Here is a 144,179-nt window from a genome sequence, read left to right as displayed (position 1 = left end):
AACAAACTCGCCGCTGCAGTCGGAGGTACAGTAGTACAAAGGATGGCCTCTTCGGACCCCAAATGCCAAGTTCAGATAAGTTTTAAGGGTATTTTTTTATGGTCTAATTTATGGACATTTCATAAGTGAAGAAATGTGCCGTGAAGAGCAGCTTATGGATATAAAAAACTCCCATGTTCACACCAGCTCAGCTGCCATGTACTCTTACCTGGTAGACTTTCTCTCTTTTTTCCAGTGCCTTTACAGAGTATATCAGTACTAGATGGAGATACGAGTAAATTGGAAGTAATGACATTGTCTGGACTTTGTTTTGAGAATGCCTGATGCTAGGTAAACATGACAACATAGTGCTGTTATTATTTTGATGATTCATAATTTATATTAATTAATGGGCAAAATTTTACTTAAACTACCATAAGTATTTGGATGCTTAGATTCGAGATAGGCTATAGTGGGTAAATTTTAAGTTTTGGTCATCCCTGTACTCAGACATGCAGACGATGTTTTTTTTCTGATGGTTTGCGATGTGTTATAAACGATTTTGACCTTAATTTCTATCGGAAATCACTAGTTTTGAGTTATTACCCCTCCCCCCTTACCGGTGTATGTTAAGCTAATCTTATAACGTATAATATAACTTATCACACCCTAACCTAACCTAACCTATGACTTGTATTTTCGTATGCCATAGAAAAATATTTTGCGACACAAATCCCGTAGAGATAATGTGTCTTATTGTTAAAAATACTTAATCCCATAGTTAGAATTTTAAGGTTTCCCAGATGACCAAAACCAACATAATACCAATATTGTTTGGAATGATTATATTATGAAATTTGTAGTAGGGACAGCAAACATCAATTGAATTAGTTAATGTGCTTAGTAATATTTATATATTCAAACAGTATTACTGTGTTGCACAGTAAAGCATAATTAATTATATAATAATATTTAATTACAGATTCGATCAGCCGGAAAGGTTGAACAATTACTTCCAGGGTTCATCAAGGTAGATGAAAGAAATTTACCAAAAGGAGATGTCTATATGATTGTTGAGTATTATCAAGAACTCCGCCAACCAGCTTTGAAGCACGTTAAATTACATGCCATCTGATCATCTCAAGCCCATCCCCTGGCCATGGTCGTCCCTAGTCCTTCCACAACATTAAATATAGACATCAGTGACGAAAACTTACATTTTCCAGACATGAAATATAGAACAGTGATAAAAATTTCTTTTTTGATTTATCAGTCTTTTGCATCATTTTGGCACCCAGCAAATAAATACACACGATGAATACTTGAACAGTAATTTATTTTAACCTATAAATAAGGTATACCTGTGTATATCAACATTGTATATGGCCACAAGTCCTGTATTTCTGCTGTTAACAACATATACACCACAGTTGGCTGCCTCCAGGCTCCTGCTCGAGCTTGTCTGTAAGGTCACAACTACAACCAAACACAGAGCTTTTCGCAGTCACGTGACTTTTTAGCTACTTTAACTCTTGTTTTTTTACACTTTTTGGCCCAATTTATTTAAAAACATCACAGTGAATTTAAGCGTTTTCTTTACCAATTGACCTGCCATCTTACGAAAAAAATTCCGACCGACAACTCGTCCATTGCAGGGTCTCAATTGCTTCTCTTACTTTGACAACACAACATATACAGTATATTGTTTCTCATTCATGATTTTTTCATTTCTATATTTATTTTTGGTTCAATTAATTTTTTTTCGCCCCCCAGGCCCCGGCTGGACAAATCTCCGCAAAAAAAACTAACATAAAGGTAGGGAATAAGAAGACGGGCGAAAAAAAAGAGAAAATAACGAGGGGTAACTGCAGTAGTAGTTAGACGAGCCAAAGTCTTCCCCCATTAACACAGTGGCCTACTTTCAGCTTTGATTAAGTATAACACTATTTTCGTCACACTGGATGTTAACTTAACCTAACCCTTATAGATGAGTGTCATAATAATTCAGGTGTTTATGCCGTTAAACCTTGTAGGGCGGGCGTTTTAATGGTATGGAATAGTGTGTAGGCGACGGTGGTGTTGGGGGAGGTGGAGGAAGTTGTAGTGGTAGAGGCGTGAGATGTGGAGGAGATGGGAGAGGGGTTGTGAGGATGAGAGGGTAGATGGAAAAGAAAAAATATATGTGAAAGGTGGAGGATATATGAGGGAGGGAGGGTAGGAAGGAAGTGATAGAATGAGGGGAGATAAGGGATGGAATAAGTGAGGGAAAGAGGTGATAGGGAGGAGTGAAAGAGGAGGGGCAATAAGAGAGAGAGAGGTGAGGAGGGGGGGAGGAAAAGGAAGGAAGGAGAGGGACAGAGGTGGAGGGAGTGAGTCAGACAGAGGTGGGGGGAGGTTAGAGGTAGGTGTGGCAACATTGACACAGTTCTCGTGCACCCGCCTCACACCCTCAACAAATACCACACTTTTAACACACCTTGAAACGAAACAACATACCAACCCTCCTCCTTCTCCCCTTGTTTATGTAACATTCCTGTGCTTGAGTTCTTGGCCTTGTGCATTAAATCAAACAATCTTGTTATCCTTATTCTAGTTATGAGAAAAGCGCGCGCGCGTGTGTGTGTGTGTGTGTGTGTGTGTGTGTGTGTGTGTGTGTGAAGTCTTAGAACACTACTAGGATTAAGTCTGTAGATTCAGACGCGGCTTAACGCTAATGCCTCTGTGGGTGTTGCTGTTATCTCTGTCAGTGATGCTGTAACTAGTGTACTGTCCTCGCCGTCCCTGTAGTGTATTTATTTTTATCGTGTTTAATGATGATGCAAACGCCGCTGTTATGATCACTATTACTTACTGTTTAATAAAGTCAAGACTGAATGACGGAATTTATCGTTTGTTGTTTTCCCCGATACAATATTGGTTTTAGCGGCTGTTACAGAGTTTTTATTGCTGCTTTTGTTGCTGTTATTGTTATTCTGATGCTGTTGTCAATGTTTCTGTTGATGATCCTACGGTTACTGTTGCCCCTGTTAGTGTTGTTACTGTGCCCACTGGCGCTAATGAGGTTTTTGTTGTTTATTCTGCTGCTGTTGTAAGAACTTGTTTCCGTTATATTACTGTTGTTTCTGTTAATGTAAATGCAGCTGCTGCTGTCATCAGTGATGCTTCTGCTACTGGCACTGCCGTTTCTGTAGTTGTCTGCCCTGGGGTAATCCCGCCCTTAGCCGCTATTCATCCATTCTTTGGCTGGCCGCCCTGTTCCATGTGTGTAATAATAATAATAATAATAATAATAATAATAATAATAATTAACGGTTTATTGAAAGAGCTTGGCAGCCAGAAGGCTGAAAATATACAGTTACATATTTGGGAAATGGGTTTCGAATTACAAATAATATACAAGTAACATAAGTGATACAAATAAGATATATAATAACTAGATGGGGGAAAAGCTCAAACTACAGGGCATTTCAACATAGTGACAGTGCAAGGAGTAGTGTTTACTGGGAGTGAATACACTGGTTTATTACAGGTTATTGATAATTTTTACAATGGTTGGGACTGGGCTGTTCTTATAGCGATCAGTTCGTGCACGTATGGGCTGGATGCGGTTGTGGTGTCGAACAGCAATTCTCGGGCTAGGGATCTCAGGTGTGTGTGTGTGTGTGTGTGTGTGTGTGTGTGTGTGTGTGTGTGTGTGTGTGTATTTTCAAGGTGGTGTGTCTAGGCCACAATGCAGGTGTGGATTACCAATCTTCGTATATTGGTTTTTCCCTCTGACTGGGGACAAGAGTCTCAGAGCAATTTCTGTTTCATTTTGACAGTTGTGTATGTCAAGGCTAAAGTTAACCCAGATGGGTTGGTTCTTACTTCCCAAATTAATGGTAAGAATTGAGAATGTGGAGGAAGGACTGTTACCTGCAGCTGTGACGGTGACCTGTGACGCTGTATTTACGATCATGGCGCCCAGAGGGATTCAGACTGAATTCCTGGTGCTTGTACCTCACACGGCCTGCAGCCAAACACACGCCACGAATTTATGCAATAGTGTCACTCTCTCAGTTGCAACTTCATAAAAGCACGAGCCGCTGCATTCACCCAAAATAGAAGATAGGAGGGGATGGTTAGAGCTCCAAGTGTGATTTTATCAAGATTCATCTTATCCACGTTTTCATTGTGGATCTACATGATATACATATATATATATATATATATATATATATATATATATATATATATATATATATATATATATATATATATATATATATATATCCCTTGGACCTCTATATAAAGAATACCTGTATATGGGTGATTGTGTGTGTGTGACACAAATATACACTATATACACTAACGTTCCATTTAAGAAAACACCAACACAAAGTTCTTTTCACACCATGTACACATGGTATGTGTGACCATCACACATACATACAAATTAATCTACATTTATAGTAAAGTTAGATATCGTATGGAGTGTGTTTCAATTTGTTTTAATAGTAAAATTAAATAATTAAATATTAATCAATTACTATATTAAAATAAAGCGAAGACACATAAACATGATACAGAAACGCTGAAATACTACGTCAATTAGAGGATCAAATTCCTTCACAGTTACTATAAAATACATGGAAGGCTCTGCCTAAATTGATTCCTTTTATTTATTTATTTATTATTTCGTTTTATTCCTAGACTCGTCCACCTTCTCCATCATGCATGTACAGTATAGGGAGTTGCGTTTTTTATAGAATATTGGCGCTGCAGATGAGGTGTTTCATTACGACTCACTAACTCTCACACGCTACCCGAGACAACATATTTTAAGAATTAATTAAGACATTCCCTCTCCTTCGTCCGCTAGATGTCTTGCTGCATAATTGGAACTTAGTCATATTTGTTGGGTCCTTTTCTTTGATTCTAACTTTGTTGCGGTTCTATGTAATGTATTTCTGTGCTTCAACATGTAAAGTCTTTAAGCACGTACTCTTAGTTAAGTCCAAACACTAGACAACAACAAAAAACTAGGAATATTTTTCTCTCAGGCTGGAGCTATTCCCTGGAATACCCACAGACAGACGACCAGTGACGAACTTCGGAATCTGCTTGCTGGATTTACAAACGAATGAGAAACGTATCGCAAAGTGAGTAAAAAACTGTACATAATTTTCTGAGGGAACAAAAAGTCTTGGTTGGTCTATACAGCTACACCCAATACGGATATATATATATTTTTTTTTAATACGCGCAACACTGCAACACCTACACCATAAGATAGATTTTCTCTACAGTATGTTAAAGCAAGAGCTGTGTTGTGTCATCCTGAAATCCAATTCTCCAGCAACACATTTTACCATATATGGGGACATTTTATTTCATTTGAATTAAACATTTGTAAATGTACATATTCCAATTGTCGCTCACCTTCACCTTTCAGCTTTGACCAGTAATCGTGTTCTCAGTGGTTAATGAATCAGCCAATCACATACCGTCCTTTGTGACCAACCACCTTCTGTAAATGACAATAAGATATATTATTATTTTACTTGAATGGGGCAGCAAAAGTACAGTGGTTTTCTCTTAATAAGTATTGTTAACGCTATGTTGTTTATATTACATAATACTGTAAACACCCAAAACACCGCTTATTCCTCAACAGCATCACTGATCATCATGTGAGTGAGTTATGTTCCTCTCACAATAATTTAATGTAGTTCTTGATAGGTAACATATAGGCCGTTCTCTTATTACATGTGAACAAATAGCGTCTTTTGTGTTACTCGTCGTGGATGGAGGTGCTAACCACGACTTCTTGTCTCATTTTAATCAATTCAATTCCAATTTCAATTGTTTATTCCTTGATAGAGGAAGCGGGATCCTAGTGCTGTCACTAGGTACCCCTGTACAATGACACCAGAAGCATCTGGCAAGTGTGACAAGTATATACAGTATAAATAAAATAAAGGGGCTTACTAAAGCCTAAGGAAGGAAGGATATTCCTTTAACACATAATCAATATTATTTACATAATATCTGGCCAGTATGGGGAGGATCATCGTGTCTCCGTCAGGGGGTCGTGGAGTGGTGGTCCAGCAGGCGTCACGGAAGCGTTGTGTGTGGGGACATCTTAGGAGGTAGTGGATAAGGGTGCTGCTGTCGGGTCTTCTGCATAATGCACAAGAGCGTTGCTCAGGGGAAGTTCATTTTAATCATTAAATTGTTGTTGGCTTCGTGTTGTGTTTCAATAACTAACATTATTAAGAACTGTTCACAATCATAGTTTCTACAACTTACAATTATGTTGTAATCAAATTTTGCGAAACTGAATACTGTGATAAGGTACTCAGCAAAATATGAAAATTTACAAACGTCACCGAAATAACACTTAAATTGTGATTACAACTGCAAGCATCAGTGTCACAGGAACTCACGCTCCTGACAGCAGCAACACACATTGAGACGTCCTCACCTCCACCTCCCCTCACTGACCGTATTTTTCCCTTAACCAACATTTTTACCCTCGTTACTCCTCATATAACACGCCAGGGAGCAACGCTTTCTGTTGAGTCTCTGTTTATCGTTCAGGTTCATGACAAGGACAGATATAAGCATTTCGTATCTTTCCGCTACTGAACGAAAACGGTATAACTGAATAAAGCTACAGTAGTATCCCGGCCAACCATCAAATGTTATAAACTTCTCAAAGGTGATACCAGGTCCTTTAGAAGTAATTAGCTTATCAATAAAGGGTCAGGTTCGTTCCCTCAGCAAGATGGAAGGAATATATCCTCCTGTGAGCGGCCAGGAGTTGTCTATCCCCCAGGAGGGTGTTGGGAATACTTGAGGCAAGGAATGGATAAGTGGATCAACAACAAACTTTCCTTCTTGTTGAAAATACAACTACGAGTTTACTTCATAAATCTTGGAGGCTTAAGGTGTTAGGGACAGTGAACAGTGAAGAACAACCTGAACACGAGGCCATGCTACAGAGGCAAAGCTTGTTGGTGAAGTGTCGTGGTGGTGCGTACCCAGTATCTAAGATTGAATTGTAGTGGAAATCTGGTATATTTGGTTTACTGTATATATATATATATATATATATATATATATATATATATATATATATATATATATATATATATATATATATATATATATATATATATATATATATATATATATATATATATATATATATGCTACAACCTTTTTTGCAAGAAGGCCAAACACATGTCTTTCTTCCATAATGACATCAAATGTTAAACCTGTAACCTAATCTAATCGTGGCCTGGCATTTAATATCACCTGTTTCTTGGAATGTAGGAAAGAAAGTCTTTGGAAAAAAGTCAGTGTATAACTAGAGACAGATGATGGTTAGGTTAGATTTGGTCTGGTCTGGTCTGGTCTGGTTAGGTTTAGTCAGGCAAGATTTGGTTAGGTTATGGGCCTGGCTGTCAATGCTTTTTTATATTCTTACAAAAAGGCCGTAACATATATTGTGCTGTATATTAATATTATACCTATTCCTAATTTAACAGCGAGTTTGATGCTAAAAAGAGATTTTGCGTCGAGAAATATGTTTGTTTTGTTAAATAGTGTTTCAACGTTAATATCCCGGATTGGGTACAATAAAGACAGCCAGGATGACACAGTTACACCAAGAGTGAAGGTCGAGTCCATGATATATGAGGCTGTGGGGCTTCAAATAACAGATCCAGTCCGCTAGGGAGTAAAAAAATAATTAAATGCATCCACAAAATACTGCCCGGGAGTGCTATTACAACGACACGACCAACCCTTTATTTATCTTAATTCTACCCCCAATTAAAAACAAAACCGTTAATCTTGATAATGGCGTTGTGTGGTGGGCAGTGGTTGAGAGCTGAGACCCCCCGTAGAACGATGGCGAGGCAGCCTGAGGTGAGGGGACAGCATCGGGGCGACCAATAGTTGTGTGAGGGGTCTGGGCGGGTGTGGCCAGGTTAGGGGAGGGGCTCAGCTTTCTGGGTCAATTACAACAAGGCCACTGCTGCCGTTACCTCCACCGTGTCTAGACAGAAAGAATCCAATATGCGGTTTGTTTCACACACAGAAATACACACACACACAACACACACACACAAACACAAACACACACACCTCCAAGCACTAGAAGACAGGTCGTACAGTTTGTCAAATCGATGTTTAATTGGCAAGTTTAATAATGCTTCTCAGTTTCACGTGTAATGAAGTGACCATTCGCGTGCCTCCAACTGAATGATTAAGTGTAATGGATACTTCACGGTGACCTCATACAGTCTGACCTTATTGGGGTCACATACATTAATAAACAGTACACTGACCTACTAGTTACCGGAAGTGCCCCCACGTCTACTGAACTTCTACTTCCTGGGTAATAAACTCAACTGTACTATTTACCAATGTACTATAACTAATGTACACAGTAAACTATGTTATTGTAAGGATCATAATTCGTCTATCACCACCACCAACATATATGGAACCAGTTTTGTTTACTTTATTGAAACTTGAAACACCAAACAAATCACAGCCATAACTACTGATAACTACTGAATCACCTTAACCTAACATAACCATTCCTCACCTTATAACAACCATCACCCTGACAGAAAGATATCGGAGGAAGTCAAAGGAAATTTCAGATACAAGTCCCAACCAAAAACAATTCCTGAAGTTTGTGAAGGAAGAAAAAAAATAAGACTGAAACAACAATATTGGTTTTGCTGATTCAGTGACGCAGGAAGACGGGAACAAAATAAATGAAGAATTAGGATGAAGAAACGGAAGACATCTTGTTGAAGTTTATCCTTGAATACGACAGAAACCGACTCAAGAAGGACTCGTGACTACTACAAGGAGGAACTCTGTACAGTGAAACCTCTATTTAACGGACTATATGGAGAGGTAAGTCCGTTATATCGAGTATCGGTTAGATGTGAAACCCCCATCTAGCGGATTATAAGGAGAGGAAAGTCCGTTATATCGAGGCTCCATTATTTGTAAACCCCCAGTATTGGTCCAGGAAGGTTAGGTTAAGTTAGGTTAGGATAGGTTAGGTTAGGGTAGGTTAGGTTGAGATAATTGTACAGTATAAACAACATCTGGGTACTGTAAAGACGTGATTAACTGGGAATGAGATTAAAAGTTGGCTCCCCGAGAGATACAACATCTGGGAGATTTAGTAAAACAAATTAAAAATAAATATATAAAAAGAGAAAAAAAACAGATTGAAAACATTTGAAGTGGTGGGCCATGGTCAATAGTGAAGATATGAGTCAATAGTGAAGATATATGAGTCAACAGTGAAGCTATATGAGTCAACAGTGAAGCTATATGAGTCAATAGTGAAGATATATGAGTCAACACCGAAGGTAAATGAATCAACAGTGAAGCTATATATGAGTCAACACCGAAGGTAAATGAATCAACAGTGAAGCTATCTATGAGTCTACAGTGAAGCTATATATGAGTCAACAGTGAAGCTATATGAGTCAATAGTGAAGATATATGAGTCAACACCGAAGGTAAATGAATCAACAGTGAAGCTATATATGAGTCAACAGTGAAGCTATATATGAGTCAACAGTGAAGCTATATGTGAGTCAACAGTGAAGATATGAGTCAACAGTGAAGTTATATATGAGTCAACAGCGAAGATTGTATACATCGCTCTGGATTGTAGGTCACGTGATAATTATAATTTTACACCGTGACTGACATACGAGGTCAACAAATCAATTTCCGAGAATGTGTAGTGACAAAAAAAAAAAACTCCAACACACAACGACTCCCTCACCGCCATTAACAACTTACACAGTCATGCCCTGACCTTGTACGAGTCATTTATCTGATTGCAATTAAATCAACGTTATTGTCCTCTGAGAGAGAGAGAGAGAGAGAGAGAGAGAGAGAGAGAGAGAGAGAATGTATTTTTATAATTTATTTACATACATGCCGGCAGAGATTTCCACAAGACCTTCAGAACTAAAAGAAAAATGATTTATCAAGTGTTGGTCACAAAGGTAGGCGCAGTGGGTGAAATACACCCTTTATAAGTGGAGTACAGTAAAGTGGTCAACTTCACTATGATTCTTAGTCTTTTTTAATTTTCCATTTTATTGTATTGACTTGGTTTATGAATTATAACCACACTTAATGCAAGGTTATATGATAGTAAGAAACAGTTGATAATCGGTATATAAAGATAATGGGTGATAATTGTAGTAAATATACTGTATATGTACAGTCCTGGCAACACGTCCCCCCCCCCCCCTAACACAGGTGTGGGGTCGTCTGTCCTTACTCAGTTGCCTACGTCATCCTCTCACGGGTACGGCTGTGTAAGATAGATGAAGGGGAACACAAACGTCAGGGATGGAGAGAAACACAAAGGAGAGTGAAGCCAGACAGGTTTATAAAGCAACAAGCAAGGCCGGAAACAACATGTTGAAATATCTGCATACACTTCTTTATACCAACTCACACGTGCAGTATATTCGTTAACATACACATTGACTCACAACATATTGTTACAGTGCATACATAGTTATTAAGCCAAGTGGTCAGGTTATCATACAACAGTACACACTCCACGATCTACTACTATGCTACACGTCTTGCTATGAGTAATACCTACTGTAGAGTTCAGTGGTTCTCATTCTATGGGTAATTACCCACAGGTGGATAATTTAGGTAATGCAAGGCACAATAAAAATCTCATACATATCTCAGTAATTTTCAAATAAATCCTCATTTTTTCCAATCAGTTCAGCTTGATTAAATTAATCAATATTTCTAACGGTATTCAAACATATTCAATAGAACATAAGGTTTTAAAGTTATTGAACTCAAAGGGATAATTTTTCCAGTTACTGTACTACAGGAGCAGGCAAATTCGGGTCCTGGTCTGACGTCATACTATTAAATGAGATTTTAGGAGCGGCTGGTTTGAGAGGGCAGCGGGTAACACACCTAAAGACAGTAAATGGGTAATAAGCTGAAAAGGGTTGAGAACCATTGTTCTAGATCTTCATCTTTTTCTCAGTCTTTCTCTCTCTGTTGAGGTGTCAACCTTGTTGTCACAAATATTTTTACATTCGAAGCCTCACCTGCCCTTTCTTGTTAATTCACGACCTTCCTCCATTTACAGTATGGTAAGGTCACATTCACACTAATATTTTTGTAAAAAAAAAAATCACTCCAACAATTACCTTGACATTAAATTCCTGTACACCGCATCACAATATACCACCGATCTTTTTCAACACTCCTGTAGACTTGGTTGACAGAACAACATCGACTAAAAATATATGTGATGGTTTTCCCTTCTGTGTCATCATGTGTCAGTTTCACCATAGAGTCACTTATTCTTGCTTTCATATTGAACCTGTACATAAATGTATCGTCCAGTCCATTATCAAAATATTTGTATCTCTTACTTTTATAACTTTTTTTATCGTGCCAAAAATTATTACACAATATATTGTCAAGTTGATAGAAATAGCCATGACAAATTACTGTACAGTATATTTCACCACCACGAAACGATCCTGACTGTAAGTGTTTTATTGTGTTGCTGTTACCCTCTTACCAGATTACTGTATATTCATAAATTTATACTGCAAATACATATACCTGTATATATAATAAAAAATAAAATCATAAGCGTAGTAACATTCTAATAAGTACTTCATAACACTGTGTTACATGTGTTTGATTAATCCAGATGAAATTAAATGTTATACAACAATTCCTCAGGATAAATGAACGAAGAGTAATTTATCAGGCGCTACAAAGAGTGTTCAGGCTCTCACTTTGTTCAGCTATGTCACTATTGTTGTTATTGTTTACTTTTGAATCTGGCTAAGTAAAATGGTTCAGCATCAGAATCAATATCAAGAAACATCAGAGGTTGACAAAAGGCCACTGGCTGTGACCACCAAATTTTATTGATACCCAACTGTCAACTAGGCGGATCACCTGTGATATTTAGGTAAATTTTAGTTCATAGTTGTACACGCTAGAAGGTTTACAAAAAATACAATACTTAACTAGGCGGGATATATCAAGCAATAAGTGTAGCTCGGAAAATCACATAAAGATTATCACCAAATCTTATTTCACCTTACCTTTAACCATGCTAATGATAGCCGAACCTAATTTAACGCAACCAAACTCTAACCTAATCTAATCAAACCTAACCTAACAATAACCTTACCTAATCTGACGCAACCTTACCTAACACACTTAACGTTACTTAATTTAACCTAATCTAACTCTAACCTAATATAATCATACCTAACATAACAATAACCTAACCAAATCTAACCTATAACCCCCCCCACCCCAGTTAGCATTAGGGCGTTTATAAATCATCAGGTGAAATAAGCTGGAGTGGATACGGTAATCTGAATGTGACCTCCTTCTACAGAGTACAAACGGCAACAAGTGGAGTTAGCTGCGGGCGAGAGAGGTAAACGGTATGTATGAATTAATAAAGAGTGTCCAGTACTGTATGTAGGTTATGGAGATACGCCCCCACCGCACTGGACCCAGTGGCCCTGGAGCGGTTGTAGCCGGAAATACTTGGAGGAGAGGAGGGTGGGGGGGGAGGGGGTCAGGGTGAAGGGGAGGGGTGATGGAGGGTCAGGGTGAATTGGGGTGGGGTGATGGAGGGTCAGGGTGTGAGCTGAGGGCGAATGAGATACATGATGTCAGAAGAGGATGTAGTAAAAGGAAGGAAAACAAGAGAAGGAGGAGAAAGAGATAAGGGAAAGATAAGGGCGAGAAAGGAGCAAGGAAAATGAGGAAACTATGGTAAGGGAGTAAGAGAGAGGGGAAACAGGTTTGATTACGAAGAAAACATAACTCCTTGAGTCTTCAAGTCATCGTACTCGAGGGGTTGTCATCGTAATCAAGGCATTGAGGACCAGAAGAGAGACGAGACAGTGAACAGCGTCAGCAGCAGGAGGGAGGTCACACAAAAGGGAGAGGAGGGGAAGGACATGAGGGGAATAGAAAATGAATGATAAGAAGGGAAGTAATAAAGGAATAAGAATGAGGTGGGACAGACGCTTACTTAGATTCTTTTGAGGGCGTCACTGGACTAACATAGGTGGTATGAATGCTGTGATGATGCGATAGTGGTGTTATTATGATGATGATGGTTCAGAAAATGAGGCTAACGTTTATGATGTGATGATATTGAAGGTGATGATTATACATGTGTAATTCCGATGATGGTGATTATGATGATGCTCTTACAGCGATGATGAAAGGGGTGGTAAAGTTTATAGTGTGATGATCTTGATGGTGAAGTATATTATGATGGCGATGGTTGAGTGGCTGCAATGCTCGTCTCCTGCCCTAAGGTTAGGTTAGGTTAGGTTTCAAGCTTCAAGGTAACATCAGTTTGGATTCCCAAAAAGATTGTCTTTTCAACTGGAAAACAAATACACTACAATTCTACCCACTCTACTACGTCTCTAAGGCATTAACTTTTTTACTAAAATATCCTTTTCTCTACTAATTAGAGCCATGGGATATATACATTTATAAGCGATGCCCGAGACAACACAGCTCGACAACAGTGCATGATGTTGTTTCATCCCAAATACAAAATATGTTCGTAATGTGTTCTTCTAGGACAAACCCATCGTGGAGAATCAGGTTCAGATTTGACCCACACGGATACTAGTTTATGACCCCCTTGCATCCTGTGCAAGGTGAAGCACCAAAGAATTTACAGCGCCCAACTGGTTTGAAGATCATACTTGCTTTTTTCATTATTATAATTTCACCATTTATCAACTCTCTAGCCTTTCGGGAGGTTGGTCTATCCAGTGTTAGTACAGAAGGAAACCGGATTCCGGGAAACCTGTGATGTTTGGTACTGAGGGTCACACTGGATAACACCCTTCTCACGTGTGTCCGGGCCATACCAATCTGGACATGAACCCTTGAACATATTGGTGAGAGATATAAGGTCGTTACCGCACGAGCCTACCATAGCATTAGTCGTGTCGTGAAATTTGGTGAAAACATATGCCAAAAAGCTAAACTTTTGGTGCGCTCTGTCGTGTAGTAGGGGGCTCTCTCATAATGTTTAACGAGTTATATTTAATCTTCGGACAAAACAGCGACACGATTTTTTTTTTGATTGTACAGTACTTAAAAAATTCATCTCTTCATTTTTTTTTACTGATTTCTATTTCATGTTCAAGTTCACTCACGCCAAACTTCTTGTCCCACAACCCACCTAGACACCTGTTGAACTCCGTAGAAACTTCGATATTATAAATGTTTTTTGTAAGGTTGGTGACACGTCCTCTATCGTCATATCTTGCACATTTGTAATATTGACGTACCGAGAGTGAATTGGGGTCGGGCGTGTCTATCATATCGATCCCTAAAACACCGTCCTGTGCAATATTTAGGTCACTTGCTGAACCAGACTGAATAGATCTGTATATGAAGTATTGAATTAGATCTTGTTAATAATAGTGACCGAGCGTGACGAGGAGCCAATCCAAGTGATAATGGTCGTGTCTTTCTTCCTGAGTCGATGAATTTTGATTGGTTGGCGCATATTTTTATTCTATTTTTTTTTTGCTAAGGCTAATCTTACAAATCTCGTTACGTTGTCTCTTGCGATGATCGAAAATTGGATGATTCTCGAGAAACCTAACCTAACCTAACGCCGAGCTCCGGTGTTACAAGTTGTTCTCCAGTGATAAAAGTTGTTCTCCTGCGTTAAAAGATGTTCCCCTGTGACATAAGTTGCTCTCCTGTGTTAAAAGTAAGAATTCATGAACAGCTCATAACATTGTGGGCACTAATACATCTCAACACACAAACCATATCAACACCAGCCACGGACTCCTGGCAGGCGGGGTTACTGTACACACGAGTATAAAACAAACTGAAGCAGAAAATAAAAGTACCTTGAACTGGTGAAAAACATCCACCAATTTTAAACATTGGCAGCCTCCATATGTACACAGTGCATATTGTCCATCACTGTTAGCTACGTCCCTGGCTATATATGTTTGTTTTATTTAATTATTTTTAATTTTGTCAACAAACCCTGCAGTCCCACATGCTTCAGGATTTTTGTGTCACTCGTCGGCAGAGGCAAGTGACAGAAACTGGTACTGGTACAGCACAGTACCACTCACATGTATAGTTACATCTTTCGAAGCCAACGGTACAACGTTATGTGATCAACACTAAAATGCAGTCTCTCACCAAGTGTTCTGATTGGTACTGATAAATTAACCTAAACCAGAGTAAACTGCGTTTTTATATTTAGGTGTCAAATATCTATTAGGTTCGGCTAATATAATAATACAAGGCTTTTAAACTTAATTACGGATTTTTTTTATTTAAAAAAATATCTTCTGAGCATAGGTCTACCTCCCTGCGTGAAAAGCGTTTCCTCATATTAGTTCTGCATGATAACTTGGCCAGCTTGTAGTTGTCCTTTCGTGTTGGTGCGTGACATCACAAAGAAATGTCTCGGGTTCACGTTTTCCATCCCTTTCAGGATTTTGAATATTTCTATGAGATCTACCATATTGTGGCTCGTCTGAAGGGTTGAAAGTCCCGAGGCCCTCAGTCTACTTGGATAATCGAGATGACATACAGTAGTACCAAAATCATCTTAGTCGCTCTGTGTTGCACCTTTTCTATGGATATTAGATCTTTCTGGAGGTAGGGTTTCCATGCCTGTATACAGTAATCCAGACTGTGAGCTACCTGAGTTTTGTACAGTTGAAAGAGCATTTTCCTGTCTTTGTTTTCATCGGTACGATTTATAATTTCAAAATCTCCACTTGCTTTTCTCACTGCCGGCCCCTACTTGTTGCGCCGCCTTCAGTGAATGATTTATCTCAACGCCTATCAAGACATTTCTCCTTATCGATAGTGCTAATAGCAATCTGTCCGATAGGATTCTGTCCAATATCGATTATTTTATCTGTAATAGCATTCTGTCCAGTGAGATTCTGTCCACAGGCTGATAAAGTCCAGAAACAATAAGACTCGGGAGACGTCGTAAAAGAGGGGTGACAACTTTCAACATATATATTACACAGAGATACAGGGAGAAAGGACAGATAAGATAAGATAAGAAAAAACAGATAAAAAGAGAAAGCGAGAATAAAAAACAAAAGAACAATGGCAAACCAGATTTTCTACCACGTATCAAATGATCATGGCAACGTCCCACCTTCCAGTACGCGTTCACCCCCTCCCCCCTCCCCCCTCCAACGTCAGTCAAGATGAAATGTTCCTCAAACCTCCCCATTGTGACGCCATCCTTCTGTATGTGGTGTGCAGGTGTTGAGCTGACGTGAGTGTAGGTGGGGTGGTGCACGTATTGAGTTGACGTGGGTGTAGGTGGGGTGGTGCACGTATTGAGTTGACGTGGGTGTAGGTGGGGTGGTGCACGTATTGAGGTGTGGGTGTAGGTGGGGTGGTGCAGGTGTTGAGCTGACGTGAGTGTAGGTGGGGTGGTGCACGTATTGAGTTGACGTGGGTGTAGGTGGGGTGGTGCACGTATTGAGTTGATGTGGGGTGTAGGTGGGTGGTGCACGATGTGGGTGTAGGTGGCTGAGTTGACGTGGGGTGGGTGGGTGGCACGTATTGGTTTGAGTTGTGTGAGGGGTGGGTGCACGTATTGAGTGACGGGGTGGTGGGTGGTGCACGTATTGAGTTGACGTGGGTGTAGGGTGGGGGTGGTGCACGGCTGGATGACGTGGGTGTAGGTGGGTGGTGCACGTATTGAGTTGACGGGTGTAGGTGGGTGGCACGCATTGAGTGACGTGGGGTGTAGGTGGGTGGGGTGGCACGCATTGAGTTGATGTGGGTGTAGGTGGGGTGGTGCACGTATTGAGTTGGGTGGGTGTAGGTGGGGTGGTGCACGTATTGAGTTGATGTGGGTGGGTGGGTGGTGATTGAGTTGGTGTGGGTATAGGTGGGTGGCACGTATTGAGTTGACGTGGGTGGGTGTGGGTGGTGCACGATTGGAGCTGTTGGGGTGACGTGGGTGTGGGTGGGTGGTGCACGTATTGAGTTGATGGGTGTGGTGGGTGGCACGTATTGAGTTGACGGGTGTAGGTGGGCACGCATTGAGTTGGTGGGTGTAGGTGTGGTGCACGTATTGAGTTGACGTGGTGTAGGTGGGGTGGTGCACGTATTGAGCTGACGTGGGTGGGTGGGTGGTGCACGTATTGAGTTGATGTGGGTGTAGGTGGGTGACTGAGTTGATGTGGGTGTAGGTGGGTGGTGCACGGCTTGAGTTGATGTGGGTGTAGGTGGGTGGTGCACGTATTGAGTTGACGTGGGTGTAGGTGGGTGGTGCACGTATTGAGTTGACGTGGGTGTGGGTGGGGTGGTGCACGTATTGAGTTGATGTGGGTGTAGGTGGGTGGTGCACCATTGAGTTGATGGTGGTGGTGTATGTGGGTGTGGGGTGGTGCACGTATTGAGTTGACGGGTGGTGGGGTGGTGCACGTATTGAGTTGACGTGGGTGTGGGTGGGTGGTGCACGTATTGAGTTGATGTGGGTGTAGGTGGGTGGTGCACGTATTGAGTTGACGTGGGGTTAGGTGGGTGGTGCACGTATTGAGTTGACGGGTGGTGGGTGCACGTTGAGTTGACGTGGGGTGGGGGTGGTGCACGTATTGAGTTGATGTGGGTGTAGGTGGGTTGCACGTGTTGAGTTGAGTGTGGGTGTGTAGGTTGGTATTGACGGCTGAGCGACGTGGGTGTAGGTGGGGTGGTGCACGTATTGAGTTGATGTGGGTGTAGGTGGGGTGGTGCACGTATTGAGTTGATGTGGGTGTAGGTGGGGTGGTGCACGTATTGAGTTGACGTGGGTGTAGGTGGGGTGGTGCACGTATTGAGTTGACGTGGGTGTAGGTGGGGTGGTGTACATATCACACAAAGATACCATATACCTATGACCAACGTTGTAGTCATACAGGAAATGTATTTAAGATAACTCAGCTCGTGACGCGCTACCGACGCTAAGGTCAGCTGAGGAATGCCTGTCCTGAGTTTGAGCCACCGTTTGACATGGAGAAGAGGCTCCCCTTCTACTAATACTTTTAAACATAAGATTCGTAAAAAAAAAAAAAATAATAATAAATAAAAGCATATATACAGTAATACTCATCCAGTAGTGGTCCATCTTTTGATTCCGACTTCAAGCATCTTGGACAAGGAGAAATATGGCATCCAATGTGTACATACTGTACAGTGTACATCCACTCGCGCAGTAAATTTACCGTTCTTTTATAAACTTTAGATAATTTATAACGAGTTACGATACAATTTTTCATTGTTATAATACTAATTAAATAAAACGTTATCAGTATACATAGTGCATGTTTAAACTTACGTCAATCATTCTACGAGAACTTTAGTTCATTATCAGTACAGAGACCCAGGTATTTTTCACATCTATAGTTTCAGGTGCAAGTTTTCGTCGCGGTACGACAGGTGGGGCACCCTCTTACATTTCGCAATGGTCAATCTCCGCAACCATTCTCTGAAGCCGATAGAGGTCTTCCGGTAATGCTTCAGTGTCTTAGCTTTTTAATTCCTCTGAATAGCATACTTTCAACTGCAAACATTTGTAAGGAAGAATGAATAATATCTGACATATCATTTATGAAACACACGAACAGGATGAAGGACACTGCTACCACACATTGTTTACGATCGTGAAGGTCTCAACCCAGGCGAGGACATTCCCTTGAATTCTATATCTTCGAATTGAATTTCAACTTTTAGTGAGGTTATATACACTGTTAAAAGCCTTAAGAAAATCAAGATGAAACAAGGTCTATATGTTGACCTCGGGTAAATCTTGACAATATTATAACCACGCTCAGTATTTCACCCAATTTAATCGTTATTAATTTCATTGAATTATGCACATCCTTAACAGGTAGAAGGATTTTTTTATAACCTAAGGATTAGACACCCCAGGTCATTTCACCTGAATATTAACCACCTTAACGCTAAGGGGAATAAGCATCAGGTGAAATAAAAGAGCTGATTAATCTTTGGTGATCCTAAGTTTCTAATTTCTCTAATCAGGTAAATGATTTGGCATAAAGGAGATATAATTTTCTTTATAAGTATCACAAGTATAAGGGAATAGTAAAAGTAGGACGCTGTAAATTGACCAATCTCCACAAGTTGTTGTTGAAGCAACATATTTTATCGTTAACATTTTTGCCTTACAAACGGAGATGTATCTCGTATGTTCATTAGTTAATATCTAGTCTATAGTATACAGATAAAAAACTTAGTTATTGAAGAGCCGTATTACATATAACAATAAAATTTTGTACCCATTTCCAATCTAACTTGAAATAATAGCTTTCTAAGTTTCGTGAGTTTATCAGTGTGTGACAACGACCATAACATTGCTCTTGTCCCTTTTAAAGTTATGAGAATACAAACTGACGAAATCACAAGTCTCGCAATGTTGTTCTACGTTTTACACCTAGATGGTATTGTTATGGCTCAGAGCATCAACAGATACTGCGGTTTCTAACTAAACTGATATTACTGTGTGATCCTAGAAGCTAGCAACATGTACTCTTTAGTGTAAACTGATTTGGAATTCAAATAAAAAAATACTGTAATAATAAATGAAAAACTGATAGGAAAACGTGTGTGTGTGTGTGTGTGTGTGTGTGCAGGGCCGGCCTTAAGCCAACTGCTCCCATTCGGGCCCCGCGCTAGAGTAATCTACTCTCGGCTCGTCAAGTACACACAACAACACATTGCAATATATGGCATCTGGAGAAAGGAGTTTTTCCAAGCTGAAACTGATTAAAACTTACTTGAGATCATCAATTCAGCAAGAACGTTTGAACAGTTTGGCAATTATGTCCATTGAATCTGAAATTAGCAGGAGTTTAAACTTAGACAAAATTCTAAAAGACTTTGGAGAAAAAAGCATGAAAGATAACTTTCTCATAATAAAAGGCAATAATAATATGACCCATTTATAATTTATGAATGTTAATAGAAATCCCAAAAAGATAATTTGTTTCCAACAATGCACTTAAATTCTGATTTTTTTTTCTGAAAAAAAAAAAGAAAAGAATATTTTTAATAAATCATTTCACAGTCACTAAAACAAGTGGTATTGTAACTATGTACTTTTTAGAGGTGATCTACACATTTTGTTTGTTACTTGTAGCCTTACATATATGCAATTTTATATTAAAATGTAGCTTAGATCTGTTTGGTCCCTTAACTCGCATGCACTTTTTAAGCGCACATTTTGATTACTTTCCATTCTACCATAGAGATATAAAGTCTATAATAAACTTTATTTATATTTCTATGATTCTACAGACCTTGGCTGGGAACCTGGGGCCCACCAAAATTGTTCCCAATTGGGCCCCGCACCTCCTAAGGCCGGCCCTGTGTGTGTGTGACAGCCCATCCTACAAGAACAAGTCCTTGGTTACGGCCGTAAGGACCACCTTATTCCACGGCCAGACAGCAATGAGAAGACATACTGTACAGTAAGTCTGACAATGTTAACTATGTATTGGACTGTACAGTACAGTAATAAGATAAAACATGGCTTTATTATATGCATATATTTTAATAAGTCAGCGTGAAAATGTTGATATACGATAGCTTACGTTAATTTTGATCTAGTTAGGTGCGGTATAAACTACAGTGTCTAGTTTTCTGGTGTATATGTTTGCTTCATGAACTTTACTTAAAGAACTTTAATAATTCTTATGCATTTCAGTCCGGCTAATTCTACTTACTCTTACTTTTGTACTTAATGACAAGCACCTTTATGTCCGTCCGCTTTTCACTCGCTAAGTGAGTAAGTCGACAATGAGGAAGTACTTACACAACATCCTTCACATCACTGGTTGACCACCACTAACACTCGTGAAGTGACGTACTGTGAGGGTGGGAAGCCAGGCAGATCTCACGTGATGCCAGGTGAGGGTGGTGTAACATGTGCAGTTGCCAGCAAAAGTCTTCCCACAGCCCTGCTTCACAGGGCTGTAGGAAGACTTTTGCTGGCAACTGTACCTACTTGTTACATCACCCTTACCTTTACCCTTCACAAGATGGACTTCCTTAAATGTCAGTAAAATGAAAAAAGGAGGGGTTAAACTATATGTTTCAGAGGTATATCTTGATTTTTTACGTAATTCCATTGAGTAACGGTAACGTTCTTTGGTAACCTCTTTGGAAAGATTATGGTTAGTTCACTTAGCTAAAAAGAGAACATGCACATAGTATCCTGTAATTATCAATGCATTTTATATCTTTTCCAAGAAAACTTTAAATGTCAACATCCTGGAAAGAAAATATGTGGTGTCAGCACTAGCAACACCCGCCCCTCCGGTACCGATACAATACTTATTTAAAAGAATGACACTTTATTTCTGTAAGTCATGTAACATATTCATCAGATCACTATTATAGCGTTAAGTACTATATCCATTTGGCCTTTAAATTCATAAAACACAAATAGTTTTCCCAATAATTACCAGAAATGACGAATGTTAGATTATGTTAGAGAGAACCAAGACTGAACATTGCGCATTGCGATTAACATTTCGAGGTGTAGGTAGTGCATCATTTTCTGAAACGGAACACTGTTTGTTTAATCACATTTTGGACACTTGTGTAGCTTCCTAGTGATTGGCAAAAAAGGGATAACTGGGATCAACATTATCCCTATGGTAATTACACTACAAAAATTTACGGAAGTTACAAGAGAAAGAGAACCGTAGCAACCTGACCACGTGCACGTCACCTGGCACTTTACTGTACGGTAGTTCCAATGTACGGTGACATCATGTTCATCAGACTCAAAAGGCAATGTTGTAATACTCTCATAAACAAAGAGTGTTCTTAATGAATGCTGCAGTACCGAAGGAGCGTATAATAATTTATCGTATCACCGCGGCCACCAGACCGCGGCGACACATCCTTATCACCCGTGACACTCAACTCATGTCCGCTCTTTACAAAATCAAAAATTATCTTGTATTTCAACATCTGCAGAGAACACTCTGGTGTATAACTCCAGAATTTCTTTACCATAACATGATACATAAGATGAAGTTTTTCCACTGTACTGTATGTGAAGTTATACATACGTTCAAAACAAGCATTTCAAAATAAATATAATTGTTAAATAGTTTTGACTGACATGAGTAAGGTCTACATATAGATATAAAGACTGACGGAGCCCGATGATTGCTTGGATCTACATACTCAAGCAAAGAAATCCCTTCGCAAGTAAACGTCGTCAGTCATGGGAAATAGTGTAACCCTCCTTACGACACACATAAATATCAGCAAAGTTAAAGAAATAAGATTTTTCTTATCGTATTGTCATCTACTGAGATAAATAGAAGTCACGATTCCAATCTGACGGAAGACAAGCTGAACCATCCGACCTACATGATGACTGTGAGCGGTCAAGCTGGGGCTATCTTGTATGACATCTTAAGAAATAAATGTACTTAAATTCATCTTGAATATGAAACCTAAATAATCTTTTTGATGGGAAAGAGGGTAGTAACAGTAGTAATGGTCGCCGGAGCAGTAGTGGTAGTAACAGTAGTAATGGTCGCAAGAGCAGTAGTGGTAGTAACAGTAGTAATGGTCGCAGGAGCAGTAGTGGTAGTAACAGCAGTAATGGTCGCGGGAGCAGTAGTGGTAGTAACAGTAGTAACAGTAGTACTGCTAGCAGCAGCAGCAGCAGCAGTAATAGTGGTGGTAGTAACAGTAGTAATGGTCGCAGCAGCAGTAGTAGTGGTAGTAGCAGTAGAAGTAGTAGTAAGAGTACTTTACAATTTTGGTCTGAATTATTCTCTTTGGCACTGATACAATAATAATGTGGGAAGAAGAAACAGCTGATCACGGCAGAATGCGATTACTATATGAGGTATTATTTTGAAAATATACGCAGTAACACAACTATCAATAAGAAATTGTGATCTATACGAGTACAGTATATCAGTGTATGTGTTGGATGTGTGGTGAGCGGTAGCAGAGGTGACAGGTATTATTGGATGGCCACAGCGGGTGAATGGCGATCACCCAATGATTGATATCCCGTCTTCTCAAGGTTCCGAAATTAAAATAAATCTTATTTAGCGTATTACTACAGTAGAATACTTAGGCTGTAGCCTGACTACGTGTTTGAGATAATCTAAGCTGCAGCCTGATTATCTATTAATTAGTCAAGGCTGCAACATGGCCTAGTGTTAGAATAGTCTACAAAGGTTGGTTTTCCATGCAAGACAAACAATCCTCCCGAATCGCACAATAGGTTACAGGTCCCACGAGGGCTCAGCCAACTGCCAAAATAAAGAAAAACCTGACAGTGAGTTGCAATATTTTGACGATTTTGTTTATTGCTGCATTTTCTGAGTGTCACCGATAACATTCACGATTTAAGTCAAAGCCCCGGTAACCACACCCAAGCGGACACTATTCTTAATTGATGCCAAGACAAAGACTGATGAAGAATGTTTTTTAAGTTCATTAATTTGTACCTCTTTCTTTTATACAGTATATCTCAGGTGTTAGGGAAGAGTCTCTGAGCCTCCAACCACTCCGACTCTCGTTAGTCTTTGTTTGATATTAGCCTAGGCTGTAGCTTGATTTTGTATCTCACCTTAGTGTAGTCTACATAGTGACTCCTTATTAGTCAAGTCTGAGAACGCAGACACCCTTGGGTACAGGACAGTCACCCCCGAGGAGCTTCAGAGGGTCATGATAGAACCTTTGACTTCATGAGAAGTGACAGAGGCTTTGAGGGAGGGAATTTACAGTTCCATTATTCACTTGGCCCCGTGACGTCTCGTGTATCCAGCTGAAAAAAATACCAGGCAACAAAAGCCAGATAACAATATAACGAGATCACCCTCACAATACGTCGACATTCCCCTTTTACTTTTAGTACAAAGGCAGACGATATATGTATATTTTCTGGGTTTCTTTACTATTCATTCCATAATTCCTTGAAATTGTTATACAATAGAGAAATATAAATGATGAATAAATTTTAGGAAGAGCACGAAGGGGTAATGACAAGCTGAAGAGTAAACAGAAAAATTAAAGTAAATAAACGAAGAATAAGTTTTGAGGATAGGACACACATACTGTGTTTATGTGCGTGCGTGCGTGTTACACCGATTATTATTGATAGCTTCTATATACGTATTTCTCTTTTTTGGAAACTTCCGAGTGACCGCAAACGATCATGAAGATCGTCAAAATACACACGGTATAGATAAATGATTAGGTTTGTACAAAACCTAACACAATATAATTTAGGTATAATTCTGCTACCTTATGACAAAGGACGTCCTATACAAATTAATTTCCATTAATTTCTAACAAGAAAAAGAAAATAGTTTTCCCTATTCGGCAAAAAGTTTTTTATTTAAGCTTAGTGATTATTCCCATTTAGCTCCACCACATAAATATTGAGTGATTACATCGTGAACTTCTGATTTTAAACATTTATAATGAAAACTGTTAACAAAGGTACAGTGTAAAACAAGATGTACAAGTAAATAACTGTCCGATGAGTTCCCCCTTGACTATTTGTTCTACCAATACTAGTAACTTGGGGAAAAATAAAGGAAAGTATATGAGAGGTTGTTAGAAAGGTTCAGTATAAATTTTACTTTTTACTTTTATCCTCTTCACTGATGGGCTCGTTAGCCTCTTGGGCGGTCGGTCGCGTCTCTGATTGATACGCACTGTTGGTAAGTACTGGGCATGCACTGGCTCCTGAATGCACCTGAACCTGCTCCAGTGTTGGTCAAATCTGGTTTTGAAAGAGCTCACACTCGGTGCCGTCACAACACTCTCTGGCAGGTTGTTCCAAGAGTTCACAATTCTCACTCCGAAAAAGTTTGTCCTCACAGTTCGCTGGACTTGTGGCTTCTTCGACCTTGAGCTGTGACCCACTTGTGGGGCGGGCGTCCGCCAGCTCCAGGTATGGACACTTGACTGAGTAGTGCCCTTTGGGATGTTTATACACCGCAATTAGGTCACCCCTTGCCCGTCTGTAGTATAAGCTCACCCCTTGCCCGTCTGTAGTATAAGCTAGGCATTTACAGGTGCTCTAATCTCTCTGGATAACTGAGGTGCCAAACTGCAGGCATCAGTCTGGTGGCCCTCCTTTGGACATTTTCAATCAACTGGCAGTCCCTAACATATGACGGGAACCAGACGGGATGACAGTACTCCAGACGAGGAAGCACCTCACTCTTGGAGATCGTTACGAGGGACGGACCGTCTAAATATCTGAACGACCTTCTTATAAGACCTAGTAGTTTAGTAGCTTGATTCACCTTCTTCTCACAATGACCCGAAAACTTCAGTCAACATACACACCCAGGTCCTTTTCGCACTCGGTCTCTATTAATGCAGTTTCTTCGTCATGTTGGGACGTATGATACGCCTCCTTACCATTGGTAAGTCCCAGGTGCATTCTCTTACACTTCGTGACATTGAAGCCTAGCAGCCATTTCTTCGACCGCTCTCGAAGCTCAAAGAGTTCTGTCTGCAGCTCTTCACATTCTGCTTGGTTCTTAATTTCCTTGAATAACTTGGCATCGTCCGCAAACATTTGTATGGAGGAGTATATGGCTTCTGGCATGTCATTAATGAAACAAACAAACAACGGGCCTAATACACTGCCCTGTGGTACCCCGCTTGTCACAGGTACACATGACGATTTCGTACCATTTCTAACCACACACTGCTTGTGATCATGCAGAAAATCTGCAATCCACGCTAGGACACTTCCCCGAATGCCGTACCCTTCCGGTTTAATTCTGAGCCTTTCTTGGGGTACGTTGTCAAAAGCCTTAGCAGTACTGTACATATTGTCGATATTGCCATCCTGTTCCAGAATTTGGATCTAAACAACCAGTAACTTGAGTAATTGTGTTACACAGGAGCGTCCCGGTATAAAACCACGTTGACAGTCCTTAACAAGGTTGTTTCGTTGTAAATGTTCCATCATGGCATCTCTTATAATGCTCTCAAGTACTTTACACACTATGCTGGTCAGACTCACTTGTCTATAATTATTCGTGGAGTGACGATCACCCTTCTTGAAAATAGGACTCACATAAGCCATTTTCCAATCACTGTGGACCTTTTGCTCATCTAGGCATTTACAGAACATGATGTATGGGGGGGAAACAAAACACTGTTCCACTGGTATTTCACAAATCTGGAACCTCCTAATGTTAATGCATACCCGTATACCTGTTCTGTACATAACAATCTAAAATGAACCTCACCGCGAAAGGTAGTCTTTGAAGTGGAGAGATTTATTTATTTTATTTTATTTTATTTTATTTTTACGGGCTTTAGCCCACCCGGGCACAGGTCACTGACCCACATCAGGGCCTGGAGGCGAAAATATAATAATAATAATAATAATAATAATAATAATAATAATAATAATAATAATAATAATAATAATAATAATAATAATAATAATAATAATAATAATAATAATAATTTTATTAAATAAACAAATAAAGATTATAATAAAAATTAAAAAACAATAAAATAATAGTAATCATAATAAAATGAATAATAAAAAATACACTAAAAATATAATAAAATATATAAATAAATAAATAATAACCATAAATAAATACAAAATTGAAAAAAAACATGAGTGAGAAATGATATACATTATGTATGTTGTGTTGTCAAAGTAAGAGAAACAATTGAGACCCTGCAATTGTGTGTAAATGAGGCAGAAAGTCAGATCAGCAACCTGGGACTTGGTCACAATTTTTGTCATGCCATATGGCAACAGAGTCTACCATTAGACAACACATTATGCTTCCAATATCTTCCCAGGCGGCAGTACCTCCCTGTTTGATAGCTGCCTACTATCTACTACCTACTTGATATACCATTGAAACTCATATTTCGTAAAGTATAAAGTACATTTTCAGATCCCGCATTAAAAGATAAACAATTGCGTAACACATGTTCCAAAATTTCAGATCGAAACTAAAGAAGAACTCCTGCTCGGGATGAGTGCAGCAGTTCAAGTAAACAGCTATACTGTATGTTGACGTTTCATTTTAAGGTAATTTTCATAACAGTACCGAAAAATTTTTTCGGACTATTGTAATATTTGTCAATTTCGAACACAAAAGAGGATTCTTAAAGTGCGTCCACACGAGCGTACATTTTATCGCCAACAGGTGATGGACAAGACGTGCAGAGAGAAGATTAGAGCCATGAGTTACCTGAGGCGGGGGATGAAGACCGTGAGGTTTATTCCTCCACCTTCACCCCACCCCCCAGAAACTGAACCTTCTTGTCCTGAAGAAGAATTTTTTTCGTTATCGATAAAGGGGATAACGAAAATCGTCCCCCGGCCAGATGGTAGCCTTATGGTTACCTTTAGTGAATGGGGGCAGGCCAGACAACTTTGTACCTCGACGAAATGACATGCAACAACGATGTGCTACTTGAAGTGACCTATGAACCGTGTGACAACGCAGTGTGGGGGTCATCTCTCACCCAGAAATTGAACATCTTGAGCTCGAAGAACTACAAGAACTCATCGGGGAGTGTGCAGTTCAGAGGAAACTGTCGGGACCCGACGAGAAAGCCATCCTCCGCCGTGGTCGGTTTCCTCAGGACACTTCCCAAAGAGGTTTTACTGGGATGGGACGCCGTTCCAGTAATACCATACATCACAATACCAACGAGGTGCTACCAATGTCAGCGCTACGGTCAAGCAGTCAAGAAATGCCGGGCTCGGGAGGTCTGCGTCAAGTGCGTGACGACCTGGCACCAGCAAATTGAGCAACCTCGTGTCAAGCAACACAGAAGTGCCAGTCTGCGGCGGCCCTCATTCCTCCTCCGACCGGGAGTGTCCCAAGTGGGAGGAGTGTAGGATAGCCAAGCTGCGGCACGAGAAAAAAATGAGGTATAAGAGGCTATACTTAAAGTTAAACAAGAAAAGAAAAAAAAAAGAACGAAGAAACAAGAGAAAAAAGAACAGAAAAAACAAGAGAACAAAGAAATGGAAGAAAAGAAGAACATGACCGTCCAGAAGAAGAGGAAAAAGAACAAAAGGAAGAGAACGAGAACAAAAGAATAACAAGACTACGGCCGTAATGACCTATGATGTTGACGGCCAGCAAAACAAAGTATCGAACGACAAGACGAAATGAGGCACAGTGTTCCGACTCTGGTAGGATGCGGCCACTTGCACTGGAGCGGTATTTCCTCTTATTGATCACATGCAGGGGTACCTAGTGACAGCACTAGGATCCCGCTTCCTCTATCAAGGAATATATATTGAAATTGAATTGATCACATGTTGGCGACAATATGTACGTTCGTGTGGACGCACCTTTATACATACCTGACACCCTTATGTTTATATATTTTTCCGAGGAATAACGTTTCATTATGCCATAATGTATTCCATATCATACAGGTAATAACATCGGATAAAATGAAAATAATGGTTTTATTCATAGTCAAAATAATTTGTCACATAACTTTCATAGCTGGCATCACAAAAATTTAAAGAAAGCCATTCATTTATTCATTACTAAAGCACAGATGTTGCAACTCATTCATGTTTGTTGGAGAACTTATGCTGCAGTTACGCGATATCTCAGCGTCATTTATAGTATCTAAGATTGTTCTAAAAGTTACTTCATAATACCCCTTTTATAAATTTTATAACAGTGCATATCGTATGTTGATGCAGTTCTTGCTTGCTCGGGTAATGTGCTTTGTCGACCAGATGAGTGATGGGGTTATCGCATGTAATCGTATGTGGGTCAAATTAAAATGTATCGTGTCGTTTCTGGGAAAGTTGTCGCGACAGTACGTATGCAATCTAGGTCAGTTAACTCCAACACTCCGCAAATACACGATATTGATTCACACTGTTATGAAAATAATAACTATATAATACGATGAAATTAAATTTCAGCTACCTGACTATACGATACGAACACAAAACGATTGTGATTAATGTGGTTGCTTGGGGCTTCCCTGCACGAATTTCATCAGAACACATTTTCCTCTCGCCAGACAAACCACCGCTGCGTGATTATTATTTTCACAGAAAGTAGGTCAAGTTTTCTGGTGTTCTTTTTTCTGGGTGGTGGATCACAGTTTAGCAAACTTCTCTGCACTGTTTCTCAGTTCACTGATATACAGTTTTAGTTCAAATGTGTTGGCAAAATTAATGTTACTGTGACAGGGGAATGTGATATATTGGTAAATATGTAAGTTATCTTTCTTTGTGCATTACTGATGGGTAAGTTGCTGCCATGTGCAGTGAAGCATCCACCTCCTCCAGCTTCTATTTCTAGTATATTCTTACTGTAAACATGACTACGACAAGTAGAAGGAAAAAAATCGCTATTCGCCGATTGTTTAAATTGTGTATCATACAATCAGGAAACGCCAAGTTATGCAAGAAGCCTCAAGTACGGTGTACCATTTTGAAAGGTTAGAAAAGGGGAGTATATAAAATAGCTCAGGAGCCGGTAAAGTTCCGGCCGAGTGGTGGGCCACTTCATATAAATAATATTTGTAAATAAATTAAATTCCTTAGAGTCTGCAATTAATGACTAATAACCCTGTCAAGTTTCAGTAAAATTATCTGAAAGCAGTTGATTACATAAACTATAGACCGTAATGAATGGCAGCAAGACAGATACAGTTCATTTCAGGTATGGTCCCCCACAATATTTGACGGTGGAGTTTATTATAGGAGCTGCGAAGGAAAATGATCAGTATAAGAGATGTTGGTCAGAAACGTATTGAAGTGGAGACATGAACGAGGCAATTACCTAACCTAACCTACTAAAATTAGTATTTTCTTTGAAGAGTCTTCTTTAGTTGAATAAATGTCGTTATCGGTACTTGTCTTTTATCCAAATGAATTACATACCTTTTTAATCAGCCCACGAACATATTATATATTTATATTAAAGTAAACAGTTCATCAAAGAGAAAAGACCCAATGACTAATTAATATTACTTAAACACACTGTACTGTACATACTTGAAACGTTACTTTTCCTGGTCGAAGTAGTCAGTGGTCTGATGGTTGATATGCAATAGTTTCAGGATTCCTCATCTCGAGTTTTCGGGTCGTATTCTCAATCGCCATACCCGATGCCGTATCCGGCCATAGGGCACCGTAGGCCTGTGTGGGGCGAGGTCATTTAAGAACGTGCTTCGGGCAAAGTGATGAGTCAGGATCGCGATGGACCGGGCAGGGCTGCCAGTATTTCCAAATCAGCTGGATGGCTCACTGTTACCACAACCCAAGCTTCGAATACACTAATAATATTTCTCTCAAACACCAAAAAATGTAACCAAAACTAAAAAACAAAAAAAAAATCATATGACCAAACGAACATAAATGTGATAAGAAGACATCTATGGGGTATACAAATTGTTATTCTCTGGTGTTTGTGAGGTTTGTTTTGAAGGTTATATTTCACAAGGTGTTAGCCACACTGGGATGACCGCTGGTTGGTGCACAGCAAGTCAGCTGACACAAACAACACGCCCTGTGGATCAGAGGTCTTTGCTTGTGGGTGCTCACTCACGATCAGCCGGGAATATTTTACGCTTGTAAATAACTGACAATCTTTGAACGTATGTGGAAACAAAATAAAGTTTCAAACACCAACAAACTTTTTTCTTTGTTTTGAATACAGTATATTATATCTAAATATATCATAATTTGGAAGGTGAAAAAGGTTTGTATATTCAAAGGGTCTGTCATTGGATGGACGCTATCACATTGGTAGTAATGGTTTTGCCCTTTTAAGTTCATAATGAAGTACGTACCTCACCGCTTTAACATGTAATCAGCGGGTAAGTTGGTGGAAATTTGATACTCATCAACATCTAATTTCTCTAAAATCAACTAAACATACGAAGTTTAAATGCTCATTATGAATAGTGCATTGTGAAAAGAATACTGAATAGTCTAAATTTGATACCTTGCACTTCTAAGCCATGTGAGAAAAATGGCATTTGGCATGTTACCTCAGATTTTGTCTAATTTGGCCGATAATAATTTCAAAAGGTACGCGAAAACATTATTATACAAATTAAGAACAAAATATAATCAACGTATTTGGCTATTTATTCAATCAAGTAATAATTCATGAACAGTGTTTCTCGCAGAAGTAGCGACTAGCTAGATTAGGGTTGCCATATCTGAATATTACCGTTTTATGCTCTGGAAAAATACAACAAATCGTAAGCACTAGCTGTGGCAACAAGCGACAAAGACTAAGATCAAACACTGTCACTGCAGGTTAAAGACTGGCTAACCACCGGTCACCGTCACAGTTGTCGACACACGTAAATAATATAGCGAAAGTAGCTAGATTATGGTTGAAAATTGCTAAAAATGCCTTAAATGCAGGACAAGAAAAACAAATGCTAGTGTAAAAAAAAGCCATAAGAAAAAATTGGTAAACTTTCAACATTTCATTTATGGCTGTCATAACACTAAATACAAAAAATACATATAATAATGCGCGTGGCTGAAGAACAAGGAAAAGCAGTACATGGCACTGCAGGCTAGCCCAAAAACTGCTAGCAGCTAAGTTGACAACACCATATAGACGTACACGTGACTTATCAGCTGACGAAAACTGAACGAGATTGTAATGGATTTCTCCCCTACAAACGCTGTTTGTCGCTGCGTAGCCGACCCCACGAATTCCCCAGTGTATGCCTCGTGGTCTAGGTCAACCAGCGCCGCCCACGGAGCGGGGGTCAACTACTAAGCCACGCCAACCCCCCGCTATTTAAGACCTGACCTCGTGGTGATCTCTCTTTTTCTACCTACACCAACCAGCCAGCAACACCTCCTCCTCCTCCGCCTGCCTGGCGGTCCTAGCTCCCGCCGGCAAGCATGGCGACCCACAAGCTGGTCCTCTGAGCACCCTCACCAACCAGCTCTCTCTACACCACGCTTGTAACCATGCTGCCTTCCCAGCACCAAGCTGCATTGTACATCCAATACAACATGTATATAGAGAGCACATTGTGAGTTTCCTTTCTCCAACCCATCCTGAGTGTGAACCAAACAACCCATACCCCACAAATGGTGACCCCCGGAGACTCACACTCACACAGGATGGAGGAGAAACTGATCACGCTCCCAGTCTTCAAGCAACATGGAAGACTGGCTTATCCACACAGAAGCAGCTCTCATCGGCTCTACAACTACTGTCTCTACACCGCAGGTTAGACACCCTAGAGCAGCTCTGCTACTCTAAGCAGACAGTCGCTCCTCTTCCGACCCCAGCACACCCGTCCTGCCTCAGACGCCGACCCCAGCCCAGCATTAACCCCTGCCGCGGCCCCTGCTCCTGAGGCGGACCAACACACCCGTCCTGCCTCAGACGCCGACCCCGGCCCAGCAGTACCCCCTGCCGCTTCTCCTGACGCGGCCCCTGTTCCTGAGTGCGGACCCACACACCCCTCTTTTCTCCCTCAGGTACTCCCTGCTAATGTCCTGCACCCTGCTGCTGTCGTGGACCCAGCTGCTGTCACGAGCCCTCATCCGCTTCTGCTGACGCAGCCCCTGCTCCTGACCCAGGCCCACACACCCCAGCAGGCGCATCTGACGACTCTGTACCTGCCATGAGGGAAGCACAACATTTATCGCCTCCACACACCCTTTTTCTCCCTCTCTACTCCCACAGATATTGTGTATCTAGACAGTTGTCTCTAGCGACCAGCTCATCCACGCCATCGCCGTTGTCTCACATGAGGCATGCACCGCCCATTCTGCCTCACATGTGCTATGCAACCCTGCAGACAACAAGTCTCCTACACCGCCTGGAGGGAAGGAGGGAGTATTGTAGTGGATTTCTCCCCTACAAACGCTGTTTGTCGCTGCGTAGCCGACCCCACGAATTCCCCAGTGTATGCCTCGTGGTCTAGGTCAACCAGTGCCGCCCACGGAGCGGGGGTCAACTACTAAGCCACGCCTACCCCCCGCTATTTAAGACCTGACCTCGTGGTGATCTCTCTCTTTCTACCTACACCAACCAGCCAGCAACACCTCCTCCTCCTGCCTGGCGGTCCTCCCTCCCGCCGGCAAGCATGGCGACCCACAAGCTGGTCCTCCTGTGAGCACCCTCACCAACCAGCTCTCTCTACATCACGCTTGTAACCATGCTGCCTTCCCAGCACCAAGCTGCATTGTACATCCAATACAACATGTATATAGAGAGCACATTGTGAGTTTCCTTTCTCCAGCCCATCCTGAGTGTGAACCAAACATCCCATACCCCCACAAGATCTCTACTGTTTCCACCTCCCCTCTCTCTTAGTCTCTTTTTCTCTCGTCATTACAGTTTCATGTTTTTTTTACGAGGAGAAAATGATGGAAGCTGAAATAACAGACTTTTGAAGAATTTAAAAATTACTTCCCGATGAAGATTTTGAGACCTAAAGGAGGACATGTCCGGGAAAATACAGACGTATGGCAACCCTAAGCTAGATTAGCTTTTAGTGAAATAAGCGCATTTAAATCGTTTGTTACTATCACGGCCACGGTATGTTGTTAATGTCATGGGCCAACCTGTCAGGTAATATATATCAAAGCAGTCCCAATAAAACGCTTCAGTTTTGGGAAAACATCATTGTGAACTTTTGGGTTTATTTCATTTTAATCTACTTTTTTAACTCATCATTTCATTGGTATTCGGCCTGAGAAGCAGTCAAGCTAAATATGTTAAATGAGAAAAAAATTACGCTTTTTACATTATATTTTTCGTTGACTATTTTCAGAACTTACAAGTGTATTTAACAATTCAAATAACTCGATACATTAGGGGCTCTTACTTTGTAGGGTTACATGATATTATATTGTCTAGCACTCAGGATGGATGGATGGATGGAAACTCTAGGTGGTGGTTTTCTTATATAAAATATATTATATACAAGACAGTCTGGTGCTGGAGATGCCGTGTGGTGAGGAGCTGCTCAGAAGACACATTCGGCGAGTAGCGTGTTTTAGGAGGTAGATGTGCAGGAGCTTCGTTAGAGGGGATGTTGCATGTTGCTGGATTCCAGGTTGAATGAGAGCTGGACAGCGAGGAGCTTGCTTGGAGGTGTTGCGTGTTCAGGAACATAGAGAAGAATGAATCTGAAAGGAGAGACTGCGAGCTTATATACACAGCAGCCGGAAGTAAACCCGTGGGAACTCGCCGGTTTCTCGACTCCGTTGCTAGGGAAGACGTAACAGGTGGCCACCCCACCCCCCCCCCCGGGTACTCGCTTGGTTGTTAGGATATTGCCGCATTGGAATGCGGATGTGGTTGTAGGGGAGAGATCCACTACAACTTATCACTTTATTGAGATTCGAATATTCAGTTCCAAAACATTTTAAAAATATTTTATGCCGATAACCACAAGGAAACAAGAAAACGCAAAGTTCCCAAACGCTTTTGTGTAATTCACATCTTCAGGGGTGAGTAGTGTTGTGGGGTATGGGTTGTTTGTTATCTCTCGGGATGGGATGGAGAAAGGAAACTCACTATGTGCTCTCTGTATACATGTTGTATTGGATGTACAATGCAACTTGGTGCTGGGAAGTGGCAGCGTGGTTCCAAGCGTGATGTAGAGAGAGCTGGTTGGTGAGGATGCTCAGAGGAGGACAGCTTGTGGGTCGCCATGCTCGCCGGCGGGAGCGAGGACCGCCAGGCAGCGACGGAGGAGGTGGTGTTGCTTGCTGCGGCTGTAGCTAGAAGAAGAGAGAGGGCACCACGAGGTCAGGTCTTAAATAGCGGGGGTAGGCGTGGCTTAGTAGTTGACCTCCGTGATGTATGGCGGCGCTGGTTCCCAGACCACGAGGCATACACTGGGGAATTCGCGGGGTCGGCTACTCAGCGACAAACAGCGTTTGTAGGGGAGAAATCCACTACAGGGGTCCCGTCTGCTGAATAAAATCGTCTGGCGTTGGTCAAGCCCCAGCGCCCCCAGATTGCTGTTGTGACTTTCTGCTTCATTTACACACAATTGCAGGGTTTCAATTGTTTCTCTTACTTTGGCAACACAACATACATAGGCCCTATATCTTCTCACTCGATATTTTTTTTAATTTGTATTTATTTATGGCTCTTTATTATTATTATGATTATTATTTAAAATTGTTAATACTAGTATTATTAAAATTTTATTTTATTTGAATTATTTATTCTTATTGATTTTATTATTACAGTACTATTATCATTATTAGTATTATTTTATTATATTTTCGCCCCCCAGGCCTTGATGTGGGTCATTAAAAATGATATGTGCCCGGGTGGGCTAATGCCCGTAAAAAAAAAAATAAAAAAAAAAAAATAAGGGGATGCCACGTCCCCATATTGAAGGGGTTAAAAGGTTCAAGGCAAAGCAACTAGGATTATACCTGAAATAAATCATCTCAATTATCCAAGTAAATTGATAACTCTTCATACAGTACACAACATGGCAGATCACATGAGACATTCAAAATCCTAAAAGGTTTGAAATACATAAACCCAGATCAATTCTTCGATATGTCAAGTACAGTACCACAAATACAAAGAAGTCATAGCTTCACACTTGCCAAGTTGTCATGCAGAATGAATATAGAAAGTACTTCTTTACACAGGATGATAGATCTATAGAACAGTCTACCAGCTGAAGCTGTGGAAACATGAGCTGTGCAGTACTGTACTGTATTGGGTTTCAAAATAGCCCTGGATAAGACTAACAAGAACAATGAGGGGATCTTACAGAGGCCATTGGCCTCCTTCCCATTACAGTACTATGCAGCCACTTCTAGTTATGGTGGTCGTTGTGTAAATTTGGTATTATGGTAGGTAAATAAAATCTCAGAACTCTAGACTTCAAGTTTTTTTTAGCCCTCTTGATATTCCATGACATCATTTTACAGGTGTACTTGTACCTTAATTTAACTACTCTTCTTAATCCATACCAACAAAACAAAAATTAAATATGCAATGGTTTTATTTTCTCACATTATGCGACTACACATTCCTATTTCAGTTTAGTTCTGCATATCCAAGATTGAACTATGCCTTCTGAGTGAGGTACCAATTCTGAAATGCCTTTTTATAACTTAGTACAGATTGTGTGAGTCATGTATGTATTGTGTAAACATGTCTATGGCTCAATGCCTCAGGATTCCCAGAATTCCTGACCTGTGTGACTTGGACTATACAGTATTCCAACTACTGTACCTGGATCAAGAAAAATATAGAAACAGTATATTTTCCAACTTAACTACAGTATAGCTAGCCCCTAAAAATGAGTACTGAACTATACATGGAAGAGCTAGTTCCAGTTTGGTAGGGCTAAGAGTCCTCACCCACTGCACACGCACTCTGGTACAATGTTACAATTACAGTACAAACCAGGTAACAGTTCCAAATCTCTTCAGCTCCAGTTCACTTCAACACCCTAAGAGAAGAGGGAGGGATCAATCACCCAATAGTTGCTTGATAATGAAATTGGATTTCAGGATCAATCCCTCAATCAAGTAGTGGATCTGGCTTCAAATAAGATAGTACACAGAGGAAGGCAGAGTCAATGAGATTCATAAATTGGCACAGTTCACTCCCTTTACCCTGGAAACAGATCAATAAACTAAAAACCATCTACCATGTGCTACACAGTTCGGTGAAGCAGTAGTCTATATACATAAAGTACATGAAGATGAACACCATCATCACTGTTCCAATGAAAAAACTAAAGACATACAATGAAAATGCATTTCCTCTTAAGTCATGCAACATGATGCATGCAACCCAACTATACATGTAGCGAGTTTAATGGTTTTGCCCATGATACTGGAAATTCAAGCCCTAGAGGCTCCACATTCAGACCAATAACTAATTACTCTGTATTAAGTATGATGGATCACTGATTAATCTGGTCTGACAACAGTATGGATCTCTAAAATTACCTTTACAGTACCTCCATACAGCTTCTGAACATAGACATTAATCTTCTTGGGTTTGAAACTATGAGTCTTATACTTTTAATAAAAGTTTAGACTTAACCTAAGGCTGACCTGTTACAGTGAATGGCCAAAAGAAACAAACTGTTACCACTCAATAGGGCGCAAAACTCTAATACTCTTCTCCTCAACAAAGGTATCTGTCCTATCTAACTATTTTAGAACTGTTTCAAAGGACAACTAGACTTAAAAAAATTGAGACATGTAAAAAAATAACCCAACTAGGTCAACAAATGCCTCCGAGGACATGTCGGTAGTAAAAGGCTCTCTAAAAGGACAGGCTATTGAAATGACTTGATAGACAATGAGGCACCATGGACCTCAGGCTTAACCACAGTCCTCGGCATGGAATGGCATCCTTGACCCACAAGAAGTAAAGTTAGTTAGTAAATGTTAGTAAAAATGTTTCTTACTCCATAACAATCAAAACTAAGATGCTCCATAACAATCAAACCTTTAGTTAAGTAATTTTATCCAAGTTATAAATTTGCTCATAGTCAAACAGTTACCAAAATTCGGTTTCTACTGACCAAAAATTTGTCAGAAAAGCCAGCTGGAACGTTGATTCCACCGAACCAATATTCTAGCCAGCAATAAAAAACATAACTATGTAATACCACGTATCATCTACTTTTAACCACATGTTCCCTAAAGACCCATTCAATGGCCTAACTTATAGGACTTTAAGGATCAGCCTTAACACCAAACTCTTCAAATCATTTGCCTGCAGTCTAACAGCTAGACAGAAATATATGAGAGAGAACTCTAACAACATACTGTAGCTCTCCCAGCAGCCAAAGGGGAAAAATGTATACTTACAGCATCCAGCTGCCAAACCATGGACTGCAACTTTCCCTATAAAGGCTGGACCACTAAGAAAATACAACACAAGAATAAACTGCCTGGAAGATCTAGCTCCAGAAATAAAGAGCAGGTGGTTTTGAGATGTATTGCACCACAAGAAGTCTTGCCAAAATCCAGGTTTAATACAGTACAGTACTGTACAAGAATGTAGAACGTCACAAACCATGGTTCCTCAGTCCAATTTCCCTTCCACCAGGCCCCTCAGCTACGTTTCCCTGATCCTACGTAGATTGAAGATGCCACACAAATTAAAAGTTGATCTTGAAAATACTGTACTACTGTAAAATTTGGTTAATCAGACAGATATAATGCAACAAGATTGAAGTCTCCCTTCACGTTTAAACAACATTAACGACTCATTTCTAAAATTCAGCTAGGGAGAAATTAGCCGTCAAATGACTCCTAGAACACCATCTAACATGACGACTTTGGTGTAATGTTGTCCGAGTGGTCCAGTTACTGTACCATCATAAGATGATGACTTACCAAGGATGGTGCTTAAATAAATCATTAAAGGAGGGTGTAGGAAACAACCTGATGCCATCCTTACCATTAGGTCAGGACACAAAGTTGGAACATTCCACTCTCCTTACTTAGGAAACAGACTCTGCACCTTGACCTGTAGCTGGCACATCATCACTCCCTTTTAAACTATCCTCATTGAAATTCGGAATATCCATCTCCCTCTTCTTTACCTGGAGACAGCAAATCTACAAAAGATTTGAGCTTTTTTGTGTGTATCCATTCACAGCCATCAGAAAAGATGGACTTAATTGCAAAGAATATAGAATATGCTCTTATGTATGCCACTACGAGTGTTACCCAGGGTAATGACCTGGAATTAGCCAACAGTGGAAACACATGTCTAGGAGTGGGTAACCAACACTTATCAGGAGATTTATTGTAAAAACCCAATACCCCAATAAAAAACCAGGATGTGGTTAACCAGCTGCTAGATCTAAAGAATTCCTCTATGTTAAATGAATAGGCATAAAAGACCACAAAGTAAATACTGTACAGTACTCAAGAGAACACTGTACAGTACTGTGTTAGGTGCAGATCTGACATACCCTTGGACAGGATAACAAGTGTGTGTACTTCTGAAACAAAACTTTCCTAAAATTGCACTCCAGACAACATCCCCCAACAGAAATGGACCATCTATTGATGGCCTTTGTCTACAGTAGACCCTACATCTGGTGAAACATATGCGTTATACATTCTGAACTATACTAGGAAGGAAACATCACTGGGTAATGCTGATTCCGACCCCAGCAAACTACTAACTTGGTCATTAATAAACTGAAAACATTCTTGCAACACCTAAAATATAATGCAAATGCATAGGACTGCAAGAAACCAAACTATCATTATTACTATATGTATATAAAAATCTTAAAATATGCTATAGGAAGCACTTACCCGGTAGCTTCTGAAAACATGGAGCAGTAAGACCATATTCCTCCAGCTTGATGAGGCGTTAGAACTGAAGTGCTACCCAGTTAGTTTGTAACCACTACACTGAGTTGAGGAACACATGCATATTAGTGTGGTGGGCGAGGGTTACTAGCTCTTAGCTTGATTGACAAATGTATCTTCCATGTTTATGAGCTATGATAGAGTTAGGAGACACTATATCTGAATTTCTAGCTTTTTTTTAACTGTTTCAATAAGTCCAAGTCACACAAGTCAGGGATCCTAGGAACCCTGTACTGTAGACTTGTGAGTTAAAAAGTCTCAGCTCATAGGCTCTGCCATACTATTAACTCACAGACTTCAGCACACCGACAAAATTATATCCTTCTCTCTGGCTCTTTTCCTACAATGTCCAGGTAGTAGGCAGCTATCAAACAGGGAGGTACTCCCGCCTGGGAAGATATTGGAAGCATAACATGTTGTCTAATGGTAGACTCTGCTGCTATATGGCATCACAAAAAATTGTGACCAAGTCCCAGGTTGCTGATCTGACTTTCTGCCTCATTTACACAATTGTAGGGTCTCAACTGTTTCTCTTACTTTGACAACACAAATATATTGTTTCTCACTATTGATATATTTTCATTTTTTATTTATTTATTTATGGCTCTTTATTATTACTATTATTATTTATATTAAGTTTTATTATTACTATTAGTTTATTATATTTTTGCCCACCAGGCCTTGATATGGGTCATAAAATGACCTGTGCCCGGGTGAGCTAATGCCCGTAAAATATATATATATATATATATATATTTTTTTTTCTTTTTAATTACTCACCCGGGCATATACAGTATATAAGCTTAACACAAGCCTGCCTTTCAATATTCTTCAAAATTCACCTACTTTCCACTTTCTTCCATTTAATCAAGTAAGTCCCTAAATTTCATATGCCTGTACTTTCTCATAGACACCTGAACAACTAAGCCATCAACAACCAAAAAAAGTCAAAGGAATTGTTGATAAGTTATACTGTACCACGTCACACATAACCCAAAATCACAAATTTCCTCATGTTCTTCATAACTGCTATTATTGAAAATCCTAAGTGGAATACTTTTTATAACAAACTCACTAAAAGTACTTGTATATATTGGTTTTAGTGCTAACATTAAGCATTTGTACAAAATAAAGTCTTTTTTTTGTTTGGACTAACGATCTTGTAATATATTATAATACTATGAGGATTCAAGGAGTGTCAAAAGGAGTGCAAAAAAGTTCAAAATTACTGGAAGCCATGTGTCAATTTTGTGGCAAGACCAAATACTGTATTAAGCTCTGAGCAAGTTAATATCGTCATCAATATCATTTTACGGCCATTTTCCACGCTTGCGTGAGTTAGCCTCAGCTACCTATCGGCAGCTCTCCAAGCTGTACGGTCTCTCTTGTCAGGTTCCTAATTTAATGTAATTTCTTGCAATCTCTCTTCCCCCCCCCCCCATGTTATTCTCAGCCTATCCCTGGCTTTCCTCCCTTCCACATTTAGGCTCATGGACCTCTTCACCAAATTGGTCTCATCAATTCTTTTCACATGCCCAAACCATCTCGGCCTGCCTCTACACAGAACTTTGCCAATAGTACAGTACTGTATAGTACCTGTACTCTCAATACCCATCCACCCTCTTAGCTCTGAAGAGGGCCTACTATGTTTCAGTATCACATTACACACCCACCTTACCATTTTCATTGCAGCTCATTCAAGTCTACTTATATCATTCTCTTGAACTGTCCAAGTTTCACTGTCATACATCATCACACCACACACCAGCTGCATATATTCTTCCTTTCAGTCGGAGGGAAGATCCTCTTACTGTCATTAAAGGTAGCAGCTCCTTAAAGCTTCCTCAAGATACTTCTGACTCTTGCAAGTGAGCTGGTTTCAGCACCCCCACTGGCACTGATCATGTCACCCAGATACAGAACTCATAGACACAGTACAGGGACATATCCTCAATGTTGACTTTTCCAGCCTTAATGTGAGCACATAGTTACCTGCACATAAGAGAACACTTCTCTAAGTCAGCAACATTTACTCCAGTGCACCTCTCGTGTACCTACTTTCTACTCTCAGTGTACATTATTGAGGTGCTGCAAACACCTTTCTTGCAGACAGCATATGGTCATTTTCCACTTTCCAGCATGGGTCCCACACCACTAATCAATACTTTTGTTTTAGCCACATTCACTCTCAGTCCATTTGCCTCTATTCCAGCCTTCCACTTCTTAAATTTCAACACTGCCTCTTCAATACCATTTATCATCAGTGCTAAATCTTCAACATACAATAACTCCCAGTTAATCAAAACTGATAATGCGCAACAAGCTTGCTCTTTCATTCTGAGATTCCTGAAACTACCTGGGATCATAAAACTGCAAATATCATCTTGCAAACTTTAAAATGCAGGATTCCACACTGGACGATATTTGTATTTCTGTGTAAAGTGCCCAGTCCTTTGCTTATTTAAAAAATAAATAAATAAATAAATATATATATAATAGAATATATACTGATTACGGTATTATGGAATACCAACAAGTGAACTTGAGAAACTCTTAAACACTACAAAACAACACTGAAAGACTGATAATAAGCTCATCAATACATATGCCAATATATATATTTCGGCAATGCCAAGAGTTAATAGAGTTAATATGTGAAATACATGTTTCAGGTGTTCTATAAAGAGGTAAAGAATACATAATTCATTAACAAAAAAACTTATGCACAGAAAACAGAATCCATAATTGGGAATATAGGTAATACATCTAATTATACAAGTTCTGGAATTTGATGAATTCTGTTTTCCTAAATATAACAAATACAAACTGATGTGTCAATAAAACTGAACATGATATGGCAGGGGGTAAGACTAGAGTAGTAAAAAAATCCTTTCTTATTATAATAGTATCCAAAAACCTACTTCATAAATTTTGCTTAGGCATAATTTGACCTAATCCTCAGTCACACAATTGCACAGAAATATATATAAATTTTAGAGGAATGGCAAACCCTACTAAATAAACAACTGGTGCATCTTCATGAGCATAAAGTGCTTTGTCTCAACTTATATTATGTTGGGTACATGTAATGCCCCATACAGTATAACACCAGCATACTGCACACCTGTAAACAATTCATATTATCCATAAAATAATGTCTCTGAAAATATTTGTACTCTTCCCCACTACAAATATGAATAGATAAATATAAGTTATCTTTATGTTTAAGGTAACAGTGAGGCTCTAATTCAATTCTATAAATATATGAGGTATTAAGTTACAAAAAAGTTGAGGAAAGGGCTCACCACTGTGTTATGGTCATCAATACATACTGTACTGGAAAATCAGTGCAGGCATTGTGACAATACTGCATAGGGGTATTTCCTAAACAATAAAAGCACAACTGCTGATGCATTGGTAGATCAAATGTGTTGATCGATATCTAAAATGAATACACTATTACAACTGGTTGTGAAAAAAATAATCAGTCGTATTTCCTTTTGAATCATAAAATGGATCATGCAGAGTAACAAGGCTTCCATTGTACTGTATGTAAGATAAATCTACAAAGGCAATTGTGGAAAAAACTTTGAATTACTTAATTTATGCATTATCCAGATAACTTTACCAATTGGCATTACTCACATAAAAGTATATATATATATATATATATATATATATATATATATATATATATATATATATATATATATATATATATATATATATATATATATATATATATATATATATATATATATATATATATACATACATACATACATACATACATACATACATACAGGTAAATTTTTTTTTTTTTTTTTTAGTCCCTTGAGAACTTACGTTTGTTGTATTTTATACATCAAATATCACAATAATATAATGAACAACATCCAGCCATACATGCATAAATATAAACACTTAAATTTTGCAAGACAGTTGGACTAGAAAAATTTTTCTTCCTTGTGCACTCGGTAAAAAACTACCGTACAGGTGGGGTCCAATGATTTTCCAACTGAACATTCCCATTGTCTCGTGAGGGTTGGTAGGCCTGAATGTGAGACATTTTGTACTTAATTTGGTAGGCCGAAATTAGCTACAGTATTTCATTGAAAATATTGAGTTATGTACTTTGTTACAACATGACTGGAGAATGTCAGTATATCTAGATAAGTTAAACTGTATGTTATATTAAATGTTCCACACACCGTGGACTACAGTAACCATAGAAGTGGATGAGTTGCCATATGGGAATGCATTATATGTTTGGCAGAGTTAGTGAATGGTATAAGATTATTTTGCAACTGAATTTCGAATCTGTATTTGTATTGCTACTTCACTTTGGGCAACTGCCACAATATGTCATTCTTTATTCGTATTGGAATATATACCATGCTGTTCCAAAACATATGAATAGCTCCAGTTTCGCATGCCGTCACAATGGAACCCGACCCACGACATTTTACCATATGATCTATAATTCTGGAAAGTCTAGTACAGCACTAGGTTTCGTTACAGAGTGCCGACCACTTGTTTCGAGCACGTGTGGCTAAACCCATACACTCGCAGGACTACCAATGCAAAGAATGCCTCAGGGGCCTTTTTTAAACACTTCTTTTGTAGTGTCAGTTTGATTCGCGCACGAATTGTAATGGTAGTTTTTTACCGAGTGTACAAGTCATTGTAACACACACTGGTAGCCTTTCCTTTTGAATAAAATCATTAATATTGTTAAGACACTATCTGCTATACTGTACAGCATGATGTCCCTTCACAAAGCATACAGTACCATTATCTAACTTACTTATAGTCAGTATCAAACAATGGCCCAAAGTCTCCTGTTTAATGTTGAGCCATTCAAGAGTGACTTTACAATTAATAATATCCTCTTAATATAATTCACCAAGGGTGAACTACAGTATTACACACTTCGTATTACAGTACTTTGAAATTATAATCTATAAACATTACATTTTAAATTACAACTTTTAACAGATTCAACCAGAATGTCAACAAGGAGAATACCATTCCATATTAATAATTACTGGTACCTGTACTGTACTATATGCGTGAGCAATGTTATACACATTATATTCAATTTTGTATAACCTCAAGCAATGTTTCTACCATCATTAATAGCATTACTAAATAGAGTAAGTTATATAATATAGTACAGTGGTCCCTCGGTTAACGAGCACAATCCGTTCTAGAAGGTTGCTCGTTAACCAAAAAACTCGTTAACCAAAACCATTGTTTCAATGGGTTTTTGGGTAATTGGTTCCAGCTCACCGAAAATTGCCTAAATTCAACAAAAAGGGTAGAAAAGTACACTTACTTTGAGGTGTGTATGTAGAAGGCTCCTGGATGATGATGATGATGGGAATTAGAATGGGGGTGGAGGAGAAGGGAGAAGAGAAGGCATTAGGGTGGAAGAGAAGTCACCCCATGGCGCCATTTCACCCATAAAATTTTAGTTCTCTTGGTGCAATTCAAGATTATTTTCTTTAAATCAACACTGCACTGCATTATATATTGTCAATATGTAAAATAAATTTCAAAATGACCAATAATTTTCTTGGAAACACAGAAAAAAGCGTTTAGTTGAAGAGAGTTTCAAGCAAGATGTTACCTCCACTGAAAAGACAGAGTGACTGGCACCTGTTTGGTGTGTTGACAGGCTGGATGGAGTGCATAAAACTAGTTTCCTTACCTTCAGTTATGTTCAATAATTGTTAAAATTACTAAAAATTTAATATTAAACTTTTAAAATTATTGAATAGTATAAACTTCTTGATATTTACTAAAATAGCAAGGAATTTAAGCCCTGGAACCGGTTACTGTATTGGCGGACTAATACTACAGCTGGTGGACCGCCAAATGCAAGCGAAAACATGTTGAGGTCGGCTCGTAAGAAACTCGTTAACCGAAGTTAAGAATCTTATGGAAGGTAACTCGTTAACCGAAATCTTGTTAACCGAGGCGCTAGTTAATCGAGGGACCACTGTACATACTTTGAAAGATTGTACTTAAAAAATCTATGGACGAAAGTGTTCTCAGTAATGATGTACAGACTGCTCAATTCAAGATATTCTCTTTATACTACACAGCACATAAAGGATGGGCAAGAGAGCAGGGAGTCCGATGTGGTGAATAAAGTGCTTCTACATTGAAGATTCTGTTTAGTTCATTCACCATAACACTATTCCATTCAGCACTGCATTCAGGGTATTGAAATATCCTCATAGACCGGCTTTATACTGTACACTGCATGTCTCATCCACAGCAGCGATTTAAATAGAACCATCATGGAAGTTTCATTTACCAACCATCTTGTATATCACTTTCCCCAAAAGGCTCTTCAAATTCATTTTACACACAACAAACATGCAGTATGGATCTACACATCTGAGTAATAAGAGAGAAAAATCTTTATATATATATATATATATATATATATATATATATATATATATATATATATAATATATATATATATATATATATATATATATATATATATATAATATATATATATATATAATATATATATATATATATATATATATATATATATATATATATATATATATATATATATATATATATATATATATATTCAACCCTCGCTTTACGTGGACCCACATTACGTGTTTCCATGTTTACGCAGTACCCTGCCGAAACCGGAATGCTCACATTCCGCGGTGTGTGTACCCCTTTACGCGGAGAGCGGCTGGCGAGCCGCGCCATTTTTGGCTCCAAACCTCCCGCCATCTCTCCCGCCATCTCTCCCGCCATGTTGTGTAAGCGGCGCGAGTAGGTTGCGCAGTGTGTGTCTTTGTTGCGTTATCAGTGACGTCATATGACGTATCGGACTGTAATTGGGCCATGCATCCTTACCTCCCTCCGCTGCTGGCTGTGATTGGTTTAAAGTAATATGACGTGTCCACCCGCGGGAGGGAGGGAGGAAAGACGACACTTGACCTAGCCGCGGCAGTTTCATCCCTCCAGGCCACACCGTGTATACGTGATTCCGCTCCTTACGTGTACCCCTTTAACGTGGGTGAAGTATAATTTTTTTATTTAGCTCATAAAATTCATACAAATTATCCGGCCAGAATATAATTTACATTGCTGGAATTCTTACAATTTGATGATCATTTTCAATATAAGCATCACAGATTTTGCATAATATATATATATATATATATATATATATATATATATATATATATATATATATATATATATATATATATATATATATATATATATATATATATATATATATATATATATATATATATATATAATATACAGTTGTACCCCACTTAACGCTGTCAATAGAACCCAGAGGGTCCCGTGTTAAGTGAAATCCTCGTTAAGTGAACAACAGAACATATGGGATTAATTCCAATAGAAACCAGCCCGACCCCCAAACTCCACTTTTTGAAGACACATAACTATGTTGTAGTAAAAATAACATCTTAATTTTATGATGGTACATGCACACAATTAATACTTAAGAGAAATAGAGAAATACAGTCGCCAAGTTAATGTCCATTCAAATAATGGACTCAACTCCCTCCCCCTCTTCTCACACTACACTGCTGGCTCTTCCTTTTGAGAAATTTTTGGGGGAAAACCACTAAATTTTAATAAATAATAACTCAAACTAAAGTTAGGATAATACAATTGACATTGCTGGATTCCTTGTAAGACCAGGAATATTTTGAATATAAATGTCATATATTTTGCACAAAAGATAACATATTTACTAGAGAAAACATTTTATCTAAAATTTGTATGTCTAATGCAAAATATATGATGTTTATATTCAAAATGATCACCAAATTATAAGAATTCCAGCAATGTAAATTATATTCTGGCCGGGTAATTTGTATGAATTTTATGAGCTAAAACAAATATCTTCAGTTAATAAAAAAAAAGATATTCTTCAGGACACTATCTGTCAATCAAAGTACCCCACCTTGCCTCCCCCCTCTTCCAACCGCGCGGTCAGTCCCATCCCTCCCCCCCACCCCCACCAATCGTCCATTCAAGAGAATAGTGGGTGAAAAAAATAAATTTTAACATTTTGTATTAAATAATACCTCAGATTAAAGTTAGGATAATATAATTGACATTGCTGGATTCCTTGTAAGACCAGGAATATTTTGAATATAAATGTCATATATTTTGCACAAAAGATAACATATTTACTAGAGAAAACATTTTATCTAAAATTTGTATGTCTAATGCAAAATATATGATGTTTATATTCAAAATGATCATCAAATTATAAGAATTCCAGCAATGTAAATTATATTCTGACCGGGTAATTTGTATGAATTTTATGAGCTAAAACAAATATCTTCAGTTAATAAAAAAAAAAATATATTCTTCACGGGGTAACAGATGGTCGGTCGGTCCCTCCCTCCCCCCCTCACCAACCGTCCCAAGGAGATGTGTGGGAAAACCACTAAATTTTAATAAATAATACCTCAAACTAAAGTTAGGATAATATAATTGACATTGCTGGATTCTTTGTAAGACCAGGAATATTTTGAATATAAATGTCATATATTTTGCACAAAAGATAACATATTTACTAGAGAAAACATTTTATCTAAAATTTGTATGTCTAATGCAAAATATATGATGTTTATATTCAAAATGATCACCAAATTATAAGAATTCCAGCAATGTAAATTATATTCTGGCCGGGTAATTTGTATGAATTTTATGAGCTAAAACAGGCAGTCAGGCAGGGTGGCGGGTGGCGGGAGGGGCAAATCTAAAAATGGCGTCTCGAGCCGGACACTCACCGCGTATATGTGGAAAAAATCCGTGTTAAGTGAAAGTTCAGCTCTGGCGAGGCACACGATAAAGCGTTAGAAATTATGAAACACATACTGTGTGATGACATATATATATATATATATATATATATATATATATATATATACATTATATATATATATATATATATATATATATATATATGCTGATAATCATACCTACAGTGATTTATATATATATATATATATATATATATATATATATATATATATATATATATATATATATATATATATATATATATATATATATATATATATATATATATATATATATATATATATATACCTGTACAGTATATTGTATGTACTGCATCTCTTCTTTTTCTCTGTACAAAATATGGAGTACAGTACAGCTGTACGACACAAATTTACTTTAAAATATTGTACAGTTAAAATATCAGTATGTTACCTAAGAACTAAGTTATTCATAAGGTGTTACAATTTGTACAATACCATTCCAATGATCATATATGAAGATTAATGTATGAAAAATACTTCCAAAACAAAAAAGTGGCACCAAATAATATCAGTTTCATGTACAAGATTTAAGTACAATACTGTACATATTATTCACTGACTTCTCTTCCTGGCACATCAGCTAAATAAGAAATGAAGATATTTAGTTGTAGTTTTTTCTATTAGAACTCCAACAACACAAATTATAAATTCAAATATCATAGGTTTTTGTTCATCAATAATTCTAACAGGTATAGAATAATCTGTCTATTTTAGACACACAAAAATGAGTTTTATATTATTTCTTATAAATAAGTGATACTTAATACTCTGGATTACTGGCCATTGCCACACACTGTTGGGCTATCCCTGAAAATGAGGGTGTATGTGCCTAATAAATGCTCTAATTGAGGTAGGACTACCATTTTCTCGCCCAAACAATCTTGAACTTTTTAAAAATATTAAATACTGTGTGTATACATACATACACACACACACACACTTACAGTACAGTATTTAACTTTTGGAAATAATACTTTTTTTTAATTCAAGATTGTTTTGGTGAGAAACAATCTTTTCTCACAAAATCAGTTCTTATCTGGTTATGTTGTCAAGCAAATGACACTACTAGTACCAGTGGGCTAGATTACTTAATTACTTGTAATTGCAGCCTAAAAAAAAAACATGAAAGAAGGCAAACGATCAGACAGTGTTATATATAGTGAACATTTTTATTCTCACCCAAGTCTATTGAGTGTCTTCTAACATGTGGTGACAAGCAGGAAGACATGAAAAGCGTAAAGGTCATTGAAATTTATAACATAATTTTTGCGAAATCCTCTTGAAGCGTTTCGCATTAGAAGTAGCCCAAGTGGTAGAGTAGTTCTTTATGTGAAACATGTGCAAGTAGTCCAGAGTGTTAGGTATTATGATCTATTTACTTGTACTACAAATGAGCTACACATCTTTCAAACTCAATACTGTACATATATTATACAGGTTGTACCTCTCTAGTCCGGCAACCTCGGGACCTGACCGGTGCCGGACAATGGAAATTTCCAGATCATGGAAATTTACCCTTTTCCTGGATTGATAGTGACTTGTGCTTACGCTTGGAAGCACTAGCACCACTTTCTCTGCTTCATGGTCTCTTTGAAGACATTTTGAAGGGTTAAATGTCGTACAGTAGCTTCTCAAATTTTGCAAGTTTTTAATTCGACGTTTTCTATTTGAACACAAAAAAAAACATTTAAAAATTTTGATGGCGGAAACTCGAATTTCGACGGGTTTGAACGGCCCACCAACGTTCAGACGACGTGCACAATCATGTAAACAGCGTCATTTCTCTTATGTACAAAAGATTCATTACTGTTTATTACTGAAAGTCTTTTTGATTGAATTAATGTTTGTGTGCAAAATGAGCAATACAATTCATTAATAATACGTAGAATATTAAAACACGAGGAAATGAGACAGCATTGTTTTCGTTGATTACAAAACCAGTGACTGACTGGTTCTAAATATAAAACTGAAGAAAATAAGACCCTGGTTGTAGCTGTAGTAAAATTAATATGGTTGTTTTAAGTAATGTTATTTAATGTTAATAAATGGAACAATAGAAGTAGCTAACGATAATTGTGAAGAAAAAAGAGAGATCGCGTATGTAAGTGCGCACACGTGATAACATATCGTCACTACTTTACATAAGAATATGAAAGCAACACTTATTTACTGTTCATATATATTTTAATTAATGTTTCTAAATTTGTTTTTATTGAATTAATGTTTGTGTGTGCAAAATTAACAATACAATTTATTAATAATACGTGGAATATTAAAACACACGAGGAGACGAGACGGCTGCCGGCATTGTTTTTGTAAAAGCTTACAAAACCAGTGACTGATTGGTTCTACATATAAAACTGAAGATAATAAGACCCTGATTGTAGCTGTAGTAAAAATAATGTAAAAAAATTAATATGGTTGTTGAAGTACCTGTAATGTTATTTAATATTAATAAATGGAACAATATAAGTAGCTAACAATTAATGGTATAAAAAAAAAGAGACTGCGCATATGTAAGTGCGCACATGTGAAAACATATCATTATTACTCTACATAAGAATATGAAAGCAACACTTATTTACTGCTCACATATATTGAAGGGTTAAATGTTGTACTCTGTATAGACAAGCAGAGAGAGAGAGAGAGAGCAGCCGAACTGCCGGATGTAAACAAACCTTAATTTTCCGCGGGGCAAAAATTTAATACAGTTGGTCCTCATATTACGCGGTTAATGTAACCCGGAGGGTACCGCGGAAAGTGAGAAACGCGTAAAGTGAATAACATAACATATGGGATTAATTGAAATGGAGTCCGGGCCGATCCCCAAACTCCACTTTTTGACGACACACAACTATGTTGTAGTAAAAATATTATCTTAACTTTATGATGGCATGCACACACAATTAATAATTAAGAGAAATATCAATAATATTAGGTTTTTTAACACTTACATTAGTAGAAAAGATGGCTGGGCACACGGGGATGGGCGGTTGGTTCCGAGGCAGAGGGCAGATTATTGGCCCTCACCTGTATCACTTGTATCAATTGTATCACTATCCACCACAGAGGCTTGCAGGGCCTCTTTGTCAAACCCCCCAAAGTTCATATAAGTCCATATCCTCACTATAATTATCACTATCACTGACTTGGGCCGGCTGTAGTGGGTGGCGGGTGAAGAACTGGTCATGTTTTGATGACTGGGCGACCTTGTGCGCACCATTTTCGCGCCTCTTACACAACATGGCGGATGGCGGGAGGTTTGGATCCAAAAATGGCGCGGCTTGCCAGCCGCTCTCCGCGTAATGGGGTTCACGACCGCGGAATGTGAAAATGTTAGGTTCTGGCAAGGCACCGCGTTAACGGTGAAACGCGGAATGCGGGACCGCGTAATATGAGGACCAACTGTACTCAAGTAATAATAATAATAATTCAGATAAGTAAAAAAAAAAATGCCTATCTACCTATTGGACAAACTAAAATCGTTCCGGACCACGGGAGTTTCCGGACCACAGAACGCCGGACTAGAGAGGTACAACCTGTACACACAACAGAACAGTTCTCATATTTCACATAAAAGGCTAGCAAGATGAACAATACCTTCTTTTTACTCTAAAACAAATACAGTAATCACTAAAAAAAAAAAAAAAGACTTTTTATACCATGAAACAGTTTCCTGGATCTGTGTTTAAATTGGTTGAAATAATAATTTTTGTATTTTATTAATTCTTTGCACAACGTAAGTATCTTGTCTGTAGTTAGAATCAGAGCAAAAAGAGCAAACATATACAGTTTTGATTTTACAGTTCAAGTTGACCAGTTATTTATGCATCAGGAAAACTTCCTTATTCCCCTTAAGTAATTCTGAAACTGTGTATCACAAAAATATATTCTTCAAGTTTATGATAACATTTACCTATTCTAGTGATGACCAATACTAATAGATCCAGTGCCATTTTAACATGAATATTTTTATGGACATTATAAAAAAAATGTTTATACTGTTTAGTGATTATTTTCATTCTTATTACAGCTACTGAATGAGTGCTAATATAACATCTAATTTGCCAAATAGTCACCATATCCACCAGAAGTACAGAACTACTTTCATGACTTACTAAAGAAAGTATAGTATTATATTACTGAATCTCCAAGTTAACATTCAGGAGTGTTCACTATGGTTATAGAGTTTAGCTTTTAAAAAGATGTACAATTAATAACAACACTATGCCAATTATGATTCAGTGTGGCAGTCATCTTATGGGGAAGTTGGTATTGGATAGTCCGTGGTCTTGTCACTACTGGTAACTAGTCCATGATCTTGAGTCAATTACAGTGTTTCTGCACCCCTTCCTTGTATGGAGAAGGACCCTAGTAAACTTACTGTTTCTTTCGATGGGAGGACTCCACTTCTTAGTACCCTGTACTGTACCAGGTACATGTACTGTATATAAAATCTTTAAATATATTATTATTGTCTTCCTTATAATACTTATATAATTAAGAGTTTTTAGTAATTAATAGCATTTTATATTATGAATACTGAAACCATAAATACCATATCAATACTTTATCAATGAAAAATTCTTCCCTTTGGAAAAGTTGGGGGAAGGGGAGGTGCTGTACACTAGCCCATCATCTAGAAATACCAGTATTGTTATCATTTGCTAATATCTCAATATATATATGTGTGATACAAGACAGTAGAAACAGTAGTACAGCATACTGTATCTTATTAATATTAAAATAAAAACTTAAACTTATAATTCCTTTAAAAGGATGATATTTCTTGAGCAATTTAACACAGTTCACTTACTGTAGGTGTATAATAATGTATCACATAATTTAAGGTCAGCAGGAAATCATCTCATACGAGAATCATAACTTTTTTTAGTTACTAATTCTTCACTGGAAAATGATCAGACAACTTGCAAGATTTTTCTCTATAAAACACATTAGTAAAGTTACCAAGTTGAATTCTCTAAATGCAAAATTAATAAAATCTTATACCTGTATCAGTAAACATGTTCCTCATAAAAAAAGATCCCCATATATTCTCTTCTTAGCTTCAAATGTGTAAAGCTGTAAGATATTCATTAAAATTCCAAGCATAATATAGATAGGCTACTCTTTGTACACTATTATGGCCAGACACTATTTCGTGTACATTGTGTTTAAAAAAAAGAAGTCTTTAAGTGCATGACAAGGTTAGTAATTATACTAGTCCATCAACAAGTAAAAATCATGAGAGATAGAATTCTCTGTATAGGTTATATCTTTAAAAGCTACCACAATATAAACTCTGTTTATCACCGTTGAATCTTTTCTCAAAGATGTTATAAAATCATAAACCTCTTCAAATGGTTAATGCAACATGCAGGATGAATGCATCTTTTGGAACATGATGTAGTAAGGGTTGGATACAGTATGCAGTCATCTGTATCATTGATGGATACAATCTTATTTCTATATTTCATCAGAACTTTAGTTTCTGACTATAAATTCTTGCAGTTGTATTTTCTATTCTTGACTGAGCCAAACTATAATCTATCCAACAGCAATAACTTAAAAGCAACACTGTTGACTATATCAAAAGAATATCCATTAACCCTCTCGTGGTCTTTTGACACGAATTGCATTGCTAAGTACTCATGTGCCGGTGCAACCCTTCCCGCTCAGCTGTATCTCACACTGAGAGCACATCTCCTGTAAGCAGAAATGCAGGAACAGTGGACCACCCATATCAACCACCAAAGTTCCTCCCATTAGCCTTGTGGAGTGGGTGGCAGATGCATCACTAAGGGTGTAATTTGGATCTGGATCGCTCTATCCAATGTTTACTAAAATGAAAAAATCATTCCTGTTACCAACACAACCTGCGTCAAAAGACTGCGAAAAGATGAGATTGTATACGACGGTATTTGCATTGAAAGACTGCAAGGGGTTGAGATTTCCATCCATGGCCAAGAGTACCAGAGGGTTAAGTGTTGCTTTAAATCAGAAGTAAAATAACTTGACTAAGTTAAAAATTAAATTGAATGCATCCTCTATCATGTTTCATTTCAAGTTTCTCTTAAGAATTTATGAGACAAAACACATTTGTGTATTATTCAAGTAGCTCTAAACCTGATATATTCATGAGCATATAATACAAAAATCCGAAATCACTGTACAAAAGTAGACACTCTGCTTCAAGAGTATAGCTGTGACCATTGATTATTCTCTATTTAGCAATACTGTATTAGGGCACTGTTACTTGTAACAATCATACAACTAATTATAGTTTGAGTAAAAACCAAAATATTAATTATACAGTACAGTACTACTGTAGTATCACAATGGTCAACAAAACTTATCATATTACCAGACATATATATATATGTATATACAGTCTCTCCTCGACTTACGACGGGGTTCCGTCCAAACGACCATGCCGTAAGTCGAATTGGTCGTAAGTCGAAAAGGCGAAAATAATACATAGGAATTCTAAAATGGGTGTCTCTTTTTCTTCTCAGCATGACGAGAACTCTCACTTTTACGCTTGCCAGCCATTTCAGATGGAATTACATACAAAAATTTTGTCAGTACACAGTGTAATCACTAACGTCGGGACTCGAAAATACGTAATTTTAAAAAATTTTGGTACGACTGAGGCGGTCGTATGTCCGGGTGGTTCTTCACTGTTTTTTTATGGTGTTTAATTCCAGAGTCGGTTTTAAGGTGCAGGAATGTGGCAAGTGCCTGTATTCATCTGACTCTTAAATCACTTGAATAGTCTTCAGTATTTCACGTGCTAGTAAAAAAGTAAAAAAAAAGGGGGGGGGGGGCTCAAAATTTTCTCCTACACTGTGTATGATAGCTTGGGAAAATTTCATGCCTGAAAGCTTTTTGAATGTTTGAAAGTTAACATCATTTGGCTAGATTTACCTCTTGATTATCTTATTTTAGTACTGTACTGACTATTAAGTGATCATAAATACAGTCAAGTATGTGAATTTATACTCCACTATTCAAAATGAGGAATACAGTACTGATCCACTTTATTATCCTTAAGGAAGTGGCCAAGGAAGGTGGGAAAAATCAACAGGGCCACCAAGTCCAGCATCAGCTTCTAGGAGACTCATGATGACAGCCATTGCTGCTTCGTCTGAGTCACTTGTCCCATCAGTTTCCAAGTCTCTGCCACTCACTACATCCATTAAGTCACCCTCATTGGATACTGAAACAAAATTAAATTAACATAAAAATCTCAAAAATTTCAATTCTTTCTTATCCATGTATGTTAAACATAAAAATGGGGCCAATTTGGACTCAGTGTTGAGGCACATTCCTTTACACATTTCCCTGACTCCACTTACTTATTTTTGTTCTTAAATGTTAAGTTATATACTGTACAGGTATACACCCTTAAATCCAAGACCTTGGGACCAAGACCAAACCAGTTTTGAGGAATTTCTTGTTTCCTGGGTCATCCATGTTACCCTCGGCCTACCAGGACACTATGTCAAGATTTGCTTTCTCAAACAAGCTCAGTTGACTGTTTGTTTTACTTACTAAATAACAAAATGAGAAAACATCATTGCATACATAATTTAAATGAAGAAGAAAAAGACTAAACATGTGCCAGCAGCTTCTAGCGAGTCATGAAATTTTGCCAGAAATAGTGAGTTCATAGATAATTACTGTCTGACTGAATAAATAGCCTGTACCTGTATAGAGGTGGATCTCAACATCTGTGAACCTGACATCCACAAGTTTGTTTATTCACAATTAATGTTTTTTTTAAATATTTCAACATCTGCAGTGGCAGTTTCAATAAATCCTGGAATTACACTGTACAGCTCAAGCATGATATGGTGATTCCCAAGTAGACCTATATATTTACCTGCAGTATGCAAATATAAAACCATATACAATATTGTATATATATTTTTGTTATTATAAACATCTTCAAAAATCAGAGAGAGAGAGTTGTAATGTTTAAACTTTATTTTAATCTTCCTTGTAGTGTGGGAGGCATGGTTTAATTTATTTATTTTTAATTTCCCCTTCTTTGCCCCTGGTGTGTTCTCTAACCCTATTTTTACCATAAGATTTAAGTACCCTGTACAGTATTGACATTCATGGTACTTTCCAGAAACATATCCCCATGAATATTGATGCCACCTGCAATTGTTAAACCAGCAAATACGGTGAACAAAATCTCAAATACACTGTTCATGAGTGTGATGAGACATTACTTGACCACAAATTAACATGCTTACCTCAAGATAGTGTGTTAATGAGTTTATACAGTCTCCTCATATATACCCTTCTGTTTCCATTTGTCTCCTCTAGTCTCTCAAAAAACAAACCTGTTCTCTGCTCTCAACTTTTTAACGTTATTCTTTTTTTCATTAAATGAAAAACAATAAAAGTCATACTGTAATTTATACTGTATTCTTACCAGGCTGCCTGTGATTATTGTTGTGGTTGTATGACCCTCCACGTTCACCACTATTAGCCAGATTGTTGTGCATGCTTGAGAGTCGACGATGGTTATTGTTAGGCACAGTACTGCGACTGGTGTCACTTCCTGAACATGTGCTGGTATTGCTGCTTAAGAGCACATTGTTTTTCACATTGGTCTGTTATTAATTAAATAAATATTAATAACTCTCATTCATTGTACACAGCACAAGTAAAAAGATTATTGAATATTGTCTGATTCTTCTATAACCATTCTATATGCGGTTTATGGTCTAGAACTCTGGTACTCAAAATTCAGAATTTTCCAAAATGTGGACATTTTTGAGTACATTCCATTTGAAATAATGTAAAATTATGTAGGGATTTTTTAATTGCATTTCCTGCTTGTTTTTTCGAAGATATTCAAATATAAATTCACACACTACATATTGGTAAGTAGGGTGTTCAGTTCATGTTAGAAATGTACTGGACAACTACACCAGGGTTAAGATATTAATGTTACATAAATTGCTACTGATATTTTCAATACAAACACCAGGTATTAAGACATTTACATTAAGTGCAATGGAATATTTAGCCAGGTTATTGCTCTCTGGGTGGTGGGCTGGACTAAGGGTTGGGGTGGCCCACCCACACTTGGGTCCCACACAGCTTTTTTTTTATTGAGTTCCCAGCACAACTGTGTTGTACATTACAGTTTCTGATATATTTACAACACCACCGTGCTGGGGCCTTGATTAAAAAAGCTGTCTGGGACCCAAGTGTGGGCGGGCTGCCCCAACCCTTTGGCTCACATTTAGTGGGCAGGGAACCAGAGTTACAAGAGAGAAGTTAAGGTGGGGTAGCTTTTAGCCCATCATAGTCCAGTGGACAAGCTTTTTGCCTACCACTAATGGTGGTCCGGGTCCAATACACGACACTCAGAGGTGATTACTATTGTTTACATTGATTTACCTCTGTACATTACAGTTCCTGATATGCTATTTATGTAGGTGTTTGTGACCAACATATAGTAATACAATACAGGCAGACACTGGGTTATGTACGAATTCTGTTCCTACAGACGTTCTTAAGTCGTAAATGTACTTTAAATCGAATCACATAGACTATGTGCATACCGTACTTACAGAACAATGTTTAAAATCCAACTATATCATAGCCTAAGTCTTTTTATACATCTAAAATCACTTAGTTTAACTTTATAGAACCTCGTTCTTATCACCGGGTGTTCGTAAGTAGGATGTACCACATTTTTGCAGTAGTGTTTTCAAATGTTTGCATGGCCTTGAACATCTGAGGTGAATTTGGTAGAAACCAACACTCTACCTACAGCAATGCACACTGACCCACAACCCCTCAGTAGGCCTCATATAATACTAACTGTAAGTAACTTAAGTACAGAAATACTGTAAGTAATAAATAAGTAAGGTAGCTGGACTGCTTAGTGCTTATTAAAGCAGTTTTGGAACAGTTTATGTGTATTTCTTGGCCTCTGAAACCAAACTAATAATTTCCATTGAAATCAATTAAAACATAATTCGCAATTTGATAATTCATGATGTTTTATTGTACCTAACCCGAGAATTAACAAGACTTCATTGTGCCAGCGAATTTAAGAACCTAATTGTAAATATTAAGTAAGTACAGTACAGTATAGTCTGAATTTACGCGGATTTTGTTTATGCGTTTGGTCATTTACGCGGTGCCTTGCCAGACTGAAATGTTTTAATTACGCGGTAAATTTCATCATTTACGCGAGAAACGGCGCGGGCAGGGTGCGCACAAGGTCGCCCAGTCATCAAAACATTACCGAGTTCTTCACCCGCCACCCACCACAGCTGGCCCAAGTCAGTGACAGTGAGGATATGGACTTTGAGGGGTTTGACAAAGAGGCCCTGCAAGCCTCTGTGGTGGATAGTGATACAATTGATACAAGTGATACAGGTGAGGGCCAATAATCTGCCCTCTGCCTCGGAACCAACCCCCCATCCTCGTGTGCCCAGCCATCTTTTCTACTAACGAAAGTGTTAAAAAACCCTAATATTATTGATATTTCTCTTAAATATTTATTGTGTGTGCATACCATCTTAAAATTAAGATGTTATTTTTACTGCAACGTACATATTGTGTCAGAAAAAGTGTAGTTTGGGGGTCGGCCCAGTCTCTATTTCAATTAATCCCATATGTTCTGTTATTTTGTTTACGCGTTTCTCGTTTTACGCTGTTCAATTGGCCGCGTAAATGCAGACTATACTGTAGTATATAAGTGAATAAGTAAAATAATAAGTAAGTTGTAATGTGCCTGGCATGCAATCAGTCACCTCACTGTGTCAGATATTGCTACACACACCCCTCTACACTTCACTCTCTGTTTAACTAAGGGGGATAATCTACAAATGGTTCTTGGAGAAAAAATAAAAAATGCAGACAGACAAAAAGGTAAATACAGTACAGTATTGTGTTGTTGTCAAATTCTACTTTTTTTGCGTGCACAGAAACTATTATTTTATAACATCATTTTATATTCTTATAAGATTTGAAATGAAAAAGAAGTTGTTTTGTGTTTGGGTTGGTTGACGAGATATCCGCAGCTGCACATTAAAAATTAAATCCAGAGTTCTATACACAAAGGTTTGAGAAGTTGGAAAGGCATCTACTCATAGAAAGGCACTAAGAACATGAGTTTTGGATACCACCAGCTACTTCAGGTTCAATATCAGGATCCACTGACAGACCATGTATGAACAAATCCAACTCTGCCATCTCCCCTCCTCATCAAAGAAAAAGGAGTAAAGACAGAGTCCTTTTTAAATTTCTTCCTAGTCTAAGCCCTATCAATTGACAGAAATATAGGGTGCTGTAACAACCATCAATAGAACTTTTGTTTAATTCTAGGTGCCCCCTGACCACTTGTTATCCTTAGTGACCCTGGTGAAGTGATTTTCAGAGGACACGCTAAAGATCAATGGAGCCACCTTCTGATGATACAGAACATCCCTATCACTGAATAACTTCTATAACCTTCAACAGTTCTTCTCACTGTGAAATTTGCAGGAAGGATATTTTTTTTATAAGGGGATTAACCCAACGGGGCACAGGTCACTGACCCACATCGGGGCCTGGGGGGCAAAAATGTAGTAGTAATAGTAATAATAATAATAATAATAATAGTAATAATAATAATAATAATAATAATAATAATAATAATAATAATAATAATAATAATAATAATAATAACAATAATAATACTGTCCACAGCTCTCTTTCTAACCAGATGTGCTGCACTTATAAAGTCTCAAAACAAATGCAAAAGTGATGGTACTGAGAGTAGTACTGTAAAAAGAAAACAGTGTTGTTTACATTGGTTATCACTAAGTAAAGTATTTTTACTCACCCGATGAGCCGTCATATCAGATCTAAGAAGTGCCGCAAAGGATCGGTCAGATGCCCCCGATCCTAATATGCCCTCAAATGGAGACACTGGACTATTCGAGGTCGAATCATTCCTCCGTTGATTATCTAAAACTTCATCTGCAATCTGTCGACCAATCTTCCTTGCTTGAATGCCACCACCCATCAGGCGACTGTTGCTATTTGAAGACCCAGCACAACCAAGTGGTGAATTATCTTGATTATGACTTGCATCTTGAATATAAGAATGAAATTTTTTTCTATATATTAACTTTTTTATTTATTTTTTAATGTGTAAAAATTTTTTAATTTCTGTAGCATTCTTTACACACTTTCACATACACAGAAGATGGTGCCAATACAATAAGGTCTCACTTAATTTGTGACATGGGGAAATGCAGGGTAGTTGTATCAACATGGCAGCTGATTTAACCCTTATCTCCGCTTAGGTAAGGGACACCCAGGTTTAGGGAGTATATCAACCTCCATGAAAATTTTTTGGCCCTAGAGCTATAAATAACCATCTTGAGTTGTATCGTAACTACTAATCTACTATGTTGAATAGCAGAATGATAGAAATAATGTAAGAAATTTGGTAAGGGAGTTATATTTATGTTGCATTTAATTTAGGATAAATTTAGTAAAAGTAATACAGTATTTAATAGTTACCTGAATTGTAAATAATTCCTCCTGATTTAAATACAGTCAACCCTTGCTTTACGCGGTCCCACATTCCGCGTTTCCACGTTTACGCCGTACCCTGCCGAAACCGAGATGCTCACATTCCGCGGTGCGTGTACCCCTTTACGCGGAGAGTGTCCGGCTCGACGCTATTTTTAGATTCGCCCCTCCCGCCTGCTCCCGCCTCCGGCTGGGCAAGCCGCGCGGTAAGGTTGCGCAGTGCATGTCTCTGTTGTGTTATCAGTGACGTCATATGACGTATCGGACTGTGATTGGCCATGCATCCCTACCTCCCTCCGCTGCTAGCTGTAATTGGTTTAAAGTAATATGACGTGTCCACCCGGGGGAGGGAGGGAGGGAGGGAGGGAGGGAGGGAGGAAAAACGACGCTTGACCTAGCCGCGGCAGTTTCATCCCTCCAGGCCACACCGTGTAATCGTGCATCCATTGTTCTGTAAAATGGCTTCCGCCGGACCACTGCCCCCAGAGAGAAACCTTTCCTTGCCTGGACCCAGCCGCCCTAAGCCAAAGAAGACACGACGTTCCTTAAGCTACGAGGTGAAGTACAAGATCATCCAAGAGTTGGAGAAAGGAACAAGACAGGTTGATTTGGCGCGCCAGCATGGTGTGAACGAATCTACGATCCGGACGATAAAGAAGGATGCAGCCAAGATAAAGGAGCACATGAAGATCACAAAGTCTACAGGTGCTTCTATGATCAAGTATTTTCACAACTAGGTGCTTCTCGACGGAAAAATTACTTGTGAGCTACTTGGTGCGTCAGGCGCGACGGAACATGGCGGTGGACACACGCTCTGTTAAGGAGTACGCACGAGAACTGTACATGGCAGTGGCACGAAAGATGGGAACTACAGAGCCCAAACCCTTTAATGCTTCCTCTGGGTGGTTACAGAGGTTTAAGATCCGGAACAAGATCACCAATATCAACATTGGTGGTGAAGAAGCTAGTGCTGACCGTGTTGCGGCTAGGGAATTTCCTCTGTTTTTACGTGAGATTATGGAAGAAGGATAGTACACCGACGACCAGGTGTTTAACATGGACGAATCTGGTCTTTTTTGGAAAAAGCTGCCTTCCAAGACCTTCGTTGTGAAGAATGCCAGCAAGATTCGGGGCCGGAAGTTGCAGAAGGAGCGCATCACCGTCCTGTTTACCACCAATGCCTCGGTACCTATAAGCTCAAGTTATCGGTGATCCACACAGCACGCAAGCCACACGTCTACAAGAGCATGGACATGACCAAGCTAAATGTCCACTGGCTGACCGCACGTAAGGCGTGGATGTTCTCTACACTGTCCCTCTCCTGGTTTGATGACTGTTTCGTTCCCAATGTGAAGAAATTCTGTGAGCAACAGAATGTGCCATTCAAGATTTTGTTGCTGCTGGACAACGCACCAAGACACTCGCCCCTACTGTTAGATCATCACCCCAACGTAAGAGTGGTCTTTCTTCCTCCCAACACTACGTCTATATTACAGCCCATGGACCAAGAGTTAATCTGTAATGTAAAAGCTGCATTCTCTACAAAAAAATTCAAGCTCCTGAATGACTACACCAACACCAGGGAAGAGTTGCGTAACCTGAGTGACACCACCACCGATAGCAAGAGCGAAGACGACGAGGATCAACAGTTGGCAGAGCAACAAGTACTTTTAAAACAATTCTGGAGAATATTCAACATCAAGAAAGCTGTGGACTTCTTGGTGGAGGCATGGGATCAGCTGTCTGTAGCAACTCTTCGTCACGCATGGAGACATGTGTTGCAAGGCATTCCGGCCGTTAGGCAGAGTCAATCTGTGACTGGTGAGGTTCAGACTGTTGCAGTGGACCTTGCCAGAGAAGCTGCACAGAGTGTTACAGCTGCAGGCTTCTCCGAGACCACCAACGACGACATCCTGGAGGTGATAAGGGATCCTGATGTGACTACCGACGAGATGGTACATGATGATGACGTCAGTGAGGAGGCAGGTGGTGCGTCATCCCAAGAAGAACACCACTTATCCCATAGTAATGTTAGGGGTGCCATCGAGTGTATCAAGAAAGTCAAGCTCCTCCCTTCCGAGGACCCTGACGCAAACAGGTATGAAATCTTCACTACCCAGCTGTTGCAGACTATGGAGCCCTACTTCAAGGTTTATCACGACAACATAAACACCAGCCGTCAGCAAAGCATAACGGAATTCTTCGCCCGCAACCCACCACAGCCAGCCCAAGCCAGTGATAGTGACAGAGGTAGAGACAGTGATGATGACTTTGAGGGATTTGTCAGGGAGGCCCTGACAAGTGTGGATGACAGTGATGGTGACTCACCTGAGGACCAGTAGCCTGCCCTCTGCCTTGGAACCAGCCTCCATCCCCGTATGCCGACCCATCTCTTCTACTAACGTAAGTGTTAAACCTAACTTTTAGTTTTCCTAACCTAACCTTTATTTTTCCTAACCTAACCTCTTCTATATTAATTGTGTGTGCATACCATCATAAAGTTAAGATAAAATATTTACTACAACATAGTTGTGTGTCGTCAAAAAGTGGAGTTTGGGGGTCGGCCCGGTCTCTATTTCAATTAATCCCATATGTTATGTTGTTCACTTTACGCGTTTCTCACTTTCCGCGGTACCCTGTGGGTTGTGTTAACCGCGTAAAGTGAGGGTTGACTGTAATAGTCTTGTTCGAGTCTACTTTCCTTTGTCTGTGCGCACATCCTACCGTTGAATGTCAAATTACCTGCCATTGTCAGTACCTTAACGATCCTGACCAGGTAAACACAACACTCACCATCTTCAGTGAAAACCGGCGATCATGGAGGGGGTCACCAACTATACTCAACCATTAATTCCTGACCTCCATCTGTATCAGCAAACCTTGAGTATCAATTTATATTGTAGGATATCCTAACTTTATACTTTGTAATTAGTTTGATGTAATATAAACTTCAACATTGCCACTTGTTCCTGATATTAACCAATTCAGGACAAGTTGTCTGGCATACACTCCCACAAGCACTCACGTGACTAGGCCTTGTGTTTCTTGGCAACACGCGAGTACCTTCACCAGTTCCACTCTGAAAGGATGTCGTCACGCCGTGCTATCAGTGACGCCGAAATAAACTCTATTCTCTTTGATGAGGATGCTCCTTGTGATGCTGAGGAGCAATTAGGAACGGACAGTGATGAGAGTGATTCTGATGATGTCAATGACCCTGCTTACCCACATGATGACAAGGATAGTGAGTGAGAGTGATGTTGATGGCCCTGACACCATAAGGCCGACTCCACCAAAAGCATCACTCCACCACCCACAACGTCGACTCCAAGACCAAGATGAGGCTCTACAAGCCACATTGTATCCCAGACTACACCTCCAATATGCATCTGGTTGACAAGTCTAACAGCATGATCTCCAGTATAGATTGTGCACGCAAGACCATGAAATGGTACAAAAATTATTCTTTCATCTTTTGGAACATGTCCCCTCTGAACTTGCACATTCTTTATTTAGTGAAGACAGGAAAAAAAACCTAAACCACACGAATTTTCATTGAATGTGGTAAGACAGCTTTTGGAGACCAATGCAGTACCTCGTCAGAAACCTGGAGGTCATAGCGCAGCTGGTTATGAACTCCCTTTGCGACTGACTGCTCAACACTTCCCTTCAGTGATTCCTTCCACTGGGGCAAAGCAGTATTCCCATAAAAAAATTCATGTGTGCCATACGAATGAAATTTGTGCATAAGTATGCAAAGACACTCGCTATCAGTGTACTCAGTGTGACATTGCTCTGTGCCTGATTCCATGCTTCAATCAATACCACACCCTTCAAAAGTACTAAAGCACAGGAAAGAGTTTTGTAAATAGTGTAAATATATGTAATTTCTCATTATTTTAGGGTATGAGCACAACATGATGTGGTGGTGGCATTGTGACAGCGCATCGGTGGTAAAACTGTACCATATAAATTTGTGCCACACCCGACAGCATATGTCATATGTCGACTCCTTAGAAGTGCTTCAGTGAATATTAACTACATATTTGAGTACAATAAATAGTAAAATTAATGTAGAATTATGTAAATGTAAGTCGTTTTACGTAAGTGAGGTCTGAAACTCACTGCAGCATGTTTGCTGTGAAGCAGAAACCTCTCTCTAAGCCGTATTCCATTTAGAACTGCCATTTGAGACTGGTGTTTACGAGCTGTCTCAAGCATAAATACAAGTTAGACTATAATTACCGGGTGAATTCAAAAATTCATTGAAGTTGTTATATGACTGGGAGACTGATTCATTGGCCATAGTGCTTTCCACCATTCCAGCTTCCGATCTGGAAAGAAAAAAGTAAAGAAATATTTGATATACTGTAGTCCAACAATATCTTACATGATGTTTCTCACTATACAATAAGATGACCCCCTCAAATCTTCCAGAAATCCAAGTCACAGCATTACACTCCTTGCCCCAAACAGACCCATATATTACGCTACCTAACCAACAACTTCTAATACATAAACATTCCAAAATCCTTGGCATCACACTGAACACACATTACCTTCACACAAAACATGACCAGAGAGATCCATCTCTATTAATTTTTATGTGTTGATGACTGGTTATGTACTGTACTACCCTAAAATATGTACTTAAAGACAAGAACTGTAAATGCAGTTATATATTATAACCTCATCATCATACAACACAATAACATCAAGACCACGAGCAAACTAAATTTTTTCCAAAATCCTCACAAACACAACCTTTTGGACAGACAGAAGAACCACTAACAACAATTCATCTGCACTACAATAAACTTTACAAACTCTAGCTGGGTCCCAGTAACATCTGACTCCAACATCCAAAAATTCTAAAAGACTTACCGGTAATAAAAACCCTTCAAACAATATTAAGTTGCACTAAAACCACAAACATTAGTCCCCTACAGTTTGTATCAAAGTCTCTCCACAGAAGCTCACCTAAATATCAGGACCATATAATTCACTGTCTCACATAATACCTCTTAAATTTCATGTTGAATCACCCCCTGCCTTAATGACACAAAAAATGCCCAACATTACAACACTATATCCCACACACTGTACCACCTACACATTGCATCACAACTTCCAACAAACACATATGTACATAATATCTTAGAAACCTCCACAATCCACAGACTCCAACCAAACAAATTATTAAACAAACCTCAAAACCACATCCCAAAAACCACCCTCCCAGGAGAAATGATAATGCATCCATCAGACTATGTTGTGGTGGCCATCCTTCCTTCAGTCAATATCCAACACATCTTAAGTATATACTCTATCCATAACAAAATTCTGTACTGGCAACAATCTAAAACTCATCTATTCACTATACACCAAACAGATAAAATCCTTTAACACATCCTGTCAAACACCGGTTAACCATATGTTAACTTAATGCTTTCTTATATAAATAAAATAGAAGTTCCAAGAATTTATCAACAATTGTGTCAGTGTCAAGGATATGGTGCACAAGAGAAAGGAGTACAGTGATCTAGCCCATACACTCCCCCACAACCATCTCCCCCACACACTCCTCCACAACCATCTCTCCCACACATTCTACCACAACCATCTCCCCCACACATTCTTCCACAACCATCTCCCCCACACACTCCTCCACAACCATCTCCCCACACACAACCATCTCCCCACACATCTCTTCCACAACCATCCCCCCACACCAACCATCTCCCCCACACATTCCACAACCATCTCACCCACACACTTCCACAACCATCTCTCCCCACACATTCTTCCACAACCATCTCCCCACACATTCTTCCACAACCATCTCTCCCACACACCCTCCACAACCATCTCCCCACACACCCCCCTCCACAACCATCTCCCCACACATTCTTCCACAAACCATCTCCCCACACACCCTCCACAACCATCTCCCCACACCCCTCCACAACCATCTCCCCCACACTCCTCCACAACCATCTCTCCCACATTCTTCCACAACCATCTCCCCCCACACATTCTTCCACAACCATCTCCCCACACATTCTTCCACAACCATCTCCCCACACACTCCTCCACAACCATCTCCCCACACATTCACAAACCATCTCACCCACACACCCTCCAACCATCTCTCCCACACATTCTTCCACAACCATCTCCCCCACACATTCTTCCACAACCATCTCTCCCACACATTCCTCCACAACCATTTCCCCACACATTCTTCCACAACCATCTCCCCCACACACTCCTCCACAACCATCTCTCCCCCCACACATTCCTCCACAACCATCTCCCCCACACATTACTCCACAACCATTCCCACACATTCTCCAACCATTTCCCCCACACATTCTTCCACAACCATCTCCCCCCACATTCCTCCACAACCATCTCACCCACACACTCCTCCACAACCATCTCTCCAACACATTCTTCCACAACCATCTCCCCCACACATTCCTCCACAACCATCTCACCCACACACTCCTCCACAACCATCTCTCCCACACATTCTTCCACAACCATCTCCCCCACACACTCCTCCACAACCATCTCACTCTCACACTCCTCCACAACTACCTCCCTCATACACTCCTCCTTAACTGACTTAAATGTTAATCTTCAACATCAATGTATTATAATATGCAGATTAACTGGAAAATGGCTATTTATAAATAATCTTATATTGCACATAACTTGTTGCTACAGAATCTATGCCATAGTTACTTATAGTACAATGTAGGTCAATGCTGTATTCTTGGACTCACGTGACAACACTGTTCTTCGATATAATGTATTCAATCTCTTTGGTCCAAGGATTTTTGAATGTCCACCAATTGCTCTGCAGCCGCACAAAGGAACCCTCCTTTGTTCGAAACCTGTACACCTGGAAAAGATATTGTCAAATTTATACCCAAAGTGCATTTTCCTTTATTACAGTAGAGCAGCTTACACAAAAAATATCCCACATACACACCCTGAACCTTGAGCATTTCTTAAGTGTCCCACACCAAAAGAGACCTCTAACTCTAATACTCCTTCATCCTGTTCTTCTATGTAACCTTCAACTTTTCTTTTATCTCAAACGACTTCAATAAAATCCAATCTTTCATCTTCATTACCTAAGAGCTCCATCAATCACTTTATAAAATACTTTATCAACAGGGTCATATTTCTTGCCTAATTCCATAAAGGTGCAGAAATTTTTTTTTGTTGACAGTACATTCCACTAACACCAAAGACTGTGGGTCCCTCACCTCGTGCTAATAAACTAGCCCATACCAGATGACTCACATTTCTCTCTTTTACTATAATGTACAGGTATTTATCAAAATTTAGGAATTATGCCTGCCTCTTAGAATTCTTTTGAATATTTAAGAATGATTTTTCCAACTCTAAAATTTCACTCCAAATTCAATTTAAAAATATCCAATTTCTTTACTTTCAACTACATTTCATAAGCTGCCTTATCATCATCAAAGTTTAAAGTTATTTTCCACAGTTGCGTGGGTTAGTCATGATTACGTACTGACAAACTCTCCCTGTGATGAATTCACCTGCAGCCTCTCTTCAGGTTCTTGTCTTTGATGCAATTTTTTCCTGTCTTTCCCCTGGCTCTCCTTCCCTCCACATTCAGACTTGTTCATCTTTTGACCTAGCTGGTCTCCATCATTCTCTCATTCTCTGCATATGCCCAAACCATCTAATCCTACCACTACAAAACTCTGCCAATATCTCAATCCCCAGCCACCCTCTTAACCCTATCTTTTAGTGTCACATTACACATCCATCTCACCATCCTCATTTCAGCTCGCTCAAGCCTAGCATATCATGCTGGTTGAACAATCTTTCCTTTCACAAAAAGACAAGGTCCTCTTGCTGTCAATAAAGACAGCAGCTTCCCAAATTTCCTCCAGCCGCATCTGACTCTTGCATTTGTCTGGACCAAAATAAAGCAGCTCCAAGAATTTGTCACTTATTTCTTCAATTAAGATTAAGTGTCAATATACTGTATATTTTTATTCAGTGAAACCCATTTGTTTATGTTTTATTGATAATTAATGTAAATTATTTTGTGATTTATTTTACTTAGACTAGTTTATTGAGACTAATGTTAATTTCAGGGGTTTAAATGTTTGCTGTGTTTTACCAAATTAATGTAAGTCACTACTGTATTTCAAAACCTATCTGGTCCATACAATGTTTTTTGGAATACCCCGTATACAGTTGGAAGATAATCACTGGATGGGAGCAACTATAAACTGGACATACTAAAGTGAAGATAAGTAGTGAACATTTCTGCAGTGAGAGAAGTTTACTAGTGCTAGTGGTAAATTAAAAGTTGGAAAAGTTTCTGCGTTGTATGTCAAGTGAGAAGTTATTGCTGGACTTAAAATTTTTTTTTTAATTATTAATCATATTTTATATTAAAATAAGTGATCAAAAGAGATAGATGAAGTGCTCTACCTCATAAAATTATGTGATTATTATACTTTTACATTTTATCTGAAATTATTTTTGCTTATTTAATAATGTTCTTTTAATACTGGTGTACAGTCTCATTCAAGATCCTTTGTACGCTGCTGGAGACAGCTGGCAATTCAAAGCCGTTTGTTTACTATAGTATGTAGTACAGTATAATATAAAACAAAACAACAAAGCCCAACCATTAAATTAAGCAACGGGGAACTAAGTAACCAATCACCGATCACTTTTACATTTATTCATAATTTTCACTACGTACTACGGTATAGTAAACAAATGGCCTGTCTCCAGCAGTGTTCGAAGAATCTTGAACGAGACTGTACATTTAAAAATTGTAACGGAGTATCAATATCCATGTCATTTTTTTTAAGTGAATGCTTGATTGGTGACCCCTTTCTCTGTGATATAGATAAGGTAACATAAAGATTGATAACATTGTTTTAAAAGCCAATGCTACCAAAAACTTAACATAAGTCTACTGCTCAAACTTAGAATACCTTGCGTGAAGTACAAAGAATAGGGACCAGAAATTCAAAGATCTGGTATGTTCACTACACAACCTCATTATAAAAAACAAGAAGAGTTATATATCTCCATAACTACTAGTACTGTACCATATTAATTCAATTGTCTCACCTGAGTGTTACAACTTTCAGAGTTTTGTAGAGTGGCCCTGTGAGTCTCAGCAAGGAAAGGAATGTCGTCCTGGTGAAAATATTCGTACATGCTTGACCCAAGAAGCTCCTGAGGAAGCCAACCCAACAGCAATGATGCCCTGATGAGAGAAAGGTTAGCATATCATTACTGTATTCAGATAACTTATTAAGTACTGTATACATACAGTGTAGTACAGTGGAACCCCATACAGTTGCTCCTTGCCAATCACGATTTCTAATTTGGCAAGTTTCATATGTTCACAAGTTAATATGTACAGTACTGTATAGGCATTTCCAATTTACAAAAGAGTTCCATTCCTAAAAAAAAAAAATTTAAATTTGATTTTTGTAAATCAGGGCATATTTTTCCATCAAGTCTATTAGCCAAGTTACATAAAAAAAAATAAAATGCTACAAAACATATTTTTAGTGAAAATTTTTGGTGTACACAATTATAATAATCCAAAAATAAACATAAGTGAATTATATACATGGCTCCATCACCCAAGGAGAGTCAAGTTTATGGCTAGATTTAGCCACTTTTCTGCTCAGCTTATGTTACATACACGTAATGACGTAATGCTGTTTTTAGACTAAATTTGAATTTCTTGCATTCACAACAGTTTTTCTGAGATTGATGTGATGATTATTTTAAGTCTAATTACATTTATGCATGTTTTCACAAAATGTAAATTTAGTGCAATTATCAATATTGCACAGCATATCTCAAATCATCATTATCACCATCAAAAGCAAGTAAATAACACATTACATTACAGTAATACCTCAATACACCCGACTACGGTAATTGGGCAGACCCCAGTCTGGAAAATAAAAATTTCTTATATCCGCAGGAGTTAGTTCTCCGATCGTGGGAGGGGAAATGGAGGATGGAGGATTGAGGGTGGGGGTGCAGTGTTAGGGATCTCAGCCTCCTCGTACCAGGCCAAACCTTGAGCTGTGTAATTGTTTGTTTGTTTTTTTGTCAAATTGTATTTTCAAGTAGATATACGGAACATAATTTTGTTTTGTTTTCTTAACTCTGTTACTTGCATACACAAGCTTCCATGCAGAATGTGAAAAAAATTAAAATAAGAGAAATGATTGTCATAAGATCAAACATTTAAAAGAGAATAAACATTTCTTACTTCAGCGGGTGTTAGCCCACGAGTGTAGGAGAGGGAGGAGGGAAGTGTGCTCCTGTACCCCGAGTCCTTCATGAAATGATTGCCAAATGGCCATGCAGTATTTTTTTCTTTTCTTTTATTTATTAGTATAATTTTGATTTATTCCTCACAGTTACAGAGGAATACATTAGACCACTGACAAGTATAGATGCCACACTAATCCGCGGATATGTAAAACTAAATACCGTGGTTGGTGAAATGGTATACAGTATTACCCCGCTTAACGCGCTTTCACTTAACGCGTTTTCGCATATACGCGGTGCCTTGCCAAAGCTGAACTTTCACTTAACGCGGATTTTTCCACAGCAACGCGGTGAGTGTCCGGCTCGAGAGCTATTTTTAGATTCGCACCACCCCCCACCCGCCACCCTGCCTGACTGCCTGTTTTAGCTCATAAAATTCATACAAATTACCCACCCAGAATATAGTTTACATTGCTGGAATTCTTATAATTTGGTGATCATTTTGAATATAAACAACATATTTTTTGCATTAAACATACAATTTTTAGATAAAATGTTTAATCTGAGTAAGTATGTTATCTTTTGTCCAAAATATATGACATTTATATTCAAAATATTCCTGGTCTTACAAGGAATCCAGCAATGTCAATTATATTATCCTAACTTTAGTTTGAGGTATTATTTATTAAAATTTAGTGGTTATCCCACACATCTCCTTGGGACGGTTGGTGGGGGGTGGGGGGGAGGGAGGGACCAACCGACCGACCATCTGTTACCCGGTGAAGAATTATTTTTTTTTAACTGAAGATATTTGTTTTAGCTCATAAAATTCATACAAATTACCCGGTCAGAATATAATTTACATTGCTGGAATTCTTATAATTTGGTGATCATTTTGAATATAAACAACATATTTTTTGCATTAAACATACAATTTTTAGATAAAATGTTTAATCTGAGTAAGTATGTTATCTTTTGTCCAAAATATATGACATTTATATTCAAAATATTCCTGGTCTTACAAGGAATCCAGCAATGTCAATTATATTATCCTAACTTTAATCTGAGGTATTATTTAATACTAAATGTTAAAAACTCTTGAATGGAGGATTGGTGGGGGGTGGGGGGAGGGTTGGGACTGACCGCGCGGTTGGAAGAGGGGGGGAGGCAAGGTGGGGTACTTTGATTGACAGATAGTGTTGAAGAATATATTTTTTTTTTTATTAACTGTAGATATTTGTTTTAGCTCATAAAATTCATACAAATTATCCGGCCAGAATATAATTTACATTGCTGGAATTCTTATAATTTGGTGATCATTTTGAATATAAACAACATATTTTTTGCATTAAACATACAATTTTTAGATAAAATGTTTAATCTGAGTAAGTATGTTATCTTTTGTGAAAAATATATGACATTTATATTCAAAATATTCCTGGTCTTACAAGGAATCCAGCAATGTCAATTATATTTTCCTAACTTTAGTTTGAGGTTATCCCACACATCTCCTTGGGACGGTTGGTGGGTGTGGAGGGGGGGAGGGAGGGACTGACTGACCATCTGTTAGCTGGCTGTGTACTGTAGTGTGAGAGGGGGAGGGAGTTGAGTCCATTATTTGAATGGACATTAACTTGGCGACTGTATTTCTCTTAAGTATTAATTGTGTGCATGTACCATCATAAAATTAAGATGTTATTTTTACTACAACATAGTTATTTGTCGCCAAAAAGTGGAGTTTGGGGGTCGGGCTGGGTTCTATTGGAATTAATCCCATATGTTCTGTTATTCACTTAACGCGGTTTTCACTTAACGCGGGACCCTCTGGGTTCAATTGACCGCGTTAAGTGGGGTACCACTGTACAGAGTGAAAACCGTGGATATATGGAATCTGTGGTTGGTGAGGGTCTAATGTATGTCCTAGTTTTCTTACTTTGTAGCTTTTGTTAGGCCTACAGCAAATCTGATTAGTCCACTGTACAGTAATCAGTGAGCAAGCACTGTTCTTTTCATGAGGATTTTTTTTTAATCCATTTCTTAAAATACATACTCTACATAATTTTGCCCAATACTGTACTTAAAACCCTCAAGTATTCCCATTAAAGACAATATGTACTCTACATAAAAAGTACACGTAAATGAGTGTAGGTAGTGAAGTACGGCACACTGATGACACATATGAAGGCAAGACTCAGACCGAGACACATGCCACACGACACCCACACACAGCCATTACGAACACACAAACCGTCCGAATGGATTCTGGATTTTCTGAACTTTTTAAAATATTTCTGGTTTATAAATGGGCAGTCCCAGTGCACCTCAGAGTATGAAAAAAGCAAATTCCAGTGTACAGAGGTCTACTGTACTTTCTATAGCTTAGTATTATTTACAGGTATAATATTTATTGCAGTCATTTGGCTTTCCCTTGGCTCTTCTCCCCTCCATATTTACTCATGCATCGCTTGACTCAACTAGTCTCCTTTATTCTCTCCACATACCTGAACCATCTCAGCCTACCTCTACCCAAAACTTTGCCACTCCCTGTACCCTGCCACCCACTTAACTCTGAACAGGGCCTCCTGTCTTTCAGTGTCCCACTGCACAACCACTTCAACATTCTCTCCGCTATATACTGTATATCTCCCTGTTCTCTGTCTCCCTGCTCTATCTCTCTCTGCTCTGTGAAAATGCTTTTATACTTTTAAAGTTTTAGTTGGAAACAAACAAAATAACTGCACTGTACATACACTGTCTTGAATTATTATCATTACTGAATAAGGGTCCAGAATCGGGTTTCCCTGAATTGGCCAGCCAGGAATATGATCTGATTTTTTCACAACTTATACTAATCAATTTAATGTGGGCATGGGCTTACATAAAATTAGGAGTCTACTGATTTTATTACAATAAATTCTGTCATCACATGCAAGCTTAAGTTATGTTCAACTTACCTCTGATCTATAAAGACAAACTTGCCATCATTTGTATGCTTGGAGATAAATTCAATAGGTTGAGTTGGTGCAGCCCTCCCCAGTCTTGAGGTCTCCCGTACACTTGAAGCCAACAGTGGTTGATGAACTCGACCTACTGCAACCTAAAAAACACATATATACAGTATACTTTATACCATACACAAATATAAATCTGAAAAAATTTAATGGAACTTAAATATTTCCTTATTGTTTAAGACAGATTTCTAATACATAAAACGTTTCACACTTCAAAAAAATTACAATCCTATTCTACAAAATAAAGTATAAAGAAAAATAATTAGCTACAGCAGGAACCCAAATGGTCAGTGAACATTTGTAACCCTTATCTGAGAACTTGACCTGAGGTATTGTACAGTACAGAGGGTTCCCGACTTACGAACACCCGCCGATACGAACGGGGTTAAACTTGAAATTTACAGTATTTTATATACTTGATGACTTATTTTTTACTTTCATTTACTGTATTTTGTCACTCTATTTCTACTTTTGTCTTAAATTAAGTGATTTTAGATGTATATAAGGACTTTGACTGTGATATAGTGGGATTTTAAACATTGTTCTGTAAAAGACGAAAGCTAAGGTACTCCGTTGTTTCCATTTTCCCGTGTGATTTTATCAAGATTGTTCTGTAAGTACGGTATGCACGACTTATGTACAAATCCGACTTAAGAACATCCTCAGGAACCCATTCATAACCGGGGACCCCCTGTGTATCACAACATCAGACATTTTCTTCACATGTCTCATTTTAAACTTAACCAAATATCTTTTATCAAATTTTTATAAATATAGTACAGATGTTATAATTTGACAAAAACATAATCCCTGAATATGAATAGAAGGGTTAGATAAGGGAAAGGTATAGCTGTCAGAGATGTATTTACATTCAGGTGAGGAAGGTCTTCCTAGAAATACATAAAAAGATTCCCCATACAATACCATCCCCACTGAATTGGGAAAATAATAACAATACTCATGGCAGTAGAACTATTACAAAGATTAAATCTCACCAAGCAAGACAAGTTACAGGAGTCCGAGTCACTTCCAGAGTCTTCCTCCAGAGGATCCTTGGTGGGAGCCCAAGACTTCAGGTAACCAGTGAAGTGGATCACACTGTACTTCTTATCTGCCATGGGCATATAAAATTTGTCATGTTTACCTTTCATTCACTGTTAGGCTCACATAGTGGGTAATGAGGTTTACAAAATCTACATTAATTATAAACAAAATTACATCTTATTCTTAATTCAACATTTTACTGACATCCTTTCAAAATTCAAACAAATATTTTGTATACATATGTTATCATTCTATTGTAAAGTTTGTCATCCCCAACGTTATACATCCTATCACATTTAAAACTCTTTTTTTGCAACTTTTATGTAAATAACTGAAGAAATTATGTAACACTACATAACTCATAATACTGAAATCCCACTGCAGGAAAAGATAAAACAAAAAAAATGAAGAGCACTACTGTATATACTGTATTTTAACTAATGTACTGTTTCCTGAAGAAGACCATAGGTTATGGTTTGAAACTACAGTTCCCTAATTTTTCTGTGTTTTATCTTATACACAGGCATTTCAGTTTTATATACATGTTACCAAGATTCAGTATGATATCTTTGAAAAAATACAAAAATCAATTACTCAATAAATAAAAAATAAAAGAACAGGAACACGATATTCAGACAACCAACCAGAGCTTTGTGATTTTGATTTCTTCTTCTGGCAGCCAGTGGAAGAATCTGCCTCTTCTTTCAAAACTGGGACAGATTTACACCTCATTCTGCAGAAAAAAGCTCGCCGTGATCCTGGACACAACTTTGTGAGTCCTTGGGGAACATCAGTCTTCACAGGTAGAAGGGCTGTGCAAATAGTGTAATTTATAATTTAAGTTTCACACACTGGTGAGTCTTTTAAACATTGTTATTCTCTTACACTCAAAATATATTGTGCTATTTCCTGCATTTTCAATGGAGAAACCTTGAAGAAATTCCTGTACATAATAATATACAGTACAGCACCAGTATACCTTTCAACCTTGCTTTATTACCAATTTATATATTTTTTATTTATTATATTTTTACAGTAAATTTCTTATTGGATTACTGTTTTTTTGTTACAAATACAGTATGAGAAAATAGCATATTGCTCAGCCAGAGTTTATACTGATTTTCTTAATTGGGAATGCTTATTGTATATTTTGATTAAGATGCAATAAAAACATTTACTGAGTACTTCTATCATGTATTTGACCAAGCTGAACTACTTTCAATATGATTATTGATGATTTATTTTCTTAAAATTGTCCTGAATTTCAAGCTTTTTTTTTTGCTATCAAATACCGTTTATATAGAATTTAAGTGATAGTTATGGAAAATTTATGGTCTTTCTATGTTGGGGAAGCAGGAAGAGGGGTACATTATTACAAATTTGTACTGTGATTTAAATATTTGATGGCTAACTGACATCATAAGGGAAATGACTTTGAAATTTGATGACATACTCAAAGGGCTAAAGTATTTAATATCTGTAATTACTATGTGGTAATACAGGTATTAAGCAAATAATTACTCCCATCTCTTTATTCTAATAATTTTCTCTAAGTACAGTAGTATACAATAAATTCTCTGCTATGAAGCAGCTTAACCAGACAGGTACTGATCCCCCAGTTCTTAGTACAGTACAGTAAAGGCAGACCCTGATTTGTGAGGATTCAATAAATGAAAATTCGCAGTAACGAAGAAAACAAATATTTCACGGCCTTTCATTTATGAGTGAAACCCATTAAGATGTGATAAAAATAGCTTTTATAATAATGAAAATACTGTAAGCTAGAATATTTTTTTACTACTACAGTACAGTATGCTTACTACAGTACAGTACTGTATTTCACTGTAACTCCTTTCTTCATTCTCTAACACATACATTGTTATTAAGTCTATAAATATAATCATCGTAAACCCCAATACACAGCAATTCATTGAACAGAAATTTGCTGTAAGAGAAATAATAAATTAGGGAATAAAAATATAAACTGTGTTCTGTATGGAAATTAAAATTTATTACAGTAAATTGTTGCAAAACATTTATTTTGATGGAAAAGTAAAATTACATACAGATGTGTCAATGAGTTCAGCAGTTTTCCTTTAGAAATAATAAGAGTACTGTACTGTACTGTAGTTCGTTAAGACATGGTGACACACAATGATGTAGACGTGAATGATGTCAACGAGAATTATGTGAGATACTACAGTCACACAGATCTGTCAAACATGGATCCACAATCATTTAAGTCATTATGATTATTTTCTTTGTGGCATTTAAAATATTTAAGTGATTTTTTATTTACCCGGTATTTGTATATTTTTCTTTTGTAGGGACAAGTCTGCTTTTACAAAGTAAGTTTATTGGAAAACATGCGTATATTTACAAAAAATTGATAGGCAAGAAGCTATTCAGGAATGTGCCTCTCTTGTAAATCAGAGTCTGCTAGTACTATATTCAGCAGCAAATGGATTACACCAACCCCTTAACAACCAAAGAGTTGTTCCACCATTGGCAAGCACAGCCAATACTGTAGTGCACTAATCTTACTGTTCAAGGGAGAACTCAGTCCATCACTCCAAGGCTATTTGCTTGTAATGTATGGAGCTCATAATAAAATAATCAAATATCCATGTAACCATCTATAAATTATATGCAGTCAAACGCTTTATATCCAAGTGGTTCATAAAGCAATTCCTTCAACACACACAAGTAGAGCAAACTGAGGAGTAAATTTAGATATCAAAAATACAGTACTAGATTGATAATTGGTAACAAATTCTAATAACCTTCATGAGAGTATACAACAAACATATACTGTACAGTACAGTACAGTACTGTACTGTACTGTACTGTACTGTAACTTACTCTTGGCATCTACTAGTCTCTCACGACGACTGATGTCGGAACATGATAACTGTTCCTTCACCTTGGTTAGATCTTTAGGATGTAATATGTCAAACCAACTTGTTCCAAGCAGTTCACCCTGGAATATATAAAGAATGCAGTGAGCTACAACAAAGTTAAACAGTGAAGATAAGATCATAGGTAAGACAGGTGAGATGAAGTACATGATAAGAGGTGGGAAAAGGACAAATAACAAAATTTTATTGGAAAGAATAAATAAACAATGATACAGGTCTGTTTATCCAGAATGCTCTAAAAACCAGCTATGTTCTGGAACAAATTTTTAAGGTTTGTTGCCCAGTAACCAGTGCCAGGGTGCCCTAGGACCTATGTGAAAGACAGGAGTGTGCATTACATGATCTGCCAAGTGGATGGCACTAAGTACAATATCAAAATTTGCATGAAGTATATAAAAGAAAAGAGGGAATCGGGTATTTCTAAATTACTGCACAGTACTTTAAATTTTTACTTTCAAGGAAGTGCTCAATCAATGATACTACTGAATATTGCCTAGTATTGTAGTACTGTATGACTTTTCGACCTAACTTGTGGCCATCAAATTTAACTGTCTCAAAACCAATTTATTGTGAGAGAACAGAGTAACAGTTTCCATATAGTAAGAGGTCTTACTAAATATGTATGTACCCTGTATATTGGTCTTTTTACTATATTTCATCAAATACTAAAAGAGGAATATGAATGAAACTGTATGTAGCAAACATGAGACAAAATCCTATACTGCACAAAGTAACTTAAAGAGTTATCCTATTCTCCATACCTGAGTGTAGTGAAGAGTTTGGTAGACAGATTCTGAAACATACAATATTCGGCCTCTATCACAACCCACCACAAACAGGAAACCATCAGCTGCCTGAAAGGATACGAGAACCTCATATAAATACACTGTATTAAATGCTAATAACAAAACAAAATTAAAATCATCAAGAATAACATTACTATAACAATTATACAGGTAGTATCCCACCTTCAATAAACCAATTTTCTACATTTCTCTTCAAAGTTATTTTCACAACAATACATTCAACTTAAAATGTTTCTCTCATTATTAAGCTCCTTCATTTTTGTTGTTAATCTAACATTTTTTCCAAGTCTACAAGCATTTTCCTACACACTACATCTCTACACATCACTCCTCCACACATTCACCTCCTTCACACACCACTCCCCCACACATCACTCCTCCACCTGTCATTCCTACACACACACCACTCCTCCAAAGGAAGGAGAGGGAACTAATCTCTTACTGGTTAAAAAAGAAAAAAAAAAGAGAACATTATGAGTGTAATTATTGTAATCTTTGAAGCTTTTTAATGACTTGGAACAAGAGAAGAAGATGTAACAGATAGCTAAGTCTGCTTCCAGTTCTTCCAATCTAAAGAAAATATATAATTCTTAACTGAATACTTCTGATGGTAATGAGACACTGAAAAGAGGAGCTTATGGTTGTGGCTGTCCTTCATGGTAAATAAACTCTGAGGAACCATTCTGAGGGGAGGTCTCGTTGTTCCTGGATCAAATACACTATCTACTTTTACGTCCTAAAAAAAAAAAAAAAAGCTTGATCATAAAATAAACATTGGTCATTTTATCAAAATCGTTTTGAGATTTTCTACATTAAATATTTTGAAGATCTTTCCTTTTTTGTACAATCCATTTCAAAGTTATCTTCTATACAGAGAAAACACTCAGTCTCCCAAGAAACTTCCAAGCTTTTTGAGAAGAATTACCTGGGACAAAAGTTTCCTCAGACATACAGTAAAACCTCCACAATTTGTCATAATTCAGCTAAAGTGAACCCTCGAAGATCCAGACTAAAGGGGGTACCACCTGTCCGGAAAAGCCGATTGTCCGAATCTTCTAAATGCATAAAAACGATAAATAATGATATACAGGTGTATATACAGTATATTAAAAAAAAAAAAAAAAAAAAGTAGATATTATACTGACTATTGGAGTTCGTTATACAGACTTTTTCCAGTGAAAAAGACATAATTTTGAGCAACAGATTACTGTACTCATTTGTACTTGATGTACTACACCAAAGGACTAAAAATTTTATCTTTTTTGCAAAATATGTAATGTCTCTACTCAAATTATAATTTGAGCATAATTATTTGCAATCTTGCAAGGATTCCAGCAATGCAAGTTATACAATATTCTGCTAAGTTTAGTCTGAAATTTTACAAGATAAAAACTTTAAGCCTAAAACTACCTTCACTCCAGGGAAGGGGAGGTGAGGTTGACACCCAGGCAGGGGGGATGAGGGGGGTGAGGTGAGGTATTGACCAGCTGGTAACAAAGGTTACCTAGTGGTATTTATTTATCTGTCATATAGAGGGAGTTTAAATTTGTCACTTATAAAATTTCACTGAATTGACTTGGGAGAATATAACTTACATTGCTGGAATTCTTGTAAGATGGTGATTAATTTGAATATAAACATGCTATAGTTTGCACTAGACAAAAAATTTAGTAATTACAGTATTTAGTACATTTGAGTACAGTACAGGTTTGCCCTTAGGACAATTATTTCTTTTACTTTTGCAATATGAATTTAGGAGTGTGTGTCTGCAAATGAGTAAAAATAAACGAAGACAGTTATGTATATCTACCCAAAAATACGAGTTGAAAAACTTGTACTAAAATGTACTACACTAATGGACTAAAATTTTTATCTCTTCTGCAAAATATATGATATCTATACTGTATTCAAATTATTTGCTGTCTTGCAAGGATTCCAGCAGTGCAAGTTATATTCTGCTAATTTTAGTCTGTGGCATTTAATAAGATAAAAACTTTAAGCCTAAAACTACCTTCACCCTGCTTTGGGAATGCTTCTTAGGGAGGCTTCTTAGCCCAGAACCCCCAACTTTTTGGTCCGAATCTTCCGAAATCCAGATTTACCGGGTCCGGATCTTCGAAGGTTTACTGTATTTCCAGAAATTCCTAACCTCAAAGTCTGCATTAGCAATTCCATAAAACAATCAACTATTCATGTGTCAAAAACAGGAATTCATTCCACAATCTATACTTTACTGCCCCAAAACCACCTCTACCACAAATTAATGATGTTCAAGCAATAATCACCAAATAAAACTATAAATCATAAAATATTAATAAAATAAAACAACATTTTAAATAAACGAATTTAGGCAGGTTGTCTACAGTAATTGGGCTACAACACACTTTTGGTATGTTTTGTCCTGGAACTGAAAAAGTTATGCCAACTCATATCTACAGATTTCTTACCCTTTAGAGTATATTATTTTCAGAAAAAAAAAATTCAGTACAGCACAGTGAAAGCACTCATTCAAACTTTACATAAGATGCACATTTAGGGTTGCAGCATGGTACTCCCAGATATGGAAACAGTATCATACCTCAGTTGACAACTAAACATTGATGTGGGGTGTTTGTGTTTCTCATATTCATCCATTGTTTTATATTTACAATAATTAAAGACTTATAAATAACTAATCCTTAGCCCTTGCCTTCAAAGCACATCTTATGCCATTACAGTACATTACTGTACTATTGGGAAAAATCTCCTAAAGTGGAACACAAGGTACAGTGCAGAAGACACAAAGGTCAACTTGCCTTAGAATTGCATCCCTATCAAGAAACAAATAAGAATTTACTTTGCTTAGAATAAGCTTTATTATCCAAATTGTGTGCTCCATGGGAGGCCCAACCAATGGTACAGTATTTCCACTGAGTATTTATCAACACACTTATCAGGAGTCTCTACTTCAAGAGAGACTTAAGAGTTTTCTGTGCATCTCTTTGAGAGGATCTTATTAGAGAACTCAAGATTTACCAGAACTCTAGGTAAACATGAAAGAATTTTTTTTATACTATTGATAATTTCATCAATTAGTCTGGATATACTCGTAAGTAGTTTTCATGGTATTATCTGAAGTCTGAAAAGAAGAGCTCTTGAAGAGGTAAAAATACATCTTATTATGCAAACAAGAGCCTAATGAAAGTTGTTTAATGGAATATTTTGGTCCAAGAAACTTGCCCAAAAAATCCTGAGTGCCCACCTCGCCAGGTCTGGGTTGTCATTTTGAAGTTATGGAAAAATACATTGGTGTAACATGATTTAAATTTCCTAGTGGCTTTCTTTACATACTGAGAGAGAGAGAGAGAGAGAGAGAGAGAGACTTACATGAAAAACCCCAAAAATTTAGTCACAAAGATCTGTAGCCCCACTTACTGGCCACCATAAAAAATTATCCAGCTACCAATAAAAACAATGAACACTTGCAGTGTACATGGAAGTATGAGCAAGCAGACAACTGCTTAATTAAATAACAATCACCTCCTCCTTCTAAAAACTATATTGTTAATCAAAATTTTAGAACTACCTTTTATAAACTATAACGGATGAGTACCAGGTATGTAGTGGGTCCTTGCTATACGCTCTACTGGTATACGTCATTTCACATATACGTCGCTAACAAATACTGTATAGGAAGAAATTTTCATTATATGTCAATTGTTTCACACAAATACGTCACGTCGGCTGCATCATCCACGGCCTTATACTAACTCTGTGTGTGTCCGAATATGATATAGAAATAGTGTTAAAAGTATCAAATATAATGTAAAATAGCCATAACAAGTAATAAAAGTGCCCTACAAGCAGACATGTTGTAATTGTAACTAGGAATCATAATCATGGAATCAATTCCACATTTTTAGGATCTGTAATTCCATCATCTTAGAAAACCAAGGAATCATACTCAAGATTACATTCCATGATTAAAACATATCAAATTGACATTGTGGAGAGCTTAAGTGGTTGAGGCAGCATCTCACCCATGCCACGGGACACAGAGTTGGGTAATTCCCAAAGGACTTAATGCCTTTCTAATCCCTACCTTGACCAGACCCCCTTGTTGTTTTAGTTATTTTAATGGTCGAATTGGGACAATAACTGAGATAAAAGTGCCCATTACATACAGGTGATGGTGCATCTGCAAGTGGTCATGCATATGGCTTGGGGAGAGCACAATACAAGTACAGGTGTCCTTCATTTAACGATGGGATTGTGTTCATGAAAAACTTAAAATTAAGAGAAATTATCGTTAAACGAGGGAAAACAGCAAAGCACGGAGGGTGAACAACAGGTTCAAATGGCGAGGCTGTAAACACTGAGTACAGAACTGTACAGATACTCCCTAATAGTGGTTCAGAGTTAAAAAATTTAATGAGCAAAAGGTGAACCTAATTCAAACAAATTTCAAATTGCATAAGTCAAAAATTAACAAAAATTTGCTATGATAAAATATAGCATTGATATATAATCTTACATAGCCTATCATAAAATACAACAGCACATATAATATGTACAAAAAATAGTTCCTTCCACACTCAAACCATCATCTGGGTGACACGATGCAATTCAGCCAGCTGACCGAGATGTGTTTGTGTATGCTGTGACATCACATTGGGGGGTGGGGTGGAGGGGTGGGGTAGTCAGCAACACGGTTACAGCCCACTGCCTCCACATGTACGTTCACTCCACACACACATTCTACATTTTTATTTTTTTATAGTTTTATATTATATTTTCTTTATTTCTAAGCCACATTAGAGGATTGTAATGATTTTTCACCACTTTAATAGCTTCATTACATGTAACAGTGACAACATCCATCACAGGCCACCTCATCCCTAGTTCCTCCTCCTCCTCCCCCAGTGAGTCAAGCTATCACTAAGGTAAGGATAGCAAGGTAGCAAGGGAGGCGAAGACAAACCCCAAAGGATTCTACCAAATGTATCAAACTAAAACACGAGAAAAGATTGGACCAATACGGTCAGATACCGGCGAGCTCACTGACAACGACGGAGAAACGAGCAATAATTTGAATAAATATTTTTCAACGGTTTTTACCACCGAAAATTTAAACATGATACCCGAGGCACCGACTCTATTCAGAGATAGTGAAGAAAACAAATTAGGCAAGATAGTAGTGACTAGTAACAATGTTAGTAAGCAAATAGACAAACTGAAGCCTAATAAGTCACCTGGTCCCGATGAGATATTTGCCAGAGTATTAAAGGAATGTAAGGAAAAGCTTAGTATGCCCTTAGCTAAGCTGTTTAACATGTCCTTAAAAACAGGTGTAGTACCAGAATCCTGGAGGATAGTGAATGTAGTACCGATTTTCAAGAAGGGGGATAGATCACTATCCTCTTAACTACTGCCCAATCAGCCTAACATCAATAGTAGGCAAACTACTAGAATCAATCATTTCAAACTCTATTCGAAACCACCTGGAGAAGCACAAGTTGATCAATGATTCCCAACATGGCTTCACAAGCGGGCGTTCATGTCTAGCTAATCTATTAACATTCTTTTCATCAGTTTTCGAATCGGTGGACAAGGGGCACAATTATGATGTGGTATATCTCAACTTTAGCAAAGCCTTCGACAGAGTACCCCACGAAAGACTAATTAGAAAGGTAGAAGCACATGGCATCAAAGGTAATATCCTTAAATGGATTAGGGCGTGGTTACAGGACAGGAAACAGCGAATGAGCATTAATGGCTTTAAGTCCCATTGGAGCAACATCACTAGTGGAGTTCCCCAAGGCTTAATACTTGGACCATTATTATTTATTATATACATAAACGATATAGATATCGGCATAGACAGCAACAAAAGTAAATTTGCTGATGACACTAAAATAGGACGTGTTATTAAATCTGATGAGGACTCCGCAAAACTACAGGAAGATCTAAAAAAAATTTTTGAATGGTCTGAAAAATGGCAGATGAAATTCAACGTGGACAAATGTAAAGTACTCAGTATAGGAGATGTAAACAGGGAAACCAGATACCAGATGAACAACGATGCCATAGAGAAATCCGACTGCGAGAGAGATTTAGGAGTAATGATAAGTAGGAACCTTAAGCCAAGTAAACAATGTTTTTTTGCTATTAACAAGGCTAATAAAGTACTTGGGTTCATACAAAGGAGTGTTAGTTACAAGACTAGCGAGGTCATCCTAAAACTGTATCTTGCGCTTGTGAGACCACACCTGGATTACGCAGTTCAGTTCTGGTCACTATATTACAGAATGGATGTAAAATCCTTGGAAAGAATTCAGAGGAGAATGACAAGACTAATCCTGGGCATTAGGAACCTTGAGTATAGAGACAGGTTAAAGCATCTTAATTTGCACTCCCTTGAGAGACGTAGAACGAGGGGCAACCTGATAGAGGTGTATAAATGGAAGTCAGGGCTAAACAAAGGGGACATTACAAAGGTACTCAAACTATCCAACCAGGAGCGAACTCGTAACAATGGTTTTAAGTTAGACAAATTTAGATTTAGGCGCGAAATAGGTAAACACTGGTTTGGAAACAGAGTAGTGGATGAATGGAACAAGTTACCAAATATCATCATTAACTCGAATACGCTGAATAGCTTCAAACATAGGTTGGATGCTTATATGAGCAATGGGGGTTGGGTGTAAACGGGACTGCCCAGTATGGGCCAATAGGCCAGCTGCAGTTTCCTCCATTCTTATGTTCTTATGTTAAACCGAATTTTGACCTAATGTTAAGTGAGAAAGAGTGTCAACTTTTTTTTATCGCTAAACTGAATTGATGTTAAGTGAATTAACACTACACGAGGGATACTTGTACAGTAGAAAGAAGAATATCTGTCCTGACAAAATTAGGAACTCAATGATGCAATCCACATCACTTTCAGCAGCAAATAAAATGTGAGAAATTCTCAGTTGGAATTACATTTTATCCATATTAATACTTTTTAATAGGATGTCAGTAGCAGGTTTATTCTTCATTCAATCTGTGATGATTATTTTTTGACAGTAAAGGTCATGGAATGTATCCAGTGGTGAAGCGGAGGGAGGGGGGGGGGAAGAGATGAAGGTGCTTCAGCCCCCCTCTTTGACTAATTGTATTTCATAGAAAATGAAAAAAAAGTCTAACATATTGACCCGAATTAATTCTCTTAACAAATCACTTCTCACAGAACCTTAAACACCCATATTGTCATTTGTGTGTTAGGTATTATTTGTTATGTTGGGCTGAGAATGTAGATGGCTTCCCCATACAAAAACCCTAGATACCTCGGAATGCATCCCTATTGAACCCTTCACTGTGAGATGCCACTTTTAATATTCCATTTGGCTAACAGCAGATGATTTTATTCAGCACAGAGAGACCCCTCATACCCAAGGGGTTAAATAAATGTAATAAATTACACTTTTTTGTGAAATTGCTTTATGCATTTTTTTTTAATTAAACACAGCCCCCACATAAAGTGGAATCTCCTGTCACCACTATTGTTTTATGGCCATTTTTGATGACTGTGTGGGTTAGTTGTGGGTGCCTGATGGCGACTGTTGGGCAAAGCCAAACAGGATGTCTCCCCTCCCCCCCCCCCTTGCAAACCAAGGATGAAAAAGCAGAAAATGCACCAGAGATCAGGGGATGGGCACAACTCTGGTGACCCAGTTGCCATCAGGCAAGTTGAAGCAAAATCTTATGGCTGGATGCCCTTTCTGATGCCAACCCCAAGTGAGAACAGCTGGCAAGGTGGGGTCACAATTTCCTTAGGTAATCAAAGACTACCCATCGATGTGTTTATCAGATAAAGCAATGTCTCTCCCACAACAGTCATCCTGACAGATTTGCACTTCCTTACTGGTCAGGGAGACGGCAGCAGTCTCTACCCCACATAATCTTGATAAATAGTACCCACTTGATATGGTGTGAGGTGAGATGTTTATTAGTCCCTGGTCAGATGTATAACAATTCTACAAATGAGAAATTGATGCAGCTGAATTTAAACTGTCACCAATGAAGATGAAGTACTGCATAGAGGATCACACATCTAAGTTGATAACTATTGTTAGATTTGTCAATAATAGCTACCTCTTTTTATTTTCATTACCACATTATCTAACAAGATATTAGCTATATCTAAAAGTGAAAATAAGAGGGACCCTTGACTTTTTAATATGACTTCCTGGACTTCAATGTGTTCCTAGAAAGTGATCTGCAGAAATAAATGGAACTATCTCCACATGAATCACCCAACTATGGAAACAAAAACATTTCATACAAATATCTCTCTCACTCCCAAAGCCAACACACTATCCAATTCTGTCTATTTACTATACAGTAAATCATAGTTAAAATGTGACAAAAACATGGTATGTATCACAAAATTGTAAATTTTCTGTACTTACAGTATTATCCATCCAGTAACTTTAACTAAATTACATCAGGGCTTTGCTGACAACATCAAGAAGAAAAACATTAAAAATGCCTTTCAATATTTACCTGTAATATCAAGTTTTTAAGTTCATCATCTGAGAGAAATGCTGGTTTATAGTGACCCTCAGTGTAAGAGTTGAGTGAGCCACGCAACATCTTCATGTGCTGAACTGCCATCCGAAGAACTGTCAGTTTGTCAAGCTTGCGAGAAGTACACACTGGTATAATGCTGCTGAGTTCCATTATGTAGGTGTTCATTTTATCACGCCTGCGCTTTTCAATTTCACTGTGATTTTGTCTGCTTGAAAAAATATAATTTATTATTAGTTAGTACTTCTTAGAGAAGTTTTGCTTATTAAATAACTATAATGCACTGTTCATTACACAGATCTATTATGTACATTAGATTCTCAATTACCTATACTGTACTGCATTTTAAATAACCACACATGTAAATTATTGGTCATCCACACACTATCTATTATATAGTTGATCAATTACGGTACTGGCAGGCCATAATAGACCTGTTGCATTATACCATACTTAATATATATTTCAGTTTAAAAAAAAAATGCACAACTCAAAAGCACTTTAAACGGGCATTACAGTACCTGTACTGTACTACATTTCTGTGATGGGTATCATCAGTCATGTTAGTTATAATAATGCATTTTATAAGGAAATAAATTAAATATAAAGTTACTTGCTAAAAGTGGACCCCATAGGTATGACTGCCCATAAAGGATGATGTAGATAATGCAAACTGTATTGCATATTAAGCCTCTAATATGCAAGGAGGCAGTGTGGCCAGCACCCACTTACAACTTGGTGATCTGAAAGTGCCCCAGGATCAAACCAATAACCCTCAGAGCAAAAGGGTAGTGTGATACAGTGAAACCTCCACATAACAGACTTGTCTCTCCATATATTCCTTTACATGGGGGGTTTCACATCTAATGGACCTTCGATATAACAGATTTTCATCTCTATATAATTCATTAGATGGAGGTTTCAGATCTTACAGACCCTTTATATAATGGACTTTCATATCCAAATAGTCTGTTAAATAGAGATTTCACTATACTGCCACTCTTTTATTTACATTAGTGATGTTATGAAACATATACAGTGTGTACTGTACAGTATTTGGAAACTTCTTATAGAAGCCCTGGCTCAGTGGGCTACAACACATCTATGCCCTGGCCACATGACAGGTTGTGTTATTTGTAAATGATGAGAACAGACTGTAAGATTATGGTTGCCAATACAGTGATGAAGTTGGAGGTGATCTAGTACAGTATTTCAAGTAACTTAAATATGGATGGAAGGATGCTGAGAAATTTAACATATTGTACACAACCTATAAGATATGGCATGCTTAGACTTCCCACAATGTGTATAAGGAAGATTCAAGTTTGATACACTGTACCATGCAATACCTGACCCATGCAAGACATTAAAAATGTTACAAATGGAATGGCTCCCTAAGATGACAGTATATTGTTCAGTATTTCTTAAATTCTTTAAAGAAGTTGTCTTTAATATAGGAATTATTGCCTAATTTACCAATGTAACTAGTAATTTTTGTCAAGAAAAGTAAATTTTGTATAGATAATATAAAAATTGCTTATACCTGTATACACCATGGATACTCATTACAAGTACCGGTAGTACATTTATGATAGCCCTATATCACAATTCTTGGATACAAAAAGAAACACTGCAACTTGCCTTTTATTCCAATCCCCAGCAGTTCTGGGAATTTTAATAGATTCCCCATCATCATCATTGCTATCACTGTGGAGAGAGAGTAAGATTTATCAATTCAAAAGTAAAATACAGTACTGTACATACTATCAATATTTTGTGTGAGGGTTCTGAAAACATTGACCATATTTCCCTATACGTACAGTACAGTATTGTATTACACATTACATATTGAGTACATTTTTACTGCATTTTTAAAGATATTGTTTAATATAAAATATATGAAGGATTCAGCCTAATACAGTACCCCATTCTATGGATGAACCCTAAACTACAGTACTCAACAAATTACTCACGAATTATAGCCATGAGGCCTAGTTAGTAAACCCTGGTTAACCTTTAAGACATCATCAACTGAAACTAAATTATAAATTATTGCAGTTACATATCCCATCATAACAAAATTACTAGAAGGGATAATTAAAAGCAACAGCCACCATTAAGTATGAAGCAACAAGGCATGAGCCAACTGATGCAAGTCGATCATCATCCAGGTCAACCATATTGGGACTGTCAGGCACCTATAGCTACATTCAAGTCCACTCGACTTCCAAGCTACCAAATTGGATGAGGTAATACATCTAAATCATTTAGTACTGGGCTCAGCCATAAACTGGGATTTCAAGAAAAAATTTTCAGTTATGGTTGATGCCCTTTACAAAGCAACTTGTGAAACAAAAGCCAGCCAGGTATTTATTTTTTTTACCAATGAATAGGACAAGGAAAGTTCAGAGGTGTCTGTCAATTTACTCACAAAGGCATTCCCTAGCCAAAGACTGAAGATAACTGAAGCAGGATAATTTTTTTGGGCAAATAGCTTTACTCAATTACAAATTATGATTAAGCTGACTACCACTGGTTGCCACATGGGCCCAAGAAGCATGCCATGCTTGACCTGTGTACAAATCATGTGTGCTGCTTCATTAGGCCTACCCAAACTATGCCATAACCCCCCACCACACATGCTGCCTATTAGTCTACTGTTTGCATTCATTATGTAATAGCTGTGCAGTCTGCTCGCCTTTACCCATATTTTATCGCCCATTACCGATTTGTAAGTGTTTACCAGGTCCTCCAAAAGGAAAATGAGTGAAAGTAGCTGAAAAACTGATACTGTACAATGTGTGTGAAGAAGCAGAAAAAGGTACTGGCTAAAGTAAATAAAGTGGGGATAGTACACAGACATGTTTAGGGTGAAGGTTCATCACATATAATTGAGCTTATGGCCTAAATGTGTCACCTGCAGACAGTGAAAAGATGTGTTTTGTTGCATGTATATACCTAACTTACTGGGTGAATGAAAGAGGTCAACTTGTGAACCTGGAACCTCATCCCTTATTTCCCACAGGCTCTCGGTAATTTTTACATGGTTTCTATTTGCTAGGAAGTTTTTAAAGAACACAACTGCCGTGTAAATCGAGGGCCGACTGAATTTATTAAATTCCCAAGCCACAAAGGTATGTGACATGTTTAACATTTTATTTAACAAATTTCAAAACAATTAAAAAAGTCTACTCAGTAATCAAGAGAACACTTTTTTTACCTACCCTTCTTAGTTGCTTGGCATCAATCAACACCATCCATTCAGTAGGAAAATATGTTCTCTATTAACAAATCCAGTACTGGTATATTTTTTATCATGTTCTTATTAAATTACATAATAAAAAGTATCATTATTCCCCACTTACATGAATGATCCTCTCCTCTTCTTAGAGCCATCAGAGGAGAAGGAGGCCACAGAGTTACACTCTGACCGATATTTGGGGAAGTCGAAGTTACCCATCCCAAACATTCTGCTGGATTATCACCTCTGTGAACATCAACGTATAAATATACTGTAAAGTTTTAGAAGACATACAGTAGCTACATCTGACTTTTATATGGGTGAACAGATTCAAAATGTCACATAGAGGTCACTGGTGATAATCAAAACACATGAATTTTTTACAGACTCTATATCCGAACTCATTAGTGTGCAGGGCTATGAAACATGGAAAATAGAGTATAGACTTAAAAACCAATACTGTGCTGTACCGCATGTGATGAAAAACCATTATAAAATACTGAAACACAAGGAGTCCTCACTTAACATTGGGGGTGTGCCAAGGTATATTTTAAGATTAATTTACAATTGCACATTTTGGGATAAATCTAGGTTTGCCATGGTTAAGACAGTGGCCAAAAGCATACTGTATCCAAAAGCTCCATCTCTGTGTGACCAACTGCAATGTGTTCATTGGCTTACTTTGCTGATTTTACAATTTAAAGTACAGTACAGTATACTATACATGTATTCATTATATTTTAACATATAAAATTTATTTATAAAATAAAATGTGGAAAATCCCAGATATTAAAATTTTCTTCTTCCTTATTCATGCCCCACAAAAGTGGTCAGAGCTTTGAAAATGGAAAGTATGAAGCTAAAACACACAAAATATAGTGCGTACATGTAATATTTTACCTATTTTTTATCAAATTTAAGGGTTAAAGTGTTTTATGCACTGTTCACAACAGCTGGTGCTAAGTTTGCACATGCCCAACACCTCCATGGGAAATTGTGGCAATGATACAATCACTAACCTAACCTAAACATTTACACCAATCAAATTAATGAACTTACAGGTAGTTCTGCTATAACGCGATAATTGTGTTCTTGTAAAATATCGTGTTATAGAAAATCGCGTAATAGAAATAACAGGGCTTATGGAGAAAATAGGGTTAGGTGCAGATTACTCGAAATCGAAAAGATTTAGTAGTTAGCCTAACACAAAGGATAGCACGGTCTAAATAAATGTTACATTCATATCTAATAATGAAATCATACAGTAAATGTAACACTTTACTTGATGGGGGAGAAGGGTGATTTTGAGGTTGATAAAATCGAGCTTCTCTTCTAGTGTTATATCCTTTCTTTTACGATCATCACCAGGAATTTTATCACCGGAACGCTTCTTGTTGATATTCTTCTTTACTATATTCACAAAATTGGAGAAATAGTAAGCAAAAATCGCGTTATAGCAAACAAGCGTTCGCGTTATACAAATATCGTTCCTAATTCATAAATCGCGTTAGAGCAAATTCGCGTTATCAAAACACGCGTTATAGCAGAAATCACTGTACCTACTGGAGCTGGGGGAAGTAAGTACCTCTCTCAAGATATAGTGAAGAATTTTTCAGTGGTCTGGGTGAGCATGGACAAAGAAGTACAGGTACTAAGCTTAAGTTGGATGAGAAGGGTGTGTTGCTGAGAACGGTACAGTAACAGAAACATTGGAAACCTAAAAATTTTGAAATATAAAGTAAAACCATTATGATTACCCTTTAGAATATCATGTTTTATGTGATTTAACGCCACTTTCCTCTTTGTCAAAGCCCTGCCCACTTTGTTGGGTATTAATATTGAAGGAGAAACAGGCCATAAGTAAAAAAGCATTTGAACATGAAATACTTTAGTTATCATCAGTGGGATAGAGAATAAAAAAGGCACAGGATATACGTACAAAAGCTGTATGAAAAACATCAATGTCTACTGGTACGGCAGCCTAATATGCATGCATGGTGGACAGACTATACAGTACAATGATAGTTACTAAGATGCCATTCATTCTGACTAACCTAACCTACCTAAAGTCACATAACCAAGGAGCTAGTGTGTTTTCTACAAATAAGCTGATTACCAAACTATGCCTCTTCCAGCCAACCATAAGAAGCAGAGTATACAATCATACAAAAGTTTACATTTTTTGCTTCACTTGCATGTCAGTAAGCAAGGAAGCCATGGCTTACTTGGCATTGTGTTCTTATCTGGCACCAACATTTTTTTGGTATTATTTTAGTTTTGGTCATTTGGGGAATCTCAGGTAAATTTGCATTTAATTGCCCCACTCCACTAGGTCAACAAAACATGTCCAGTTTTGATAAAGCTCTCGTTCATTTTAATCTTCCCAACTACTCAGCACCCTTATCCAACAATAATGGGAGACCCCCAGTGGGAGCCAGGGGGTTAATGGTGTGAAAAAATCACGAAAAAGAGGCAATTTGTGATAGAAATGAAGGTCAGAATCATCCAAAACCTCACCTAACCTAACCTCTTTGAACTCCCCGGTATATATGTCATTTGTGAGGGAAATGTCATAGAAAAAAAATGAAAATTGTTTTAAAATTGTAGTGAATATTTTGCCGTGACCGACTATGTTCCTACTAACGCTCTGATTGGCTAAGTACTTTCTGCTTAATATAACGGGGGGTCTGCCCCCCAGCTAGGAAGTTAGGTAAGGTTAGGTAGGTTTCTTTGGTTGGTTGGTTAGGTCAGGTTCTATTAGGTTCTAGTAAATGTCACCTCTTTAATAATGATAAGTTTCCATGCAGAACAGAAATATGTTTAGGTATGTTTATAACCATACAACGATTGACTCAGGCAAAATAAATGCCAAATGCCACCAGTCACGATCAAATATAGTTCTCACGTTGTTTGCCATTAATGGACAAATAGCCAATCAGAGTGCACTCATGGTAAAATAGCATTAGTAGGAACTTAACCGGTCACGGCCAAATATCCACTGCCTTTTAAAATGGTCTAAACTACATGATAAGCATATTAAAAAAGGCCAAAAGTTGTGGGGCAATTAAAAACAATAATACAGAATCTTAGAGGGGGTTGGTGGGGGGGGGGGGGGGGGCGAAGCCGACCCGGTTAGGTTAGGTATATAGTTCCTGGGTTCTGTGACTAGATTGGTGAGGTTTGGTTACATTAGATTAGGTTAGGCTGGTTAGGTTAGTTTGGATATCTACCTAAATATAAGAATGACAAACTAAAATTTTACCGATTTTTTCATTGCGAAGCTGGTTATCCCAAACAACTCTCCCTGACTACTACAAAACATAACACTGTCTGCCAAGGTTTCTGCACCTGCACATGCTCAGCCATTAAGAACTTCTATCACGATTTTATTACATATTAAATGCAAAAATCACTGATTTAGTTTCGTGGAATCCCCCTTCTCAACAATTACCATACTTACTGACACGAATCACAATACACTGCAGTATTTCTATATAAAGCATATAAAACAATATATCCCTGTCATAATATTTGCTAAATCGTCAAATTTAACTTACGCTCTGGCTCATAACCTATGATTGACCTGTAAGTTTTTTTTTACCACATGGCTTGGAATTATTACCTTAGATGGTGGATCTTCGTAACAGTTGAATGGATGCTGAATATCTTATTAAAACGGTAAAAATACGAACCATTTCCATTACTTGTCACATCGCACTCCAGGAACTCTCTCAAACAAAACAAACCTTCTTGATCAGCTGCTTGGCAAACTATCTCGCTTAAAAGAAAACTATCGTATGAGCGCCAATATTACCCTATCTCATAAATTGGCATTATTCATATCCTCATAATTACATGAAAAAAATTATTAAAAATAAAATTATTCGAGCCACAAATTGACGATTTTCATATAATAACGAAATATTATTACTTATCCATAGGACGATATATTTCGATTTTCTTCTCCATTTGGCAAGGTACTATAATTCTTTTGTATAAACAAACGTACCACAGATGTTTCTTAGAACCAAAGAATACCAATAATAAATCAGTAATGTAAGACAATAGAGATGTATCACATACATCATACATGCATCCATACACACTTCATCCTTGACCACCGAAGGGTCAAGACGTACCTGGCGCTGCTCTGGCAGCAGCCAGGTCAACTATTATATTGGCCCATACCAACTCCCTCTCCTGAGCCCCTCCTCCCCACCGGAATATCAACAAGTTCTCGCCAGAAGTTACTATTTCATTTAGGACAGGAATGGAACCAGTGTTGAATAGCGGTGAACAGTGCTTAAGTCAGTGAAAAACAACTCAACTGTAACAGCTGAGCCGTATCCAAGCTAAGTGCTAACCTTCACACAGTGAGGGCCCAGGTACCCAATGATAACTGCCCGTGAGACTCAACAACACCAGCTATGTGTTAATCCGTCTACGATAGGGAGGCCTGGGACCACACCTCACTTATTTGAGTGAGTGAGGTCCTGTGACACCAGACCACGTGGTGTCCCCATGATGCTACGACACCAAGAAGTGAATGAGTTGCTACACAGCTACAGTATCATGTAAGGTTCCTCATAAGAACATAAGAAAATAAGGAGTCTGCAATAGGCCGGTTGGCCTGTGCATGGCAGCTCCTGTCGAGAGTTACTACCACGCTCTATCATCCATGAATCTATCAAGCCTCCTTTTGAAGCTTTCCAGCGTTCCAGCACTTACTACAAAGTTGCTAAGCTTGTTCCACTCGTCCACCACCCTATTTGTGAACCAGTTCCTTCCTATCTCCCTCCTAAACCTAAACTTATCCAACTTAAATCCGTTGCTCCGAGTCCTATCCTGCGCGGATATTATAAGAACTTTATCTATATCCCCTTTATTGATTCCTTTCACCCACTTAATTACTTCTATCTTATCTCCCCGCACTCTTCGTCTTTCTAGGGAATGCAAGTTTAGTTTCATTAACCTATCCTGATATGGAAGGTTTCTAAGTCCCGGAATCATTTTCGTCATTCTTCGCTGCACCGACTCATAGTGAACTGGTATCCATTCTATAATAAGCGCACCAGAACTGAACCGCATAATCGAGGTGCGGCCTGACTAGCGCAAGATATACTGTAGTTGCAATAAGACCTCTACACTCTTATTACTTACACTTCTAGATATAAAACCCAATACTCTGTTTGCCTTATTTCGAACATTAACGCACAGTTTTCTAGGCCGTAGGTTCGGGCTTACAAATACCCCTAGGTCTCTTTCACAAGTCGACTTCTCTAGGTTGATGTTGTTAAGGCTGTATACATTGACAGTATTTGTTCTTCCAATATTAAGTACGCTGCACTTGCTGGTGTTGAATTTCATTTGCCATTTTTCTGACCACTCCTGCAGTTTATTTAGATCCTCCTGTAGTGCATTTGCATCCTGCCCTGAATTAATCTGCCGCCCTATTTTGGTGTCATCCGCAAACTTGCTTATGTCACTGCTGATCCCAGTATCTAGATCGTTTATGTAGATTATGAACAAGAGTGGGCCTAGTACTGACCCCTGGGGAACACCCACTGGTTACACGGCCCCACTCAGATTTAACACCATCTACGCTGACCCTCTGCGTTCTATTGGTGAGCCATGATTTTATCCAATTTAAAACTTTCCCCTCGATACCATGAGCCTTAATTTTTCTCAGAAGCCTCTGATGCGGTACTCTGTCAAATGCTTTGCTAAAGTCTAAGTAAATAACATCGTAATTTTCGTCATTATCTACTACCTCGAAGACTTTCCTAAAAAGCGTCAGCAGATTTGTTAGACAAGATTTTCCCTTTGTAAACCCATGTTGAGAGTCGTAGATTAATTTGCTTTTCTCTAAATGCGATCTGCTATAATTGATTCAAGAAATTTCCCCAGTTAGCTGTATTGGACGATGTCGCTGATTCGGCAGGATTAAACTGCTCCAGTCCGCATCTGGGAACTAGACCCTCATAACACTGTAGTGGAATTCTCCCCTACAAACGCTGTTTGTCGCTGCCTAGCCGACCCCACCAATTCCCCAGTGTATGCCTCGTGGTCTAGGTCAACCAGCGCCGCCATACACCACGGAGCGGGGGTCAACTGCTAAGCCACACCTACCCCCGCTATTTAAGACCTGCCTCGTGGTGATCTGTCTCTCCTTCTACCTACACCAACCAGCCAGCAACACCTCCTCCGCCGCTGCCTGGCGGCCTTCGCTCCTCCTCCGCCTGCCTGGCGGTACTCTCTCCCGCTGGCGAGCCACAAGCTGTCCTTCTCTGAGCGTCCTCACCAACCAGCTCTCTCTACATCACGCTTGTAACCATGCTGCCTTCCCAGCACCAAGCTGCATTGTACATCCAATACAAGATGTATATAGAGAGCACATTGTGAGTTTCCTTTCTCCATCCCATCCTGAGTACGAACCAAACATCTCATACCCCACAACACCATCTGTGAGGAAGTTACTACACTACGTGTCTTCTGTTCAACACCGCAGCGCACAAGATCCACGTGACCTCTGTAAACAATAATCTGTATGTTCCTTTACCTTTCTCTAATGAAGGCTTTTGTTAAACCACCAATGTCAATGTATGTAATAAGTCATTTATGTCCAATGTATATTTTCAGCCTTCGGGCTGCAGAACTTTTTCAATAAACCGATAATTATTAGGCTATTATTATTATTATTGTTATTGTTACATTGAAAACTGGGGATATTACGGAACATCTAATAACTGAACGCCTGTAGACCACATGCATTTCCTAACGTGTTAATATTCAAGGTTGAAACTCATTACACGCCTTCGACCGTAAGTGCAATAAATTTCTCTAACGTACCACTTTGTAACCTACTATGAATTTAACATTTCACACTCATTGGATGTTCACATTCCTAAATGCATTTTTTCCATATTTTGATAGTTTTAAAAATTTACTTGGGATATATCCGATATTGTCTCATCGAAAATGCAAATATATATAGATTGTCAGTCACATCAAAACATATCTTACCACAATTAAATAAGTTTATCACAATTCACGCTTGTGTATGTGATAGTTCCTGAAGACAGTAGGCATGAAATAAAATCAGATTGTTCATTATGGTACATCAGGCAAGTGTGCGGTCTAGTGTAAACATTTATATAACATTTGGCAGTTCCCAAATATATAGCTTCTAAATTTACGATTTTCTTTGGTGCATCTTAAAATAAATAGAGAAATCCAATATTACTTTTAACATATTTACGGGTCATGTCTCTTATAACTAAACCATATTCATCATATTTTAAAAGAGCTTTTTGCATTGTCACTGGAAATGATGTGAACTTGAAGGCCCAATTTCAAATCAGCCTTAGATAATTAAACTGATATTTAGCTTATTTGACCAGGGACAGCTGACAAAGCCATGCCTGACAACTGCCATGCCTAATATCTAAAAAGCCTCAAGTCCAGAAATACCTGTGAACGCGGCAGTTTTCTCTATCTAAAATCTAGATCATATGTACACCGTATACTTACATGCGAACAACATGTATGCCTGTATATAGTATCTGTATATGTAATGCACGCCAAACTTCTATTATTATGCCTAGCTTGTATGAGGAGTTTATTGAATAAATATTACCATTTGTAGTAGTAGCATCAAAGATAGAATCTTCGGTAGCAATAATTGATTAGTAGCGAAAAGCATAAAATATTACGTGAATTATGAAAATAAAATTATTTTACCTTATTTACCTAATAAGGGCCACTGAAGCACAGTACCGCCGTTCCATAGGTCTACCACGCTGTGTGAAAAAGTACTTCCTTATATTCATTCCGTATGATAACTTGGCGAGCTTTCTTGTTGGTGGTGCAAAGCCTAAACATGGAGATTTAATTAACTATTTTTTTTATATTATCGAGGCAATAGTATTTGGTCATTAGAAAAAATTACGTTTGTATATTGGCTTTGATCTTTGCTTCGTTCCAATAATGTAGATACCTGATGTTTCATCGACTTAGATTGCAAACTATTATTTAGAATAGCAATGATTTAAAAATTTTAAATCAATTAAATAAAAAATTAAATACAATTTTCTGGTTATAAAAAAACTTACAAAACTACAAAAAGTGTAGTAAGTCGACGATTGGTGAGCTTGTTGACAAACAGGAGGCCGACAAGGCGACTAGTCATTACAGCTGAGTGAGACAACACGAGAGAGATGCCGTCTGAGAATCTGGAAGAACAGGGTCTGGAGAAAAACCCAGACCTCCATCTCTCACAGCTGAAATTCAAACTGATGCTGAATGACTTTAAAAATGATTCCAAGATGAAAGAAGAACTCATGCAGGCCATCGAAAAAGACAGTGAGTGAAGGTTTATGTGTACACTGGTACAGTTATGGTAGTGTGTTTCTACGGTACGCCCCTTTGGTAACCCGTGTCTCCAAACGGCAGCGTTGCAATAGTAGTATCACTTTATGAATGAATGGAAATTGGTCGTGAAACGACGGACGTGATTGGTGGATAGGTTTGCTATAGGTCATATAGGTTGGGGTAATCTCGTACCCAGACAACTCGTACCCAAGACAACTCATACCCAAGATAAATCTTACTAAAAAAAGTTAACTCGTACCCATGCCAACTCGTACCTAAGATAACTCGTACCCATGCCAACTCGTACCTAAGATAACTCGTACCCATGCCAACTCGTACCTAAGATAACTCGTGCCCAACTCATGAGGTAACTCGGACCCAAGATTACTTGCACCCAATTCAAAAGATAATCTAATATACTATAGGACTAGCTGTCTGTCTGTCTGTCTGGGCAGCTGAAACGGCACAATCGTTTTTCATCAAACATGGTGGAAAAATCGCAAAAAATTCGTAGAGTGGAACAAACCTGGTCCCATGTCGATGGTTTCTTTAGGAAGGCATTAATTTACAATTTTATTTACTATGGAAAACGATGCAAGTCTACGAAATTGGCGCACCCTCATTCGCTGTACGATAGCCAAGCACAAGCATTCAAACTTTCACCGGGCACGAAGGTGCTCGCGATCAGTCCCCGATGACTTGTCCATATCTATTTGTATATATATACCATGGGGGTGTACCCATTTCGTCATCACTGTTTTCACCAGTATCGTCACCACTGCCTTTACCCGTTTCGTCACCGCGTTCATTCTCATCACCATTTCAAGGGCAATACATTCCAGAAAATTCTTAAATAATTAATACATCAATATGTATACACGAAAGTACCTGTTGCTTGGGATAAAAAATAATCAAGCCGCCTAGTTTACAAAATTGTACTTATTAAAGACGAAAATATAAAATAGAAATGTTATTACGGTACTAATGCAAATCATCTCACTTAAAAAAATATTAAAGACCTAAACGAAACAAAACTAAAAACAATGTTAATACGCCTGCAATCATCTCACTTAAACAGTATGTGAAAGCCTGAAATTTAAAAAACAAGAACAAAAAAAAACATTGTTTTTACTCATGGAAGCTTGGAAGAAGACACTGACAATTCCTTAGGGAATTAGTAGATGTGATATTTTTTTTCTTCATATTCTTCCCACAGCTTCCAGAGATGGACTTGTTTTTCACGATTTGCTTTTCTTGTGCACGATTTTAGCTTGTGTTAAGAACATAAGATCATAAGAATGGAGGAAACTGCAGCGAGACTATTGGCCCATGCTGGGCAGTCCCATTTCACCCAACCCCTATTGCTCATATATCCATCTAACCTATGTTTGAAGCTTGTAATTGCAAATCAACCATTGCGGCTTCTCTGAAGAAGAGGGACAAAGAGGTATAAAGCGAGACTGTTCTTTGCTGCTCGGTAGTTTATATACAGTACAGTATATATATATATATATATATATATATATATATATATATATATATATATATATATATATATATATATATATATATATATATATATATATATATATATATATATATATATATATATATATATATATATATATATATATATATATATATATATATATATATATATATATATATATATATATATATATATATATATATATATATATATATATATATATATATATACATATATATATACATATCTCGGTTAGCCGGAATCCTTCAAACCCAGAACTCTTCAATGGCCGGAATTTACATTTTCTCGGAAAATTGTCCTCAAAGCCGGAATTTTGCGGAAAATTCTGGCTTTGGGAAAGATTTTCCGAGGGGCACATTTGTTAGAAAATTCAGAGAAAGTTTTCCTGATAACCCGAAATTTCAGGGATGGGTGATTTTTTTCGGGTTTGAGAGAAGAAAATCAGGCGTATTTTCCGGAAATTCCAAGAAAAATTTTCCAATACCCAAAAATTTCAGGGGATGGAGGATGTCTTTCCGGATTCAAGAGATGATGTAAAGGGCAATTTCTGGAACTTCCGGGAACATTTTTCCATGACCCGGAAAATCCAGAATGCGACGTCTAGCTTTATACCTAGGTATGTAAATGCCTAGCATTAACTCGCCAGGCCAACATACAGGCAATTAAAACCTCTAGTAAATACTTAAATGCGTAATATTAGGAGGACACGTCGCTACCTGGCATTTAATTGCAATTCTCAAAACCCACTCCCGCACCCTCCATCACACGCATTGCTACCGTCATCTTCTTGCCTGGCGAATCGGCTGTAAACATGCACAAAGAAATTGAACCATTGTCTGCTGAATATTTGATTAAAAATCAACACAGTTCAGTGATAAAATTAAAATTTAACAACTGGTACGGGCTTACTGGCCCCAGCACACCCTTAGGTCTGCCCCAATTAGTTTGTATAATAAAAAATTCTTCCAATATTTGTTAATGACATACTGTACTGTACAGTACAGTATATGTGAAGTGATGTATACTGGTACAGTACAAAATATAGCTAGGACCCCCTGTATTACACTAGAAAATCACTCTCTTACTTATGGGCTTGAATACCGGTATTTGTGGAATACTAGCATTACAGGTATTATTAATAACTGAATTTTCTTTCAAGATATGGCCCCATTTTATGAGGAATGCTGTCATGATTTGGGATGGCAGCTGGATAATGCCATGCTGGAGAGAATGAAGAAGGTAAACGAAACAGAGTTGAACACAATGAATGAAGCAATTGAGGAAGCAGAGAAGTCCATGGGGGAGACTGAGATTCGAGAGGCAAATTTAAAGAAAGCTGAATACCTCTCACGCATTGGAGACAAGGTAAGCCATGGTGTTCAGAAGGAAACTTCTTGATTGTCTACTTTTTAACATTTCAGTGAGCTATTTCAGATAGATTGAATCTTTTGTTGAAGTGAAGGGACACAGCTACAATAATGGTTTAGTTTTGTGACAAATTATTATTTTTGTTTCTTCTCTCCAGGATGAAGCAGTGAAGGCTTTTGCTAAAACCTACGACAAGACAGTGTCCCTTGGGCAACGTTTGGATCTTGTTTTTCATAATATTCGTCTTGGCCTCTTTTATCTCGATCACTCACTTATAACAAGAAATTTGGAGAAGGCAAAGAGGTATGTTTTAAGACTAAGTGATTTATCAGGATTTTAACATTGTTTATGTTTATGTTCTTTTGGACCATAATCTTGCCATAAACCCGTTGGTGGTTTTTTTTTTTTTACACCCACACTCTTTCTCAAGGAAAGTAGGGCTCCTATTTTATTTTTTATTTGTCTTTTCCTGTACAGTACTGGACTGTATATAGCCATTCCCGATTTACGAAAGGGTTCCATTCTTGAAGACCTTTTGAAATTAATTTGTCATAAATTGGATCATATCTTCCCATTGACTTCCATTATAAAGCTGTGATACATTCCTACAAATAAAAATACTTCCCCAAAATGTCTTAAAATTTCAGAAAACATATTTTAATAACAAAATTTGGTGTACACAATGATTTTAAGTCAATAATAAACAAAATACAGTAAGTGACATACATGTAGTCCATTGCAGCTGCTACTCCAAGGTGCTCCCAGCTCAAGTGATGTATTGCCATTTGTAGTGGTGTTCATGTGTATGTACCACACCACAGGCAACGACAGTATTTAGAATTTTAGAATAAGTTTGAAATCTTGAATGTATGGTACAAAAATATGGCATCCCATGTGGTGACTTACCCCTTTAGTAGTGAATGATTTTGGGGTTCTGCCTGGGTCATTGCCCACCTAAGCCTCTGATTAGTGATTTGATACACATAATGTGCAGACACAGCCTGCCAAGGCACTTGCCAACCACATCACCATTCACTTACGTCCTTTTTGCTTACTTGTTCCATAAACACATTATCCTTGTAAAGTGTCTTTTTTATAACACTTCCAGTGCTCTCTCTCACCATCTGAAGCTGGCTTCAGCTTTTGGAAGCCAGGTTAAGGGGGCTTGACTTCAGCTTCAAAACTTTCTCGAAGGTTTTTGGTATGAAGCCATTGGCCTGACTTTGGATTTTCTTCATTACACAAGCACACTGACCGTATTGTGACTTCACAGCTGAGCTGATCCCAGACTTTTTTATTCATGCATTGACCTGACCTATTAAGAAAGTCCAGGTGCATTTTACAGCCTCAGTGATATCACTGATCCTTCCTATTTCTCTTGGTCTGTTATCACAATGGCCTGACCTGATCCTTAAACAAGTACTGTACCACCTCTGCCTACCTGCCTCCTCAGTACCCAGTACTGTTGGCTGACTGGCAGCATTTTGAAAATCTTAAGATGATTCATTGCAGCGCTTCTCTGTGATTTGTGTTTGTATTATCTCTTTTTTTTTATTTTTCTGTAAAAATTTTTAATTCATTCATGGCTGAATGCTGGAAATATAATTTCAATGCTCTAATTTGACCTAGAAATATAGAAAATATAAAATACTAAAACCCCCATAACTCGAAATATAGGGGCTCTAGCCCTTACGAATTATGTTATTTTATGAAATATGAGGTACACCTCCCGAGGAGAAAAACAATGGGCAATGATGGAAAAACAAGTGGGAAAAGCTTGTACGGTAGACCGTAGCTGTGTACTCCAGGACTCGCCAAAGTGAACTGACAGACACGTGTGACATCTATAGTACAGTACTTGTTTACACTGAGGCAGAGCAGTCACATCCCATGGCGACATGTACATTAATGGTGTTAAAGTTTTATTTAGCTTTGGAAGCTTTGGTTTCATGACTTTAAATGGCTGGATTCAGCTTCAGGTTTGTGATTTTCCAATAGCTTCAGCTTCGGCTCCAAGTCTGTCTCTCACTGGCTTATTGTGGTGGGTCTGTACACAATTTTATGAGGAAGCATCTCAGAAAACTGATTATTATAGATGAAAGTTGAGTTAAATATAACTTTGATTTAGATTCTTGCAGTTACCACTACAAGGTACAGTATGTCAGGATATGCATTGTGCTTTCTTATTTTACCCAGTAACAATACAGATTGTTATCTGGTGAGGATGATTCGCAAAATCTGGTTCATGTTAACCCTTTGGCTGCAGGAATTTTTTGTGGAGTATTGGGGAGGAATATGGGAGAGAATGAGAAGCAGTGTCCCATTTATTAGTCATTACCAGATTATTATAATTCATACCACCAGTGGCACCACCTACTAACCCACATGGGCTTGAGACAGTAATTGAACCCCCAGGTCATTACAACTGTACCTGAGCTTGAGCAGAATAAAATCATCTGGCGATAGCCAGAATAAAATGATAGTGCAGGAATTGCATTGAAAAGGTCACGACATGGTAGAAGATATCCTATGGAGTTGATCATCAGTGTAGAGAACCTGGCAGAGGAAAATTAATTATTGTTCTTGAGTTTAGGTTTATAAAATCAGGTCCAAAACCATTATGTTATTTCTTGGAGTTACTTAAGTGTCATGCTTTGCATACTTAACTTTTAGCAAGTGGTCCTGGTTTGATCTCTTGGCAGGTTGGAATATTATGTCAATCCTTGTCTCTACCCAACAATGATTGGAGATCTGTATATAAATTGATTAGCAGATTACAGTATGTTCTGTAGGTAATGGTTAGCCAATGAGTTTGGTAAGTTACCTGGTCTATATTGGGCTACCCCTTGACTTCGGGTTACAAAGCTTCAAACAAATTTCCAAGTAATGTATACTGTATTATAGGTGGCTTTTTAACTGGTCATTTTTTTTTATAAGAAGAGATGCCCATAATTATAATTGTGTGTAATATTGTTTGTTTTTTTCACAAGCATTATATGATTATCTAATGATGGCCTCTTATATTTATTAACTGTTTCACTTTCTAGCCTCATTGAAGAGGGAGGTGATTGGGATCGTCGCAACAGACTAAAAGTATACGAGGGTGTTTACTCTATGGCTGTCCGGGACTTTAAAAAGGCTGCCAACCTCTTCCTAGACACTATCAGTACTTTTACCTCATATGAATTGATGGACTACACTAGGTTAGTACACTAAAGGTACAGAGTAGATGAAATATGAAAAATAATCCGTTTATATTCCCAATCATATTTTTTTTTCCCAGAGCTTAGGGCATTTTGTACTTAAACTAGAAATATTTTTATTTCAGATTTGTGGGTTACACTGTGTTAGTATGTATGATAGCCCTACCCCGTAATGACCTACGAACCAAAGTTGTCAAGGGTTCAGAAATTCAAGAGGTGCTTCATTCAGCTGAGGACCTCAAATCTTACCTCTTGTCACTGTACGAGTGTCAGTACCACACCTTTTTCCAAAAGCTCTGTAAGTTATATTTGTATATTTTCATATTGAACTTTAAAATAGTTCAAATTTTTTTGGATTTGGGATTTGAACCAGAAAGGAATGATTGTTCCAATTCCCCATGTTCCATAAATTCCCAGAGCCTCACAACTTCCTGCAACAAGCACTGGTTTTCTGTGAGGGAATGGAAATGATATGAATAATGATAAGATGAAGCTAGTTTATGAAATTTTTAATGAGGGGAAATTAAATGTGTTGGAAATGTCTGAAAGGGAATGGAGTGAATGTACTTTCAAAATATGATGATGATGGTGATAGATATACAAGAACTATTTGTTTTATAATGATGGACAAATGTGGGGTAATATTATAGAGATTCTAGGTGACTTATTGGATCATGCTGGAATGAAAGGTTTAAGAAGAGTGAAAATGAATGTACCCACAGGATATCAGGGGTGAGGGGTTCCAACATTAGTTTGAGTGATTGTTTTCCCCTTTTTTCTTGCTGCTGTTGGTAAGTTAAGAACCTCAGGGAGCAATATCCATGAAACCCTACCAGGAACCTGTTGACATCCAGTCCCCCCCACACACACACACCCTCACTCTTCCTCCTCTGGAGTACTGTAGTTACTGATTCAAATTTTTACCTTTAAATTATAGCCAAGTCCTGTGTACAGTATAGCGATTCACATTTTGTTACAGTACAGTACCCGTATTACAATCCATGATTCCTCACTTTGGTCTGTGATAGTTTTGATGATGGAGTGATCAGCTATCCTGGTTTTGTTTTCATCCTTGATGTTTATGGTGTTGGAAGGCAACCTTATTGTACATTGCTCTTACTTTCCTAGCCATGTTGCATCCTGTAAATTAGCACAGCACAAAAATTAAGTGTATATCTAATATGGTCTCTCTCATTATCTTGACATTTTGCAGCTTGGGTTGAAGGTGAGCTTCGTCATGATCGTCTGTTAGCACCACACTACAGGTACTACGTGAGGGAGATGCGGATTCTAGCCTATTCACAGCTGCTCGAGTCTTACCGTTCACTTACACTTCACTACATGGCCACAGCATTTGGAGTTTCTAATGAGTTCATTGATAGGTGAGATTTTGTTTATTACAAAGTTATTGTGTGTGTGATTATTGTGAAATCAATAATTATTGTAGGGAGTTTGGGTTTTGTGTAATGGACCATTCATATTCCATGCCATGAGAATGATTGCAAGGCATATAATGCTGCTGAGTTTCATGCTTAGTGCAGTTGTTTCATTCCTTTAATTTAAGAATAAGGTAACTCTTCTATATGCAGTACCTGTAATAAATATATTGTAGATTACCTGTATTGTCTACGGTTCCACATGTTCTAGTAGATGGAATTATTTCGACATTTCTTTTATACTAGCAATACAATAAATTTTGTTCAATAGACATTAAACATTTGAATGTTTGTCAACATTCAATTACCACAGTAAGAAACCATAAAATACATTGAAAGATAACCAACCCCTTTCACTTTTCAGGTGTATACATTTGTTCAACCATATCTTAAATTATAGTAAGTTTGCAGGTAGTCTTTGACCCTCATGTGAAAAAGTAACCACTATATGTTAATAATATTCTTGTATTTAATCTCTATTTAAATCTTTCAGAGAGCTGTCGCGATACATTGCTGCTGGTCGTCTTCACTGTAAGATAGACAAAGTTGGTGGTATTGTTGAGACTAACAGACCGGACTCAAAGAACTGGCAGTATCAGGCTGTTATAAAACAGGGCGACATTCTCTTGAACCGAGTTCAAAAGCTCTCTAGGGTCATTAATATCTAGGTTCAGGAAGCCAGGTCAAACTTCAATATACAAACAATATTGTAAGGCTTTATTTTTATGGTAAACACATTTTCTATTTCATAGCTTCATTGTAGTTCATATGGAATCTTGATATATTAGTTAATGTCTCATTAAAATCCGAAGGGAAGAGGGTCTACTTGTGTTTAAAAGTTATTATTTGTTTCTTCGTTGCATTGCATGTGGAATTATTAAAAGAATAATAGTTAATTTGTAAATGCTGTTTAAATGAGATATTCAAGAATTAAATAAAACATTTCTCTAAGATTAATGTCTAGTCTCATCCTTGTTTATGGTCTGGAACTTGCAAAATAGATATTTGCATATTTTTGTATGTTAGGCAGAACAATTTGTATCTAAATCCAAGATTTCTTGTTTAGATGTTCCATGGTCATTACATATATTGTACAGTTAACCCTCACTTTACGCGGTCCCTCATTCCGCGTTTCCACGTTTACGCGGTGCCTTGCCAGAACCTCACGTGCTCAAATTACGCGGTACGTGAACCCCATTACGCGGAGTGTCCGGCGCGACGCTATTTTTAGATTCGCGCCACCCGCCCGCCTGCCTGCCTGTGCTCCTCGCCTCCTCCCTCCGCTTGGGCAAGCGGCGCGGTAAGGTTGCGCAGTGTGTGTCTTTGTTGCGTTATCACTGACGTCATATGACGTATCAGACCTGTGATTGGCCATGCATCCCTACCCCCCTCTGCTGCTAGCTGTAATTGGCTTAAAGTATTATGACATGTCCACCCGGGGGAGGGAGGAAAGACGACGCTTGACCTAGCCGCGGCAGTTTCATCCCTCAAGGCCACTCCGTGTAAACGCGCATCCATTGTTCCGTAAAATGGCTTCCACCGGACCACCACCCCCAGAGAGAAACCTTTCCTTACCTGGACCCAGCGGCATTAAACCAAAGAAGACACGACGTTCCTTAAGCTACGAGGTGAAGTATACCATCATCCAAGAGTTGGAGAAAGGAACAAGGCAGGTTGATTTGGCGCGCCAGCATGGTGTGAACGAATCTACGATCCGGACTATAAAGAAGGATGCAGCCAAGATAAAGGAGCACATGAAGATCACAAAGTCTACAGGTGCTTCTATGATCAAGTATTTTCACAACCAGGTGCTTCTCAAGACAGAAAAATTACTTGTGAGGTACTTGGTGCGTCAGGCGCGACGGAACATGGCGGTCGACACGAGCTCTGTTAAGGACTACGCACGTGAACTGTACATGGCAGTGGCACGAAAGATGGGAACTACAGAGCCCAAACCCTTTAATGCTTCCTCTGGGTGGTTACAGAGGTTTAAGATCCGGAACAAGATCACCAAAATAAACATTGGTGGTGAAGAAGCGAGTGCTGATCGTGCTGCGGCTCGGGAAATTCCTCCGTTTTTACGTGAGATTATGGAGGAAGGACAGTACAGTGACGACCAGGTGTTTAACATGGACGAATCTGGTCTTTTCTGGAAAAAGCTACCTTCCAAGTCCTTCGTTGTAAAGAATGCCAGCAGGATTCGGGGCCGGAAAATGCAGAAGGAACGCATCACCGTCCTGTTTACCATCAATGCCTCCGGTACCTGCAAGCTCAAGTTATCGGTGATCCACACAGCACGCAAGCCGCACGCCTACAAAACCATGGACATGACCAAGCTAAATGTCCACTGGCTGACCGCACGTAAGGCGTGGATGTTCTCTACACTGTCCCTCTCCTGGTTTGATGACTGTTTCGTTCCCGATGTAAAAAAATTCTGTGAGCGACAGAATGTGCCATTCAATATTTTGTTGCTGCTGGACAACGCACCAGGACACTCGCCCCTACTGTTAGATCGTCACCCCAACGTAAAAGTGGTCTTCCTTCCTCCCAACACTACGTCTATATTACAGCCCATGGACCAAGAGTTAATCTGTAATGTAAAAGCTGCATTCTCAACAAAAAAATTCCAGCTCCTGAACGACTACACCAACACCAGGGAAGAGTTGCGTAACCTGAGTGACACCACCACCGATAGCAAGAGCGAAGAAGATGAGGATCAACAGTTGGAACAGCAAAAAATACTGTAGAGTATTTAACATCAAGAAAGCTGTGGACTTCTTGGTGGAGTCATGGGATCAGCTGTCTATTGCTACAATTCGTCACGCATGGAGACATGTGTTGTATGGAATACCAGGTGAGAGTCGGAGTCAATCTGTGACTGGTGAGGTTCAGAATGTTGCAGTAGCAGTGGACCTTGCCAGAGAAGCTGCGCAGACTGTTACAGTTCCAGGCTTCTCTGAGACCACCAACGACGACATCCTGGAGGTGATCAGAGATCCTGAAGTGACTGCCGACGAGATGTTGGAAGAAGAACATGTCAGTGAAGAGGAGGAAGAAGGTGCGTCATTCTCCGAAGAACACAGTTTAAGTCATAGTGATATTAAGGGTGCCATGGAGTGTGCAGAGAAGATGAAGTCCTTCCTTTCCCGCGACAATGACGATGACCGCTATGAAGTCTTCCATACCCGGCTGGTGCAGGCTATGGAGCCGTACATCAAGGTGTATCACGACAACATCAACGCCAGCCGTCAGCAAAGCATAACAGATTTCTTCGCCCGCAACCCACCACAGCCAGCCCAAGCCAGTGATAGTGGCAGTGAAGATGGCTTTGAGGGATTTGTCAGGGAAGCCCTGACAACTGCAAGTGACAGTGATGGTGATTCACCTAGTAATGGTGATTCACCTGAGGGCCAGTAATCTGCCCTCTGCCTCGGAACCAGCCTCCATCCCCGTATGCCGACCCATCTCTTCTACTACCGTAAGTGTTCCACCTAATTTTTAGTTTTCTAACCTTTATTTTTCCTATGTTAACCTTTATTTTTCCAATGTTAACCTTTATTTTTCCTAACCTAACCTCTTCTATATTACTTGTTTTTTCATACCATCATAAAGTTAAGATAAAATTTTTACTACAACATAGTTGTGTGTCGTCAAAAAGTGGAGTTTGGGGATCGGCCCGGACTCCATTTCAATTAATCCCATATGTTATGTTATTCACTTTACGCGTTTCTCACTTTACGCGGGACCCTCCGGGTTACATTAACCGCGTAAAGTGAGGGTTAACTATATACATTGCTCATCAGGACATGATCCAACACAAGAGGTTAGGTTATACGAGCACAGAGATGATGTATACCAACATTGGACTTCAAATTCACTTGTCTACACATGTGGACACTTTACAAAATGGCAAGAAACTTGGATAATACGCCAAGGTCTGGACAAGATTAGTGGAAGTGGGATACATAAAAAAAAAGTAATCAGTCATCACGAATGATTCCCATATCTTGAGCACCGGGATGGTTAATTAGGGAGACAGAGCCTAATGTCAGCCAATTATGAGGTACCCAGGAAGACGAACCTGTGTTCCTCTGTAGCTGACATTGTGTGAACAATGTCACAGGTCAAAACACAGCAAAGGGTTGATCATTAAACAGTATTCAATAAGTAGGCAATACATTAAAAAAAAAAAGATGAAATTCTGATCATACAGGACATAATCACAATGTAAACATACATGTGCAAGAAGTTCAAAGGTAAGTAATGTTTCTACTTGAAGATATTCCCTTTATTTACACAGCTGATTTAACTGCTCAATGTACCGGTAACTATTATTACAAACATGTCTTGGTAATACAGTACCCGAAAAAAAAATACCAAATAAGATTTCAAAATCACTTAATTTTTAAAGTTAACACATTTCTCATTCTAAATCATAAACCTAAAAACAATGTTAAATCTTGGTCCTATAAATGGTAGTTGAATTTTTGCTTAAATAAATCATCTAGTAATGTCTAGTTCTTTGCTTTTAACACAGCAAATTATCTAAGTGTAACTAATTAAGATTCCTCCAATTCAACTAAGACTCCAGCACAATCTTTTGGATGTAAAAACACTACAGGTTTGCCATGGGCTCCAATTTTAGGTTCTTTGCTAAGGCATCGAATCTTTTGCTCCGTGAGGTCCTTCATTGCTGCGTTAATGTCATTTACTTCAATGCAGATATGATGCATGCCTCCATTCTTGTTCTTATCTAGAAAATTCTGAAATACATGGATTAGCACATTATATTAATTAAAAGTAATATTTGAACACTAACATATAAAATGGTCACTAACAAAGTATTAGTTACTGTACCCCCTGTATATCATCTTCATGACTTCAAGAATAAATTGAAAAAAAAATGAATAAGTTTCATATTACAAAATACACTTATCCCCCTGAATGTGTGAACTCTATATTTGCAATTATAAGGGAAACCCTTTTTTCAAGATTCGTGATTGAAATTCAATTACAGGGTATCTGTGAGGCTGTTGGAAATTTCCATGAACTTAGTCCGTCTGTCTATACAGTAGTGGGAGAAAAAAAGAGTACCCGTAAAGATTAGAAAGATACAATAGGTTAACCTGTTTTACCATTTTAACATATGGTACTTTTAGAGGGCAAAGTATCCCTTAGGTATTTTATTCTGGCTAATGCCAGATGCTTCTGTTCAGCTGAGGGGAGCCCCTGCCCACTAAAGGGTTAAGATGTCAAACCATCTTAAAACATTTATTTTGCCAAAATTACCATTTTGAATTCTCAAAGAATAATCAGTAGTTTTTAGTAACCAAAGCACCCTGTTGATATGGTAAATTATATGCCAACCAAAAGGCTTCCATAAAGTAAATAATTACTGTACATAAAGTGTCTAAGGAAAGAAATAAACCATAGTAAACAATATATTTGTCAGTCTGGTTATATTATTAGTTTCTGCAAATACCTGTACACTAACTACTTCATTATTCTCAAATATCAAAATACTATTATCATTATATAACTTCCTCCTCAAACACACGCGAGGACCAGTATACATGTCACTCACACCACCATGCATACCGGTAGTCACAGAGACAGTTGCCTAATTGCCCAATTATTCCTCATTTAACATGGAAAATTATTTTTAGGAAAATATTCTACATTCCCCATTTCATATTCAGAATGATGAACTATTGTACAGTATTTCATAAAATAGATTACTGTATTTTGAAAAAGTTGATTTTTGTTGAGGCACTTCTCAGTATCAAGTCGGGCTGTGCAGATTATTTGGAATATTACCTGTACAAGGCAAGTGACTTGCAATTTACATGCCTGAATAATTTTTTTTTATTTACCCGAAAAATTTTGGGAGGATATTTGCTTGCCTAGATTTTTTATAATACAATTATAAGTTAAACAAACATCTTAAAACATTCAGTGGTCTCAGTGGTGGTAACCCTTGCAATGTGATGTCATAATTCTGTCACCCCACCTCACACCTAAGGGGTGTGTGGGGAGGCAAAGACGGCACCCGTGATCATCAGCCCTAACTACTGTACCACTCCCCCCCCCTTATAATCTGATGTCAGTGGCAGTAACACTTATCATGTGAGGTAATAAATTTGTCACCTCATGTCAACAACTTCTCAGCTTAATACTATCATTGACATAGGTAACAATCCTAATACACTGATGAACTCCCTGATCAACCATGTATGGAGAGAGGGTAGGTTATGTAGCACCTGACAAATTCCTGCCTAGGTATTTCCCTCTTGAAATGCAGTATTAGCTTGTATGCAAGGCAACTGCCGGGCACATGCACATGAAAAATCACTAGCCCAGGCACTGCTAATCTGCACAGCCTGATTCAAGTACGTAACATCAAAATTATTCTCAATCCACTGTGTCCCCAATTAGACATTTTAGCTCCCTAAATATCCCACACTTGTTACCATCCAGCAGTTAATTTAGTCATCAAAAGTTATGGATGGTATAATGGTGCAACCAGATTATAAGAGTATTAGTGAAAATTATATGCTCGATATGATTTTAATGTTGTTAATGTGTGGTGGGACAATATCACTATACGTTACACAGCATGATGCCACTGTATAGGCTTTTAAAGTCTAAAGGAAATTCATTCTTGTAATGATTCATAAATATTGCCTAGAAATCACAAATTATTAAAATGACATAGAATTCTCAACAGTTGTGGCATATTGTTGTACGACAAACAGCCATCATTCTGCCGAAAACTGTAAGGGCAAAACCATCTTTGTAATTTGCGGAAATGTGTTCCTATGCCCCGTGGAAACCCGTCTCCAAACGGCAACATTGTAGTAGTACTAGTATCACTGTTTATGAATGAATGGGTATTGGTCGCGTAACGACGAATGTGATTGGTGGATAGGTTTACTATAGGTCATATAGGTTTGTTGTTAGGAGACACCAGTTACCACAGGGGAGGGGGGGGGGAAGGAATACATTTCCACAACTGTACTTTACGTACCTGCATATGATCCATGCATACACAGTACTACAAGTATATATAATTTGTACCAAGTTCCACAAAATTCTCTTTAAAAAATTTTCAAAAGATTTTCTTATACAGATATGAGTGCAAACACACACTAATTGTTGTCATCCTGAATTATAGAAAATAAAACTAGAAAGAATAAAGTTATTGTCGTCATCATAATGTCATTACTGCGCTTAAACAACAAAGGTCTTTAACCCATAAAGCCCGGGTGATTTTCCTCCATGTTCACTGAGGTGACACCTGGTGATGTTCCTCAATGTTCTTAATTTTTGCTGCATATTTTGATTGACCAGGCGGGACAAAATACCTTGTATTGGATATTTGTTTAATTGGCAACTTGACTCGTGCATAAGCTTTGTCACTAGACTTGTACCTTGTGGTCCTTCGACCTCTGTTCAGTAATTTATAATTCTTTTGGGGAAAAAAGAAGTGCCTTAAAGTAAGAATTGTGTTTCGCAAGTGCGTGTTAACATTACTTCCCACTCACTCTGGGCTGTGTGCAGCAGCTTCAAACAAGACATCTTTCATCACTCTGCAGCTATCAATGCTCCAGACAACTCCAACCATGATACAATGAAAGTTGAATGTAAGTCCATTCTTATGTTCTTTTTTCTAATAGTGATTAACTCATTAATAACGTGGCAATGGATTTTATTTATTTATTTTTTATCAAAATATGTCAGCGTGTGGGGTCCAGCGTGTCTTACGTTGCCTGGGCTTTAAGAGTTAAGCATGAAGGAGGAGGTTAGTACAATAATTACACTATTCTAACAACATTAAAAAATTAAGAGGTAGAAAACTGTGTTTAAGGAACAAAGACAACCAAGAAAGTGTCATCAACTATATTACTGTCCTAGTTAATAATAAGTACAGTAGCAGGCACACATTAGCTGGAGAGACAGCTAGGAGCCAGTGGCATGTGTGGGATGGGAAAGAGAAGACTTTGCATTCTCTCAATCAGGAAAAACGTTCCTAAAGCTGATTATGCAGCTATAAACACATGACTGAGCAGACCCAAACAGTATTCCCTGGTAGGGATACAGGTGTCCCAGCATCATGCAGATATTAATATTAATTAATTTACCTGGATGGGGCTGTTTTTGCCCAATGGATGAAGAAGTTCTAATTTTGTGTTGTCAAGCTTTACAAATACAGTGTAAACTCCATGTTCTGGCAAAGCTTCCACATCACTCACCTCTGCACCAAGCACATCCCTGAAACCAGAGCATCATTAATACAGAAAGTATCGAGGGAAGATACTCGAGTAAAAAATTAAGGCAAGTTTAGCAACCTTAGTGTTTTAGGGTATGAAAGTTAAACTATAAAACTTCACTTGAATTTAAAGAGCAAACTTTTGAGCGAGAGGCTGATCATATACAGAACATATCTAGCCCCTCAGCAAGATACACACTACTGTAGTTGTTTGTTATATTCTCACTTGGTCCTTTTCTTATTCATTCACCTAAACAGCAAACAGAACTTTTCTCGTTATTTAATTAAATTTCCTACTCCTGTATTTTTTTTTTTTTTTTTTTTTACCAAAAATGGGTATTCATGATACTAGCCTCTATCATATCAACTGTTTGCACTTGACGTATAGGTCATGGTCATCCGGGTAACACACCTATAGTCCATCCTCTAATATTTGTAGCTCTTCTTCCAGAGCACTTAATTCTTGGTGTGTATGTCTCTGTATCTTTACAGATCATTCTCATTGCAACAAAGAAATGTCAGTCACTTACGTTAAACAGTTCCACAGCAGTATATCTGCTTTTTAGCTAGTAAGGTGGAAGTGATTTCAACAAATTAACAAAACCCTACTAATGATTATAATGACTACAAGTACACCTGGGTACATTGGCCAAACTGTAATACCGTATCACAGAGGACTAGCTCCCAGGTTTGGCAAACTTTGTACTGGTTCAATTTTGCCAGTATTGTACTGCAATCCATTCCCAACTGGAGGGGTTCCATGCTAAAACTTTCCCATGGCTGGCAAGGGGTGGGTCTAATAGGAGATAAGGGTTACAGAACGTGAATGCTGAGAAACCTACAGTCAAATAATGTAAACCTCAAGGTTAAAAATAGAAAGGTAAATCCTCGTTGTTTTGTGGTTTAATACCAGGTACTGTATTTCACTCATTATTTGATGCTACTCTAAATTACTATTTTTGTTTTCTGTGTAGTAGTCAAATCTCTTTATTTTTCAGTGAAAGCTCAGAAAAATTAAATACTGTACAGGTATCCATCAATATATGAACGTTCAAGATACAAAAAAATTTCTTATGTGTTTCCTATTTTGACACCACTATTTCGAGATATAAAAGCTTCTCCCGCTTAAACAAATATGGGTCCTGGCAAAAATTCAAATTTCAGCGACGGGAGTCAACTGGCGTGGCCATCTTGGGGAGCGATGCACAGACATATTCTCACTCACTGATCGTACCCCCTCCCTCCTGCATCTCCCACTAGCCTGCATCTTTCCTTCTGCCATTCATTGTGTGTGTGCGTGTGTGAAGTGATCTCTCTTTATCCATGTGTACTCGTGCCCTCTTTTCGTTATGGCACCCAAGCATTCTGCTTAATCTTTGGCTACCCGTATTACACTGAAGAAACCACAAAAGGCTGTGACCTTTGAGACAAAGCTGGAAGTAATTAAGTGCCATGAATGCAGGGATGGCCATACCAAGATTGGCAAAGAGTTTGGCCTGGCTGCTTCTGCTGTGGCAACAATTTACAAACATGCTGAGGACTGTGGTGTCCTTGGCAGACAGCAGTGATGAGGTGGATAACCCTCCTCATCTCGCTGAGTAAGGCCCTTACTCAGCCCACCTCTTTGTGGTCCGGAGCCCAGACTGCCCTCCCAAAAGGTAATGTACCAAAGTTACAGTATTTATTATTCATGTATTTGTTACATAGTACAAGTATATTAGAGTATTTGTGCACTATTTATCATTAGTTAGGTAGGTTTTGTTCTTGTTTTTGAACAGATTTCGTGTTTTGGGGGGCATTTTTGTCATTGCGGAATCGAACCCTATTTATCCCTTATGTTTTCATTCGATACAAAAATTTACCTAATGATTTTTTTAACTTTACCAATTTGTATATCGAGGATACCTGTACTGTACTACATTTACAAATTATAATCATTGAGTTTCATTAGCTGAAAACAAGCAATTACAGTACAGTATTAGGAAGCAGAAAACAAATGAAAATATCCCCCATATCTCACAAGACGGCAGTACAGGTGATGTTGACACTTGCTCTGCCTCTTCATAACTTTCTACTACTTAAAACAGTAATCATCAACACCTTACGATGCCTATGCATCTTTAAAGTCCTCCTCCCACTCGAGTACAACAAACAATTAGAGTACAGTACAGTATTTGATAGCACAACCATTTTTGCATTTACAGATGACTCACTAGTTGGTATCATTTACTAGTGTGCTGCTGTCTAAGGCCCTCAAGTTATTCAGAGCCCCCAAGATGTTAAGAATAAAAACAAATTACAAGTAGATTAAAAATAAATAAGAATAAATATTGAATAATGGCCTTTTGGCAATGATTCCAATTAACAACATTGTTACTTTACTTACATCGATGCCAAAAAAATATTTTACGCAGTAGTTGCAAGACGTTCTTATATACCCGTCAACGTATTCATACTCAAATGTATGTATGAGCAATACTTTTAATTTTATTTTTTAGATTATATGCACAAATACTGAGAACATACATACAGTATTAGAGCTAGGCCTATCAGGACACATTCATACCATACCTGATTTGTATGTCTGGCAGCTATACTTCAGTTACTGTAAACCAAAGCACAGGCACTTGTGGATATTTATTATTCTTGTTTTTCAGTCTTAATTTTTTTTATTCGAGAGATTTCCTCTCATCTCATACTTTTACATATGCTTATACTGTACTGTATGTATATATTATATTGCTTGAAGATAAATGTTCACCACCATCTCCCCAGTTCCTCCCTCCAAGTTGCTTGACACACACACACACATACATATACACACACACACACACACACACACACTGTAACAAAACAAAAATACCACAGACAAAGGATTTTTTTCTTTAATTTTCATCCTTCTGCTATGTATCTTTAATTTTGTAAGAATATGTTCAAAGTTTTTCCCCCCTTTTTATGCACACAGCAGTTTTATACTGTACCGAGTTTTCCCAAACAGAAAAAAAATAACTGTAAAGTCAGTACACAATGTAAATAAAAGGTAGAACTGCTTTGTTCTAAACAAACAAGTATTTACCTATATAAGGAAGTACTCTTCTCAAGGTCTGGAGTAGCAATTGCCACATGATTAAGACTCCCCAACTTCCAAAGAACAGGAGGAACTTTAGGTGGTGCCTGGCATACAGTGGTACTATGGATAAACCGATGAATGCCACCACCAATCCTGCTCATATTTGGAGCAAGTCGTGTAAGGGAATGTGTAATTTTCATCATTGTTAATAAGTTTTATGAAGAACTTTTGTCCTAGATAAGAAAGAAGAAAAATTAAATTTTATCGTTAATTATATACAGTGCTGTATACTGTAGTACAGTATGTATATTCACTGAAGACAATCTGACATGCAATAAGAGTTCAATGGTTTAAAGTCTTACACTCAGAAAGGGATTATCACATAATAGTTCTTTACACAGTCTTTTAATGTTTTTCTTCACTCACTTCTATGCTTTCAAAGTTTCTGCAATATCTGGTATTTCAGTTTCAAAGCTTTTACTTTCTTCCTCTGCAAGCTTGCGTCTTTCTTCTTCCAAGCGTCGAGGTTTGATCACGTAAAAGTAGGAGTAAGTTCGTTCTCCAATTATAAACATGCTAAAAAGGGTCATGCCCACACATGTCACAACAAAGCTCTTGTGCAAAAAGTCAGCCACACGGCTTGCCCTCGGTAACTTCCTCATAACCACGTCAAGTTGGATCTGTGAAAGTGATAGCATGATTAGGGAAATATTTCCTTGATTTACATTCACTTTAATAACACTTAATAAAAGAAAATAATCATTATATACTTATGCCTTTCAAAAGTATTCCTACAAAAAATTATACATTACCTCCATTCAAAATCAGGCATTATACTGTCAAACAAGATGAAAGAATAATGACTTGCAAAGTCAAATGAATTTTGGTCCCCAGTTTTTGCCTTATACAGGTACTTGTACAGTATATATAACTCAGTTGCCTACTGAGCTCATCGCAAGTAAAGTACTGTACTTATCAGCAAAGGTGGGCACACGCAACTTTTTTCTAGCGCTGCAACCATAACTCTGCTGAAATATTTGCGCTGCAACCGCAACCATTTTAGAAAAGTTGCGCTGCAAGCGAAATCGCAACGCGCAACTTAAAAAAATAAATATATAAACAAATAATAAAATAAACAAATTTGCCTATTTACAAGTAAAACAAAATATAATTGATACAAAAAAGTTAATATTATCAATATTTATTACAAAAAAAAAAAAAAATGCCTCACTGCCACTGGCCTCAGTTACTAACTTCCATGTCCATGTCCTGGTCAGCAGCGGCAGGATCACTGCACCATAATACTAGTAATAACAAGAAATAAAACAACAAGAAACTGACGCCTTAGCTGCAGTGCTACTGACTGCCTGACTGGTTATGATATGAATCATTCCTCCCTCCCCTTCTCTCGCTGTAGTTGCCAGATTTCATTTTTCACTTTAACTCTAGTTTCTAGAGTTTATGTGAAAGATGAAATCTGGCAGTTACAGTGAGGGGGGGAGGGTTCATCTGGTTTACAGTTCAGAAATATGCTGCCTGACCTGTATCATGTGTATGCTGAATCATTCCGTCAGAAACAGAAATTTTCGTAATGCGTGGCTCTAGGGATGCCTGTTTGTTTATGCGGTTGTATTCCAATTTTAAATTATTGGCGAGAAATTTTGTGCGTTGCACTTGAAAATGCTTGTAAAAGTTTCGCCGCAACCAGTTCCACAACTCTCTGGAAAAATGTGCGGCACAACTGCAAGCGCAACCTAAAAAGTTGCGACACAAGTTGCGCTGCAACTTTTTGTGGAGCAATTGCCCACCTTTGCTGATCAGTTACCCAGGGTCATTAAAAGCACCTACCCATTACAGTATGTATCATTTGACATCACCTTGAGGTCCTGTAGTTCACTTGGGATTATGAACATCTGAGAGTCAATTGGAGTCATTTTGAACACTCGAGTCTTCTAGAGAAATGAATATACGAGTCACTTGGCATCATTATGAGCACCTGTTGACTTTATACTTATGATACACCTGGAGACAATAAGAATACCCAACACATCAAGCATCATTATGGGCATTATATGAATGTGACACACCAAGGATCATTGAACATGTGACACATCAGGGATCATTATCAGCATGTTGCACCGGTCCGACTAATTACCCAAATGTAGCCGCAATTAAGTCAAACAATGGTCCTACATGAATAAATCGGACTGCCAATCACTTCTCGACTAGTATTAGGTGTCACAAAGTAAAAAAAAATTGGAAAACTTACTTTAATTTGAGTTAATAGATCGCGTGCATGTCTGCCGAAGTTTCCCCTTGTCCAATAGTAAGTTTATCTCTTGATCAAACAGTTATTTTAGTCAATTTGTAGTTTTGACCAACCACGGTTCTTGAGTTGAGCAATGTGTTTTTCCAATGGTTTAGACAATTTTAAGACACTTTTCTTCTATGACGCTTCCCTCAAAAGCCATGGTTGGTCGAAACTACAAATTGATTGTTATTTTTATAAAACTGTTTTTAACTTTTGAAGAACCTAATTAACTTACCAAACCTTACCAATGCCTTCATTGGTGCCAGATATAAAAAAGTAGTTTCTGTTTAATATGGTGGGGGGGTCCGGCTTTGCCTGGCTAGGTAGCTTTCTTTGGTTGGTTAGGTCAGGTTCTATTAGGTTCTAGTAAATGTCGCCCCTTTTAAAATACTTACTTTAATGATAAGTTCATCTGAGGAAAAATAAACGAAATCAAACAACTTCTGGTGGTAGTGCTGTTCTCAGACTTTACCCCTTACACATTATTCTTAAACTTTTAAAGGTCTGTATAATGGTTAAATTTGTAGCAAGATATTAAAAAGTTCCTGACATATACCGAAGTATTTTCAGTACTATTTTAGTTTCGGTCGTCTGGGGAATCTTAGGAATTTAGGTTAGGTTAGACAAAGTTCCTGGGTTCTGTAGCTAGGTTAGGTTGTTTGGTTAGGTTGGTTTGGTTAGGTTGGTTGGATTAGGTTGGTTGGTTGGTTAGGTTAGGTTTAGTAGGTTTGGATATAAAACTACAGGGATGACATAAACTAAAAAAATTACCGATTTTTTTAAGTATTATAGTTATAATAAAATGGAGAATTGGCACGAGGAACTATGATGATCGCCGATTTATAGAAAAAACAATACATCTACAATAAACAGAAGGATGTACTTTACTTACCAATTAATAACGAAAAGAATGGCACTTTATTTCCACCCAGTACGAAAATGTTAACATCTACTGACCGGCTACCGAGTCGCACACAATGAACCTCTAGCAGACACAAGCTGCTCCTGCCACCAATCACAGAGCTCACAATTATGTAAAAGGGATTTCAATTATAAATATTTTTGTATCAGCTCTTAATGGTAGTACGGTATATTATATACAACGTCATTTTTATCAAAGATAAAGTCGATCATCTTTTATAATGAAAAAGCACATATTTATCGTAAAGTGAGATTTCTCGGCTGATTTTTTTTAAATAAAATCTAGGTGATATATGCAAATTTTCAATTTTAGAAAACTTAAACTCCATAAAAAAAATCGAGAGCACATTAACATGAAGGAAATGTAAACATTAATGGTCACAATTTCTGGGTGTAAGCACTTCAATGAGTGGTTCAAACTTTTCCTGGGTTATGATTGGCTGCTGTCCTCTAGCTGTATTATTGTTTGTCAACACTCAAAATGGAGGTCACGAGCAGCTGGTCAGTCGATAATAACGTTGAAATAGAAGACATTATCCAAGAATCGACTAAATTCCCTACTGGAGACTTCGTTGACCTTCTTGATGAAGAGAAGTGTATCAGCCTGTCTCGACCCGCCACAGAGGATGACGACTGCTTTATACGGCTCGTGTCAAAACCTGGACAAACACTGTGGCAAATTCAACAAGGTTTAAAATCGAAAAATAAGAAGCTTGTACTCGGCATAATGTTGCTGTCAGAAGCACGAGTCGTTGAAGTCTGTACAGGATCACATGATGAGTATTGCAAGACTGTGCACGGAACGCTCATGAGGGACTTTGAAGATTCTCAAATATACAAGTGTAAAGTGCAATTTGACAACCCTAAGGATAAAGTTATGTTGAAACTGAAGGCTACTTTTCATGGGAATTCTCTATGGGTATTTGGCTTTCATGTAACAACTGCTGTAGAACCAGCCATACAAACTGGCAGCCGATTTAGTAGTGACCACTTGACTACAGTTCTTAAGGACAAGGATGTACAAATGTCAAAACAAGCAATAAAATTCCGACAGATGCTTGTTAATTTTAACAGTGTAAATGAAACTAGCAATCCTTTTATTGAAAATAGTGCAATGGCTCTCATGTCTATGATGTTGGGCCCCATGATGTCAGCATCACGATCATCCTTGTCAAGTGCGGATGTTGATAGTACACAAGAAATTAAAAGCAAAAAGCGAAATATTAGTATTAGCAGTGATCATGGACATATAGTGCAAACTCAAGATACATCAAAGGAAAATATTATTAAAGGATGTGAGTTGAAAAGTAGTCAAGATTTATGTGCAAATGGGTCATATTTGGCTACAAACATTGAAGGAGAAATTCAAAACGGCTTAAGAAATGGGATGAAAAATATTGTCATGTGTTCTGAAGACAGAAAAGAAAACAAAATAGTACTAAGTCAAGGTAATGTAGAAAATGTGGACAAATCAAAGGATGCAGCAGTGCACAGAGACAATTTAGTAGAGAAACTTCATGCCCTCCTAAATGATGGAAACAATATTGTGTTAGACCAACAAAAGCTCAACCCTCTCATGGATATTGTTCTTAAAGCTGGGACATCAACCTCTAAAGCAGTGGTAGAATCTGCTAAAGGCTATTTTACCAAATCAACTGGAATGACAGACCAAACAGCAAGTAATTCTCTCCAAGCAGCACAAGCTGTGGTGGATTCAGCAAAGAAGCTTCACATATCAAGCAGAGATCAATACTTAGCAAAATTATCGTCTGGTGACTGTTTGAATTCATCTGCAATTCCAAGGACAAAGGAAGCTTTGGGTTCAGAGGAAACAGAAGAGATGAAAGCTCTATCTAATGAAGTGCATCAGACTGTCACTGCAAGAGGAAATCCTTCAGAGTACAGTGAAGCTCTTGTAAATTGCATTGAGAACTTAATTGATAAAAAGTTTGCTACAATGGAAGAAAGACTAATGCAGAGAGTAGAAGAAAAACTTTTAGAAAAGGCTAAAGAGGACACAGTTAAACTTGATAGGATAGAAGGGCTTTTAGTGAAATTGTGTGAAAAATTGTGAGAATTAAAATCATGTATATTATACTGTACAGTACTGCCTAACAAAATAACAAGTTGAGTACATACCATAAATATTTGTTACATATTCCAATGATACATATTAGAAATAGTGTACAAAGAAAATATGTTATACACTATCTGATTAATAAACAATTGTTACCCCAAATATATTTTTAGTATCCATACAAGGTGGAAATATTTTATATGCATTGGTAACAATAAAATGTACAGTACTGAATACTGTATTGCTTTTCAGTGTTGAATTATAGGCTGTGGATATTTGTCCGGTTGTCGGTTAGGTAGGTTTTCTTAGACTAACACCAGAAGGAGTTGATAGAATTGGACAGAACTTTATGGAAACGTTATTTACAATCTATTAAATTGATAAATGGATAAACCTAAAGTAACCTACCTAACTTAAAAGAAAAACCTTTTAAAACATACCTAATGACACTGAATGGATTCTCGTTTCCATTTATTAATTTAATAGATTGTAATTAACATTCCTACAATATTCTATTAACTCCTGGTGTTAGTCTAAAAAGCCTACCAATCCCACAACGGGACAAATATCAACATTATTAATTATATGGCTATAAACATTATTATTACAGCGTAATACTGTACATCACTGTCAATGCACTGAAGTGCTAAACTAAGAAATTCATATCAAGTAAGCCTTTTATGAGGGGCTTGATCTTAGATAATAGTATTGCACTGTACTGTACCAGTAAATGAACAAAAGATAGCATGGGTACTGTACCACTTTTTATGATATTAAATACAGTACTTCGCAAAATTTCACTTGCAGTGATCATTTAAGATTAACTTTTTGTATGCACTTTTACCATTAATACTGTAATAACAATTGAAGAACCACTGAAAGTATGTAATCTTGGATTACAATTTGATTTTAGAAGTGGATACATTTTGGAGCTTCTGTATACAGGCCTGCTTTGTGCATCTAATGTACGTCCAAAAAATCAATGTGTAAGCTTGAAACAATGCAGTACAGTACTTTAATTACAAAATGATTATTAATAAACAACTCTCACAACACCAGCAAATACTTTTCAGAGCTAAAATAATGTTACCATCCTGATATTAATACAGTACAGGGGTATAAGTTTTTTTAGAGGCAATAAGACAAAGCACATTGTATAGACCAAGTAGAAAGAAAAAAAATAATGGTATGGAAAGATGAAAATTAAAATTTTTAAGAGTAACAGGTCATACAATATATGGGTGTCCACTTTGAAGGTTGTTGCCAAGTCCTGTTTGGGTAAGAGTTGTGCAAGGCAAACTTCCCTGTCTAACTACTGTATCATGTAATGCATTCTTAGATGAGGTACAAGGAGCTTCAGTAATAAAACTAATCACAATGCTCTTGGAAGAGAGAATTTTATAGTGAAAAAGTTTCTTGGTAATGTAGCTCAGGGAATGGCTAAGTTGTAACCTTGTCATGAATGATCCTGTCTATAAAAAGATGACAATAAGAAAGAAGAATTTTCCATTAAAAAAAAAGTTTTAGTGATTCCCTTAAAAACTAGATACTGTACAGTATAATGTATGAAGAAAATACATTATATACAGTGTACACAGTTATCATATGGTGAAAATCACATAAAAGTTTTAGTGGATTTTAATTACCTATGCCTTCTGCTATAATGTAGCCTCTGTTAGTCTAACAACTGAACTTCAAAAATACATTTCCCCTCTCGTGAATGATAAATCTTAGTGTATTGGGATAAAACTACTGTTAAATATATTGTACTCACATCTCTCATAAAGGGTGTAAGAGTTAAAGAGACAGCATTTGCCTCTTGTACAAATGTTTACTGGTCTGCACTCAAGGTGTCCCCAGTCCATTCTGCTGTAAACTTTGCACTTGGAGAAATGAAGGCGGTTGCTTGTTAAGTCCGGCTACTATGACTTTTTTTTTATTGAAGTTTAATAGTGTATAACTTAGTGTTATGTAACTGTGATCTGCTCTGAACAGGCCATCAGACCTATGTGGTTCTCTTTCATTTCTTTTACATATAGAAACGTAAATAGATATAAAATTGAAAAGTAGTCAAGATGAGAAATGTATGATAGATATAGCATTTAACCAATACTTAAGCAAACATCACAGCACTGTACATGTATTGTATTATAGAGACTGAAATAATGTTGAGACTATAGCTCTTCTCTACATACACAGTAAATTATTTTTTTTTTAAATTTTAAATAAGGAAATAAGAGGCCGGAACCAAAACATGTCTTGGTAGTTTTTAAACCACTATAGGCACAAACTTTTGAGAAAACCGAAGAATATCACTAACATTGATATGTACTGTACTGCGTATCTTAGCAAATTAAATTAATAAAAGGCTCAAATATGCAGATGAGATACTTTCAGAACTTCCTTAAAATTAGTTTAAGTTAGTTAGGTTATTTAAGAAAACACAGATTACCTGACGATTACCCCCAGCTCATTTTACCTGATGATCAAACAAGCTAATGCTACTTGAGGGGAGGGGATAATTAGTTTAGCTTTAGGGTGGTTAATCTTAAGGTGAAATAGGCTTGGCGCTACTCTTGAGGTGATCAGAAAACACAATGTACTCCAAAAACAGAAGCTCTGTAACCCCCCAAAAAAAAAAAATTGCTGTCACAAATGGATACCAATGGATGCAGAACTGTAGAGATGTGAAAACATGAAAGTGGGTCCAATAAATCCACTCGGGGCAGTCACAGACAGCAAATTAATATCAAGCTCAGTACACTTATTCAACTAAAGTCAAGCGCCCCTTTACAGCTGGGTCGATTGGGAATGCCACAGTGTCATCCCATGTGGATGTTTTCCATCAGAACAATAGTGTATCTTGTGATTTTTGCTATCTAACTTGGACATCTAGGTTTTATTAAATTGTCGAATCTAAGTGGCATGTAATCTAGGGTTGCCATACGTCCGTATTTTCCCGGACATGTCCTCCATTTAGGTCTCGAAATCTTCATCCGGAAGGAATTTTTTAATTTCTTCAAAAGTCCGGAATTTCAGCTTCCATCATTTTCTCCACGGAAAAAAAACATGAAACTGTAATGACAAGAGAGAGAAGGTGGAAACCGTAGAGATCTCGTTCAGTTTTCGTCAGCTGGTAAGTCACGTGTACGCCTGTACGGTGTTGTCAACTTAGCAGTCAAATATTTGATTGATAAGGGGGTAGAAGTTGATGATGTGAAGTGTTTTGACCAAGTTAGTAACCTGAAGCAGTTTGTGGAAAATTACAAGTGATGAAGAATTTAGTAATCTGCCAACACATAAAAAGTGGACCAGATACTTTGAAAAATCAAAGAACATTGAATGTCACTAAGAATTGCACAATTCTTCTTCGCTATATCATCTCACAATGCTAATGTAGAAAGAGTTTATTCACTGATGCAAAGTCAATGGACAAAGGAAAGGAACAAATTGAGTGTTAAAACAATGAAAGGCATTCTGACTGTACAGTACAACTTCCGAGAAACACCTTGCAGTGACTTCTATACCTTTCTAAAGAGCAATCAGCCAATACTGAAAAAGATCCGATCTACAGAAAAGTATGCATGGGCACATCAAGTCACACACACAGTGGGGGAAGAAGACTGCAGCTAAGGGAATGAAGATATTCAGCCTTAAGCAAAGGTAATTTTTTTTTTAAGATTTCTATACCATGTATGTTGTATATTAGCCTACATTAAAAACACAATGCAATACAGTACACCGATACTGGTGTGTATATATATATATATATATATATATATATATATATATATATATATATATATATATATATATATATATATATATATATATATACACATATATATGCTATGCAAATATGCAATATGCAAAATTAATTGTCACGGCTGCTTCAAGGTTACATAGCTCCAAAGTGTGTGCCGGGGGAACGTCCTCTTTTTTTAATGTTCAGATATGGCAACCCTAATGTAATCGAAGTAGAAACCCTTAGCCAGTAGGCAAAGGTTGTTTTCAACCTTCCCACTGGCCTTCACTCCAGGCAATGCATAAAACTTCTTTCAAATTGAAACTATCACTGATAGTAACAATTACAAGGTTGTGGCACCACGAACGGAAAAGATTAAATCAAACGTTTGTAAATATTAACTTGAGTCCTGTTTTATCCTATTAACTTTCACCATGTTGCTTCAGTCATTTTGAACTACGGCGCAAGGACCACTTTGGAAATAGTACTAACTGTACAACAGTACTGATGCTTTATGTGTTATATTTGCTAAATATTTAAATGTGTTCATGTACTGTATGATTTTTTACTAAATAAATTCATATCACAACAAATCACACTCTTAATAGTTTAATCACTTACGCTTAACGGGAAAAAACAACAAAATGAAATATTTTATGGTATACTGTACTTGGTATTTGCATTAGATCAGTGGTTTGAAAATTGACAACCCATAGAAATTTATAGCCAATTTTTGTTACAATTGTAATTACTTTACAACATATTTGTTACAATAGTAATAGGTAAATTTAGGCAATGACAATATAAATGTGTTAAAGGTTGAGATTTGCACCTTAATCCTACTCATTTTTAACAAAAAGATAATTTATTCTTCATATTATAGAAAAGCAATGTAAATGTTATGCTCAATGTTTTGCCTTTCCTTGCGCATTCGAAATTTTGTGCAGTACTTTTTTTTATGAGATGAAGTTAGTCTTAGAATATTCTCTTCAAAATAAATATATTTTACATCAATATTAAAAGTAGAATAGCTATATTTTCAAAAGTTTTGTGGGAAAACAAAATGATTTTCAATCTAAACGTAAGAAACATTAAGATGAAGTCACGGTAAATACAATCGCATCTTGTAAACATAAGCTGTAGGTATAACATCTTCTAAATTTTAAGCTTAAGTTCAAGTCACTTTGCTTCCGAATAAGTTGCGTTTAAACATAATTTTTTTTAAATACTTTAGTATATTATATTTTTTAAAAAATATTAAGTTTTAAAATCATTTGTAAGTATATATGTGTAATGAAAAATACCAAAAGTTATTTGCCCGCCCAAGTGTTCGGGGGGGAGCTCAGCCTCGGCTAGTGCCTCAGGCGATGGCTGGATTCCGAGACAACCGAGCGTTTGTTTGACCATGGAATGAACGTCACAGACAGTGTGAGCACAACCGTGGTTGGGTGGAAACGTGCTCCTCTGTGCTGCTGCAGTATTTGATAGAAACCGTCTGAGCAGTGGTTTGTTGTCGGGACACTTACTTAACTTAGATGAATTCGATACTGAACTGAGAAGCTATGATTTTTAAGGGTGATTGATGTGCTTGTGTCTTTGAAAGATACGAAATATAGCGTGAAGACTTAACTGACATAATTATTTGATACTGTACACTCTAGTTGCAGGTACTAGTTTCAAAATTAAAGCAGTGATTTTAGAGTGAAAATATTTGTCAAGGCACCCTTGATAGTTAAGGCGCCAGCGTCTTGGAAGACATCATAAATCAGGCTATATGATCAACTATCACCTTCATTTACCTAAGAAGATGGGTGTTAAGATGTTTTATCCGCGGAGACGTAGTTTCATTTTCAAAGTGTTGGCGTTCTGTACTTTCATTGGATTTGTAGGCCTTTGGTTTAAGAATGATGATCCTGCTCTCGATGAAGACATTACAATGCGAAAGGTCCATAAAGAAGGGCCCAACGATATTCCAATTCTCGACAAGTCCAAGAATCCCTTAGCTCAGGTAGCTCAACCAGATGTTCAGATCTTACATGTTAACAATGTGGAAGAAGTGCGACAGCCGCCTCCGAACCTGCCTCCTGTGAACCATAACGTTCAGCCCCCAGAACAAAAACAGCACATCCCCAGTAATGAGGAATTAATGGAGAAGATGAAGGCTGATCGATGGTTTGCAGAAGATGAAATGAAAGTGGTAAAAGGTTTGGGGGAGGCAGGAAAGGCTGTCAGACTCTCAGGTGAAGAAGGAAGACTAGCGGAAGAAGTCATGAAGAAAGAAGCTTTTAATCTTATCGCCAGCGATAAGATTTCATTGAATCGCACTGTACCGGACTCCAGAGACCAATTGTAAGTATGCACACTTTTTGTATGTTTAATGGCGTGACACCTTTCGCTATTGGTCGGCTTGTGCAGACATCCTGTATACAAAGAGGTGTAACATCTTGAATGTGGTTTTCTTAAAATACCAAATTAATTATTGAGGGACACCTGTGAAGTACGAGACAATCACTATGTCAACATTACAGTATCAGTTTAGATACAATTTTTACAAAATAGCTTCACCACTTATCACCTAGGCTTACCAGCCGTTCAGGTGGTTGGCCTGTTCTTTGTTATGACCATCACTGTCCTGTGTTAGTACAAGAGGGAGCCGGTGAAAACCTGTGATGTTTGGTAGGATGACCCTGGATATCTCTTCTCACACCTATCTGTCCCGGACCAGGAATTGAACCCTCGATACACATTGGCGAGAGATAAGCTTGTGTTATGATTTTCACCTTGAGACGAGTTTTGTAAATTACAATATTCATAATTTTGACTGCATAACAGTGTAAAGAATAGATGACTTCGAATTTACCGGTTATTATTATAATAAATCGTAAAGAGTATCGGTAGTACATAAGGAAATGGCTATTTATCTGGCAAAGTGGAGGCTGCTGCTTCACAGGGAAACCAGTTGTGACGAGCACGGCAATCGTATTCTCCACTAATTCATGTGCCGTTCTTTCATTATATAGTTTATCTCTTTATGAAAACTAAATATATGTATTGAAATAATTAATATAAATGTAAGTAATCGTCATTTTAAATGTGAAAGAATTAGTTTCCAGTCCGTCGTGTATTTTTAAATCCATGAGAAAAAAATTTAATTTATGAATTCATATGTCCTGCAAAGGTTGTGTAAAACTGGAAACATAAGCATCCAACCTATGTTTGAAGCTATCCAGCGTATTCGAGTTAATGATGATATTTGGTAACTTGTTCCATTCATCCACTACTCTGCTTCCAAACCAGTGTTTACCTATTTCACGCCGAAATCTAAATTTGTCTAATTTAAAATCATTGTTACGAGTCGCTCCTGGTTGGATAGTTTGAGTACCTTTGTAATGTCCCCTTTGTTTAACCCTGACTTCCATTTATACACCTCTATCATGTCGCCCCTCACTCTACGTCTCTCGAGGGAGTGCAAATTAAGATGCTTTAACCTGTCTCTGTACTCAAGGTTCCTAATGCCCGGGATTAGTCTTGTCATTCTCCTCTGAATTCTTTCTAGGGATTCTATATCCATTCTGTAGTAAGGTAACCAGAACTGAGCCGCTACCTTCCTGGGTAGCTTGTCAGCAGTCATATCCGGTTTTTCTCCTTTACCACACCATTTGCTGATGTAGCAACAGGAATCAGTGTATTGCATCAAATTTCAATTAAAAGTAAAAAGTTACGCAAAAGAGTCAAGTAAAATAACATTGTACAGTGCAACCAATTCATAGTTAAAACTAAGTGGTTACAGGACAGGAAACAAGTCAGCATTAATGGCACTAAATCCGATTGGGGTAATGTCACTAGTGGAGTACCCTAAGGCTCAGTACTTGGACCATTACTATTTATTATATACGTAAACGACATCGATATAGGCGTAGACAGCAGCATAAGTAAATTTACTGACGACACTAAAATAGGGCGTGTAATTAAATTTGAAGAAAACTCTGCAAAACTACAGGGAGATCTAAACAAATTTTTCGCATGGTTTGAAAAATGGCAAATTAAATTTAATATGGACAAATGTAAAGTACTAAGTCAAGGAAATGAAAAAAAACATATCAGATGAACAACGATGAGAAAGAAAAATTCGACTGTGAGAAAGATTTAGGGGCAATGATAAGTCAGGGGCGGATCCAGGAATATCAAAAGGGGGGGGGGGGTACAAGAAGTTGTGGGGGGGGTAACATGGCGAGCACAACGAGCCCACCCATGTGGGGGCTTTTTTTCCGGGGGCTGTAACCTCCCCAAGATTTTATTTTATTTTTTAATCTGGCCAACATCATAGACATTTTGAGGCCATTTTGAAGCCATGTGCGCTTGATATTAAGACATATTTTGAGGTCAATATTAATTATAAAAAAACAAGCAAAATGTCTGAATACAATACCGCATTAGGAAAAAGTATTGGAATTTTTTATGAAAAGGGAGAGGTCCAGACCCCCAGGACCCCATTCTGGGTCCGCCCCTGTAGGTAGGAATCTTTAAACCAAGACAACAATGCGTATTTGTTCGAAACAAGACTAACAAAAGTACTTGGGTTCATACAAAGGAGTGTTAGTTACAAGACTAGCGAGGTTAACCTAAAACTATTTTGAGCTTGTGAGACCTCACTTGGATTATGCAGTTCAGTTTTGGTCACCGTACTACAGAATGGATATCGAATCCCTAGAGAGCATACGGAGGAGGGTGACAAGACTAATCCCGGGCATGAACCTTGAGTTTAAAGTATCTGAATTTGCACTCCTTCGAGAGACGTAGAGTGAGGGGCGATATGATTGAGGCATATAAATGGAAGGCAGGGTTAGACAGAGTGATATAACAAAGGTACTCAAACTATCCAACCAGGAGCGAACTCGTAGCATTGGTTTTAAATTAGACAAATTTAGATTTAGGCGAGAGATAGGTAAACGCTGGTTTGGAAATATAGTGGAAGAGTGGAATAAATCACCAAACATCATCATTAACTCGAAAACGTTTGATAGCTTCAAACATAGGTTGGACCGATTTATGAGTGATAAGGGATGGGTGTAAACTGGACAGTCCAGTATGGGCCAATAGTCCCGCTGCAGTTTCCTCCAGTCTTATGTTCTCATGTGTGCAATGTAAAAGTTGTGTATTCCCATCAATACCATTCTGTAGTGTAAATTCTAACTTATTGCCTCATACCCATTCGGAAACGTCACCACTTCCCCCTCCACCCACCTTTCTTCTCCTTAACCTTCCCATATATGTGGTTGAAGTGAGAGGCAACGCCTCATGCACCGGATGCTGGCCTGCTTCATGATGTGGGGGCTGTGTGCTTGTGGGTGTCGTGTCCTCATTGTTGCGATAGTCTGCTGCCTGTATGTAAACAACCACCCACAATTTAGCTCCTCAACGTAACACAGATATTGTATTGGTCTAGGTCACCAGTCTCACAAGAAATTAGAATTCATAAACGAAAATACAGGTATGCGAGAAGAAAAAAAACGAGATGGAAAAGTCTGTATCTAATGTGAGTAATAATTATCCACATAAAGTTGCAAGCTTGTTTAAATTCCATCGAAATAATTCCAAGGCCGTTGAATAGAATGGATATATTACAGGGAAGTGCAAGTTTGGAACTTAAATCTGATAATCATCTGATCTCCCCGTGCCAAATTTTTTTATTTAATATTAACAAAGCTGTATGGTACACATCGGCACGGGAGCTAGGTGTTTATTATTATTATTATTATTATTATTATTAATTGTGCCCAAACACGTGAGTCAAGGTTGAACACAGTTTGAATATGGCCGAGGGGGCGCCTGGTGGTTGGTTGTTTTATGCTGAAGCCGCAGCTGAAGTGAATTCTAAAAGTGTGGGTTAATGTTTTGATTTTGTTTTGGGAAATACGGAACTAAAATAATTATCATACGCAGAATAGATTTACGAAATCAAAATTAATACATCTGAGGATAAATGAAAAGAAGCCATTACTTTTTCGTTCTGGGAATAATGTACTCGTGATACGTCATTAATATCGGCGCCTCGTGGTATACTGCGTTAGTACCGTATCACGTACGTTAATTACGGCGCCAATTTCGGTGGTCAAATCAAGTTCTATACTCGATAATGAGAATATTATATAAAATAAATATTGTCACATAAAATAATTAAATTTAACTTTGAAAGTATTCAGTATCCCATTTATAATAAATTGAATAAGTATTTTTTTTACGTTGATATTCATAAATACGTCTGATTATTGTTTACATTGAGCGGTCGGTTTGCAATTGACGAACGCGGAATGACTGGCGCACTAGTTCTGTGTTGTGAAAGGGCGCGCTCAGAAAAATGGCAATCTTTGGAAAATTGATGCAAGGAAATGGAGGAAGAAGGGCTAGTGTGACGCCGTCTTTGATGACAAAGATTGACACACAACTGATGTTGAGTGGTTATGACACTGACTGGTGTTGGTAGATCATGACACGAGCCAGATTCATTGATCACAGCAACCCCTGGCACGACGTAATGACCATGGCTGCACCTGTAAATCCCCAGGGTACTGGTGCGGTGATCGATCCGTGCCGGGCTGTCTCACACAATAGCGGAATGTTTGGACACTGGTTGTAAACACCGCCGAAAAGAACCGCGAGAACTATTAGTAAGTTTAAAGTTAGTTCGTGCCTTCTCGGACTACCATGATAAAAGTATCTTTTATGGAATAAATATTGCATTAAAAGTGAGATGTTGTTAATATTGTGTCTGTTAGTTACTTTTTTGACGCATAACCCCGTGACTTGCTTGCATTTTCGGATTCCATCGCATATACTGTACTGTATAATTATGATTGATGAAGTAATGGTGTGGAGTAAAGACGTTAACCGAGTCTTCTCGGTTTGATGAACTATTAATTTTGGTAATCGAAATAGATGATTCTTTTACAGTTTTAGGCGCCGATTGTAAAAAGTACGCATTTCTTTGGAGAAATGACAAGAACGTATTGCAAATTATATTTATTGTTTTATCAATAATTCAACAAAAGAACACACTTGCAAAGGGAATGCTTATTTGAATTGATAAATATATAGGATTTTCATGTATATTTTTTTGTTAGGTTAGGTTATCACCGTATAGTTTGGTTGGACATAAATTAGTTATTCATTTGGTGTTTTCTGCGACTCGTCTTTTTCTGGAAAAAATTTGAATGCAGAAAGTGTCTCAACTCTTTTCAAAACCATTATAAATTCAGTTGGTCACATATTTTTATCGATAAAACCTGTAAAGAAAGAGAGGTAACGTTGAAATTTGTTAACTATTTTTTATATAATTCCTCCAAAGATTACTTTTTTTATTTTTTATTGCCTCAAACTACAGTATAGAAAAAAAAAACTCAGTGCATTAAGCCGGAATGATCCTGGCAACCCTTTACATTTTAACAATTATTAAGAGCGTACTGTTGATGGTAATACTCAATATTGGTGTGTGTTTGTGGTAAGACGAAGAAGAAATGAAATCAAGTACTCCCTGCACCTCCTCAGGTTTGGGGTGACGATTAGGATGGTGTTGAAGAGAAAACCCAAGGGAATCTCTGACCACTTGAGACACTTCCCTTCCCTGTTTATATTGACATCTACTGTATATCACCATCCCGTACTGCTGTCCCACGCCACCACCACCACCATCCTGTGCTACTGTTCCACGCCACCCCTCTCCTGTACCACTGTCCCACACATTCTCTCCCACAGGCCACAGTACCACCACCACATTATATCCATTTATTCATTAATACAACTTGCCTTTGAATATTATCTTTGAAACCGCTTGACATGACATTGTATTTTTGATCTAGCATGTAGTTTTTCGTGATACCATGGTAGCCACTTACTGCACAGTAGGTAACGGGTCAGTGTCGGTGAACCACACACCTTCACCTCGGTAATGGTGACAATACATGGGCTCATGGTTGATGGCGTAAACATATTAGAAATACAAGTCTGATGTGATAACCAAGGAAATATGTGATAAATATTAGGTACAAAAAGGTACATAGGCACTGAGTGATTTGTGGTCGTAGGTATTGTAAGAGCTCCTCAAAGGTTTTGTGAGATGAAAAGGTGACATATTACCTCGTGAAGTCCTGGTTGACCATCTGCTGGGAGTCAGCCACAGGATTTCACTGGTGTAATGTAATTCAGGATGATTTTCACGAATATCAGTGACAGGCAGACAGGAGGAGAGGAGATGGTCAGGTGGAGGTGTCGTGTTGCCTTCCGTGTTCCACTTATCTATCTGTTGTGTGTCTGTCGTTGGTAGATCTTCCTTCCTTTAGCTAACTCCTCATCTTTGTAGTTTGACTGATGGTCGTACACCTTCCCTTCATTACCTGTAAGTGTTCCTTCATCGTTCGTTCGTTCGTCTGTCGTTCGTTCAGCCTTTCAACTGTTTTTTCCCACCTTGCTGTTATAAGTGATTTAAGTTTGAAAGGAGGTTTAAAGGGATACACTTGTCACTGCATTTATTTACCATTGTTCGTAGCGAGTAGAAGTTTCATGAAAACTAACAGTTGTGTGTTTAGTCATTTGTAGGCCATAGTTTGTTTTGGAATTTTGGTCTCGAGATATTCAGTAAGGTTGCCTTTTGAACACAGTGGTAAAGGTAATGGCCTACACCCAGATATTGAAGACTTCTTTTGGATGTTGCCATAGAGCATCTCCTCTCGCCTCAGTGTTGGTCATCTTACAAGACAATGTTGTCAGTTTTCAGCATCTTTATCAGCCGGCAGTAAACATCACCAGCTGCAGCTCGGCAGTAAACATCACCAGCTGCAGCTCATGGTGTCAGTGTTTAGTTAACATTTCCAAATTTATTTGACAGTTAATCGGAAGTAAAAGTGGCTGATAAAAATATAGTTTATGGCATAGCATCTTAATGGGTTAAAGTATGTCCGTTGTTCAATCCCCCCATCCCCCCCTCTCAAAAAAAATCTCGGTTACAAGTCCTCGCCCCAGGCAATAACTACTTGAAATTTCAAACCTTTAAGGTCTTCTTTGTTTTTATCTTATTGTTTGCAGTTTTCGCACTGGACTTTTTAAAGGAGAAAATAATTTCTCTATCCCCATTCGGATAAAAAGATTCGGAGGATTAGAATTTTTGCAGCCACAATAGAAATACCAACACTCATGTTTGGAGTTGAAGTTGATTTTTTTTAACAACATTTATATGAGAACGTAAAACTTTTAACGAATGTCGTCACAATGGCAAGATAGATAAATAATAGGTGTATTTTAATGTGTGCAGTTGAAGGTAGTCTCTGGCTGCCGGTCTCACTGACAGATAAAATACCAGAATATGATAAGTTGAGGCCGGCATCGACTGGTTGAGTAGATTGTAACCTTGGGGTTAAAATTCTCGCCGGGAGGATGACCCTGCCTCTATAGTATGCACACTTATTGCTTCACTACATGTAGCCTACTAACATAACCAGTGGCCCTTCAGACACTCGCCCAACCACCATCTTAGAAGGCAAGCTTCCCGCTCCTTCCCTGTTGGATGCTGAGATACTTCTGCTCCCTCATTCAAGATGAAAAGGGTGCCCCATAACCTAATGGGGGGGGGGGCGAATCTGGATCTGGCAGAGACAGGTACTGGGTAGCGTCCTAGAGGTCCTTGATGCTGGTGAAGGAGACGAGATCAAGTTCCCTGTGAGGCGTGTTAAGGAGACAGGAGAGGAGCGTCAACCACAAAGGTGTGACAGGTAACAAGGTCCTCTTGATGGAAGTCATGCAAGGTTCTTTTTGTTCTTATCTTCCACCACTCAGTCCTTCAAGTGGTAGGAAGTGTCGTCCGTGTCTGCTGCCGTCCTCTGTGTTCCTCTCCCACATGGCTGAGTGAATGGCTCTACACTTGGCACTTTCTGGGGATGATATGTACAGTTTATACTGTATGTCTTTAGGAATGTTTGAACAATTTATCACAAAATAGACCGAAGGGAATTTTCTTTAATTCATTATTTTATCATTTTGGTTCATCCAAGAAAATATTAAGATATAATTTAAGTTTTGTTTACCTGTTCATTTCCATTAATTATTAATATATGGATACATTTAGCCTTATGTTGCTTTTGTTAAATAAAGTCCATCGTGTGTGATAAGTAAGAGAAACAGGAAGTGATTAGCCAGAGAAAGCTCCTGGACTCGTCACCAGGAGGGCGTGTTGACAAGTCACTGTGGTCAGGTATGTTGGCTGACTGACACAGAAGTACACTGTCACGGCGAGACCAGTTGTGATAGAACTAACAATATCATAAAGTATTTAAAGTTGTTTATTAAATAATAGTTGTGATATGAGAGCAAATCTTTCTGAGTTTTTAAATATACGGCTCAAGTTTGGTCAAGTTTGGTGGCCAATATATTGTACAGTTGTAGTTGTGTTGAGTTTCAAGTGCAGCTGGATTCCAAGGTCTCATTTAATCCAGTGCTTTGGGTAAACAACAAGGCAATTTTTGACAGTGTTCAGCCGGAGTAATCGTAAATGTCTCGGGTCTGGCGTCTCTAGATTCTTTTAGTTTTATCTTTTAGCTGGAGATAAGATTACATGTAATTACGACAATCGTCGTGTAATTTCGACCCTATTTTCCCTTCCCTGCATATTTCTGTAGGAGCTTAAGTAAGCCGTTTAGACGTGTGGGCCTCTGAGACCCCTGAACCTGGGTAATAGGTATCTTACGACGCCCTTCTGTTAGGTGGAGGAAAATATTACCCTACGAATTTCTCAGGATCTGGACTTAGATGACAAATAACAGATATTCTGATTGGAAGAGACGGGGGGCAGGGGTGAGAGGCTGGGGAGGAGAAAGGCAGGGGGGTGAGAAGAGGCTGGGGAGGAGAAAGAGGGGTGAGGAAGAGGCTGGGGGAGTGAGAAAGTGAGGGGGGTGAGAAAGAGGCATACAGGGAAGGGGAGAGGAGGGGGTGTTAGGTATACTGTATATACGGGACTTCCTTCTCCTCCTCCCCGGTTGTTAACGTGACCACCTGTTAGTCTAATTTGCCTCCATCGATTAGTGTTCTCAATCTATCTATCGGTCTCTCTATTTGTAATTGTTTCTCATTTTGTCTATGTATATAATCTCTTGTATATCTTTATCTATGTATTCTATCTACCCATTTTCTTTACTCTCTCATTTCCATCATGCAGTGTAAATATTGACACCAAGATCTCTCTCTCTCTCTCTCTCTCTCTCTCTCTCTCTCTCTCTCTTTCTCTTTCTCTTTTCGACAGTCACTCCCTCAAACATTATGAGTGGCTATTTATCCAGCTGACTGGTCATGAACTGAAGTAATGTTTGTGTAGACTGAAAGTGAATGTATACCGAGGCCGCCACACTTCATCCTGGTTCTCAGCATTTTACATAATTATTTTTTTTAAGGATTACATGAAGATTAAACACCCAAACGCTAACCTAACCTAAATTAACTTAATCCCCCCCCCCCTCCCAAAGTTAGAATTAAGGTGTTTGATTGTGAGGTAGAATAAGCTTGGGTGTCTAAATCTTCAGGTAACTAATTTTTTTTTAATAATACCTAAACTAGGGATACGATATTTTGTAATTACGATTGAATTTAGGTGTAATTTCTCCGCGATGCTGAATGTATGTGTGTCACGAGCAACCTACAGTAGATTCCCAAAGGCTTTTACAACTGTTACCTCCGATGTGTTAGGACCCACATAACGCGTTCCCTTACCCTACTATATTAAAATGGAGGCTAAAGATCACGTCTAAACCTGACTTGAGATTCTACTTGATGTATTCTCATTTCCTTGTTAGAGAAAGAAAAAAAATGTTGGGGTAATATCAGGGGTGTAATACTCATAGCGTACCTGTGTTGTGTGGGGAGAAAGGAAATGGGGGGGTAAACACACATAGGTAGTTACACATACGAAACTAAACACACACACACACACAGACATAATTACAGGGAAGTACAAACAAAACAGAGGTTAATACACACACACACACACACAGAGGTATGCAGCACGGAATTATACTTGAGATAACACATGAGCCGCCAGATTGAGAATCACTGTATCTGACGACCGGCCGCCACCACACACTGGCCACATCTCTTTCTTTATTCCGAGATCTGCGTAGGTACTGTGCGCGAGCCTCCGTGTGTGTGTGTGTGTGTGTGTGTGTGTGCGTGCGCGCGTGCGTGCACCTGTTGGGGCAAAAATTAAAATCTTCACCTGCCAGACTTGTCAGTCCTGTGAGATATTTGTAATTACACGGCTCGGCCTTCATAGTGAGAGTTTAGTAACCGGCTTTAAATATACAGTATGGTACCAGTACGCCTTTCATTTTTATATACTGTATATTGCACAGTACACAGAAACCACACGAAGGGCTGTCTCATTAGTATTTCCTTCATTAACTCTCTCTCTCGGGGTAGGTCTATATGTGGGATTGTGTTGCTGATTTATGCGAATATTTCTTTGTGTACATCCCTATGTGTACCACGTGTGAACCTTGCGTAGGACTACCTTACTTCTGATAAACGTACACACACTCATCTGCGTGTGCGTCATATATCGTGTGCATCTTTAATGTACCTTACTTCTGATAAACGTACACACACTCATCTGCGTGTGCGTCATTTATCGTGTGCATCTTTAATGTACCTTACTTCTGATAAACGTACACACACTCATCTGCGTGTGCGTCATTTATCGTGTGCACTTTAATGTACCTTACTTCTGATAAACGTACACACACTCATCTGCGTGTGCGTCATTTATCGTGTGCACCTTTAATGTACCTTACCTCTGATAAACGTACACACACATCTGCGTGTGCGTCATTTATCGTGTGCACCTTTAATGCATCCATAGTGTGTAACCTTATGTTGTTTTGGGTGCATCTCTTTTGTCTATATACTGAACATTCTCGGACACTGCATGGCACAAACACACACACCCACACCCACACAGTACCAGTTAGTTCCTGTTTACCGCCCTGGCTACTTGGAGTGGTGGGGGGTTGCTCGTCGGCCCTCACAGTGATGGTCTAATTCTCACCTGTGTTACTTCATCAGCTGGTCATATATTTACACTCACTTTCTGCTGCCCTTTACCTGTCTCTCCCTCCCTCCTAGTTTTTGTTGTTAGAGCAGGTAAGGCATCCCATCTGTACCTTCGTGTGTGTGTGTGTGTGCGTTTAGTTTCATTCGCTGGCCACGTGTTTGTGTGTGAAGACGTGTTTGTAATGCACTCGGCGGTCATCGTTTATACTCCTGTCGGGGTGATAGAATATGTGTGTGTGTGTGTGTGTGTGTGTGTGTGTGTGTTCAAGTGCACATTGTTGTTGAAGACTTTCACCCTGAAGACCATTGTTAGGTTAGGGTACTTCCATCTGTCTGGAGTGTGCTGTTGTTCCTCACGATCACACGCACACACACACACACACACACACACACACACACACACACATACTGTATTAGATCTTTCTCATGACGTTTTTGACGGGTTGGGTTAGGTTAGGTCAGGTTATGTAAGGTCAGGTTAGCTCACGTTAGGTTCAGATGCGTTAAATTAAATGAAAATGTCAACCTTAGGTAGCATCAGCATCACACGCATATTGTTCTCCTGGTGCTGACGTCGTGTATGTTATTTCATTGTTGCTATTTTTCATCTCGTGTGATTTTTATTAGTTCAATGGACAGTTTTGCTTTGAATTTGTTGTTGTTTCCCCTTCCACGTCGTTTACTACACAGCCATCCATATATTTCATTGGGTTTGTTATTTTACCCACAATAGGTGATTGGGAGGCATTGGCTTGGCATTGAAATTTTTATCCATTTGTTATTGTGATTTGGGAAGTTATTTATCATGTTGGTGGAGACATTTAGACGACATAATGATACCGTCAGAAAAGTCAGAGTTTTATATGAACTGTTTAATTTCAATATACAAAGTACAAAATTGATTTGGATTCCATTGTCATTATTTTTACCCGGAATTCGGCGGGAGTGTTACCGGTACGTACTTCCCGCCAGACATGTGGAATAGGTTGAGATATAATTGTTTCATTCGTAAGCCGGATTTATCGGTCCAACAAGTTTGTACTGTAGTTAACAGAGCCATTGTCCCCCGCCGTGTGTGAGATAAGTGTGTGAAGGGCTGTAAGTCTGATGAAAGTTACCACAATATAACGTAGATTTTTATCCCAGGACGACACAATGACGAACTTCTATATCTGGCGTGTCGGGCGGCGGCAGCGACGGTGGAAAATTAGACGAAAAGAACATTGGTAAAAACTATATTGTGATAAATGTGTAGGGAGGTGACGGTATTGTGAGGGAAAGCAGTGCGATCAGACCCCCACTGGGTGTTATTATTACTAGCCACAGTAGCGTGGTGGACGCCATCTGGGAGAGAAAAATTTTATCGCTTTATTTTTTTGTGGGAAAACTAAAGTGAGTGTGACATTCTCTCTGAGACATATAAATGGCATTGTGCCGTTATCGTGTGTTATGCAGTGGAAGGTTGAATGAGGTTGACCGTTTTACCTAGACAAGTTGCTTTGTGTCCAGGCCGACGAGAAGTCTCAATTGAGTTTCAACTCTGTTTTGCCGCCATCTTTGTCCTGTAGTCAAATGCGTTCTCATGGTGGGAAAAATAATATGTTGCTTACCTTCAACTCCCCCACCAACACTACCCCTTACCACCATCACTACCCCTTACCACCAACACTATCCCTTACCATCAACACTATCCCTTACCACCAACACTATCCCTTACCATCAACACTATCCCTTACCATCAACACTACCCCCACCATCATCACTACCCCCACCATCATCACTACCCCCACCATCTTCACTACCCCTACCACCAACACTAGCTTAACCAAGGTAGTACGACGGTGATCAGAATAAAATCAAAACTGCACAGTCTACCGTAACTAGATACTGTATCACTCATGTCGGGAGATAAATGTAACTCAATAATCTCTTAAGCATACGAGGATTGTTTGTGTTGAGGGGGGTGGGGGGGGGGTGAGGGTGGGGGGGGTGACGGTGGGGGGGGTGAGGGTGGGCGCCGGGAGTATTGACACTGGAGAGGACTTGACGTGATATTCTCCCCGATATTATTGTTGGTGGTGCTGGTCAAATATCAATCGATATTCCTTTGTTCACTTCCACTTCACACTAAAAGCCTTTCATTTTACTTGTTCTGTTGCTCTAGTTGGCTGAGAATGGAGCGTGTTTGACAGGTAGGTAGATACAGCCTTCGTGAGATGTAATTGGGGGATGGAAGTTGGTGTTTGGGATATAAAGTTGGACACGCGCTTCTTCTGTACCACTGGAATCACAAATTGTCATCCCAGGCCGGAGTTACGTATAGGAGAGACAGTCGACCAAACTCACAAACGGACAGTGTTAGATGACCACCACGCACGTGATATTTTGTTTTTACCGAGACTGTTATAAGAACAAATTGATAATGATACACACACACACACACATTGGAATATAACACACTCCAGATTGACTAAGATAAGATCAGGGGTGTGGATACGACCCCAGCAGAACTCCCGAAGGGTGGGGGAGAGAGAGAGGGAGTTGAGGTGGCAGCTGGAAGGTTGCTGAGGTTACCCGGGAGAAGTGTTGACCAACAACAGGGAAGAAGAGTCAAGTACCGACCAAGTCCATAACAAGGGTAGGGGGGGGGGTGAAAAGGTGAGGTAATTACATAAGTAGAAGTTTGGGATCACCTGAAGTATACAGTAGGATCCTCCAGCTTATTTCACCGGTAGGTTAACCACACTAACGCTATCTGGGGTGGGGGTAGGTTAGGTTAGCGGATCCGGGAAACCTGTGATGCTTGGTAGGGTTACACTGGATAACACCCTTCTCACGTGTGTCCGGGCCAAGTAGGACCCGAACCCTTGACATATTGGTGAGAGATACGCGCGTTATCCCCGCACCAACAACTATTGTCATTTAGGTTTTCAAGCATTTAAGAAAATCACAAAAACAAGAATTCCCTTAGCGTGCAAACACCATCAGTCAGGTTAGAAAAGGAGGAAACTTGACCTGAACAGACACAGACATTTGACACTTTATAGCGATTTTTTTATTGTAAGATAATCATGAGAGAGAGAGAAGAAAAAAAGAGCGAGTGGTTTGTATTTTTTTTGTTGACAACTGGCAGTGTAATCATCAGTTGTCTTCTGTAGGTGAAAGTAAAGTTATGTTGTGGGAACTTATGGAATACGATTATAACTAGAGATAAAGTGGAGGGGTTAAGGGGGTGTCAGGGAGGCATCGTGACCACGTTTAGAGGAGAACTGAATAAACAAAAGGCTATGAAAAAAACTCTCTCTCTCTCTCTCTCTCTCTCTCTCTCTCTCTCTCTCTCTCTCTCTCTCCACATCGCTGGGAGTCCATTGTTCAGAATCTCTCCCTCATCTCCCTCTGTTGATTTTCCCCCTTTCACTAGTGGCGGTAAAGTCTCATTGTAATTTTGACGCCTACACCACTACTACTACTTTCACTACCACTATTACCCCCACCACCACTACTACTACTTTCACTACCACTATTACTACCCCCACCACCACTACTACTACCACTACACACTGCACCACCCACCACCTGCTGCTCTGCTACCCTGCTACACCACCTGCTACCTGCACCACTCCCTCTGCCCCCTCCCTGCTACACACACACACTCCCTGCCCCCCCACACACACACACACTGCACACCACCTGCCCTGCTACTGCACACCACCACTGCCTCTCCCCACCACTACCCTGCCCACCACCCACTACACACACAGCCTCTGCCACCACTGCTCCCACCTGTCCCACCACTGTTCCCACCACCACTGCCCCCACTGCCACTGCCCCACCACTACTACACCACCACCCACCCACCACCACCATCACCTACCCCCAGCACACCACTTCTACTACCCCTCACCCACCCCACCCACCCCCCACCACCAGCCTACTGCCTCTGCCTACCCCCACCACCCCCCTGCTACTACTGTGGTAGTGTGTTAATCTTTGAACGTGGCCTCCAGCCTCCCCCAATAGCCACACCTTTGCCAGCATTTTATTACCTTA

The 144,179-nt window shown here is 38.3% G+C and overlaps 3 protein-coding genes across 4 annotated transcripts; 1 reads left to right on the top strand and 2 right to left on the bottom strand.

The window, feature by feature from the left end:
- Positions 1-54,900: 54,900 nt before the first annotated feature.
- On the bottom strand, positions 54,901-94,518 carry LOC121877722 (protein cycle-like). The gene is made up of 15 exons (XM_042383580.1): positions 94,389-94,518; positions 90,891-91,012; positions 89,167-89,232; positions 87,502-87,733; positions 78,931-79,023; positions 78,114-78,231; positions 75,896-76,063; positions 75,203-75,318; positions 74,151-74,293; positions 70,027-70,165; positions 67,674-67,792; positions 65,128-65,216; positions 60,185-60,435; positions 56,768-56,948; positions 54,901-55,540 (listed from the first exon to the last, which is right to left on the bottom strand). The coding sequence occupies exons 2-15, from the start codon at positions 90,992-90,994 to the stop codon at positions 55,371-55,373; spliced, it is 1,989 nt and encodes a 662-aa protein (XP_042239514.1). The 5' UTR covers positions 90,995-91,012; positions 94,389-94,518; the 3' UTR covers positions 54,901-55,370.
- Positions 94,519-98,914: 4,396 nt separating this feature from the next.
- LOC121877718 (26S proteasome non-ATPase regulatory subunit 6-like) lies at positions 98,915-107,606 on the top strand. Its single transcript, XM_042383565.1, has 7 exons — positions 98,915-99,127; positions 101,806-102,011; positions 102,172-102,317; positions 105,062-105,217; positions 105,343-105,515; positions 106,431-106,599; positions 107,147-107,606. The coding sequence occupies exons 1-7, from the start codon at positions 98,983-98,985 to the stop codon at positions 107,319-107,321; spliced, it is 1,170 nt and encodes a 389-aa protein (XP_042239499.1). The 5' UTR covers positions 98,915-98,982; the 3' UTR covers positions 107,322-107,606.
- Positions 107,607-110,926: 3,320 nt separating this feature from the next.
- On the bottom strand, positions 110,927-121,427 carry LOC121877708 (methylmalonyl-CoA epimerase, mitochondrial-like). 2 transcript variants are annotated; one of them, XM_042383544.1, is made up of 4 exons: positions 121,196-121,427; positions 117,999-118,672; positions 114,795-114,924; positions 110,927-111,416 (listed from the first exon to the last, which is right to left on the bottom strand). In XM_042383544.1, exons 2-4 carry the CDS (start codon positions 118,193-118,195, stop codon positions 111,213-111,215), a joined length of 531 nt encoding a protein of 176 aa, XP_042239478.1. In that variant the 5' UTR covers positions 118,196-118,672; positions 121,196-121,427; the 3' UTR covers positions 110,927-111,212. The 2 variants fall into 2 exon arrangements, with proteins under 2 accessions (XP_042239478.1, XP_042239486.1); XM_042383552.1 differs by having other exon boundaries at positions 117,999-118,225; positions 121,261-121,342.
- Positions 121,428-144,179: the final 22,752 nt, after the last annotated feature.

This window comes from Homarus americanus, unplaced genomic scaffold, assembly GCF_018991925.1.
Source record: "Homarus americanus isolate GMGI-L3 unplaced genomic scaffold, GMGI_Hamer_2.0 scaffold33468, whole genome shotgun sequence".
NCBI lineage: Eukaryota > Metazoa > Arthropoda > Malacostraca > Decapoda > Nephropidae > Homarus > Homarus americanus.
Note: the sequence above shows the minus strand (reverse complement) of the source record. Positions and strands in the feature narration are given on the sequence as shown.

Excerpts from the sequence above, each read along its gene's own strand:
- LOC121877718 (XM_042383565.1), top strand. The coding sequence starts at position 98,983 with ATGCCGTCTGAGAATCTGGAAGAACAGGGTCTGGAGAAAAACCCAGAC. Across the intron at positions 105,218-105,342 it reads GAATTGATGGACTACACTAG|ATTTGTGGGTTACACTGTGT; the intron begins GTTAGTACACTA and ends TTTTTATTTCAG. Across the intron at positions 106,600-107,146 it reads TCTAATGAGTTCATTGATAG|AGAGCTGTCGCGATACATTG; the intron begins GTGAGATTTTGT and ends TAAATCTTTCAG.
- LOC121877708 (XM_042383544.1), bottom strand. The coding sequence starts at position 118,195 with ATGATGAAAATTACACATTCCCTTACACGACTTGCTCCAAATATGAGC. Across the intron at positions 114,925-117,998 it reads AAGAGTACTTCCTTATATAG|GGATGTGCTTGGTGCAGAGG; the intron begins GTAAATACTTGT and ends CTCTGGTTTCAG. Across the intron at positions 111,417-114,794 it reads GCAAAAACAGCCCCATCCAG|AATTTTCTAGATAAGAACAA; the intron begins GTAAATTAATTA and ends CATGTATTTCAG.
- LOC121877722 (XM_042383580.1), bottom strand. The coding sequence starts at position 90,994 with ATGTTTGGGATGGGTAACTTCGACTTCCCCAAATATCGGTCAGAGTGT. Across the intron at positions 89,233-90,890 it reads AAGAGGAGAGGATCATTCAT|TGATAGCAATGATGATGATG; the intron begins GTAAGTGGGGAA and ends CTCTCTCCACAG. Across the intron at positions 74,294-75,202 it reads CCTGTAACTTGTCTTGCTTG|GTTGCAGTAGGTCGAGTTCA; the intron begins GTGAGATTTAAT and ends TGTGTTTTTTAG.